This window comes from Ictalurus punctatus, chromosome 6, assembly GCF_001660625.3.
Source record: "Ictalurus punctatus breed USDA103 chromosome 6, Coco_2.0, whole genome shotgun sequence".
NCBI classification, from domain to species: Eukaryota; Metazoa; Chordata; class Actinopteri; order Siluriformes; family Ictaluridae; genus Ictalurus; species Ictalurus punctatus.
In genome coordinates this window covers 61103-195000 of record NC_030421.2, presented here as the reverse complement: position 1 = coordinate 195000, position 133898 = coordinate 61103, and the positions used below count along the sequence as shown (strand labels likewise).

General features: G+C 40.2%; 4 protein-coding genes and 3 pseudogenes across 6 annotated transcripts in view; 5 read left to right on the top strand and 2 right to left on the bottom strand.

Annotated features, from left to right (window-relative positions):
• LOC108266868 (NACHT, LRR and PYD domains-containing protein 3) overlaps nucleotides 1–4551 on the bottom strand; it is a 20236-nt gene extending 15685 nt beyond the window's left edge. For both annotated transcript variants that reach the window (XM_017470677.2, XM_047155809.2), the window contains exons 1-5: nucleotides 4427–4551; nucleotides 3464–3524; nucleotides 2638–2748; nucleotides 2317–2439; nucleotides 303–360 (exon numbers count right to left, since the gene is read on the bottom strand). In XM_017470677.2, the coding sequence (XP_017326166.2) occupies nucleotides 303–360; nucleotides 2317–2439; nucleotides 2638–2748; nucleotides 3464–3504 (333 nt within the window). In that variant the 5' untranslated portion in view covers nucleotides 3505–3524; nucleotides 4427–4551. The remainder of the gene's footprint in view (nucleotides 1–302; nucleotides 361–2316; nucleotides 2440–2637; nucleotides 2749–3463; nucleotides 3525–4426) is intronic.
• An 8606-nt stretch (nucleotides 4552–13157) lies between these two features.
• LOC108266218 (uncharacterized) lies at nucleotides 13158–53269 on the top strand. The gene is given in 22 exon segments (XM_053680679.1): nucleotides 13158–13372; nucleotides 13875–13953; nucleotides 14086–14263; nucleotides 14488–14759; nucleotides 17206–17273; nucleotides 17455–17645; nucleotides 20842–22430; nucleotides 26289–26340; nucleotides 29004–29037; nucleotides 29487–29565; nucleotides 29699–29876; nucleotides 30101–30372; nucleotides 32263–32330; nucleotides 32452–32639; nucleotides 34645–36082; nucleotides 42691–42765; nucleotides 43399–43477; nucleotides 43610–43787; nucleotides 44031–44302; nucleotides 46327–46394; nucleotides 46516–46703; nucleotides 48168–53269. Coding segments are annotated over 21 exon segments (6687 nt in total). The 5' UTR covers nucleotides 13158–13372; nucleotides 13875–13884; the 3' UTR covers nucleotides 49319–53269.
• Nucleotides 53270–58219: 4950 nt separating this feature from the next.
• On the top strand, nucleotides 58220–68531 carry LOC124628226 (histone-lysine N-methyltransferase PRDM9). Of its 2 annotated transcripts, none has more exons than XM_047155823.2 (7): nucleotides 58220–58960; nucleotides 59349–59427; nucleotides 59560–59737; nucleotides 59962–60233; nucleotides 62054–62121; nucleotides 62241–62428; nucleotides 66297–68531. In XM_047155823.2, exons 2-7 carry the CDS (start codon nucleotides 59359–59361, stop codon nucleotides 67226–67228), a joined length of 1707 nt encoding a protein of 568 aa, XP_047011779.1. In that variant the 5' UTR covers nucleotides 58220–58960; nucleotides 59349–59358; the 3' UTR covers nucleotides 67229–68531. The 2 variants fall into 2 exon arrangements, with proteins under 2 accessions (XP_047011779.1, XP_053536629.1); XM_053680654.1 differs by lacking the exon at nucleotides 66297–68531 and adding an exon at nucleotides 62506–63829 and having other exon boundaries at nucleotides 58224–58960.
• Nucleotides 68532–70171: 1640 nt separating this feature from the next.
• On the top strand, nucleotides 70172–102515 carry LOC108266219 (zinc finger protein 585A-like; annotated as a pseudogene).
• On the top strand, nucleotides 87918–109301 carry LOC128632891 (histone-lysine N-methyltransferase PRDM9). Its single transcript, XM_053680646.1, has 7 exons — nucleotides 87918–88133; nucleotides 88917–88995; nucleotides 89128–89305; nucleotides 89530–89801; nucleotides 92313–92380; nucleotides 92829–93019; nucleotides 105496–109301. Exons 2-7 carry the CDS (start codon nucleotides 88927–88929, stop codon nucleotides 106647–106649), a joined length of 1932 nt encoding a protein of 643 aa, XP_053536621.1. The 5' UTR covers nucleotides 87918–88133; nucleotides 88917–88926; the 3' UTR covers nucleotides 106650–109301.
• Nucleotides 89808–91720, bottom strand: LOC108266905 (dynein axonemal assembly factor 10-like; annotated as a pseudogene).
• LOC128632894 (zinc finger protein 239-like) lies at nucleotides 102566–103974 on the top strand (annotated as a pseudogene).
• Nucleotides 109302–133898: the final 24597 nt, after the last annotated feature.

Here is a 133898-nt window from a genome sequence, read left to right as displayed (position 1 = left end):
ATATTTTTTAAATTGTGTCTAAACCAGCACCTTTAAACACAAGCGTTCACCTTTAAGGGCAAGGTGCTTTCAGGCTGGATACACCGGAAATCTTTTATTCTCTGATTAAACACACTGTGATACACACTGAAAATAACTAATATTTTAAATAAAGAAAGCTACACCAAAAAAAAAAAAAACAAGAGCACATTGTTTTACATAGTGTAGAATTTTGTAAATGTGCATAGTCAAATACTGTTTCACACACACACACACACACACACGCACACACACACGCATGGACAAAATATTTACACATTCACCTTGAGTAACGATTTCAGTTGATTTATGCTGATTACTCTTGATTCCTCCTTTTGCGTTCTGCAAACAGGAAAAAATATTATTGAAAGCTGCACAACATTCAGATGAAAATTCCATTCAGATTTAAGCCAAAATCCTTCCTTGTTAGTTTCTGGGAGTTGCAGCGTCATGCAGTTGTTTCCCTGTTCCAGCACACTGTGGCAGCAGGGACTTGGTTTAGCAGAGTTTGTGAATGGCGGATGGAAGTGTTTGAGAAAGGAATGGATTATTCTGTGAAGATGCATCCACCTGTGTGTTATTAATGATGCTCTGTTTTTACCCTGTGTGGTGTGTGGTGTGTGGTGTGTGCTGAGTGGAGAGAAACAATAGTGTAGAGCAAAATTATTTCCCAATCTTTTCTCTCCCTCTCTCCTTCTGCCGAGCCACACACGATTTTATGGAGATACTAGAGATCCTGATCCTCTCCGGACCGGCCTGATCCGTTTCAGATGCCCTGCCTCTGGATGGCGCTCTCATCTACTCCAACTCCAGACTGCTGGGACTACGGCTGCTTCTAAGGCCAAACAGACTTCATATAAATCCATAATGAACTTTTTCACACTGTCTGTTGTGACCCAGATGAGGACGGGTTCCTTCTGAGTCGGTTCCTCTCAAGGTTTCTTCCTCTAACATCTTAGGGAGTTTTTCCTCACCACCAGCTTGCTCGATTGGGACAAATTCACACATTTAATATCCGTATCCTGTGTTTATATGCTTCTGTAAAGCTGCTTTGAGACAATGTCCATTGTAAAAAGCGCTGTACAAATAAAATTGAATAGAATTTAATTGAACTGACAGCATTCTGCTGAGCCTGTGTGTGTATTATAAAGTCTGAAGTCACTCATTATGGACATACGGCTATTTCAGGTGTGTCTGATGGCATACCCTCTGCTAGGACATGTATTGTAAGAGCAAAAAATTAAGGAACCGATCAGTGGAGTTTGAATTGTGAAACCTGCAAGGTAATTTCTGTATGAAAAATGTATTAGGCGATAATAAATGAACATAAAATAATAATGAACATTAAAACCACCTGCCTAATATTGTGCTGGTCCCCCTCTCCTTGTGCTGCCAAAACAGCTCTGACCCTTCCACGCATGGACTCCAAAAGACCTCTGAAGGTGTGCTGTGGCATCTGGCACTAAAACATTAACAGCAGGTCCTTTACGTCCTGTAAGTTGTGAAGTGGGGCCTCCATGGATCGGACATGTTTGTCCAGAATGTCCTACAGTTGCTCGATGGGATTTAGATTTGGAGAATTTGGGGGCCGAGTCAACACCTTGAACTTTTTGTCATGTTCCTCAATACATTCCTGAACAATTTTTACAGTGTGTCAGAGCGCATTATCCTGCTGAAAGAGGCCACTGATATTAGGGAACACTGTTACCATGAAGGTGTGTACTTGGTCTGCAGCAGTGTTTAGGCAGGTGGTACGTGTCAAAGTAAAATCCACATGAATGCCAGGACCCAAGGTTTCCCAGCAGAACATTATCCAGAGCTTCACACTGCCTCCGCTGGATCCTGGTGCCATCTCTTCCCCAGGTAAGCGATACACACTCCCGGCCTCCACATGATGTAAAAGAAAACCTGATTTATCAGACTACTGCTTCCATTGCTCCATGGTCCAGTTCTGATGTTCACGTGCCCATTGTAGGAAATTTCGGTGGTCCATCACAATTTGGCCCTTCTCAAAGTCACTCAGATCCTTACACTTGCCCATTTTTCCTGCTTCCAACACGTCAACTTTGAGAACTGACTGTTCACTTGCTGCTTAATAAACACCCCCCCCCAACACGTGCCATTGTAATGAGATAATCAATGTTATTTACTTCACCTGTCAGTGGTTTTAATGTAATGGCTGTTTGGTGTGTGTGTTTTATATATATATAGAGAGAGAGAGATGATGAAAATGATGAAATAACAATGAAAAACAAAACATCAACCAAAAAAAAAAAAGCACCATCACATCACCCTTACCTCAGATCAGTAGAATCGTCTCTATCTCTCAGGTTATATGGAGGGTTCATTGACCGGCTCATAGACACATGGCTCGGTTCAGGTGAGTCTGATCTCTCAACCTCCATCAGACCAGGAAACACACTGTTGGGAATTTAGGAAACAGTCCTGGAGGTTTAGACTGAGCATGCTAATTAAAGGCGGACTCTATATTAAATATTCAGTAGATGAATGTATAATGTATAAAATGTATATTTTACTATGAACAGAACTAGAGTAAAGATTAAAAGGATGGGATAAATGTTTTATCTTCTTTTGAGAGCACCTTCACATCATCCTTACCCTAGATCAGTAGAATCGTCTTTATCTCTCAGGTTATATGGAGGGTTCATTGACCGGCTCATAGACACATGACTCGGTTCAGGTGAGTCTGATCTCTCAACCTCCATCAGACTAAAGCAAACATGACAATTTCAGATGTTAATAATATATCATATATATAATTCATATCAGTCTTTTCCATTACATAATATTTTGACCTCTCCTTAAGTCAATAATAATGAATAAATTAATTAATACATTAATAAATATGTCGTTTTTCATTTAAATTTAGCTCATGCTTTTTTTTTCATTCCAAAGCCATGTTCATGATCAGACTAAAGCAGGAATGTCACACACGAATTCTACCTGTGAGCCTATGAAGAGCCATAATCTATTTATTTACACTGTTGGAAAAGGAAGGGTTAACATAAACCATTCAAAGGTATTAATTATTAGGAAATAATATTTATTATAATTATTAAACAGTTTTAAATATAACTTTTTTCAAATATCAGCAATATAAAATGTTTTATCTCTGTGAGAACATGTCATTAGTTTACATATCCCTCATCTTTGTGCCCCATTAACTTTTCCTTTTTCCATCATGTATATTTCTCTACAGTGAGCGTTATATTTATTTAACTCATTATTTTCAATACTCAAGTCTTTTATTCCTTGTCAGTTGATATTAAACTTCTTGAGCCAAGCCTGGTTCTCAGGACACTGAGCTACTCCGTTAAGTAGTTAATCATTATACATACATGCTCACATGAGTCTAATCTAATTAGTGTAGATTAATGTGAGAGTATATACTGTACGCCTTCACAAAGCCGGATTAATCCTTCACCTTTGATCTTTCTCTTTGTCCTGCACCCCAGAAAGACTCATTTTGGATTTAATGACTTTTCCTGTACACACACACACACACACACACACACACACACACACACACACACACACACACACACACACACACGTCATTAATTCATCAAATAATCTCACATTTATTAACAGGGATATTTAAAACCACTGGCCACTTTATTAGGAACGTCTGTAACTCTGCACATTCATGCAATTTTCCCTCTTCTTCTTCTTCTTCTTATTATTATTATGGCCTTTCCAGTCACTAGCTCTAACTTGAATAACATATCTTTAGGATGTGGCAGAACAGGAAATTCAGGGTATGAAGGAACAGCTGACAGACCTACAGAAAACCGATGCCCTCGGGGAATGTCTGAAAAAAATTATTTACTGTAAGTTCACAGTGTTAGCTTAGCAGTAATGGAATCATACATGCATTTTCACACTAATGCTGATAGCACACCTGCTAATAAAAAATCAGGCGCCAGTTGTGCCAGCATGAGAGAGAGAGAAAACTATGGAGACACAGAGGATCATCTTTCCGTGTCAATCTATAAACGCCCGAGTGCAGAAAGGCATCTGAAATCTTCCTGTCTTAAAATTCCTGTCTTAAAAATTCCTGTCTTGTATGATTATTGCACACACAAAATGTTTTGTGACTTTTGTTCCAAAGTGGTCAGAGAAGTGTCGAGGGAAACAGATTTCATTACCGGAACGAACCATTTCAGGAAAGAGACTGTGAGAAAGCAGGGCGATAGTCAAAGCATTAAAAAGCTTGTGACTATGTGTGACTACAGAAAATGATTTTCTTTTAAACATAGTGAGTAAAAGTCAAATTAATCTAAAACACAGACTTACAGTACAGTAACCATGTAATTGTATTATACAATCATCACACATGACAGTTACAATACTTACAATATTATAGCTTTAGATTAAAGATACTCACTGTGGGTTACGTTGATCTCTTCACTAACAAGCTGTTGTGACTCTGGCACCGAAAACCAAACCAGTGGAACTTGTTTTAATGGAATGTGGGCCAGCCCTTTACAGTGCCTTACACTGTACAGTAGGGTAAAATACATCCTCCTGCACACACACACACACACACACACACACACACGTACGCACACTCACACAAACACACACGCATAGACACACACACACACACACACACACACACACGTACGCACACTCACACAAACACACACGCATAGACACACACACACACACACACACACACACACACACGTACGCACACTCACACAAACACACATGCATAGACACACACACACACACGCACACACGTACGCACACTCACACAAACACACACACACATAGACACACATCCTGTATTCTTATTTGGGGTAAATAATAACAGGAACAGGAGATATTTATAAACGCTTTATTTATGATTCATTTGCTAAATACATTGTGACTGAATACACACTTCAAATGATTTATATTGAACTCCCGTTACAATAAACTAGTTCTGTAGAATAAAACACACTCGTTTGTGATTTCGGTTCAAAACATTTTGTGAGATGAGTAACTGACATTTGAATAATTAATTTCCCCTGATGAAGTCCTGTGTTGGATTAGCAGTGTGTTTTGCTGCATGACGAAGTTCTTTTTTGTTTTTGTAAATGTAAGCATCAATATGTCCTGACAATGTTGGGACACCAGGAGAAACAAAGAGAGGTACTTATGAGAAAGATAAAGACTTTGTGATGCTTTCTATTATTATTATTATATAAAAAAAATTTTAGAACTAAAAGGGTAAATCATGTAGTTAAGATCACTGAGGTTACAGTTAAGAGCAAAAAAACTCTTATTATATATGGGAAGTATAGTACAGTATATATAATTGACACATTATTTACAGATGTGTGTGTCGGGAGGACAGACACTATCCACTCAGCTCATTGGTCTGTAGTTCAACATTAGAACCACCAACATGAGGATGTTATGTCTGTTTTTTGTTATAACCTGTAAGAATACATTATTAAAAGATTATATATATATATATATATATATATATATATATATATATATATATATATATATATATATATATATATATATATATATATATGTGTGTGTGTGTGTGTGTGTGTGTGTGTGTGTGTGTGTGTGTGTGTTTGTGTGTGTGTGTGTGTGTGTCACGAATCAAAGATGGGCTCGGAAGCAATCGCAGTATACAACATTTATGAAACAAACAACAAAACAAAGACAATAAGACAACTAGACAAAACACTATGGCATGAAAGACGGAAGTCTAAGAAAACAAAACACAGAGAAACAGTGCAGACAGTGGCTATATAAACACAAGAGTGCTCATTAACAGAAACGTGAATCAGGTGCAGGTGGTCATGTGACATTTAGTGCAGTGCAGTGGCTGATGGGAACTGGAGTCCAGAGTTTCCTGATACATGACATACATATACATTATATATATATATATATATATATATATATATATATATATATATATATATATATATATATATATATAACATATATAAAGTATGTGTGTGTGTGTGTGTGTGTGTGTGTTTGTGTTTATGTGTGTGTGTGTGTGTGTGTGTGTGTGTGTGTGTGTGTGTGTGTGTGACTTCCATTATATGATGAATATTAAATTTAAAAAGAAAACAGACACTATTTGCACACTAGCTAGTAGATGTCAGAAGTATACAATTTGAGTCATAGCTAAAGTATTATCTTAGTCTGATCTATACAATATATGCTATTTATCATTTTGTAGAATTATGTTTATGATGTTATTTGGCCTTTTGAAACGATTGTTTTCGCCATTTTATTGAGATGATCTCTGCCATCCCATGAGCCTTTAGTTTCTGACTGATCCGTAGAACATAAAGAACTTTCATTACTATATATCATGTGATAAGGATCCTAATCAGTTGTGAGGTTCATGTCAATCATACAGAAACTGAATAAAAAATGAATTATCTTCAATTCAAAATTCTGTCATATTATGATTATAATATAGAGTTTGCTGTGTCACAGCTTCAAGAAGACTCAGGTTCTGGGTTACGTAAACAGAAACCAACTGTACATTAAAAGTGTGGAGGACGAGACCTACCATCTCCAAGGTGGCTGACTTAATTTCAGGATCATTCACATCCTGAGTAGACTGGACCTTCACGCTAATGATTTGCTTTTTGCCCGTTATCACTGGAGACAGAAGAACATATTAATATAGAAACATTAAAAGAGAGAAAACACAGACACAAAAGTTCCATTACCTTTTAAAGAGTTATTTAAAGTAGTCCAACACTGCGCTCAGCTTAACATGGACGTGAGAATTGCATCATCTTTAACCTATGTGTGTTCAAGCCACAAAGTGGAAAAAAACATGGACAACTCCATCTTTGGCTTTTGTTAGCAGCAGTTTAGCCATTAAACTGATGATGAGTGATATAGAGTCAGGTCCATGAACAGTGACACAATTTTGGTAAATTGTGAGTCTCTCAACTTTCACAGGTTCAAAAGTAATTGGAAAATGGACAGATAAGCAGTTTCATGGCCAGGTGTGGCCATCTTGCTTCATTTCCAATCCGTTGGGGTAGTGTTCTGAGGCAAAGTTACAAAAATTGTGTCACTGTCCAAATACTTATGGGTCTGACTGTATATATGTATATATATTTACCTCCGTAGTAAACTGTATAATAAGTGTTATAGATTTAACACCCTAATACGACTATTTTGATTGATTTAAAGCAAATACTAGCATATACAGCGTAAATCCTAACTCATTTGAAAGTGCTACTTTGTTAATAATAATAATAGTAACTTTACTTTGTCTAGCACCTCAAAGCACTTTAAAATGGACTTTTAGTCAAATACAGAATATATTCAAGAGTAAATAAAACTTTATCTCACCTGAGTAACAGAAGAAAGGCATAACATCTGCACACTGTGAATCAGCAACCTGACCATTATTTATAGAAGCACAGTTTTCATTCTCCAGGGCATTATCAGGTTGTCCAGACATCCAGGTAATAGTTGAGACGTTGGTATGGTCTGACCACTTCCAGGTGTCTCTGAACAAGCCAAACCATGCAGGCACAGTGATCTTTCCCTGTATAATTGAGTTATCTGTTGCATCCCTTGCAGTGGCCAGGTCTGTGTGATACTGTCTACAGTAGCTCTGAGCTTCATACCAAGTCTTAGAAATAGCCACATAAATGTACCGGGCAGTGCCAGTGTTCCTGGCTGTTAGAATTTTAAAAAATATTAGTAACAGGAAGTGTTACAAATACACCGATTTATAACCGGTACCGGTTATAAATCACCGGTAACACAGCCACTAACTACATATGCTATTTATCCATGTTGAAATTTTTTTAATCTTTTGTCTAAGCAGCTTTTTCCTGCAGGCGACTCTAATTTTTCATAAAATATTGGCAACTGTGTTTGGTTGCATACATCAAAAGAAAGGTCAGGTGCGACATCATTATACTGTATATACCTGTATAGCATAATGGTAATGGTATAATTTTTTCACATTTGATTATTTCAACTTACCATCCTTCCTATATATTATCACTCTGATAGTTATAATTAATCAAAACCTATTAGTATATTGTATTATAATTTATTTTATTGAAATTCCCAGTAGACCAGGTCAAAATGAATACATTATATTGATTATATGAATTTGATTTCTTTCCTGATTTGAAAGATAATCATTTCGTTCATCAACAGAAAGCTACTTTATGAGAACACTCACCACTTAGACACAGGAGACAGAAAAATATTGGCTTCATGACTGATGAGAACCTGTGAAGTATAAAAAAAAAAGTTTAACTAAATTCAAATTTGTATTTATACACTGACAAAAACAGTGAAAGTTAATCTCATTATCTCTCATCTCATCTCATTATCAGAATCTCATTATTACACGAATTGTACTGGGAAGAACTTTGTCAAACCTTTTGCCATGATTATTGTATGATCTTCTCCAGAATAGCAAAACATATCACAACGTATCACACCTTCACCATAGATAGTGCTGTTAAACATCTAATATACAGCTGCTCTATAATTAAGACAATAGATATTCATTCACATTTATTCATTAATTCCAGGACAGTTTTTTTTTCATGCACCAAACCTGCTGTTGTTACATAAATTTACACAACAGTGAGTTTAATAAAGCCTTAAGATGTTGTTGATAGCAACAGCACTTGATAGGTAATAATATGAGCTGAATAAATAGAATTCTTACAACATTGTTATCCATTCAAAATAATTCATATATATGTACACAACTACACAACAATAAGTTTAAAACACAAGTTTAAAAAATCAGTTTTAAGGGTGAGAAAGAGCTGTTAAACCGTAACCAAACAAGCACTGTGTATAATAATAAAAACATGACAGAGTGTACCTGTAGTCTGAAGGGTTGCAATGTCTTTGTCTGGTTAGATTTTGACTGTTTAGAAGCTTTAATGCCTACAGAGTCCTCAGTATGCAAAACATTTTATGCTAAACAGTTTCATTTTTCAAAACATTTTATGCAAAATCCCTTTGTATTTACGTATGTCACGAAGAGTGCTTTCCAACTTCATTTTCTTCAAGACGTGCTTTTGCATCACCAAAATCTTGTTTTGCAAGGAAAAGTAAGAAAACCAGCACAGTCCAGCATACTTATTTTACTATTAGGTAGTGCCAGCCTGTGGGGCATTTTGCAGCTCAATCCATATTATCCACTGTACTAAACATATTATGGCTAAAAGAGAGTGCTCTCTGTATAAGATGCTGTTAGAATCTGATTTTATCCTAGTGTTGTTTTGAAGCAGGATATTGAATAGCCAGGATGTTATCTGTCTGTGTAACCTGTCTCTAATGACTGGTGTAGTATTGCAAATAAACCATATCATATCCATATGTAATTTAATGGAAAGTTCTGGGGACTCACCACAGCAAGAAATCTGTGATCTAACAGATGCTCACCAAGTCAAATATGTCTGCTCATAAGTATGTGAATAGTTTGCACTTATATAACACCTTTTACCCTTAGTGGTTCTACAAAGGGTCTACACTGTTTCTCATACAGCCATTCACACACACTAAGGTACTAGCCTTAGGTTCAGTGTCTCACCCAAGGACAATTCAGCATGTGGAGGCATGTGGGCCTGGGCTCGAACCACCCACCCTACGATTAGTGTACGACCTGCTCTACCACCTGAGCCACAGCTGCCCTGTAAGTATGTGATACAGGTGAAAGGGTATGACAGATTTACTGTGTGCTAATTGTTCAACACATATCACCGTTATCAGGCGTCAGGAATGGATGCGATTGCAGGGTAAAGAAGCTTTATTGATAAAGCTAGAACTCAGATCCAAATCGACAGACAAAATCATAAGCAGGAAACAGGCAATAGTCAGGACATGCCTGTCTGCCTCTCAATTTTATTTATTTACCTTTATTTTACCAGGAAGTCCCATTCTCTTTTACAAGAAATACCTGGCCAAGGTAGTAGCCATGCAAACTCACAATAAAAGACACAACATGCACAACACGAATTTAAACACCGAAACATTTTACCAAAAACAATTACACATCTCCTTCACCACATTCTTTATCCATCCATACATCTTCTATACTGCTTTATCCTTTTCAGGGTCATGGGGAACCTGGAGTCTATCCCAGGGAGCATAGGGCACAAGGCGGGGTACACCCTGGACAGGGTGCCCATCACAGGACACACTCACACACCCATTCATACACTACGGACACTTTGGACATGCCAATCAGCCCACCATGCATGTCTCTGGACTGGGGGAGGAAACCGGAGTACCCGGAGGAAACCCCCACAGCACGGGGAGAACATGCACACACACACACACAGGGCCACGGTGGGAATCGAACCCCCGACCCTGGAGGTGTGAGGCAAACACTTGGAGGAAGGCAACTATCGTGTGCCATTAAAGGGGTCTTTAGATATGCAACAGTTTGTCATTAATTACATTACGTATTGATGTAATGAGCTGATCTTTGTCTCCTTTTCTCTCTTCATAATTCATGCACTTCAAAAAATTGTCTCTGAGGAAGTGGAGAGGGAAATCAGTCCATGTGACTATCAAGACGGACTATTTTGCATAAGACGTCCAGCAGATAAAGTGTTTGACGTGTACAATCTTACCTTGCTGAAACCTTGGTCCAGCCACACATATCACATCTTAACAGAGTTTCCGACAGCTACTGGCAGGAGAAAAAGCAACAGCACACTTTTATTTTGACTCATTTAAGTTATCAGTCATTGTTTTCGTAGGTGGATTTACATGTCCAGCATTTTTTTGTTTTGTTTTCAGAGAGACAATAACTAGTTAATGGTTAATAATTAATGAAATAAGCCTACTTCAAGAGCTACCAGATTCCCCCACTGACATCCACACCCCCCTCTAACTGATGCCACTAGACCCCTTATGGTCAACACGTAGTGAAACAGGGTCTCACGTCATGGTGTATCATGGTGCATGTTGGCAACTTTCTAAAATGTGTAACACCATTTTTCAAAGCAGACAAGAACACTTCCAAACAAGAACACTTAAAAATGCAATCTCAACGGAAGAGTCTGGTTTAACTCTCTCTGACTTAACTTTTTGCATACTAGCAAATTGAGCCCCACAACAAAGTGTATCCATTATAGACTTCAGCAATTACTGCTTTTACAATTGTTAAGATGATAGGTGAAGCCAATAAACAGTGTGTACTCACAGTGTGTACTCAGAGTGTGGTTGTACTACAACCACATCTCAATGTTGTTTTGGGCGGGGGGCGGGACTCAGCATGCTCAGTTGCCCCAGAGTTCAGAAGTTTGCTTGCATAGTGAAGGCACGTGTGACTGCAAAATTACCTGATCTCAACAGACCACCATCCACTCATCAGGGGAGCAGTCACAGTATGTTACTCTTAACAGCACTGCAGGAGCCTGAGAAGTCTGACCCAGAAAATGTAGGAGATTAGGTAGTGTCCTGGTTGACCCAGAGGCTGTATGGTACAAGGCCACTACAAACTGCCATTAAAAAAAACCATAAATCTGGACGTGATCCTTGGCAAGATAACATAATGACATCTTGCTCCACTCACACCATCTTGTCACTGGTTTCCAACAAGTACAAACCCTGAACCATTCATATCCTTCTTTCGCATCACATAACTCACATAAGTAGGAGTTTCTCTAGAGGTTATCAGGTGGTCACAAGTAGTAAAATACTATTCAAATACTTGATTCTAAAACAAAACGAGGCTGATGACTTTTGTCAAACGTGCTAGCCACTAAGCCACCGTGTCCCTGGCACTTGTACTCATGACCTTATTCTTTCTGTAACTACCCACAGCTTGTAACCATAGGATAGGTTAGGGGCATAAATTGACTGCTAAACAGAGAGTGTGTTAGCAGGGCTGAGGTTGAACACAAAAAATACGGCTGCCACCAGAGTCTGCAGGGTTCTACAGAGTGTCACCACTGACCCGATTCATAAATCTCAACCTCTCTTTTTTCATCACTTGTGAATAAGATGCAGTACTTAAGTTTCTCCACCAGGGGCAAGGTCTCCCCTCTCACCTCACATTGGAGGTGAGCACTTCATATGTGCCAAGTAAACAACTTCATCTGTACATAACATAATAAGGACGTTAGATTTAGACCCATAGCATTCTGTCTTTGTGTCACAGTAAAGAATGCAGCTTCAAATGAGAGACATATTGTTTGTTGACAATTTGAGACTATGGGTGGAGCTACAAGTAACCTGTTCTCCAAAGCTGGTGATAGACTCTGATCATCTCTTCACAGCTGCTAACATCATATAATAAAAAATAAAAAAAAATCTGAATGTCCCACTCCTCCATCAGAACTGTCTTTACTTCAGCTAAGTTCTCAGGAGAAAGAGTCTCTGGGAATTTTATCACTCATAACACTGCTGGAAGCTCATCCTTTTCATTTATAAAAGTGTTAGACTCCTTACTCTAGCTTTCTTCACCTCTTCTTTTGCCTTCTCTTTTTCTTCTTTGCATTTAGCTTCCATCATCCCTTTTAATGCCACTTTTCTGGATGAGAGAAAACCCAGTGAACTCTTAAAATGAATATTGAAAAATTGAAAATATTGAAATATACACACATCTGTATTTATTTATTTTGAATTAACCTTATGGAAGTTTTTTTCAGTGTTCAGAGATTCACATTTTCAAAAAAAAATTGACTGATACCTGAGAAACCAGAGTTCCCAGATGCTGCTTTGTGTGCACTAAATGATTATCCCATTTGCAAGCTCCTATCTGTGTGAAGCAGGATTCAGCACTCTTCCCTGCATTAAAACCAAATATAGTTAGAAGCTGTATGAGATTTTGGAAATGAGACATCCTTTCAAACACCTCCTGAATATCTGTGTCAAGAAATACAAGCACATCCTTCTGACTAGTCTGGCAAATTATTGCACAGGACATATATTTATATTTATATTTAGTTTTCACGTATTTTCACATGTTGTTGACATATAATCAAATGTTCGAATGTTACACTAGTCACAAATTATAAATCTGGAATCAGAATGTAGCGAGGTCGAGGCTTAGAGTCATTATGTCTATTTGGGGTTAACGTTTTTAGAGAAATCCTACACTCCTCCAGTCCAGGTGGTGGCGGTAAAGCGCACAATCGCAGCTTCTCCAACCGCTTATAAATGCCGAAGAAGAGAAAAACCCTACAGTTTTCTCGCCTGAACAATTTTATCCGAACTAATCATCACATTAAAATATTTCTGACATAGTTTTGTATTTACCGATAGGTGTGATGTGGTTAAAAATAAACGCACGTTATTGTGTCTATTTCTGAGGATTTAAAACCTCGTTCTGCTTTAAAACCCTGAGGTAAGTTAACCTGAAGCTGTGTGGCCGAATCCCAAATAGATCTCCACTTCACTGTTTAAGTGCACTACATTCAGTATGAAATAATGCCGTGTACACCCTATGTAGAGCACTATTTATCTAATGAGGAGAGATTTGTAGTTCGGCCTTAGCGAGGTGTTTTAGTGGGAGATGTTTATTTGTGTGTTTAAAATATTATAAATAATCTTAACTTGTTCTAAGTCACTCTTTACAGCCAGTTTACACTAATCAGGATAAAAACAATTCCTATACATTTACCACGTTACCAGGCAGCTAAAACACGGACTGATGTTTTCAAATGTTTATTAAAAACATTAACAGAAAATTAATTATTGTTTAAAGGGTTAAAGTCTATAAAATATTCATCTCATGTCCTCTTATTGTTACAGGATAAAATATATTATTATTATTATTATTATTATTATTATTATTATTATGATGATGATGATGATGATGATTATGATGATGAATAATGTTTGTTTAGAGGTGTTATAATGAGATCAGCAGGAAACAGACCACGCTCCTCCAGGAAGTCTCGGGCTCCTGATCCTGCTCCTTCACAGGTAAAGCTTAATGATGAGTTGTGTTACAGAAAAAACAATAACATGTTCAGATTAGGAAACCTTATAAACAGATCTATAAACAGTGTTGATGTTTTGTTTGCTGAAGAAGTGTTATTGCTGTTCGATCTTTAGCTGTGTGAGGACGTGAAAATGGAGACTTCAGATGGAGGAACATCCGAAGTGTCAGAAGTCTGTGTGAAGAAAGAGGAGACGCTGGAGCTGAACATCTACAGCCATGGAGACGATTTCAACACCACACCTGAAGTTATCTCCATTAAAGAGGAAGATCCTGACAATAAAGACTCCCTCTGTAAGACATCAGGCCTCTCAGGAGCTCAGTAACACACTCACTGATTATTCTTATTTTAAATGATTATTATGTAAAAACAAATATTTAAAATCGTATGCTGTACATGGCTGCACACTTAAAAATGTAAAAATGCACTTTAAAAGCTTTAATTGTGTTCATTGCAGTTTATTAAGAATTATTTTGAGCATTATTTCTTCACATTATTATATTTTCTTTCCCTCCAGACTGTGAGGTTTGCAAATCCTTCTTCTTCAACAAGTGTGAGGTTCACGGACCGCCCCTCTTCATCCCTGATACTCCTGTTCCCATGGGAGTCCCTGACCGAGCCAGACAAACTCTTCCTCCTGTACTAGAGATTCGGAAGTCCGGTATTCCTGATGCAGGTCTGGGGGTGTTTAATAAGGGGGAGACTGTTCCAGTAGGTGCACACTTCGGACCCTACCAGGGAGAGCTGGTAGACAGAGAGGAAGCCATGAGCAGTGGATACTCCTGGGTGGTGAGGTTTTACACATTTATTATAAATATTACGTATTTTTTTAGAAGCAAAATGTCACCATTGGATGAAGGTAATTCCAATTTCCTCATGCCAGTGATGTGTGGAGACACTTTAAACACACTTTCAGGTCCATCAAAACTGCTTATAACTTACTGGTACTTGTACAGTTCATGCAAAACAATTTGCATAAATGACCTTCAGGAAACCAAATGCATGGGTTTAATGTGAGGACTGTTGCCTAAATGATTTCAGGTAAATTAATAATTTTTTGTTGTTTGTTTGTCTACAAAACTCTGTAAAAGGCTAAGCTTACAGAGAGCTGAAAATTAAAAAAATTAATAAATAAACAATGAGCTTCTTTTATATGGCACCATTAGTTTTGTCCTAATTGAACAGTTAGCCTCTTATTATCATTAATTTAATGTTATTCCTTTATATATTTGGTGAGACAATTATATCTATATTCTAATTATAAATATATGATTTTTCACCATTTCTGAGATGTTTTCAAAGTACTGTAAATATGGTAAATATCTGCCATAAATACGTAGAAATAATACTATTGCGCTGGATAATACTTAATCTTATAATAATAATATAATTTTTTATTTGGGGTACAAATACTAATATAAAAATAGTAATATATTTCTGACTTAATTCACTTTTATGCATTATATCAATCTGTTACCATGGAAATTGTGGTATAACCAGTACTAGTAATATTACAAAATAAAGTTTTTTTTATATATATTTTCTTTAAAAAATAATAATAATTATGTATATTTATAACACCAGTACCACAACCAGAACCTGCACGCAAACCTGGGGTGTCACGTGCGTCCGTACTGTCCAAAGAGCTGATGAAGAAAGAACAAGGAGCTTTTGATTACCGGTCTGCTGAAGGAGTAATCACAGTAAAATGGTTTGATAACAAATTTGTCAAACTTCTGAGCAATTTCTGTGGGATCATGCGACCTATAACTGTCAAACATTGGAGCAAAGAGGTCCACATAAAGATTGCCATCCCATGCCCATCAATTATTCCTGCCTACAATCAGCATATGGGAGGCATCGATCTTTCTGACATGCTGGTACACATGTACAAGACCCCAGCCAAGTCAAGCTGATGGTAGTTTCCCCTGTCTGCATACGTCCTTGACCTGTGCATCTCAAATTACTGGCTGGTCTACAAGAGGGACTGTGGCCTACTGAACGAGAAACCAGTGTCTCACAGAGGGTTCCACCTGGCAGTCGCCCACCGTTTGAAGCGTGTCAACAAGCCAGCATCCAAAGTTGGCCAGCCATCATCCTCCAGTCCACCAGATGTTGTCTCAGAAGAAACACTACACCCCAAGACCCTCATAACCACAACCAGATGTTCACTACGATAACTGTGGACAGCTGCCACTTCCCTGTGATAAGCGGGAGCCAAAGTTTTCCTGTGTTTGAATGCAAACCAGCAATGCTTCGTAGCCTACTACCAGAAATAAACTGGATTTAATGCCAAAACAACATTTGTGCTGATGCATCACTACACACATGAGCAAGTCTGATTTAAAAGTTAGCATTTTTGTTTTATTTTTCTAAATGTTTTTGGTATTTATACTTTTACCATGAAGTGACTTCTCACTTCGTTTGGTAGATGCCTAAAAAATTTTAAAAACTGAAGTCTGTTTTAAAAAAACAACAACCACTGATTATTATTGCCCCAAGGAAATAAAAAAATGCAAAGAAAACAATTTTACATTCCTTTTTCTCTTACTGAGAATGTTAAAGGGTTCATTTGCTTTCAAGTCATTCATATGAAACCACTGACTTTCCAAATTTTCATTTGTGTGTAATTAAATAAATATTTGATTTAAACTTGATCGCCTACTCCATATTTAAACTACAGTAACTCAGGGCAGTTGTATGTTTTGAAGCCCATCAGTTAATGTTAAATTAACAAACATTTTTACAAATTAAGTGAATTTTCATGAAAACCAAATTTCTTGTGCCCAGAATGATAACTGAGGCCTGCTGACCTCTTTATTTAAGACAAATATTCGATTCTGGATCAGTCGTATATCCAGGACCAGCGCTATACCGAATTAACCAACATTAGCTCACAAACACTTACGGTAAATAAATATTACTTTTGAGAGGCAAGAACCCAAGGGACAGATATTTCTCAGAGAACTTCGCCGTATCAAAGACACAAAACCTTTGATAAAAACTTCCTTCACCAAAATTCTGCCGAAAAGCCTTGCTTGCATTTTCCTAAGGTTACTAAATTCATCTTCGAGCTTGTCGGATGTTCTGTGAAACTAAAGATACAGTCTAAAACCTTTAATTCTTAATATAACAATATTGTCATTAGCCATCATTCTCATTCTGTGTACCTCATTTAATTTGAAGGCATATATTGATTTAATGAAGAAAATGTAAATGTGTAATTTTTCTACAGATATGCAGGAGTGGGCAGTGTGAAGAATACGTAGATGCCAAAAGAGAAATGCATGCGAATTGGATGAGGTGAGGAATATGCCAGTTGTTGTTTTTGTTTTTTTTTTTTTTATAGTAATTGATTTTGCAGCTCCAAATTTGTTGGAGGAACTTTATCTTCCTCCTGTCACTGATATGTCTCATGCTTTCTCTCGTTCTGTAACTCTGGTCTGATTTTAACCTTTTCTGCCACTTTGCCTCATTCTTTTAGGTATGTGAATTGTGCCCGTAATGATGAAGAGCAGAATCTTGTCGCGTTTCAGAATCGAGGAGGGATTCTGTACCGTTGCTGTCGACCCATTAACCCAGGACAGGAGCTCTTGCTGTGGTATGAAGAGGAGTACGCTAAAGAGCTCAGTCCTGCATTTGACTACCTCTGGAACAAAAAGTGCTCTATGAAGGGTAAAATCCATCCACACAGACTACAAATCATTTCCCTTCTATTAAATTATATTTGTATAGAGTAGGAGAACTGACAGACTGTTTGTCCAGATCACGTACTGGCATCCCATTAGACAGGAAGACTAACATGTACAGCTTGACCATAGCTTTCATGAAGTCATGAACACCCAAAGATCTGCACCTTTACTCTAGAGAAATGCTATTTAACAAACTGTGTGAATAAATCAATAGGTTTTAAAGCAAGACTTAAAGATTGAGACTATATCTCAGTCTGAAAACATTAATTGGAAAATCGTTATATAGTTGGTGAGCGATGTATGAAAAGGCTCTGCCCCCCTGCCTTAGTCTTCTTTATTCTAGGTGCTTATAAATAACCTGCACCTTTTAGTCTTTTATGATCCATTACACCAGCTTTAATCTAAAATTTTCTCAGGTACTGTAGGGCGAGAACATTCAGTGCTTTTTACGTTATTACTAGTATAGTAAATGTATCATTTTACTTTAGGGCAATGCAGTGTGCATAAGGTAGGGGGATTTTATAACGATTTCTGGTTCTTGTCAGGACTCTGGAACAACTGGAGCTTGTTTATGCACCTACAGGAACAAAAACATTTTACTGGTCACATACACAGTATGACGTGCAGTGAAATACTTTTTTCTGAGTTTACGTAAACAAGAATTTACTTCTATACAGGTGGGAAAGGAAACATAAAAATAACCAAACAGCAAGGTGTTGCTATAGTCTAAGAGGTTATAGAGGTTTTCTGCAGCATCTAGTGAGTGACATTATATTTCTTAGCTTAACGATGTTTCTGGGATGAAAGCATGTTGTACAATAAAAGAGTTTATTATAACCAGAGGACTAGTTTTAGCCAGTTCCCAGTCTACACTGTCATATGACATTTACCACCAGAGTGGGTGAAAGGGGTATCATGTGCTTCCTCTGAGACTTGTGAAGTCGGCCCATTGCATCTCTTGCTATTGGTAGTCCTCTGTAAAGTCTGGATCTTCTCTGTCAAAGTGCTAACTAATCTACATTTCTCACAAGTAAAACTACTACTGGTGATGGAAGAAACATCTTCCACTCAATATATTAAATAAACTCAAAGCTGAAAATTCCAAAATACTGTGGAGCATACTTGAATTTCTCGTCACTTCCTGATGAGGACTATAAAGAAAATTGTGTTCTTTTTTTTAACAGGAAAAGTTGTTTGAGGTGAAAAAGGAAAGAAAAGTAATGATTTATAACCAATAAATGCATTGTGTCTTTTTGAAATGAGTTTGAGATCAAGAAACACTTGTGGATGAGATGAAGGACAGTTTTTTTTTTTCCTCCTGTACAGTCTGTTGTCATTGGGCCTCATTTGTTTATCATTTTGTAAAATAGTGTGTAAATGTTTGCATGTTTGTCAACATGAACTGAAAAATTCCACTGGACTACTGGACTTAGTTTTTATAAAAATACCTGATTTACTGAAGGCTGATTTGTTTTATATTCACGTGCATTTTGATGAATGCAAATCACTGATTTTGCATTCGGTGAAGTCCGCAAAGCTCATGGAGCTGAAATGACAAAAACACGAATAAGACTGGCGATAAGACGGGTGAGAATCATCTCACATTACCTGCAGGTTTGACCCGCCTCCTCTGTGTCCACAGCTGATGCTCGACCATGCCCCCACTGCCGCATACCCCCATCTCCCACCTCAGGCCAGGTAAGTTGTCTGGCCTACAGCTGGCGAGAGAGGTGATCCGCCACCACCGTCTGCGCTCCCAGTCTGTGGACCACCTTGAATTTCAATGGCTGAAGTGCCAGATACCAATGAGTGATCCACACATTGGCATCCTTCATGCTGTAAAAGGGTGACCCAGTAGGTAGTGTCAGAGGTTGAGGACCGCCCACTTTATGGCCAGACACCACTTCTCGATTGTGCTGTACTTGGTCTCCCTTACTGAGCATTTCCAGCTGATCTATAGCACGGGGTGCTCCTCCCCTTCCACCACCTGGGACAAAATGGCCCAAAATGTCTGATGCGTAAGTCTGAGAATAAAAGAGAAAAAATAGTCAGGAGTATGCGACAGCTTTTACCTGGCAGAAAGCCTGCTCACATGGCTCTGTCCACTGGACTGGATCTGGTGCTCCCTTTTTAGTGAGGTCAGTCAGCGGGCCAGTAATGTCCAAAAATTTAGGTATAAGCCTCTGATCCTTGTTGGGCTTGGGTCAGGTAGACTCCAATCGCTGCTGTCTTATCAATTTTACCAGCCCATGGCCCAAGTGGAAGCCCGGACATTGTACTTCCACCCAACCAATTGCACACTTGTTTGTGTTTGCTGTGTTTCTAGGATCTCAGGATAGCCCTCAGATGTTGTAAATGCCACTGCCAAACATTACAAATAAGCAGTTGCAAGGGTTCTGCCAAGCGGTATCATATTTGCTCTCTCTTGCCGATTGATTGCCAATTGAAACACAAAGAGACACAAATAAGTAGGCTGGTGGTAATAAGGCAGGTGTAAATCATCACTTGTTACCTGCAGGTTTGACCCAACTCCTCTCCCCGCACAGCTGATACAGTGGTCTACACACCCCTGCTGCCACAACCCGGGATTCACAAAATCCCACAAAATTTAATTTCATTAAATTTGTGTATAATTCAAATTATTCAGCGATGTAAACTTGACTGCGTAATCCATATATAAAATCCATATGTAACAATACAACATTTCTTATATAAATGCTACTACAAACCATTTGCAAATAAATCTATTAATATCCAGCTTGATAAATAAGGCCCATTGTTGTATCTTTCGGAACCTTGAATGCTGGGGCTCAGTTCTTCTTATTAGTAAATGCTGTTACTCCTGGCAAGCTGTAATTAGTCTAAGCTTTCCATTGCCTAAGCTTGACATTAGCTCAAACAGAAGCCAACCACACACCCTTGGTTGCTTAGACCCATGGGGCTATGGTTACTGCTGCCCATAGCAGAGCTATTCCCAGATCCAAAAATGTTCCAGATCAAGATTGTTCTCTTTCGTTGGTTTCTTGAGTTACAGATTATTAAGACTTCATTCATGTAGAATCTTGAATTTTTTACTTAACCTCAAACACTCCTTTACCTTGGACTAGTGTTGTTACATTTTATATTCTTGTTGCATTTCATGTTCACTTTCTGATATGTTTGTCCTTTCACTTCTCCAGAAGTAAACAACACTCTGTTGGAAGTCTTTTCCTGCTCAACGTGTCCTCTTACCTATGCATCTCAAATTTACTTAGACAAACACATCCAGAGATGCCACTACGAAGAGTATACAAGACCGCGAGAATCAGGAGAGATAAAACAGGAGATTGAGATTCCATCCAAAGGCTCCAGTAGTCAGTCAACATCATCTGGTTCTCTGAGTTCTGATACTTCTCACAATGACGTACAGAAGGAAATTCACCACTGCTCAGATTGTGGAAAGAGTTTTGGTCATCATAATGCTCTCAAAACACACCAGCGCAGTCACAGAGGAGAGAAGCCATATCACTGCTCACTGTGTGGAAAGAGTTTCTATCAGTGGAGCAATTTCCAACGACACCAGTACATTCACACAGGAGAGAAACTATATCAATGCTTACAGTGTGGAAAGAGTTTTTCTCATCAGAGTGCTTTCCAACGACACCTGTACATTCACACAGGAGAGAAGCCATATCACTGCTCACATTGTGGTAAGAAATTTACTCAACAGAGTCATCTCCAAAGACACCAGCATATTCATACAGGAGAGAAGCCGTATCACTGTTCACAGTGTGGAAAGAGTTTTAATCAGCAGGGTGATCTCCAGCGACACCAGCGCATTCACACAGGAGATAAACCATATCAGTGCTCACGATGTGAGAAGAGTTTTAATCGACAGGATCGTCTTCAACAACACCAGAGCATTCACACAGGAGAGAAGCCATATCACTGCCCACAGTGTGGGAAGAGTTTTAATCGACAGGATCGTCTCCAAAGACATCAGCATGTTCACACAGGAGAGAAACCATATCACCGTTCACAAGGTGGACAGACATTTACTCTACAGCAACACCAGACCATTCACCCAGGAGGGAAGCCTTATCATTGCTCACAGTGTGAGAAGAGTTTTACTAACCAGAGTAATCTCCGAAAACACCAGCATCTTCACACAGGAGAGAAGCCATATCTTTGCTCACAGTGTGGGAAGAGCTTTACTTACCAGTGTAATCTCCAAAAGCATCAGCACATTCACACAGGAGAGAAGCCATATCAGTGCTCACAGTGTAAGAAGAGTTTTAATCGACAGAGTAATCTCCAACAACACCAACGCCTTCACACTGGAGAGAAACCATATCACTGCTCACACTGTGGCAAGAGTTTTGCAGCCAAGGGTAATCTCCAAACACATCAGCGCAATCATACAGGAGAGAAGCCTTATCACTGTTCACTGTGTGGGAAATGTTTTACTTATCAGAGTCATCTCCAAATACACCAGCGCTTTCACACAGGAGAGAAGCCATATCAATGCTCACAGTGAGGAAAGAGTTTCCATCAGCAGAGTACGCTCCAAGTCCACCAGCGCATTCACACGGGAGAGAAGCCGTATCACTGCTCTCAGTGTGGGAAGAGTTTTAATCGACAGAACCATCTTCAAACACACCAGCGCATTCACACAGGAGAGAAGCCATATCTTTGCTCACAGTGCGGAAAGGCGTTTACTTATTCAGTTACATTTAAGACCCACAAGTGCACTAACTCTGAAACATTGCATGATTTAAAGCTGTCAAATTAAACATGTTTACTGTTTTGGCTGAAAATTATATCTATTTTGAACTGTGTTTTTCATTTTATTTATCTTGACTTTCTGTGGAAACTGTAATCTTATAGCAATGTTTAAAATAAGATTATTAGTGTTTTCTTTTAGCCTTATGTAGTTGTGACAAATTATCAACACACAAGTCATGAATTAACTAAAACACTATTGTACTATTACTACTGCAGCATAACACTGAAACAGAGCCAGTGCGATATCAGCAAGTTTCAGTACCAACATTTCAGTCCATCAGAGGTCTTTTTGGCCATGGTTTACTTCCTCTACCCATAAGTCAACTGTAACTGTTTCTCAAATATTGGTAGAAAGGCTGTTGGATATTATTGATTCATACAACAGAACATCTGACTAAAAAGTCATCATCATAACCTAAAGGTTATAATTGCATAAATTCTGTTGAGGGGGCTTCATCCAGCGAGGTAGGTATCCTTGGTGAACATCTCAGTCCGATGGGGAACTGCTCCTTGGTGTACGCATTTTGTAACATACCATCCTGGTCCTGCTTGGTCGAACACCAAGAGAGATGCATAGCATGTAGCTTTAGCTTGGGGGCTGAATGCAGCATGGTCCATTGGAATCATTAGCCACTGGTCCATGAGGGCATGTACACCGGCCCTTTGAGTGCCAAAAGCACCATAGTGCAGCAGGTTCCAGTCTGCTAGTGTTAAACACTGATGTAAATCTTTCCTGGATAATTAAAATGCTTCACCAGAAGTAAGATGCTTGAAGAATCAGGACACCAAGAGCCAAGGTATAGTCAAAGAGATGGTTTATTATGCACGAAAGACACCCTGGCCACTACAGCGTTTCATAGTCTTAATCTTAGTCTAAACAAAAGTTGGACACAGTTGGCTTTTATGTTGCTTGTACCTGCAAGCAAAATACCCAAGGCTAGTTAGGGAAAACATAAGAGAAAAACAATCGAGGACAGAAACCCAAAAACATCATGAGACCATGAGTAAGCAAAAATCCCACTGAACTGATCTTAAATGATTGAATCATTATCATGGAATATAAGGAAAAATATTTCAGAGTTACCACAGCAGCTGCTCTAATGAGACTGGAGGAGATGCAGTTAGAAGCACAAGGCTAATGGAGGCACGCGCACATCCCTGTTCTGTCATTCAGAGCGAGTCCCTGAATAACACACTAAGCTATTTCTGACACAATGAGGTTGAAGCTAACAAGCCAGTCTCTTCCAAATTTGGAGGAAAGAAAAACTGTAGCTTTGACTGTACACAAGGTGAGTTAGATAAAAGTAAATAAGTGACATGCTCTAGAGGATGTCCGGTTGTTAGATACCGTCCTTGGTGGTTAGAAGGGGTGAAATAGAACCTCTATTTTAGCAATCAAAAAAACCTATCCATTGAGTCTTTGGTATCCTTATATACAGTTTGTTAACATCGAGATCTAGGTTAATTCCTCAGGTCTTCCAGATACACCGATCAGCCATAACTTTAAAACCATCTGCCTAATACTGTGTAGGTCCCCCTTGTTCTGCCAAAACAGCTCTGACCCGTGGAGGCATGGACTCCACAAGACCTCTGAAGGTGTGCTGTGGTATCTGGCACAAAGACGTTAGCAGCAGATCCTTTAAGTGCTGTAAGTTGTGAGGTGGGGCCTCGATGCATAGGACTTGTTTGTCCAGCACATCCAACAGACGCTTGATCAGATTGAGATTTGGGGAATTTGGAGGCCGAGTCAACATCTTGAACTCTTTGTCATGTTCCTCAATCCATTCCTGAACCATTTTTGCAGTGTGTCAGAGCGCATTATCCTGCTGAAAGAGGCCACTGATATTAGGGAACACTGTTACCATGAACTAGTGTACTTGGTCTGCAGCAGTGTTTAGGCAGGTGGTACGTGTCAAAGTAAAATTCACATGAATGCCAGGACCCAAGGTTTCCCAGCAGAACATTGCCCAGATCATCGCACTGACACTGCCGGGTCACCTTCTTCCAAAAGTGTATCCTGGTGCCATCTCTTCACCAGATAAGTGACGCACATGCACCCGGCCTCCACATGATGTAAAAGAATATCTGATTCATCAGACCAGGCCATCTTCTTCCATTGCTCCATGGTCCAGTTCTGATGCTCAGGTGCCCATTGTAGGTGCTGAGCTGTGATGCTCTGTGTGTTCTGACTCTTTTCTATCAGAGCCAGCATTAACTTTTTCAGTAGTTTGTGCTACAGTAGCTCTTCTGTGGGATCGGATCAGATGGGCTAACCTTCGCTCCCCACATGCATCAGTGAGCCTTGAGCACCCATGACCCTGTCACAGGTCACCGGTTGTCCTTCCTTCTATCACTTTTGTTGGGTACTAGCCACTGTATACAGAGAACACCCCACAAGACCTGCTAGCCATCACAATTTGGCCCTTGTCAAAGTCACTCAGCTCCTTACATTTACCTGTTCTTCCTGCTTCCAACACATCAACTTCCAGAACTGACTGTTCACTTGCTGCCTAATAAATATATCCCACCCCTTACAGGGGTTACACACTAATTAATAAATGGTGTAGAACTTAAAAACATAAGGCTAAATACATAATTAAATAGACAGATGTGCTTTATTGGTCCTGAAGGGGAAATATGAGAAAAATATTGCCAGTTCTACACAGTCACCCAAGCTTAGACTCTAACCCATGACCTCAGAGCATTAAGGCCATTACTCTACCACTGTACCAACTAGTTTCTGTTAAGGCATTCCCTGACTAAATTAAAAACAGATGAGCTCATCCAAGCTATATAGCATGTATGCCTAAATAATAAATTTCAACATATAAAAAAAGAAGTTGTGATCTTGAGAAACAACTTTTGAGATCACAAGAAAAAGCAAGTATTCTTTACTTAATGCCAGTAATATAACATGGCTGGTTTGTACTTTTAGTTCCTGACCGAGTGAACTATCACGAGGCTATGTTTTTGATCGAGCCTCCAAAGCGCTTCTATAAGTCACTCTAAACTCTGTAAATGTAATAAAAATAAATAGTTTAAACTCCACAGTATATTCCAGATATAAAAGTGCAGTAATCCATGCAGATTATATGATTTGAAGTTGATCAAGTTTACATTAGTTAGGCGTAAATTCACACACACTCAGGAGCATGAGTAGGATATGAAAGATTTTCTGAAATTACAGGATTTTCATGAAAACCAAATGTCTTGTTTAAAACACTCGAACAAACTCGTATGGATAAATCCATTCATATCCAGCTTGATAAATGAGGCCTTTCTAAATTTACATGAACAGAATTTGATGAACGGTAGTTCCTCATCATGTAGGCTACATTCAATTACATTAATGTTAAATTACATTTGAATTCTTTCTGCACTGTTTTTTTTTTTTTTTTGCATGCAGGAGACACTTCACAGGCTAAATGAGTTTAATTTTGAAGACGTCGTGACTGTGTTTCTTCACAGTCACTTTTTTAAAAATAAATTACTTCCTGTAAAGAAATCCATTTTCCTGGATATATTTTCTGGATATATTTTCTATATATCTGCTTTTGAACAGAAGTCACAGTGCATTGTCTTCATCATCTAAATAGTTCAATTATTAAATAGTGTGTTTTTGCTTTTTATTTTAAATCATTTGTTAATGTGTATGTTTGGATATACATGATATTGTTAGTTGTGTAACAGATATAAGAAAAATAGGAAATAAAATTAATTTATTTTTGTGTTTTTTCATGGCATGTGTTTCTCTGTAAAATGTATTAATTTCACCAAAATCCTTCACGGTTATTTAATATTTTACTGTTCTTGGTGTTGGGAGTCCTTTATTTGTGTTACAGTGCTCATTGCTGATTGTTAGCAGACATATCACGTCATATCACATTTCTCGGCGTTGGGTTTGACTGAGAGAGGTATGTACTTAAGCCAGCACAATTATAAAGTCCGAATTCTAAGCTTTAAAAGTCGTTATAAGTGCACAAACAAGTTTAATCATTTATAGTATTATTAGGATAGACGGACTGTGTCGTTTCTGCTGTGTATTTTACTTGTACAACGAGTTTTTGAAAAATTAGCAAATTAGAACGTTTTTCTCGTGTGTGTGTGTTCTCGTTGTCGCCATTTTATCTTCTTCTCGAGGTACACACTTATGTTATTTTCTCATATTAGGTGTGTTGTGAAGATAAATCCTATATGACGACGTTTTTCTCTCTTTGAACTCTGAATAGGTATGTGTATGTGTTTTGTACTCCCATTACCATGTTTAGTAAGTGTATTATTTTAGTCAAGTTCACTGTATTAGGCGATTGTGCTACAGCACATTCTTCATGATTGCTGTGGGCGCTTGGGTATTCCTTTTTTTATGGGATCTACAGTATCTCACGAAAGTGAGTACACCCCTCACATTTTTGTAAATATTTGATGATATCTTTTTATGTGACACACTGAAGAAATGACACTGTGCTACAATGTAAAGTAGTGAGTGTACAGCTTGTGTAACAGTGTAAATTTGCCGTCCCCTCAAAATAACTCAACACACAGCCATTAATGTCCAAACCGCTGGCAACAAAAGTGAGTACACCCCTAAGTGAAAATGTCCACATTGGGCCCAATTAGAAGCATTGAAGAATGATCCCTATGGACTAGGCAATGCATTGTGCAAAAATTGTAGGCACCCTATTTTTTTTTTAGTACAAACTTTGTTATAGATTTTTATTTCATGACTTCTACATTATGGAGTCAGTACAAAAAAAAAAAAAACATTTTAGATTCCGAAACATTAGTTTTCCAGCACAAAATTAAATGTTACAGAAAACATTGACAAAAATATCTCAGTAAAGGAAGCAGCGTATTACATAAGAGACTTTTCAAACAAACAAAAAAAACACACAACGAACGCTACTGGGATTTGCTGCAAAAATAAGAAGCGAGAGCGACAGTCAACGTCTCCAGAAGAACCGTGACTGGTTCTGCAAGATGCTCAATAACACTTACAGCTAGTTTCCTTATAAAACTGCACAAATTGTTCCAGAGACTAATTTTATTTTTTGTCACACCAAATATTGACTTTGTTTCATTTACTACTGTTTACTCCTCTTTACAGTGTTTTTCTTAATGTAGAAACATTTAATATCATTATTTTGAAGGCATCTTTGCTCTACAGCATTTCTTTGCATGTGCTTAAAACTTTTGCACAGAGCTGTACTTCAAATAGGAAGAAGCTACTGAAGAAAAACTCACTGTGACCTCGATGCTGTTTGGATCAATTCCAAAATCTATTCGGTTCATCTGGTTACTGTGATACGAGATATTCAAATGTTCTCCAGACACTAACGAGAATCTTGGACGTACTGTTAGGTAATGTTATGTTGCAATGATCAAATGTTTGTTTGTCTAAATACGTCAAAAAAGCCAACAATTTCCTTCGGGTGCATACATTTTTTCACATGACTGTATAAATAAATCCATTTTATTATTATAAATAAATCACAATAAGGATGTTATTTTTCTTAACAAAAATGCAGGTGAATCAGATCCTAACAAATATAAATATAGAACTGATTACAAAGATGTCATATATTTAATATTCCCTAAATGCATATGCAAACAAAACTTAACAGATGCTTGTAATTATTTCATTAATAACTGAACAATACACAGTGGGTTTGTAAATTATTCACTTAGAATATATTTTTATTATGATTATTTTTATAACAACCAAAATGTGTATAAAATACTGTACAGTTAAAATAGTTTAGGAGAAAACCATATCTGGGGCCAGAACACAGATTTATGGATCCTTTACACATCTCTCTTCCTCCGACTCAGTAGGATCCAGATCCAGAGCAGATAAAATAGCTGTTTATCAGGAAAATAGACAGATACAATATAAAATAGAACACGGAGAGATACAATAGATAATAGAAAATAGACAGATACAATAGAAGGCACATTTGGCATCAACATGAAGTGAAAACTGTCTAATATTTCACAGTATTACGGCAGTATTTTAAGATTAGCACACAGACTCTCTTTAACTGATAAACGTGGAGAACCAGTAGAAAGCAGGCCCACGCACAGCCCTATCCATTACCATCAGCACAGTTTATATGGTGAGGACACATTTTAATGGGATTGGACTTATGATAATTATGAGCCATTATGACACAATTGTAAAGCAGGAGTATTCAAACTCATTACTGAAATGGACCGAGAGGTATTTTAGAAATAAAATTAAAGTTGGTCCACTATTAAAAAAGTTTAAAAGCGAGGTTCCTAGTTTGAGCACTGGGTTTCGTTATCACATAAAAACTCAACTCTTCCCCCAGCATTAGATTGGCAGCCTGTTATCTCAACAAAACCATTTTTTACCATGAAACTCCATTCCAGTCCAGGTGGTGGCGGTAACGCGCCCAGTAGCTGCTTCTCCAACCGCCAGAAAACAGCCACTGTTCGCTTGTACATGTTTATCCGAGCTAATCATCACAATAACATCTTTCGGACAGTCGCTGTTTGTATTTACCGATAGATGTGATGTAGTTAAAAATAAAAGCACGTTATTGTGTCTAGTTCTGAGGATATAAAACCTCGTTCTGCTTTAAAACCCTGAGGTAAGTTAAACTGAAGCTGTGTGGCCGAATCCCAAATAGATCTCCACTTCACTGTTTAAGTGCACTACATTCAGTATGAAATAATGGCGTGTACACTCTATGTAGTACACTATTTATCTAATAAGGAGAGATTTGTAGTTCGGCCTTAGCGAGGTGTTTTAGTGGGAGATGTTTATTTGTGTTTAAAGTATTATAAATAATCTTAACTTGTTCTAAGTCACTCTTTACAGCCAGTTTACACTAATCAGGATAAAAACAATTCCTATACATTTACCACGTTACCAGGCAGCTAAAACACGGACTGATGTTTTCAAATGTTTATTAAAAACATTAGCAGAAAATTCATTACTGTTTAAAGGGTTAAAGTCTATAAAATATTCATCTCATTTCCTCTTATTGTTACAGGATAAAATATATTATGATGATGATGATGAATAATGTTTGTTTAGAGGTGTTATAATGAGATCAGCAGGAAACAGACCGCGCTCCTCCAGGAAGTCTCGGGCTCCTGATCCTGCTCCTTCACAGGTAAAGCTTAATGATGAGTTGTGTTACAGAAAAAAACAATAACATGTTCAGATTAGGAAACCTTATAAACAGATCTATAAACAGTGTTGATGTTTTGTTTGCTGAAGAAGTGTTATTGCTGTTTGATCTTTAGCTGTGTGAGGACGTGAAAACGGAGACTTCAGATGGAGGAACATCCGAAGTGTCAGAAGTCTGTGTGAAGAAAGAGGAGACGCTGGAGCTGAACATCTACAGCCACGGAGACGATTTCAACACCACACCTGAAGTTATTTCCATTAAAGAGGAAGATCTTGACAATAAAGACTCCCTCTGTAAGACATCAGGCCTCTCAGGAGCTCAGTAACACACTCACTGATTATTCTTATTTTAAATGATTATTATGTAAAAACAAATATTTAAAATCGTATGCTGTACATGGCTGCACACTTAAAAATGTAAAAATGCACTTTAAAAGCTTTAATTGTGTTCATTGCAGTTTATTAAGAATTATTTTGAGCATTATTTCTTCACATTATTATATTTTCTTTCCCTCCAGACTGTGAGGATTGCAAATCCTTCTTCTTCAACAAGTGTGAGGTTCACGGACCGCCCCTCTTCATCCCTGATACTCCTGTTCCCATGGGAGTCCCTGACCGAGCCAGACAAACTCTTCCTCCTGGACTAGAGATTCGGAAGTCGGGTATTCCTGATGCAGGTCTGGGGGTGTTTAATAAGGGGGAGACTGTTCCAGTAGGTGCACACTTCGGACCCTACCAGGGAGAGCTGGTAGACAGAGAGGAAGCCATGAGCAGTGGATACTCCTGGGTGGTGAGCTTTTACACATTTATTATAAATATTAAGGAGCATGTCTTCTGTTTCTGGGTTAGAACACAGAAACTCTCTCTCAATCTAATAACTGTCTGCTCTCTCAAACTACTTTAAATGAAATGATTGCTACTGGAATAAATACAACACAAACATTTAAACTCTTTGTGTAACTCGTACCAAGTCCTTATAACTTGATGGTATTCTTAGACTCTGATGTAATTTGATGAGAGTCTCCCAAATGCTGCAAATGTAAATTTATCCAGCGGAAGGAGGTAAAAACTTTAATGTAGACATAAAGGAATGTTGGAAACAAAGTGGGTGAGCTTGATGTAAGAACTATTTCCTAAAAGATGAGGTATTATACAATCCATCCAGGATTTTGTGATTGCAGAAGTTGATGCAAAAAATATTATTACACAATATTCACATTCAGTCAGATCCCACTTCTATTCCCTTGTGTCTAACATGAGTACAGCTAAAAGGTCTCATTTAACAACAAACATCACTATGAAAGACTTTGATGCAATTGTGCAAATTCAAGCCATTTTCTGCAAAAAAGCACAAAAACCCTAAGTTGTATTGTACATTTTGAAAAAAGCCACCGCAAAATCAAGCATCACAACAAAATAATCCTCTGTGGACTGTTGTAGATTAATACATGTCGTTTTTACACTGGTGCTTGAAAGTTTGTGTATTTTCTATATTTCTGTATAAATATGATCTAAAACATCATCAGATTTTCACAATAAAAGATGGCGGTTTGTGAGATCAGGAAGTTGAAGCAGATGTTCAGTGTTACTCTTCATCATAATGGATTCTCTGCAGTATTTACACACTTGTTCGGTTGACTGAGAAGATGAAAAGCAGTGTGAAAGTAACTGTTGCGCGGTGTAGATGTATTTTGGACTTCCTTTAGTTTTTATTCCTCTTTTATTATGCAATTCGAACAGGTCACTCGCACCGGTGCGAATAAATATTTATTCACAGTCGCACAAAGTACTTTTCAGTCACAAATGCAAGTGAAATGGTTGCAATGTAGAGCCCTGAGTTTATCTGCAAAGTTTTTTTCCCATTCGATGTGATTAGGTTTAATGTCCCCGACAACATCTGAAATGCTATTTAGCATCGTGCTAATTTCATGATTTCCCCTCGCACAAGCGCTGGAGCTCGAAGCAAAGCTAGCAGCTCGAGAGATAAAATGCTAATTCCGTTGTGGGGTTTTGGCACTACAAAGTGACGTCATCCCTGCGCCGATCTGTGTGATTGGCTTTAGTGTAGGAAGCGCTTGATTTGATCTGCAGCGGAGTTTTCTATTAGCGGGGGACGAACTTTAAACGTCAATATCGCAGTCGATCATGTTCATTTAATCGTGGGCAGTCAAAATCGTAATTGTGATCTATATTTGATTAATTGTGCAGCCCTAGTGTCACCTTTCACTTTTGTGCCCATGATATTTTTTTGATGATTCTTTGTCAGACGCCCAAGTCAGCAGTACAGCTATGCAAAATGGTAAACTGTGTAAAAGACATACAAGCTTGGATGAGTAAAAACTTCCTTGAATTCTGATAAAACAGTAAACTGATTTTACCATAGAGCTGTTCTGTAAAATCTAAAGATACAGTCTAAAGAACCGTGTTGTAACAGGTGATGTTAGTTTATTTCCATGTAACTTCTCTAAAGCATTTCTATGATTGTAAAACCTCTAAATTAGACTATTCCACATTGAAAATGAGATCCTGCCCATTTTTAATGCCCACCTGAAAATGACTGATTTCTGCTGCAGCATCAAGTGCTTTGACTGAACATAGAAAAATTTCCTGCCTAAATTACAACTGCCTATATTGTAGTATAATTTAATGAATAAAATGTAAATGTGTCATTTATTTGCAGATGTACAGAAGCAGGCAGTGTAAAGAACACATTGATGCCAAGAGAGAGATGGATGATAACTGGATGGGGTAAGGTTTTCATAGTTCCTCATTTGTTGGAAGAACTTTCTTTCTCTCGTCACTGATATCTCCCCCGATATTTTTTTATTTTCATTTTTACCTTATCTGCTGCTTTGCCTTATTCTTTTAGGTTTGTGAATTGTGCTCATAATGCAGAAGAGCAAAATCTTGTGGCATTTCCATATCAAGGGGGGATTCTGTACCGTTGCGGTCGACCCATTAACCCAGGACAGGAGCTCTTGGTGTGGTACAAAGAAGAGAACACCAAAGATCTCAATCCTACTTTTGACTACCTCTGGAACCAAAAATCCTCAAATGGTAAATTTACAACCATAAAATAGTGATTTTTATGATTTATTGGATTTTAAAACTAATTTTATGAATTATAGTCTCAGTATCTGGTTGCTGCCCTTGTGAACTGAGCTGTGGATGAGATAAAGGAATCTGTGTACTTCAAGATTTTCCTTAACAGGAACACAGAACCACTGAGCTAGAGCACTGGACCTTTTTCATTCCTATTGACTACAAGAGCGAAGTAAAGCACACTGCATGCTTCTCTCTAGTCAAATTACTCATTTACATTGATCAGCCATAACATTAAAACCACCTGCCTAAGTTTGTGTAAACCCTCCTGCTCTGCCATAACAGCTCTGACCCGTCGAGGCATGGACTCCACAAGACCTGAAGGTGTGCTGTGGTATCTGGCATCAACTCTTTAGTAGCAGATCCTTTAAGTCCTGTAAGTTGTGAGGTGGGGCTTCCATGGATCAGACTTGTTTGTCCAGCACATCTCACAGATGCTTGATCGGATTGAGATCTGGAACTATGGCTATTTCTGTCCATAGCTGCTCCTGCTTCAGTATCTGAAGTTGCTATGTATTATTTCTCAGTTCAGAAGCTGTTCTTTGTATTTTGGAAAATTTTAATTAAATCAGATAGCTTGACTAACATTAGACCCATCAACCATGCCTAGCAACGGTGTTGCAAACAAGTTTTAACCAACCTTAAAATGACGTTGTTTTTTTGTTTTTTTTAAACGTTAGTTTTCAGTCACTTAAAATCTAGAAGTAGATTACCAGAGAGTGATATGAATGTCTTGATCTGTGTTTGTGCAATGCTATATATATATATATATATATATATATATATATATATATATATATATATATATATATATATATATATATATATATATATATATATATATATATGTATGTTTTATTGTCCTAAAATTTGAGCACTGCATAGCAATTACAGTAGTTAGAAGAAAAAAGAAAAAATCTGCACAAAAATCAAGTCTTTTTGTATTTGCATCAGCAAATTATTTTTTTATTAGCTTTATTAGCACAGCAACAACAATCTATATAGACCTGTGCTTAGATGGTTTCACTCGAGGGACAGTCGATAGTAGAATCTTCACCGGACGTGACGGATTGAAGAGTTTACGTTACTATATACACTCAGCAGCTGAAAATGGACTGCAGCAATTCTGATCTTTTTAGAGTTTTTAAAAAGAATTCCACCTGACAAACACTGGTCTGCAGTTTCAGTCCATCACTGCACTGGCTTTTGGTTCACATTACGCCATGCTGTGAAGCACAGGCGGTCTGCAATCACAAGACCTGCATTTGAAAATGGTCTTGTTCTTTTTTTTTTTTTTTTTTCCTTCTGTGCCAAGCAGTGTACACAGTATCTTCTCCTCTGGTGCACAGCAAAGTCACGTGTGACCTAGTTCATTGGCTTATCCTTCATGTATTGCTTCACCCCTGGCAGTTTACTTGGGGGATCAATAAACGTACATCTTACTGTCTTCAACACAAGTCTTTGGACTGGGGAGGAAACCCCCGAAGCACGGGGAGAACATGCAGGCTCTGTGCACACAGGGTGAAGGCAGGAATTGAACCACCAGCCCTGGAGGTGTGAGGCAAGCGTCTACAATACGACTTTACCAACAGATATTTAAATAATTTGACTTAATCGCCATCACAAGAGTTGGTATCTATCAACAATTTCCATTACCATTGTTCATCGCCAATCATCCTAGGCTTAAGGGCGCTATGCCTGTCGATCACACTAGCTGTGAGTCATTGAAAAAGTCCTGGAAAATGTCTTTAAAAGAGTGGGAACCCTGTTAATGCTACAGCATACAAAGCCATTCTAGGCAATTTTGTGCTTCCAACTTTGTGGCAACATTTTGGGGAAGAACCACATATAAGTGTGTTTGTCAGGTGTCCACATTCTTTTGGCCATAGTGTTATTCCTAGCAATAGTTTTATCATTTTGTTTCATTTCATACTGACTTTCTAATATTCTATTTCTCCAGAAGTAACACTCCAGAACACTCCGGAAGTGTTGGAAGTCTTTTCCTGCTCCGCATGTCCTCTTACCTATACATCACAAATTGACCTCCACAAACACATCCAGAGATGCCATGACCAAGAGTATATGAAACCACGAGAATCAGGAGAGATTAAACATGAGATTGAGATTCCCTCCAAAGGCTCCAGTAGTCAATCAACATCATATGATTCTCTGAGTTCTGCTACTTCTCACAATGATGTACAGAAGGAAATTCAGCACTGCTCAGATTGTGGAAAGAGTTTTGGTCATCAGAACGCCCTCAAAACCCACCAGTGCAGTCACAGAGGAGAGAAGCCATATCACTGCTCACTGTGTGGAAAAGGTTTTACTCAACAGAATACTCTACAGCGACACCAGCGCACTCACACAGGAGAGAGGCCGTATCACTGCTTACAGTGTGAGAAGAGTTTTACTCAACAGAGTACTCTCCGAAAACATCAGCGCATTCATACAGGAGAGAAGCCGTATCACTGCTCACAGTGTGGCATGAGTTTTACTCAACAGAGCCATCTCCAAAGACACCAGCATATTCATACCGGAGAGAAGCCATATCACTGCTCACTGTGTGGAAAGAGTTTTATACAGAAGGGTGATCTTCAACTGCACCAGCGCGTTCACACAGGAGAGAAGCCGTATCACTGCTCACAGTGTGGAAAGAATTTTACTCATCAGAATACTCTCCTAAAACATCAGCGTATTCACACAGGAGAGAAGCTGTATCACTGCTCCCAGTGTGGAAAGAGTTTTACTCATCAGAGTCATCTTCAAAGACATCAGCATATTCACACAGGAGAGAAGCCTTATTACTGCTCACATTGTGGTAATAGATTTACTCAACAGAGTCATCTTCAAAGACATCAGCATATTCACACAGGAGAGAAGCCGTATCACTGCTCACAGTGTGGAAAGAGTTTTAATCGACAGGGTACTCTCCTAGTCCACCAGCGCATTCACACAGGAGAGAAGCCGTATCACTGCTCACAGTGTGGAAAGCGTTTTCCTGACCAGAGTAATCTCCGAAAACACCAGCGTGTTCACACAGGAGAGAAACCGTGTCACTGCTCACTGTGTGGAAAGAGGTTTACTCAACAGAGTGATCTCCATCGACATGAACGCGTTCATACTGGAGAAAAGCCGTATTTCTGCTCCCAGTGTGGCAAGAGTTTCACTCAGCAGAGTAATCTCCATTTACACCAGCGCATTCACATAGGAGAGAAGCCCTATAACTGTTCACAGTGTGGGAAGAGTTTTACTCAACAGAGTACTCTAAGAAAACATCAGCGCGTTCACACAGGACAGAAGACGTATCACTGCTCCCAGTGTGGAAAGAGTTTTACTTATTCTGTTTCATTTAAGGCCCACAAGTGCACTAACTTTGAGCCACTGAATTTATCAAATTAATCATTATTTTAGTTTACTTTATGTGAAATTTTTTTTCCATTTAATTTATTCAGAATTTCTGTGCAAGGCAAAGCACTTAAAGCAATTGTGCTGAGCAGTCTATTCCCGTGTGTGTGTCTAAATCTTTTTATTTGTCTCATTCAATCTTCTCATGATGATAATGATTATTTTTATCAAATCATTGGTAGTGATTCACAAATATGTGAGTACTGCAGCATTATGACTTTACAAAATAAGGTATAGTATTTGCCTCAACTCAAAAAATTGCATTACATAACAATGCAGAATAATGGCACCATTAAGTCTTGTATGCATCTATAATCAAAGCACGGAAACAGTATTGGATATAAAAATAAAGAGTATTTGTGCAAAATGCTATGAACCGAGTCTAACTTTGGAAATATAACGGGGTATTAAGGATGTGTATTGTCTGTTCGATGTTCATTCATTTTACTTCCACTTTTGATGGTATGGGTTGTGGATGCAACCATCTCCCCTGGGGGTCTCTATCCAGTAGGACATGCCTGCTACAACTCTAGCAGGAGCTGACCAGTCGGCATTCATCGAATAAAACCACCTCAACAGGCTTGTTGATTTTCTTACCCTATCAAAGAGTAACCCCACCAACTCTGCTGTTGAACCTTCTTCTTTCAGTCACTACCCACAGCTCATGACCATAGGTGAGGATAGTGACATAGATTGGCCAGTAAACAGAGAGTGTCATCCATATACTGAGCTCCTACTTCACCACCACAAATCAGTACCATGACTGACACTGCTGCTATCACAATCTGTGAATCTCCTTCTTTCTTTTTCCACTGAGCATCCATTGCGGTCTCCCCATACAAGTTCAAATCTTGCCACCCATGTCTGAAATTTGGTTTGCCCAAGAGGAGCTGAAACTTGGTTTGGGGTGTCTGCTACCCAAGCTTGTATGGCAAACGATGGTGCCGTTCCAAATCCAGGTGTGTTTCCAGGTGGAGATATTTAGGTCAAAACACTGCAGCGGCTTCTTTTAAATCACTGCCCATAGCTATTTGAACTGTGAACGAAGTGCATAGGCTTCTCATGCGGGCAACAAAAGCCTTGTGCGTGGTCCACAACAGGCGTTGCACCCTGTGTATCAGGTTGGCCAAGCAGTCTAAGGCACTGTGTTCAGGTTGTAGTCTCCTCTGGAGGTGTGGGTTCAAATCCTACTTCTGACATTCCATCCCTTTGCTGCACTTTGGTGATGTGGTATTAAGTCATTCATAATGAAGTCCATTGTTACATGATAAGATTTTGAAAGAAATCCATTGCAATCTCCTTACATAGTCCAGAATGCTTACAAACAGGTTTGAGCTTGTTTTCCAGACAGTGGGGGAAAACTGGTCATTGCAGTCCATTCTAGGGTTTATTTTACATTACTGGCTTGATTTTACAGTACTGCCTGTAGATGGTTGCACAGTGAACCAGCTACACTTCTTTGTTGTGTTGTAAATGAAAAACCTGAGCATGGTCCCTAATTTAAGCCTATAAATTCTGAAACAAAGCGCAGTGTAGACTGTTCCAACATTGGTCCATGCCGAAACAAGCATTTTCTATAGTCATAGCTAGTGGTTAAGGCGATTGACTCCAAATCCATTGGGGTTTCCCCACAAAGGTCCAGATCCCGCCGACTATGTCTGGAATTTGATTTGCTCAAGGTCAGTTGAAACCTGGTTTGTTGTGGCTGTTACCCAAGTTTGTATGAGAAACAATAGAGTAGTTCCAAATCCAGGTGTGTTTCCTTAAAAACTGCTCCTCTCTCCTGGCGATATTTGAGTCAAAACATTGTAGGGGTTTCTTTTAAATCACTGCCCATAGCTATTTGACAGAGAACCAAGTGCATAGGCTACTCATGTGGTCAACATAAGACCTGTGCATGGTCCATGATGCAACAGGCATTACAGTCTGAGTGTCAAGATGGCTGAGCGATGTCCCCTGGAGATGTGAGTTCAAACCTCACTTCTAACATTCCATCCCTTTGCTGCACTTTGGTGATGGTGTATTAAACCACAGCCCATAGATATTCAACCAGGGAACCAAGTGAATCTCCTACACATATACTCCAAATAAGACCTGGGCATGGTCCATGATGCAACAGAGGTGATGGTCTGCATGTCAGGATTGCAGAGTGATCTAATGCACTGTGTTAAGGCTGCAGTCTCCCCTTGGAGGTGTGGGTTTGAATCCAACTTCTGACATTTGACATTCCATCCCTTTGGTGATGGTGTATTAAAATTGTTCATAATTAAGTCCATTGTTGCATGATAAGATATTGAAAGTAATCCAATAAAATCTCCCTGCGTAGTTTAGAATGGTTATGAAAATATTTGAGCTTCTGTTTGACAGACGATGGGTGAAATCATTGCAATCCTTTATAAGGTTCATTTAAACACTGGCTTGATTTTACAGTACTCACCATAGATGGTTGCACAGTTAACCAACTGGTGCTGGAGATGCTGTTACCGATCTGGACTGACTGAGGTCTCCTAGTCAGGAAGTCTGGGATCCAGTTGCAGAGGGAGGTCTTCAAACCCAGCAGGTTCAGCTTTTCAATCAGGTGCTAAGAAATGTTGAATGCGATGAACAGCATTCGAACAAAGGTGTCCTTGTTGTCTCGGTGGGTGAGGGCCAGATGTCAGGTGGTGGTGATGGCATAACCTGTTGAGTGGTTGGGATGATAAGTGAATTGCAAGGGGTCCTGTAAGGGGGCGGGGGGCAGCAGGGTCTTCATGTGCCTCGAGACGAGCCTCTCAAAGTACTTCATGATGATGGGTGTGAGTGCAATGGGACCGTAGTCATTGAGGCAGGTGTTGTATCAAAATTTGCCTATTACCCAAAGACAATTAATATTTAACATAGAAACAGATACTCACATACATTAACCAGTTGAAGGACGAAAGTAAGACACCGGGCCCGTGAGTGAGGAGAGGCAAGGGGCCAAGTTTATTGTTGCATGAGATCACACAGTTGAGACGTCCCAAGGGTGATCTAAAAAACCAGAGCTGAAGCTCTTCTATTTATACAGTTTTCTTAGGGTCAGGATGACCCAGACATCAATATGTTTAGAGTTAGCTGTCCCAGAACACCATCACGTACATCAATTGGCACTGTTGAGCAACCCTTATCACGCAGGTGCAGTTCCGGCTCCAAAATATATTTTGTCTTCGCATGGCGCCTGCATGAAGTTACCCCCCACCCAACATAAAACGTCGACAAAATAGTCTTAATCGTTTGTGTTGGTTTGTGTCGTAAAAATTTGAGTAGTGGAGACCTGAGAAATGGAGGGACAGGAGTGTCAGGAAAAAAACTAAATATTCCCACATGCTGTGTTATACACAAAAGTGTGATTGCATTGTTTAAATTTAATTTCACAAGTTCAAGTATTTTTGTTGTAGGCCACACACCCTTGTTTTCCAACTCCTGCTGGGAGAAGAAGTCTCTGCTTTTCTGGAAGTCGGGCTTGATGGTGTTTGCACTTAAGTCTTGGTTTGAAGACAGATAGTGGCTTGTCAGTATTAAGTGCTTTTAAGTTTTTAAAGGTCCATTATTTGTGTTAATGGACGTTTGATAGTACACAGTAATTCAGTTTCGCACATAAAAACTTTTTGTCTTAATTCATTGAGTCATGAATTTCCACATACATATAAATGCATACATACAAACACACGCACACGTATATATATATATATATATATATATATATATATATATACACACACACACACACACACACACACACACGGCCTATGTATGTATAAACACAGAGCTACAGCAAACAGATTATGGTGTGTGTATTTATTTATGACAATGTTAATATTACTACTGTTATTCAAATAACAACATATACAGTAACAAGTAAAAACACCTTGTAGTTTGTGTTAGATTTCACACATCCTGTGTCGGTTAACAGTTGAAAACGTGCAGTGGATAGGTAACAATTAAGTGAATGCGGCTATTTAATGTGATTTGTTTTCCTGTTTGGATTTTACCTTATTACTTCTACTTGATTGTTAAGAAAAAAAAGACTAAACTTAAGAGAAAAACTAAGCTTTTAGCGGCACAAACAAACGAGACTATTTGGGGTGAATTTGGAGCATGTGGCAGGGGGCGGGGGGCTGAGTGACCTCAGAAAGACCTATAAATATTCTTTTGATATTTCAACAACCGAAGCAGCACAAATGAAAAATTTTACGGCACAAACGATTGAGACTATTTTGCCAATGTTTCGCGCTGGGTGCGGGGGCCAACTTCATGGCCCTATCCATTACCATCAGCACAGTTTATATGGAGAGGACACATTTTAATGGGATTGGACTTATGATAATTATGAGCCATTATGACACAATTGTAAAGCAGGAGTATTCAAACTCATTACTGAAATGGACCGAGAGGTATTTTAGAAATAAAATTAAAGTTGGTCCACTATTAAAAAAGTTTAAAAGCGAGGTTCCTAGTTTGAGCACTGGGTTTCGTTATCACATAAAAACTCAACTCTTCCCCCAGCATTAGATTGGCAGCCTGTTATCTCAACAAAACCATTAAAAAATATCATTATTAATTTCTTTCTTTCATACAACAATGTGAGGTTGTGAGTTTTTTCAATGAAGACCAGAAGGAAAGTGAAGTTGTAGATGAAGTAGCAGAAGAAGAAGATGATGTCGGTGTGAAAGTTATGAGATATAAAAGTGTACTCAATGTGTGTAACTACAAAACTGACTAAAAAGCTGACTCCACAAGAGAGTGGTTTCAGGATTTGGTCGTTGGTAGGCTGACGTGATCATTCATTGATCACTAGTTAGGTTTAAAGAAGGTGACTGGATTGTGAGATTACTCCCTTGAGTTATGTGGGACTTATTAAATTCCAGAGGCGGGAATATATGGGATATAAAAGTGTACTCAATGTGTGTAACTACAAAGTTTACTAATGTTTGGATATGTAAATCAGGTATAATCTGGTATGTATAACCAACAGTTAAGAATTACTTGTGGGAAGCATTATCTAGATTCATAGTACACTTGTTGATCAAGTTATAAGTATGTATTGAGAGAGAAGAACTCTGTGTCTTACTAAACCGTAGGTCTAATTGTTTTCTGTGTCAGTCCATACCTCTGCACAGCAAGCATAATCTAAAACCATAAAACACTTCTAACAGGTAGGATTAGAAATGTGTACATTAAGTGCTTTGTGTTTGTCTAAAGCAGCTTCACTCTACTGCAGTAAATTAAGAACTTTGTGTTTGTCTAAAGCAGCTCACTTTGTGGCAATAAAAAAGCAATTAGACAAATTCCAGAACTGGGTTTCTAAATAAAGCCCTCTAAGCTTGCAAATCAGTGTCAAAAGAAGAGATAAGAATTCCAGGAGGAAAATACCAAGATGAGGTGATAGGGTGAATTATGTGACACAGTAAAAAACCCAGGTCTGGTAAAACTTTTAAAGAACATACAATTGACTATGCTTGTATCACAAATAAAAGGTATCATATGGATGTGAATAATTAGTCAAGGCAATGGAGACTGGTCTGTTCTAGAAAGAAAAGGTGAATGCCCCACCTAGGCATAATTTTACTGCTTCGGAGAGGTATATAAAAAGTACATACATGTATGTGTATGTATAATTCGGACCCTCTGCAGACTGTCTCACTTTATTGTTTCAATAAAGTTAAGAATTGTATTGTATTGAATTGAATTGAATTAATTTACTTTTTGACATCTACAAACCCTCTGTCTCTGAAGGTTTTTTGACTTAGGCTGGAAAGATTGATTTTCCTCGACAAGGTCCATGTCAGATCTGCTCAGAGATGCAGCTGATCACCTTGATGAAATGGCACAATTTATGTATTTTGAGATATGATGTAAAATATGTGTAAAATTTATTTATTCCTGTTAATTGTAGATACTTTCATGTCTTTTGTTGTTTTACCACAAGAACTTCAGACCAGACCAAGTTCATTTATAGGATTTATGTTTGTCTTTATTTTCAAAATCCTAGTGTACATTATCTGCTTCAAATCATTCCCTGCTGTAACTGTTACTTCAGGTAGTTTGGTGTGCAATGTGACACTACAGTGCACAGTGCCCTCCATTAATATTGGCACCCTTGCTGAATATGAGCAAAGAAGGCTGTGAAAAATTGTCTTTATTGTTTAACCTTTTTATATTTTGCTCATGAAATTCACAAAAATACTATTCTCTCATGGATATCAAAAAATTACAAACACAACACAGGTTTATCAAAAAATATAGGTGTGCAACAATTATTGGCACCCCTAAGAATTTATATGAGTAAAATATATTTTATGTATATTCCAGTGATATTTTTAGAGAGTCTAAGAATGAATGAGAATGTCTTGCTTTCAGTTCAATATCTTGTTAAGATACAGATGTAGACTGAAAACTGCCATCATAATTGTTTTAGGTGAAAATTGTTTGCATTTTATGACCTCTAGCATCAAAATCCAGCATAGACATTGGTTCAGAACTAAATGCGTTCAAGCATGTAACATTTCACATTTTTTCTCATTTAACTGTAATCAGTAGAAGTTTTTTTAAGATAGGCCTCCACCATGAAACTCCACTCCAGTCCAGGTGGTGGCGGTAACGCTCCCAGTAGCTGCTTCTCCAACCGCCAGAAATCGTTGGAGAAGAAAAAGCCACTGTTCGCTGGTACATCTTTATCCGAGCTAATTATCACAATAACATCTTTCGGACAGTCGCTGTTTGTATTTATCGATAGATGTGATGTAGTTAAAAATAAAAGCACGTTATTGTGTCTAGTTCTGAGGATATAAAACCTCGTTCTGCTTTAAAACCCTGAGGTAAGTTAACCTGAAGCTGTGTGGCCGAATCCCAAATAGATCTCCACTTCACTGTTTAAGTGCCCTACATTCAGTATGAAATAATGTCGTGTACACTCTATGTAGAGCACTATTTATCTAATAAGGAGAGATTTGTAGTTCGGCCTTAGCGAGGTGTTTTAGTTGGAGATGCTTATTTGTGTTTAAAGTATTATAAATAATCTTAACTTGTTCTAAGTCACTCTTTACAGACAGTTTACACTAATCAGGATAAAAACAATTCCTATACATTTACCACGTTACCAGGCAGCTAAAACACGGACTGATGTTTTCAAATGTTTATTAAAAACATTAACAGAAAATTCATTACTGTTTAAAGGGTTAAAGTCTATAAAATATTCATCTCATTTCCTCTTATTGTTACAGGATAAAATATATTATTATTATTATTATGATGATGATGATGATGATGATGATGAATAATGTTTGTTTAGAGGTGTTATAATGAGATCAGCAGGAAACAGACCACGCTCCTCCAGGAAGTCTCGGGCTCCTGATCCTGCTCCTTCACAGGTAAAGCTTAATGATGAGTTGTGTTACAGAAAAAACAATAACATGTTCAGATTAGGAAACCTTATAAACAGATCTATAAACAGTGTTGATGTTTTGTTTGCTGAAGAAGTGTTATTGCTGTTTGATCTTTAGCTGTGTGAGGACGTGAAAACGGAGACTTCAGATGGAGGAACATCCGAAGTGTCAGAAGTCTGTGTGAAGAAAGAGGAGACGCTGGAGCTGAACATCTACAGCCACGGAGACGATTTCAACACCACACCTGAAGTTATCTCCATTAAAGAGGAAGATCTTGACAATAAAGACTCCCTCTGTAAGACATCAGGCCTCTCAGGAGCTCAGTAACACACTCACTGATTATTCTTATTTTAAATTATTATTATGTAAAAACAAATATTTAAAAATCATATGCTATACATGGCTGCACACTTAAAAATGTAAAAAAAAAAAAAAAAAAAAAAAAAAAAGCACTTTAAAAGCTTTGTGTTCATTGCAGTTTATTAAGAATTATTTTGAGCATTATTTCTTCACATTATTATATTTTCTTTCCCTCCAGACTGTGAGGTTTGCAAATCCTTCTTCTTCAACAAGTGTGAGGTTCACGGACCGCCCCTCTTCATCCCTGATACTCCTGTTCCCATGGGAGTCCCTGACCGAGCCAGACAAACTCTTCCTCCTGGACTAGAGATTCGGAAGTCCGGTATTCCTGATGCAGGTCTGGGGGTGTTTAATAAGGGGGAGACTGTTCCAGTAGGTGCACACTTCGGACCCTACCAGGGAGAGCTGGTAGACAGAGAGGAAGCCATGAGCAGTGGATATTCCTGGGTGGTGAGGTTTTATACATTTATTATAAATATTAAGGAGCTGTTTCTGTTTCTGGGTTAGAACACACAAACTCTCTCTCAATCTAATAACTGTCTGCTCTCTCAAACTACTTTAAATGAAATGATTGCTACTGGAATAAATACAACACAAACATTTAAGCTCTTTGTGTAACTCGTACCAAGTCCTTATAACTTGATGGTATTCTTAGACTCTGATGTAATTTGATGAGAGTCTCCCAAATGCTGCAAATGTAAATTTATCCAGCGGAAGGAGGTAAAAACTTTAATGTAGACATAAAGGAATGTTGGAAACAAAGTGGGTGAGCTTGATGTAAGAACCATTTCCTAAAAGATTAGATGTTGTAGATTATCAGCAGTATTTTATTCCTGCAATAGAGCCAATAGATTTCTCCAAGTAACATGTTTATATTTTCACCCCTTCACCTTTTCCACATACAGTCAGGATTATAAGATTTGGACAGCGACAGAATTTTGGTTACCTCTGTACACCCCCACAATGGATTTGAAACGAAGCAGTCAAGACGGCTGATTGAATTGTAGTGATTGAACAAATGAATGAAAGTTGAAAGTCTTCAAAGATTGTGTATGGGCCCTGCCTGTAGGCCAGAAACTTGGTTTGTGCTGGGCAGTAGGAGGAGCACACTGTCACCTGGCTGGAACTTGCAGGGTTGGGCTGGCTGGTTGTAGGTCTGTTTCTGTTCTGCTTGTGCTTCCTCCATGTGTTGTTCATGATGGGAACTACCCAGTCTGTTCCTGCATACTCTGGATGTATTCGATTGAGAATGGAACGGGGGTGGCTGCTTCTCCCATGCTTCCTTGGCCATGTCTAGTAGTCCTCTGGGTCTCCTGCCAAAGAAGAGCTTGAATGGGATGAAGCTTGTGAACACCTGTGGGGTTTGACGGACCACAAGCAGGACATAGGGCAGGAGGAGATTCCAGTTTCTCCCTTGCTCATCTACCTACAACAACCAAAGAGAGATCGTATATTAATTTGTAGACAAAGGCGGTACCTTGGTCAGTTAAGAGGTCCTTGGCGATCCCTATTCATATGAAGAGGAGGATGAGTTCCATAGTGATGATTCCATGGTGATATATCAGTTCCTGCGTTGGCTTTCCAGAGTGGGACTCCCTCAATGTACTGGGTGACATAGTCTACAATGACTGGTATGTACTCATGTACATGTACATGCTCTCATGTCATGAGAGGGGCTCTACGAGATCCATGCCCACTAGGGATGCACCGAATGTTCGGCAGCCGAAATTATTCGGCTGAAAATAGCAAGAAAAAGCACTTTTGGTGTTTGGCTTAATAAGAAAAAAGACTGAATAACATTTACTGAACAATGACGTTTTTGATGACGCGATCAAATATCACCATGTGTAGAGTGAGAGGCGCGCATGCTTTATAAATTCAGTAAACATGTCGGCAGTGTGGAAGAATTATAAAGTGTCAGAGAAAGACTGAGAAATGTCAGTTTGTAGACACTGTTCTGAAAGTGATTCAGGTGCAGGTGGCCATGTGACCGTGATGCAGTGAGGTGCAGTGGCTGCTGGGAACTGTAATCCAGAGATCCTTCTCTGACATAGCGTGACTAATACAATCTTGCCTTTCACTTTTGTTCCGAGGATACAATTATATTTGTCGGAGACACCCAATTCAGCAGTACAGCCATGCAAATTGGAAAACTGTGTGAAAGACAAAAGCTTGTATGAGTAAAAACTAGTAAAGATGTAGTCAAGGACTTTGTTGTAATAGGATATGCTGGTTTATCTTTTGATTTCAATTAAAAAGAAAAACATCTCTAGGGCAACTCTATGATTGTAAAACCTCTAAATTAGACTATTCCACATTGAAAATGAGATCCTGCCTATTTTTAATGCACTTATGAAAACGACTGACTGATTTCAGCTGCAACATCAACTGCTTTGACTGAACATAGAAACATTCCCTGCCTATATTATAGTATTATTTAATGGATAAAATGTAAATGTGTCATTTATTTGCAGATGTACAGAAGCAGGCAGTGTAAAGAACACACTGATGCCAAGAGAGAGATGGATGATAACTGGATGGGGTGAGGTTTTCATAGTTCCTCATTTGTTGGAAGAACTTTCTTTCTCTTGTCACTGATATCTCCCCTGATATTTTTTTATTTTCATTTTTACCTTATCTGCTGCTTTGCCTTATTCTTTTAGGTTTGTGAATTGTGCTCATAATGCAGAAGAGCAAAATCTTGTGGCATTTCCATATCAAGGGGGGATTCTGTACCGTTGCTGTCAACCCATTAACCCAGGACAGGAGCTCTTGGTGTGGTACAAAGAAGAGAACACCAAAGATCTCAATCCTACTTTTGACTACCTCTGGAACCAAAAATCCTCAAATGGTAAATTTACAACCATAAAATAGTGATTTTTATGATTTATAGTCTCAGTATCTGGTTGCTGCCCTTGTGAACTGAGCTGTGGATGAGATAAAAGAATCTGTGTACTTCAAGATTTTCCTTAACAGGAACACAGAACCACTGAGCTAGAGCACTGGACCTTTTTCATTCCTATTGACTACAAGAGCGAAGTAAAGCACACTGCATGCTTCTCTCTAGTCAAATTACTCATTTACATTGATCAGCCATAACATTAAAACCACCTGCCTAAGTTTGTGTAAACCCTCCTGCTCTGCCAAAACAGCTCTGACCCGTCGAGGCATGGACTCCACAAGACCTGAAGGTGTGCTGTGGTGTCTGGCATCAACTCTTTAGTAGCAGATCCTTTAAGTCCTGTAAGTTGTGAGGTGGGGCTTCCATGGATCAGACTTGTTTGTCCAGCACATCTCACAGATGCTTGATCGGATTGAGATCTGGAACTATGGCTATTTCTGTCCATAGCTGCTCCTGCTCCAGTATCTGAAGTTGCTATGTATTATTTCTCAGTTCAGAAGCTGTTCTTTCTATTTTGGAAATTATTTATTAAATCAGATAGTTTAACTACCTATTCTGTCCTGGCAATGGTGTTCTGGTCCAAGCGTTGACAGATAGCTAACAGAAATAAAGCTCCATCATACGTTTTTCTTTGTGCTTATGTGATGCACATTTTACTGTAAAACTGAAAGAAACACAAAAGATACCGGTTACACTGTGATTCACTAAATATCATGGACCTGCATTTGAAAATGGTCCTGTTTTTTTCTCCCCCCCCCCTTCTGTGCCAAGCAGTGTACACAGTATCTTCTCCTCTGGTACACAGCAAAGTCACGTGTGACCTAGTTCATTGGCTTATCCTTCATGTATTGCTTCACCCCTGGCAGTTTACTTGGGGGATCAATAAACGTACATCTTACTGTCTTCAACACAAGTCTTTGGACTGGGGAGGAAACCCCCGAAGCACGGGGAGAACATGCAGGCTCTGTGCACACAGGGTGAAGGCAGGAATTGAACCACCAGCCCTGGAGGTGTGAGGCAAGCGTCTACAATACGACTTTACCAACAGATATTTAAATAATTTGACTTAATCGCCATCACAAGAGTTGGTATCTATCAACAATTTCCATTACCATTGTTCATCGCCAATCATCCTAGGCTTAAGGGCGCTATGCCTGTCGATCACACTAGCTGTGAGTCATTGAAAAAGTCCTGGAAAATGTCTTTAAAAGAGTGGGAACCCTGTTAATGCTACAGCATACAAAGCCATTCTAGACAATTTTGTGCTTCCAACTTTGTGGCAACATTTTGTGAAGAACCACATATAAGTGTGTTTGTCAGGTGTCCACATTCTTTTAGTGTAATTCCTATAAAACAATAGTTTTATAATTTTGTTTGATTTCGTACTGACTTTCTGATATTCTGTTTCTCCAGAGGTAAACAACACTCTGTTGGAAGTCTTTTCCTGCTCCACATTTGTTATGGAGGCATCACAAATTGACCTCCACAAACACTACGAAGAGTATACGAGACTGCAAGAATCAGGAAAGATTAAACAGGAGATTGAGATTCCCTCCAAAGGCTCCAGTAGTCAGTCAACATCATCTGATTCTCTGAGTTCTGATACATCTCACAATGACGTACAGAAGGAAATTCACCACTCCTCAGACTGTGGAAAGCATTTTGGGCATCATAATGCTCTCAAAACACACCAGCGCAGTCACAGAGGAGAGAAGCCATATCACTGCTCACAGTGTGGGAAGAGTTTTACTCAAAAAGGTAGTCTTCAGCTACACCAGCGCATTCACACAGGAGAGAAGATGTATCACTGCTCACTGTGTGGAAAGAGTTTTACTCATCAGAGCACTCTACAACAACACCAGCGCATTCACACAGGAGAGAAGCCGTATCACTGCTCACAGTGTGGAAAGAGTTTTAATCAAAAAGGTAATCTTCAACTACACCAGCGCATTCACACAGGAGAGAAGATGTATCACTGCTCACAGTGTGGAAAGAGTTTTACTCATCTGAATACTCTACAACGACACCAGCGCATTCACACTGGAGAAAAGCCGTATCACTGTTCACTGTGTGGTAAAGGTTTTGCTCAACAGAGTACTCTACAACGACACCAGCGCATTCACACAGGAGAGAAGCCGTATCACTGCTCACAGTGCGGGAAGAGTTTTACTCAAAAGGGTAGTCTTCAAATACACCAGCTTATTCACACAGGGGAGAAGCCATATCATTGCTCACAGTGTGGAAAGAGTTTTACTCATAAGAGCACTCTACAACAACACCAGCACTTTCACACAGGGGAGAAGCCGTATCATTGCTCACAGTGTGGAAAGAGTTTTACTCATCAGAGTACTCTACAGCGACATCAGCGCATTCACACAGTAGAGAAGCCATATCACTGGTCACAGTGTGGAAAGAGTTTTGTTTGAAAAGGTAATCTTCAACTACACCAGTGCATTCACACAGGAGAGAAGTATCCAAACATCCCAGTTCACTCAATGCCTGTGAGCCCTCTAGATCTGCTCCTTTACCTAAGAAAAAAAAAAAATTGTTCACAAAAAGCTTGACTGTACAAATATGTCTTCACCCTGGACTTAAACACTGAGACTGTGGACTGTGCCCGAGTCCCGAACATTAATTGGAAGGCTGTTCCATAACTGTGTCTCCATTTACATCTATGAACTGATAGCGATCAGTCAAATAAGGCCTAAGCCAGCAGAAGGCCTTTCCCGTAATGACAGCATTTTATAGTCTACCAAGGAGAATATATAATCACTTATCAATTTTAAGCATTTTAAAAGGAAATTGAGACTGAAGTCTTCGAGCTCATCATCCTCTAATGACGAGTCAGGTGACTTTGGTTTAGATCCAGGAGCCATCAGTGTAGCTCCATTGTTGATTAAAGAATTATGGCAAAAAGAGGGGAAGGAAGCAAAAGTGACAATAAAATATCAGCCGCTGAACCATGAGCGAGTAGATAAAAATCGCAATGGGCATAAGTCCAATTCTGACTTCTCATGTAAAATGCACTTGCATAACTTGCATCCTTTGGATGTCATTGCAATTTTCCCTCAAATATATCTGTTTACCTAGGTGGAAATGTTAATCGACTTTTACAGTCACTGTGAAGAAAAGCATTTGTTCGATTCGGTCAGCGGTTTACAGAAATGTATTGAGCATCCTTGAGCTAATGTGTGGTTTTGTGGAAAGTGCTGAGTGTTGGCGCAAAGTTGCTGAATTTCAACAAGGCAGAAACGAATCTGTAATGCAACACACCCAGCATTGTGCTCAAGTGTTTATGCTATGTGGATATTATACAAAATTTCTGATGTTCTCTGCAGCCACGCTGCTGGTAGCAATGGGCTGATGTCTTAAAACCTGACTTGCACAAGGCTCTGATGATCTTAAACCCCAAGTGGCATAGCATATGCTTCAGTATTCTTTCTGATAGCCTTGCGGCTTGTGAAAAAGATTCAAATATGAAAACTCATGCCTGCTGAATGCTGTGAATGCTCAATCTGTTCAGCAAGATGTGTGCCAGTACCATCATAAGCAGGAGCACTGGGAGCGAGCATGTTGTAAAAAGAAAGCTTACCTGAAGAAGCGGAGTGAGAAATGCGCTCCGACTTCCAGAGTCTCTCAGCCTGACTCACAAGGCAGGACTCTCTTGCCAGTGGCAGCAGGGCAATTAATTCAGCTGATACAACATCCCTCCCACTCAGAATCTTTTCCCCCACCTCCACCTGCTGGACAGTCTCATCCTTTTTAGAGATGTCCTCTGTGAGAGCATTTTTGCAGCCAATTACACATGAGCAAGATGACATTGTATTGTATGTGATAATCACTCTGAATGATAAAGAATACAGTATTTTGACTGACACAAATATCAGTCATTCCTATTGAGATGGCTTGAGACTTTGGTATGCGTTTAACTAGAACGAATATCATCATTTTTGGTGTGATAGGAGAAAACTCACACTTATATAAATGAACCTGTTTGTTTATGTTTTGGCCCTAAGTCACTTGACATCTCTCTTATGGCAGCACAGATTAGCACCTCTCCTATTTTGGGCATTCATGTTATCTCACAATTACACATGCATTTGGATTTTGAGCCAGCTAAAATTGAACTCTGTTCTTGCAGTTCAGGTGTCAGATCCCTTGATTGCTACTGTTCCTATTTGGGCTAAGGATGAGAAGGACTGCTGGCTACTAGTCATAGAAACAGTACATCTTACAAGTGCGCCGCCTCCCATGACAAAACAGTACCCCATTTCAAGGGAAGCTATTCAGAGAATTCGATAATTATAACTGTCAATGATTTTGTCAACCGAGGCATCCGTGTTAAAACAGCTCCTCCTCTTCTCTGTCCTGTGAGGAAAGCAGGAAATGCTGAAAACTCCTGCTGCTGATTGACAGTTGATTATCTGGTCACTAAAACCTGTATTGATCGCATTCCACCACGTGTAGCTGACCCAAACACCGTTTTTGATAGAATTCCAATTATATACACACTGTTTTCTTGATATGGATAATGTTTTTTTTTTTTTTTTTTTTTGTCTGTTTTTTTACATCTAGATAGTCAGCCATGGTTAGCTTTCTTCTTTGATGGTGATCAGTACCAATGGACATGACTCCCACAAAGCCCTACTTTGGCATTGTGGTGACCCTAAAGATTCAGTGGTTCTACCTTTAGCCTTTTAGCCCCACCTGGTATGGAATTGTATAACAAAGAATTATTAGCATTGTTCACACATCTTTGTGTCCATTTTCATGAAGCTAACTTTGCCAAAGCTCAATTAGATGGGGCAATTGGCTCAGCATTCTTACAACACCTAAAATTCCCCTGCAGAGGGCCAAGGTCACCAATCCCTCATTGCTAATGATGCAACTGCAATGTCTGATACCCAAGATGAGTGGGTATAGATTGATCACGTTCATGATTGGGTGATGCATTCACACTCACTGCCTTTGAGCATTTCTCAGATTCCTCTGGAAAATCCAAACAAGATTTTATTTATTTATTTATTTATTTATTTATTTATTTATTTATTTTAACAGATGGTTCAGCTCAAGTTCTGAATGGGTGCAGACATGCTGGATGGGCTGTTTGCTCATCACACAGAGTGATTGCTCAGGGTCACCTCCTTGATCATCTCTCAGCCCAGCTTGCCAAACTTGTCTTTAACTAATGCCTGTATCTTAGCTACTGGCAGTACTACTAAAGTTTACACAGATTCACAATATGCCTTTGGTGTTTTGCACGATTTTGACAGTATCTGGTGTGGAAGTGCCTTTTTGACAGCTGCAGGCACGCCCACCAAACATGCCTCATTTGTGTCTGACCTTTTGTTGGCATATGAAAATCCAACATGTTTAGCTGTGGTTAAGGTTAAGGCGCATTGTTATCTCAAAACTGTTTGAGGGTTGAGGTAATGCTATGGCCGATACTGCAGCCAAAGCAGCGTGCAGTCTTCCTTCTGTCTCAGTCTATCTTCCACAATCTCAAAACCTTAAAAAAAGGTGTGGTTATTTGTGGACAAGGGTTTAAGTCTAGATTTTGCTGGCACATGGATGAAAGGAGGTTGATATGTGGCTCCTGAGTCTTTGCTACCATATTAGCTCAACAAATCCACAGTCTAGGACATGTGAGTGTCCAGAGTATGGTTCACCAATTCCCTTCTACATGGGGAAACACGACGTTGTGCAGGAAGTTATGAGAATGCTAAGCGTTCAATGTAAGCTTCACTGTCCATACAGGCCTCAGGCTTCTGGACAGGTTCAGTGTCAAACCAGACTTTGAAAAATGTATTGTCCAAGTTACACCAAAGTGGGGTCTTGTGGGTGTATGCATTGCCTGCTGTTTTGTGGAGTAATCAATCCACACCCACAAGAGGGGTCAACCGATGGCCCTACCGGGGACAATCAGTTTGCATCTTACATCAGAGATGCTAATGAAGTATTTTCAAGAGCTCAATGTAAGCTGATAGCTCTGTGGAAAACTTGTGTCCAAGAGGTGTGGACCTAATTGCAAAAGGGTGGACATGCTATTGTGCCAGGACAGTAGGTGATGATCAAAAATGTAAGATGTGGATACATGTATCATACTGTAAAGTGGTATTACCACCTAAATAGTGACAGTTTGGGTGGCTCTAAGAGGAGAGCTTTGAGAGGATTTGATTGCATTTAGGCATTGGGGTTTGTTTCTTTGCTTTTGCAGGAAAAACAAAGTGAGTTATCTCTGAAGTTGGTGTGGGTGCTACAAGAGAACCAAGAGACTATACATTGGGTTCCTTCTGACTCCCAGTTGGCCCCATTCTGCGCCTCAGCATTGTTCACGATCTGTACACGCTGTGCTGAAGCAAGACCCATCCATCCTTGCCAACATCACAACACAAGAGACTGACTTTGATTCTATACTTTGAGCAGAACCTTCAGGCAACATCATTGATTACAAATTAGTCACAGTCACTGGTATAACATTATACAGCAATAAACGGCCACTCGGCCTAAAGGTCGTTTGATCAGGTATTTTAAGAAGCCCAAGTCCCCTACGGTGTGGGGAACACCTGTAAAAGTTGTAATTTTCATGCTCAGTTCATGCTATAACGACTTATCTATCTCACACAGTTAAAATCCAAGAGTTAGAAATACATCAGTTAAAGTCTCACATGAAGGTTAAGGTTTTCTTAAAGATACATCAGCAAAACCTACACTTTTTGGGTCATCATTCAGGTTCTGTGCTTATAGGTACTGATAATCTTAGTAAGGGGTCGGAAATTTTCTATATATAAAATGGTAAATTTGAGGTTTCGGACACTTCCACTCAGATTTATTCTTTTGATGCTATTAAGGTGTCAGCATCTGACCAGTTCTGTGTTAGGCTCTGATGATGATTAGGGAAACTTTGCAAACTTAGTTTACATTAATTCAGAACACTCTGTTCTCATGCTGCGAGGTTTGCACTCCTCAGTAAGTGTTTAGTCTGGCATTGTGTGGGCAGGACACACTATTTCAGCCTGTGACACACGTGCTTTGCTACACAAAGATGTTTCCTCATTCCTCACAAGCAGTCATCACTTAATGTTGTATTCTAGGCTTCTCGGTTTGTAATCAAACCTACCACCCTCCTCATAGTGTCACTGACTTCATCAATCGATCTGTGTCCTTGGTGTGTAGAAAACTGTAGAAAAAGGCTGGGTCACACTCAGTAGGTGAAATTTCTAAGGCATTATGTAGCATAACCATATAATTAAACAAATATCATGTAAGAGGTGTCTCTCATCCATCTCGAGCCCAACTAAAGTTCACAACTCACTCAATTGAGGTTTGTATCTCTTAATTGGGTCCTTTAGATAAATTGGCTATCGATCAATAAATGTTGTATTTTAGGCGCTTCAGGTACGTAATGATTGTGTGGTAGCACTCCCTATAGTGAATTGCCTGCCAGGTTCAGCAGTTGATGTTCATTGATCTTGTCACGGGACCACTCTTATCTTAACCTCACGTAACCATATGCCTAATGCCTACATTTTTTCTATGCCTGGCACGTGGTAAATGAGTAAAACCTTATTTTAGGATATGTAGATAGATCACCCGGCCAGCGCACAGTAAAGTACAATACAGTGTATAGTATGTAGACTAGTACTGGAAGTTTAAGCATGCTTTAATGGATGATAATAGAGGGGAGAAATATGAAATATTCTAATTTTTCCCTTTATTTTCCATATTTATGTTGCATGATTCAATCATTTAAGATCACTTCAAGGGGATTTTTGCTTACTCATGGTCTAATGGTGCTTTTGGGTTTCTGTCCTTAATTATGTTTTTGTCAAGATGTTTCTGTTCTTGATTATGCTTTTGTCTTGTGGTTTTTCTCTCATGTTTTTCTCTTATTAGCCTTAGGTATGTCGTTTGCACATACACCTCAGTATAAAAGCTAACTGTATCCAACTTATATTTATACTAAGAGACTAGAGACTGTTGCTCGGGCTGTCTTCGTGTGCATAATAAACCAACTCTTTGACTCAAAACATTTACATTTTAACATTTGGCCCTTAGCCAGAGTGACTTACATTTATCTCATTTGTAAAACTGAGCAGTTGAGGGCCTTATTCAAGGGCCCAGCAGTGGCTGGTTAGCAGTACTGGGATTTGAACTCATGCCCTTCTGATCAGGAGGCCAACAGCTTAACCACTTAACCACTTTTATAACAGATAACACTTTCATATGAAGAGGTAACACTGCCCATATTGCTGAAACACAAAATAGAGTTTAATCTCATGTGTGTTTGTTGATTTTGCAAAGTGTGACAATAATAAAAGAAAATATGTGCCACATGAAAACACCACTTCTGTGTGTTCAACATAATTATGGTGCTGATTGGAAGCTGATTAGAAAACACAGTCAAACAGGACAAAATACACTGTCAAGACTATGCTTCAAACGAAAGAAATGGAACAACTTCAGGAGTATCTAAGTTCTAAACTCCTGACATTAGACAAATCAAAACTTGTCAAGGTGTGTCTGTATCTAAATTGCAGCAAACCAGCTGCCGATGGATTTCAAGGCAAGCATATATAAGGCTGGTAGAGAAAACATTCGAGGGAATTAAGGACAGTGAAGATACAGAACAGTTTTCAGGACATGCCTTGGTGAACTTCTGTGTTTTATGAAGTCAGAGGACCCACCAACAGCGCCTGATGAAATGGAAAAGTGAAAAGAGAGTATGCAGAGCTCTAACAGGCACAAGTTGATGCCTGCCACATATTGGTAGAACAGATTGAAGTGCTGGAGGAAAGATTTAAGAGTAACCAACAAAGAACAAGCAGGAAGGAGTTAGTTACATGACAGTCTGGTCACCCTTGGGAAAAGAATTTTAAAGCTGAAGTCATTAAAGGAGTCATTAGGGCTGTGACTCCAGGGTTCCATCTAAGAGAGTTGCTTGAGCTAAAGAGAGACCTCACATTCCCCACCATGAAGACCCCTATATTAAGGGGGCACTACAAAATTGATTCCTAATCAGACTTACTGCACAGGCTCATGAGCATTTTACATTAACCCAAAGAGTCTGAGTTAGGTTTCCTGTTTAGGGCCATAGACCTGGAGGAGAAACTGTTGTGGAAGTCTGGGGATGAAAATGAAGGGGAGCAGTTTAGCCATGAATTTATTCAGAGAAAGTTCCTGTGCTCACTTCAGATCAGACTTTTAAGTGATGAAGTTCCAGATTAAACCTTACCGCAGTGGCCCTAAAGTAACAAATGTAGTTCTAATTGAGAAATTAAAACATTTGACAACTCGTTGTTCCCAAGTCATATTAAAGATTCATTCAAAATGAACGAATTGTCCATGAATAACACATCACTAGTCAGTGCAGACCAGTGTTGCCAAGTTAGTGACTTTTCAGACCCTTTTAGCAACTTTTTTTTTTGCTAAAAAGAAGCACCTAGCGACAAATCTAGTGACTTTTTGGACATACCGTAGCAACTTTCCAGATATCACCAGTACTGTCCTGCAAGCACGAGGTCTTGCTTTCCTGCTGTACTCACGCCTCTCTCTGTGTCTGCTTTGTTCAGTGAGGGACAGAGAGCCGGAGATTTAACAATAACATGGATAATGAAACGCTCCCTTCATCCCAATTTACGTCATTCATCATTCAATCTTTTTAGAATGCAAGATGAATATAATGCAACATCTTTTACATGTAAAATAGTCCACGTTATTACAGCCTAGTTATCTTGTTCAAAGTAGTTATAGTGTTCAGAAACATTTTTGATCATTCATGTTCCATACCTGTCCATTATATAGTTTTATAAAAGTCCTAAAACTTATGAAACGTAATTTAAAAAAGTACAAAAACACAGTAAAAGTCAATCTATCTGTCCATCTGTCTGTCTAAAACAGAATATAGATTAGGTTATATATATAGATAGATTTTACACAGAATATAGATAGTTATTATGGTAAATGGTGTGGTGGAAATTCAGACTCGTCCTCTCAGGTGTAGATGTTTTATTACAGAGAGAGATGAATACAGGATAGAAGATGAGAGCGCTCCTCTGTCCTCTCGTCTCTCACATGCACGAATATAAGATTAAGATAAGGAGTCTCTGACATCTGCGAGTCAGGAGCAAAGGAGTTCTTGGTGGTTTCAAGGTCCGATGTGCAGACACTCAAAGACAAAAACATGTTTTTCTCCCAGAGAGGAGAGACAAGAAACATCATGTGCTAATCTACATGGCATGACCGTGCATATTATCTATCTTCTATTGCAAGTACACATAAAACAAATAAAGAGTAACAAATTCTCTCTCAGTGGTCTGCACTTTTATAGCACTTTCATCCAAATTAGCAGTTATTAAATCCCTGATTAAAAACCTGACCTTGACCCCTCTCAACTGTCCAGCTATAGACCTATCAGTTCGTAGATGTAAATGGAGACTTCTCCACGCATACAGAGGTTAAATTTGGTGTTCCACAAGGTTCTGTTTTAGGCCCACTGCTTTTTACTTTATATATGCTCCCTCTAGGTCAAATTATTCATAAACATGGACTGATCTTCCACTGTTATGCTGATGATACACAGCTGTATGTTTCAGCGAAGCCAGAGGACAGACAGCAGCTTACTAAAGTTGAGGAATGTGTAAAGGACATGGATGCTAACTAACTTCCTTTTACTTAATTCTGATAAGACAGAAGTAGTTGTACTAGGACCACGTAGCTAGAAGTAATGTTTCTGATCTCACAGTAACTCTGGATGTTCTTTCTGTTTCATCATGTGCAGCAGTAAAAGACCTTGGTGTGATTGTTGACTCCAGTCTATCATTTCATGCTCATGTACATAATATTACTAGGATAGTCTTCTTTGATCTCAGAAATATTTCTAAGATAAGAACTATATGGTCGCTACATGATGTAGAAATATTAATTCATGCTTACTTCACCTCTAGGCTAGATTACTGTACTGCCTTACTGTCTGGATGTTCCAGTAGGAGCATAAACAAACTCCAGTGCAGAATGCAGCTGCTAGAGTCCTAACTAGAACCAGAAGATAGGACCACATCACCCTGATCTTATCCACACTGCATTAGCTCCCAGTGAAATCATGCATTGATTATAAATACTATTATTAACCTATAAAGCACTAAACGGTCTTGCGCCACAGTATCTAAGTGACCTCTTGGTTTTCTATGACCCACCACGCCTACTTATATCACAAGATGCAGGATATTTGACGGTACCTCGAATAGCGAAGGCTACAGCAGGGGGAAGAGCTTTCTCTTGTAGAGCCCCACAGTTATGGAACTCAGACACAGTCTCGCTGTGCTTAAAAATCACTAAGCTTAAAACATATTTCTTTACTCAAGCCTACCCTGACTAGACTTTCTGTTACGCTAAGCACAGTCCTAACAATCTTTTCTCTCCCTCTCTCCTTCTGTCTAGAGATCCTGATCCTTACTGCTCTCCGGACCTGCCTGATCCGTTTCGGATGTCCTACCTCTGGATGGAGCTCTCATATACTCCAATTCCAGATTGCTGGGACTACGACTGCTTCTAAGGCAAAACAGACTCCATATAAAACCATAATGAACTTTCCACACTATCCGTTGTTACCCAGATGAGGATGGGTTCCCTTCTGAGTCTGGTTCCTCTCAAGGTTTCTTCCTCTTAACATCTTAGGGAGTTTTTCCTTGCCACCGTCGCCACCGGCTTGCTTCAGAGAGAATGAATATGAATGAATGAGAATGTCTTGGTTTCAGTTCAAGATCCTGTTACAATACAGATGTAGATTGAAAACTACCATCATAATTGTTTTAGGTAAAATTGTTTGCATTGTTTCCAGCACAGACATTGGTTCAGAACTAAATGTGTTCAAGCATGTACCATTTCACATTTTTTTCACAGTCAATTATAATCAGTAGAAGTTATAAATCAGTAGAAGGATAGGCCACTTCCAACATGAAACTCCACTCCAGTCCAGGTGGTGGCGGTAACGCGCCCAGTAGCTGCTTCTACAACCGCCATTAAACGTTGGAGAAGAAAAAGGCACTTTTCGCCTGAGCATCTTTATCCGAGCTAATCATCACAATAGCATCTTTCGGATAGTCGCTGTTTGTATTTACCGATAGATGTGATGTATTTAAAATAAAAGCACGTTATTGTGTCTATTTCTGTGGATATGAAACCTCGTTCTGCTTTAAAACCCTGAGGTAAGTTAAACTGAAGCTGTGTGGCCGAATCCCAAATAGATCTCCACTTCACTGTTTAAGTGCACCGTATTCAGTATGAAATAATGGCGTGTACACTCTATGTAGAGCACTATTTATCTAATAAGGAGAGATTTGTAGTTCGGCCTTAGCGAGGTGTTCTAGTGGGAGATGTTTATTTGTGTGTTTAAAGTATTATAAATAATCTTAACTTGTTCTAAGTCACTCTTTACAGCCAGTTTACACTAATCAGGATAAAAACAATTCCTATACATTTACCACGTTATGATGACTGATGTTTTCAAATGTTTATTAAAAACATTAACAGAAAATTAATTACTGTTTAAAGGGTTAAAGTCTATAGAATGTTCCTCTCATGATGTTTGTTTAGAGGTGTTATAATGAGATCAGCAGGAAACAGACCGCGCTCCTCCAGGAAGTCTCGGGCTCCTGATCCTGCTCCTTCACAGGTAAAGCTTAATGATGAGTTGTGTTACAGAAAAAACAATAACATGTTCAGATTAGGAAACCTTATAAACAGATCTATAAACAGTGTTGATGTTTTGTTTGCTGAAGAAGTGTTATTGCTGTTTGATCTTTAGCTGTGTGAGGACGTGAAAATGGAGACTTCAGATGGAGGAACATCCGAAGTGTCAGAAGTCTGTGTGAAGAAAGAGGAGACGCTGGAGCTGAACATCTACAGCCATGGAGACGATTTCAACACCACACCTGAAGTTATCTCCATTAAAGAGGAAGATCCTGACAATAAAGACTCCCTCTGTAAGACATCAGGCCTCTCAGGAGCTCAGTAACACACTCACTGATTATTCTTATTTTAAATTATTATTATGTAAAAACAAATATTTAAAATCGTATGCTGTACATGGCTGCCCACTTAAAAATGTAAAAATGCACTTTAAAAGCTTTAATTGTGTTCATTGCAGTTTATTAAGAATTATTTTGAGCATTATTTCTTCACATTATTATATTTTCTTTCCCTCCAGACTGTGAGGATTGCAAATCCTTCTTCTTCAACAAGTGTGAGGTTCACGGACCGCCCCTCTTCATCCCTGATACTCCTGTTCCCATGGGAGTCCCTGACCGAGCCAGACAAACTCTTCCTCCTGTACTAGAGATTCGGAAGTCCGGTATTCCTGATGCAGGTCTGGGGGTGTTTAATAAGGGGGAGACTGTTCCAGTAGGTGCACACTTCGGACCCTACCAGGGAGAGCTGGTAGACAGAGAGGAAGCCATGAGCAGTGGATACTCCTGGGTGGTGAGGTTTTATACATTTATTATAAATATTAAGGAGCATGTCTTCTGTTTCTGGGTTAGAACACACAAACTCTCTCTCAATCTAATAACTGTCTGCTCTCTCAAACTACTTTAAATGAAATGACTGCTACTGGAATAAATACAACACAAACATTTAAACTCTTTGTGTAACTCGTACCAAGTCCTTATAACTTGATGGTATTCTTAGACTCTGATGTAATTTGATGAGAGTCTCCCAAATGCTGCAAATGTAAATTTATCCAGCGGAAGGAGGTAAAAACTTTAATGTAGACATAAAGGAATGTTGGAAACAAAGTGGGTGAGCTTGATGTAAGAACTATTTCCTAAAAGATTAGTGTAACGAAACAGGACAGTTGGCAGCAAGTAAGCGCAGGAGCACTGTCTTTATTAACAATCCACACAAACAAACAACAAAACACAGAGAGCGTGGTCTATACAGGACTAGTGAGTAAACATGAAACTAGAATTGAGGCAGGAAACGGGACATGACAACAAAGACCGCTTAGCATGCTAAACCTAGATGCTACTCCCTCAATACTGGTGACTCTCACTCTCAGGTATGCAGCTATCAATAATAATATCGCGTGATGTGCGCATCCACCAGAGGGGTTTAAATACCCAACATAATTAATACTAAACATGGACACCTGGGGCAAATTAACGACAAACTCGAACATGAAGTGAACAAACCAAAACAAACGTCACGTGTCCACCCAGTTCAGTCTCTAGTAAGCAGCGCCACAGTGCCATCTGCTTGCCATGGCATAACAATTAGCTGTTGTAGATTATCAGCAGTATTTTATTCCTGCAGTAGAGCCAATAGATTTCTCCAAGTAACATGTTTATATCCTTATAGTTTCACCCCTTGACCTTTTCCACATACGGTCAGGAAAAATAAGTGTTTGGACAGCGACAGAATTTTGGTAATGTTACCTCTGTACATCCCCACAATGGATTTGAAACGAAGCAGTCAGGATGTAATTGAAGTGTAGACTTTCAACTTTAATTCAAGGGATTTAACAAAGATAACCATTTAGGAATTATATCCATTTTTTTTTTCAAAGTACCAACCTGACTAATAACTCATGTCTTCAGTTCACAGCCTCGACCTTGGTGGTGGGGACCTCTCTGTTATCTCCATGCATGCATATTATCCCAGCAGGGGCATGCTTAATTTGGCGAGGGTTAACAGTTCCTCCACGGCTGCTCTGAGCCCTTTCACCAATTCCTGGGTAACCTCTTGCTGGTCTTGAGTAGATGCTTTTAGTAGGGGTTTCAACGGCCATGCAGTAGGTACTGCATCGAATTCAGTATGTACTGGTACAGTACGCAATTTCAGACGTAGCTTCTATCTTCATGGAGGAACTTTCTCAGCGTTGCTTTCATGTTCATATCCTGATTTGAGGAACTTGATATTTTTACACTCAAATGTAAGTACTATTATTGGTACTCATCTTTATATATGGATGGTTGGTAAATATGGTTTGTTAGCAGGTTAGCACCAAGAGCTTGATATTTATGGTTGTTTGCAGAGGGTTTTTCAGGTGTGTGGGTGAGGAAACAGCACACCTATAAACAGGAACAAGAGGATTAATTATCTTCATTCATTGGCCATTCACCATTGAATAATAGATTCACCATTCATCTATTATCCGTCTCCTAATCTATGATCATCATCATTAACAACAGCCAACTAATTACAGCAGCAGCATCAAGTACTTTGACTGAACATAGAAATATTTCCTGCCTATATTATAGTTCATTTAATGAATAAAATGTAAATGTGTCATTTATTTGCAGATGTACAGAAGCAGGCAGTGTAAAGAACACATTGATGCCAAGAGAGAGATGGATGATAACTGGATGGGGTGAGGTTTTCATAGTTCCTCATTTGTTGGAAGAACTTTCTTTCTCTCGTCACTGATATCTCCCCGATATATTTTATTTTTATTTGTACCTTATCTGCTGCTTTGCCTTATTCTTTTAGGTTTGTGAATTGTGCTCATAATGCAGAAGAGCAAAATCTTGTGGCATTTCCATATCAAGGGGGGATTCTGTACCGTTGTTGTCGACCCATTAACCCAGGACAGGAGCTCTTGGTGTGGTACAAAGAAGAGAACACCAAAGATCTCAATCCTACTTTTGACTACCTCTGGAACCAAAAATCCTCAAATGGTAAATTTACAACCATAAAATAGTGATTTTTATGATTTATTGGATTTTAAAACTAATTTTATGAATTAAAACCTCAGTATCTGGTTGCTGCCCTTGTGAACTGAGATGAAGGAAGCTGTGTACTTCAAGGTTTTTCTTAACTGGAACACAGAACCATTTTTCATTCCTACTGACTACAAGAGGTGAAGTAAAGCACACTGGATGCTTCTCCTGCTTCTGTCTAGTCAAATTACTCATTTACATCGATCAGCCATAACATAAAACCCACCTGCCCAAGACTGTGTAAGCCCTCCTGTTCTGCCAAAACAGCTCTGACCCGTCGAGGCATGGACTCCACAAGACCTCCTGAAGGTGTGCTGTGGTATCTGGCATCAACACTTTAGTAGCAGATCCTTTAAGTCCTGTAAGTTGTGAGGTGGGGTCTCTATGGATCAGACTTGTTTGTCCAGACATCTCACAGATGCTTGATCGGATTGAGATCTGGAACTATGGCTATTTCTGTCCATAGCTGCTCCTGCTCCAGTATCTGAAGTTGCTATGTATTATTTCTCAGTTCAGAAGCTGTTCTTTGTATTTTGGAAAAACTAATTAAATCAGATAGCTTGACTAACATTAGACCCGTCAACCATGCCTAGCAACGGTGTTGCAAACAAATTTGCATTTTGCTGCCAACCTTAAAATGACACTTTGTTGTTGTTGTTTTAATTATATGTTACTGAGTTTTCAGTCACTTAAAATCTAGAAGTAGATTACCAGAGAGTGATAAGAGGGTGCTTTGTTACATCACTTGACATGACTTGTTGGCATAAGGTCTTGATCTATGTGTAATGCAAAATCGTGTAGCTTCTGCCTGTTTTTTACTAATTATGTTTGTCTTATTGTCCCAAAATATGAGCACAGCACAGCAATGACAGCAAAATAATCTATCTAAACCTATGCTTAGATGGTTTCACTCAGGGACATCAGTAGAATCTTGACCCGACATGACAAATTGAAGGTCCGGAGAGCAGAAGGGGTCAGGATCATTGGTATTTCAGGAGTATCATGCGTTTGTTCGACAGAAAGAGAGAGGGAGAGATTATTAGGCATGTTATGTTGGGATTTCTGGTGGGCTGTAAACAAGATGGCACGTGTGTTCATTTATTGAGTGGTCCATAATGGAGAGAGAGAGCTCAAATTTCGTATACAGATTAGTGTAGGGTGATCTTCTCCATAGTCCGATCGTCCTATCGTCAGCCTGTGAGATCCCCGATACACGATATTATCGCGCACGGGGGCAGGGCAATAATTTTCATTTGCTCATTTATTTTCTTATTTATTTAAGCATTTATTATATATTATTTTAATTATATATACAGTTTTTATAATATTTTATTGTAATAAAATTCTTTCTTGTTGAGAGTAATGTCTCTTCCCTCCAGAAACGTTGCCTCTGCTTCGGAATCAATATGATTCCTCACTATTTACTACTGAAACGTCATCCTCAGACTCATCACTTTCTTCCAGCACATATTGGAGCAAGTGTTTTTGTTTTTTACATAATTCACCTTCCAAAAGTTAGTCACAAAACTACACTTTTCACCTTTTAAGTACTGAAGCACAAAGCACTTAGCATTGCTTAGCCAGCTTTTTGCACAGACGTTTAAGTTGAAATGTTGAAACTTCCCAGTAAAACACTACTGAAATTCTTTAAGAATTTCATTGGTTATATGATGTGCCAATCATCCACATAATTGGTCGCTATAGTCTCAAGTTTTTCACGAAGGAAAGGCACTTCATTTTATCACGGATTCTCATTGGCTATTGAAGGCTATGGACAGGACATGGAAGCTCCTGTATGCTCAAATGAGGCGACAAGCAAAATCTCCCCAGCAGCCATTTTGAAATAAAGATGTTGGTAATGCTTTCATGTGAACTAAAGTTATTACGGAGAACATGTGAAAGATTTGGCACATCTGTCGGTAATTTGAAATGACGCAGCAACAGTCCGTGGGTATTTATTTATGTTACAATGTGTTTTGAATGAAATATTTTTTGATTGAATCATTTGGACCTTTGCCAATGTAAAAAGACTGGTTTTTGTCAGGATGTTATCGCTCAGTGGACTACTGTGAGGCTTCATAGGTGAGATGCCTCAATTTTGTAATTGTTTGTTTGTATGTTGGTGGTCTGACCGAGACATTGATTGTACCTGCTGTTGTGATTGTATCTTGAAATGTTTTGTTTCATTTGAATCACAAGAATATATCGCATGAGTACCTACATACACACAGATGTTGTGTACATAGCATAGTTTTAAACTTAATAGAGAGAGGGCACACCTGTGGACCGTTGTATTGTTACCATTGGGGAAAATTAGCCAAATATCATCTCAACATACCATTAAAGGCATCAGTTATCGGAGATATCTCTGACTATCGCCGATCCCCAATATCACTGTCTATTGGCACAACCTTAATACAGATAGACAATTTATTATTTTAAAAGATGACATGCAGATTTTTGTTAATACAGTAATTTTTTTCTTTATACAAAATCTGTATTTGGACAATAGTCAGACTGTAGTCACTAGTGTCTAAACTACTTGGGGCACTGAACAATCTGGGTAATCACACTATGTGCGTCATTAAAAATGTCTGGGAAAAGTCCTGGAAAATGTCTTTAAAAGAGTTGGAACCATGTTAATGCTTCAGTATTCCAAGCCATTCTAGACAAATGTGTGCTTCAAACTTCGTGGCTACATTTTAGGGAAGAACCACATATACAGTGCATACAGAAAGTATTCACAGCGCTTCACTTTTTCCACATTTTGTTATGTTACAGCCTTATTCCAAAATGGATTCAATTAATTATTTTTCTCAAAATTCTACAAACAATACCCCATAATGACAACGTGAAAGAAGTTTGTTTGAAATCTTTGCAAATTTTTGAAAAATAAAAAAACAAAAAAAAGCACATGAACATAGCCTTTGCTCAGTACTTTGTTGAAGCAGCTTTGGCATCAATTACAGCCTCAAGTCTTTTTGAGTATGATGCTACAAGCTTGGCACACCTATTTTTGGGCAGGTATTCTCATTCTTCTTTGCAGAACCTCTCAAGCTCCATCAGGTTGGATGGGGAGCGTCGGTGCACAGCCATTTTTAGATCTCTCCAGAGATGTTCAATCGGGTTCAAGTCTGGGCTCTGGCTGGGACACTCAAAGACATTCACAGAGTCGTCCTGTAGCCACTCCTTCGTTATCTTGGCTGTGTGCTTAGGGTCGTTGTCCTGTTGGAAGATGAAACTTCAGCCCAGTCTGAGGTCCAGAGTGCGCTGGAGCAGGTTTTCATCAAGGACGTCTCTGTACATTGCTGCATTCATTGTTCCCTCGATCCTGACTAGTCTCCCAGTTCCTGCCGCTGAAAAACATCCCCACAGCATGATGCTGTCACCACCGTGCTTCACTGTAGGGATGGTACTGGCCAGGTGATGACTGGTGCCTGGTTTCCTCCAGACATGATGCTTGCCATTCAGGACAAAGAGTTCAATCTTTTTTTATCAGACCAGAGAATTTTGTTTCTCATGGTCTGAGAGTCCTCCAGGTGCCTTTTGGCAAACTCTAGGCAGGCTGTCATGCGCCTTTTACTGGGGAGTGGCTTCCGTCTGTCCACTGTACCATACAGGCCTGATTGGTGGAGTGCTGCAGAGATGGGTGGTGTTCTGGGAGGTGAAAAAGTGAAGTGCTGTGAATACTTTCTGGATGCACTGTATATGTGATTGTCAGGTGACGACATTCTTTTGGCCATATAGTGTTATTCCTAGCAATAGTTTCATCATTTTTTTCATTTCACACTGACTTTCTGATATTTTTTCTGATATATTTCTCCAGAAGTAAACAACACTCTGTTGGAAGTCTTTTCCTGCTCCGCATGTCCTCTTACCTATGCATCACAAATTGACCTCCACAAACACATCCAGAGATGCCACTACGAAGTTTATACGAGACCGCGAGAATCAGGAGAGATTAAAAATGACATTGAGATTCCCTCCAAAGGCTCCAGTAGGCAGTCAGCATCATCTAATTCTCTCAGTTCTGATACTTCTCACAATGACGTACAGCAGGAAATTCACCACTGCTCAGATTGTGGAAAGAGTTTTGGTCATCAGAACGCCCTCAAAACCCACCAGCGGATTCATACAGGAGAGAAGCTGCATCTCTGCTCACAGTGTGGAAAAGGTTTTACTCAACAGAGTACTCTACGAAAACATCAGCGTATTCACACAGGAGAGAGGCCTTTTCACTGCTCACAGTGTGGAAAAAGTTTTAGTCGAAAGGGTACTCTTCAACTCCACCAGCGCATTCACACAGGTGAGAAGCCATATCACTGCTCACTATGCGGAAAGAGTTTTACTCATCAGAGCACTCTACAACAACATCAGCGCATTCACACAGGAGAGAAGCCGTATCACTGCTCACAGTGTGGAAAGAGTTTTTCTCAGCAGTGTACTCTCCGAAAACACCAGCGCGCTCACACAGGAGAGAAGCCATATCAGTGCTCACAATGTGGAAAAAGTTTTACTCGAAAGGATGATCTTCAGCTCCACCAGCGCGTTCATACAGGAGAGAAGCCGTATTACTGCTCACAGTGTGGAAAGAATTTTACTCAACTGGGTAATTTTCAAACACACCAGCGCATTCACACTGGAGAGAAGCCGTATCTTTGCTCACTGTGCGGAAAGACGTTTGCTTATTCAGTTACTTTTAAGACCCACAAGTGCACTTACTCTGAGACATTTCATGATTTAAACTTGTCAAATTAAATCGAATCTTTTTATTCGCCAAATATAGTTACATGTATTTGGAAGTGTTCCTGGTGTTTGGTCACAGCACGTACATTCAACACACATCTCAGACAACACAACATAATTACCATCCTAATATACAAATATTACACCATAAGCAGCAACTGCAGGCTCAGTTGTAATTTACATTACAGTGGAGGTAGAAATAGCAGCTAGATGCAGTTCATGGTGCATTAAAAGTTGTTGGAACAAGTGTGAGATATATATATAAATAATAGCAACCATAAATAATCATGACAAAGAATTTATTAATTTAATAAGTAATCAGGTAGCGGAATCGCTTTCCTGATGGTTGTTTTTTAAAATCGGTAATTAGCAGGGTCTGAGGTGTCACTGATTAGTTTTCCTGCTCGCCTCTTTATCCTGCTGATGTACTGAAGTCTTCAAGTAGTGACAGACTGCAGCCCATGATTTTCTCAGCAGGCTTGAAGTGCGTTGCAGGTTCCCTTTTTCTTTGGAGGAGGCTGCACCAAACCAGACTGTGAAGGCAGACATAATGCTTTCTATAGTACTAGTATAGAATTGTATCAGTATAACCTGGGGTAGATGGATTTTTGTCAACTGCCATAAGAAATGCATCCTTTGCTGAGGTTACTTGTTGATGGATGAGGTTGTTCTGACTACACCAGGAGGCTAGTTGTTGAACCTCCTGGTGCTACTTTGATTAATCATCGTTGGTGAAGAAACCAATCACAGTAATGTCATCTGCAAATTTGATCAACTTCAGATGCATCTCTGTAATGCATCTGTGTATGACCAGGGTTCAGAAATTTTCTGACTGATTCTCATAAACTGCTTCCTGTTGGAATGGAAGTTTATAATCCATGTACAGATGAAACCAGGTACTTGCAAAGTGATTATTTTCTCGTGTAGGAGCACAGGGATGCTGATATTGAAGGCCAAGCAGAAATCTACAAAGAGGATCATAGCATATGTGTTTGGAGAGTCTTGGTGCTTTAATACGAAATGTTAAAAAAAAAAAAAAAAATTCTTATTTTCCAAGATTATGTGTAAGCAAATGTGGTTTAATCATGATTGATCCATCCTATATGATTTCTGATCACATAAAAGCATATGTGTCTCTTTTATGTATCTGTCCTTGCTCTTCGTTTATGATTGCTCAAGTTATATCTGTTCGATATCTTGTTCTGGTCTCTTCTCACACACACTCCAGTACCTAAGCTAGTTGAGAATGTCTGATATTTAGGCTGTGGAGGGCCCAGGATGTCTGCACACATAATAAACCATCTCTTTGACTTTATCTTGTCTCTTAGTCTTCTGATTCTTCAAACATTTTATTTCTGATGAAACTGCAGCATTTTGAACATCCGGAAAAGATTTACTTCAGTTCCTGTTTTTGTCTGCAGTATAGGATGTGCTCCTTCTGCATGCTGTAAGCTTCTGCACCCAGATGACAGACATCATCATCATCAGTCGTACCTGACCTCATTCAGTGATCCTGATCCTGTGAACAATATATGAGGAGTTAGAAAAAGTTAACTTTCAATCATGAACAAGAAAAAAAAAAACATTTATTTAAAAAAAAAATTACAAATAGCTACTTCTTAAAAGTTTGTCCAGTATATGGTGCTGTCAGGTAGCATCTGGGTATGATGGTTATCATAATGAGTCTTTATTGATAAACATATGTACAATGAAATTCTTTTCTTCACATACCCCAGCATGTCAGGAAGCTGGGGTTAGAGCACAGGGTCAGCCATGATACAGTATTCCTGGAGCAGAGAAGGTTAAGGGCCTTGCACAAGGGCCCAACAGCAGCAACTTTGCAGTGCTGGGGCTTGAACCCCTGACCTTCCAATCAGTAACCCAGAGCCTTAACCGCCAATCCACCACTGCAGGAAAGTGTTTGAGTTATAAGCCAAAAAAGCCCTAATAAACGGAGTGGTTGATTTCCAGTTGCCCAGTAAAATAAATGATAAGGAAAGGATTTTGTCTAAAGATGAAATAGTGACAATATCTGAAGCAAAACTACTACAATAACATCCAAATATATATAGATGGTTAAACAAATCCAGATACTGTGTGTACAGTAGCAGCTGTACATATCTTCCTTATTTCAAATACAATATTGTTCAAAGGCTGTCTAATGACATCAGTATTCACTACAGCGGTGATGGCAATTCTAGTGTCTTTACAGTGGGTGGAAGAAACTCATCCTATAAATGTAGTGGTATGTTCAGACTTGTACTCAGCATTATGCAATTTAAATAGTGGGAAATCAATATCAAGACAGGATCTATTATGTGAAATATTGCAGAACCTATATAGAATAAATTAAATCGGAGTAAACATGACATTTTTATGGATACCAGCCCATCTAGGGGTAAAGGGGAATGAGGTGGTAGATAGGCTGGCTAAGACTGCATTGAGACATGAAGAGATTGATATAATAATAAAAAATCCCACTAAGTAACACTGAAGCCAAAAGTATTATTAATGAATCCATTAAAGATAAATGGCAAGAAAAGTGGAACAAGGAGTCAAAAGGGAGACACATGTTCAATATACAATCAGAAGTGGGGATTGAAAGAACCAAACAGTAGGGAAGGCACTGGGAAGAGACTATCCTGGCCCTGTATAGGACATACTATCTTAAATTATTCCATATACATGATAAGAAAAAGTGAGTCAGATCGATGTATATATTGTGAAATGGCAGAAACAATTGAGCATGTGTTGTTGCATTGTGAAGCATACAATATAGAAATAATTCAGTTTGTGGTAAAGCTAAGTAATCCTGGAATAGATATAATAAAATTAAAAATATATTTCAAAGTGCACTTTTTTAATATCGCCAACTGAACTTCACAATCCATCCCAGTAGGTGGCGGTAATGCACCATAAGCTGGTTTCCAACCGCCACAAAACAATAGAAGAAGAAGAAGAAGCGAAGAAGAAGAAGAAGTCAGTCAGTCGCTGTTCGTATTTACTGTTAGATGTGATGTAGTTAAAAAATAAAAGCACGTTATTGTGTCTATTTCTGTGGATATAAAACCTCGTTCTGCTTTAAAACCCTGAGGTAAGTTAACCTGAAGCTGTGTGGCCGAATCCCAAATAGATCTCCACTTCACTGTTTAAGTGCACTACGTTCAGTATGAAATAATGCCGTGTACACCCTATGTAGTACACTATTTATCTAATAAGGAGAGATTTGTAGTTCGGCCTTAGCGAGGTGTTTTAGTGGGAGATGTTTATTTGTGTTTAAAGTATTATAAATAATCTTAACTTGTTCTAAGTCACTCTTTACAGACAGTTTACACTAATCAGGATAAAAACAATTCCTATACATTTACCACGTTACCAGGCAGCTAAAACAGGATGTTTTCTGATGTTTTCAAATGTTTATTAAAAACATTAACAGAAAATTAATTACTGTTTAAAGGGTTAAAGCCTATAAAATATTCATCCCATGTCCTCTTATTGTTACAGAATAAATATATTATTATTATTGTTGTTGTTTTGTTGTTGTTTTTATTCTTGTTCTCCTTATTATTATTTTTTATGATGATGATGGTGATGATGAATAATGTTTGTTTAGAGGTGTTATAATGAGATCAGCAGGAAACAGACCACGCTCCTCCAGGAAGTCTCGGGCTCCTGATCCTGCTCCTTCACAGGTAAAGCTTAATGATGAGTTGTGTTACAGAAAAAACAATAACATGTTCAGATTAGGAAACCTTATAAACAGATCTATAAACAGTGTTGATGTTTTGTTTGCTGAATAAGTGTTATTGCTGTTTGATCTTTAGCTGTGTGAGGACGTGAAAATGGAGACTTCAGATGGAGGAACATCCGAAGTGTCAGAAGTCTGTGTGAAGAAAGAGGAGACGCTGGAGCTGAACATCTACAGCCACGGAGACGATTTCAACACCACACCTGAAGTTATCTCCATTAAAGAGGAAGATCCTGACAATAAAGACTCCCTCTGTAAGACATCAGGCCTCTCAGGAGCTCAGTAACACACTCACTGATTATTCTTATTTTAAATGATTATTATGTAAAAACAAATATTTAAAATCGTATGCTGTACATGGCTGCCCACTTAAAAATGTAAAAATGCACTTTAAAAGCTTTAATTGTGTTCATTGCAGTTTATTAAGAATTATTTTGAGCATTATTTCTTCACATTATTATATTTTCTTTCCCTCCAGACTGTGAGGATTGCAAATCCTTCTTCTTCAACAAGTGTGAGGTTCACGGACCGCCCCTCTTCATCCCTGATACTCCTGTTCCCATGGGAGTCCCTGACCGAGCCAGACAAACTCTTCCTCCTGGACTAGAGATTCGGAAGTCCGGTATTCCTGATGCAGGTCTGGGGGTGTTTAATAAGGGGGAGACTGTTCCAGTAGGTGCACACTTCGGACCCTACCAGGGAGAGCTGGTAGACAGAGAGGAAGCCATGAGCAGTGGATACTCCTGGGTGGTGAGGTTTTATACATTTATTATAAATATTAAGGAGCATGTCTTCTGTTTCTCGGTTAGAACACACAAACTCTCTCTCAATCTAATAACTGGCTGCTCTCTCAAACTACTTTAACCAGTACATTCCGCCGGCGGAATGGAAAATGACTTAACAAAACAGGCGTAAATTAAATTTTTTGGCTACTGGTAAATAGAGTTAAATGAAATGACTGCTGCTGGAATAAATACAACACAAACATTTAAACTCAAATATTCTTTTCATTTACATTTACATTTATTCATTTAGCAGATGCTTCTATCCAAATCGACTTACAAATGAGGAGCTTTACAGCTGTTGTACTTTTCTGTTGGTTGCTAGGTAACCGTATACCCTCAGAAGCACATGATCACAAGCGTGTGATTGCAGAGCAGTGAAGATATATCTTTTTATAAATCATTAGGCCTGTGGATCAGAAATAAAAGTGATCTTTGAGATTGTTTTATTATAATTACATACGTGTTTCTATTTTATTTTTGTGTAATCCTGGTACGTCAGGAAATGGGTCCGTCCCAGACTTGCAGCTTCTGTTCCATCAGATTCAAGTTCTCTCTCTCTCTCTCTCTCTCTCTCTCTCTCTCTCTCTCTCTTCTTTCAGGTTAGGAGTGTCACTGAAAGCATGAAGGAACAGGCGTAATGACCCTGATTTACAGTAATCTGATGTCCCCTGTACTTGATTATTTGTGGGTCTTTTTAAAAAAAAAAAGTCATCTTTATATTTGAAGCCAGATATCACTTAAACAGTCTATAAGACTCAATACACCTCTAGACAGAGGTCGGTTTGCTCTACACAGAGCGCATTTTCTAGTAGATTCAAGATTTTATTTGTCATATATACAATTATATACTGTATATAACTTGCAGTGAAATGAAAATCAGGCCTACTCCTCTTTAGACTGTGCATTAAATACCAAGTATAAAAATGAGAAATTAATGAGAACAATAGAAATAAGATAAAAGATATGAAATATGTACAGAAATGTGCAAAAATTGATGTGCAAAATATGCAATATGTACATGTAGCAACAATACAATACACAGTGCAGTGTGTGGAGTCCTTATAGAGTCCTAAGGGATCTTTATGGAGGACATGTCCATGTTGAGGAGTCTGATGGCCTGAGGGAAGAAGCTCCTTCTGAGCCTCTCGGTTTTAGCCATCAGACTACGGAAGCACTTGCCTGATTACAGCAGGCTGAGCAGATATTTATAGGCGTGGGTGGAGTCTCTCATGCAGAGAGGGGAGAGCAGACCCGGAGATGTGCTCAGCTAAGCGCACCATTCTCTGCAGGGCTTTGTGGTCCTGGTTTGAGCAGTTTCCATACCACAGTGAGATGCAATGATTCTGTAAACTTTTTATGCCCCAGTATACAAAGTTTTCAGGATAGCTGGGGAGACCCTGAATTTCCTCAGCGGTCTCAGATGGTTCAACTATTGTCTGGCTTTGTTCACCTCAGCTTGAATGTGATGAGTCCAGGTCAGGTCCTCAGTGATGTGTACTCCCAGATACCTGAAGCTGCTCACTCCCTCCACATGGGTCCTGTTGATCTCGAGTGGGGTGTAGCTTCGCTGCTGCCTCATTTGGGCGGTAGGCAAACTGGAGTGGGGTGATGGTGTCACATATGGAATTTCTGATGAGCCTGTAATACACCTTCATGACAAGCGATCTTAAGGCTACAGGATGATAGTCATTCAGGCAAGAGGGCCTATTGTTATTTGACACAGGAATGAAAACAGATTTTTAAAGCAGGTGGGGACCACACACTTAGTTAGGGACTCATTGAAGATGGCAGTGAACAAATCAGGTCACTGATCAGTACACGATCTCACTACTTGGCCAGAAATGCTATAAGGGCCGGCCGCTTTCCTGACGTTCACATACTTTAGGGCCCTCCAAACCGGTGATCGTTCTTTCATCGTTAACAGAGCTGCTTTTTTGTTTCTGCCTATAAAGTATTCAGCTTGTCGGCTTGAGATGAGTCAAGGGAGTCAACAAGGGAGGCCTGTTCCATTTTATCATAAGGGGGTTCCATCCCATCTTCTCTGCTTTACTCTGTGAGGGTTAACACAGGGTCATGATGAGCTAGCCATTGTCAACCATTTGGTTCCGGTGCTTTGTTTAAATTAGCTTTAAAAGTCATGTAGTTAATCTAGGTTGTGGTGGAACATACAAAGTCCAGTAATCCTACACTGTGGTCCGAGGTATCTACTTGTTTCTCACCCCGCTTGTGGCATTCGAGGGGGTGAATTATGGCTTTGGTGTGACTTCTTCGGCCAAATGACCCCCTTCCAAGGCCATTTGTGTTACACGATTGTGTCATTTCCTTATCTGCAACCAAGTCTAGCTGCGACTATCTTGACAGAATCTCTGATTTATAGCTTGAATTACCTGACTGTGTAGATTCGGACCCCTATGTGGAATGTGGCTCATTGTTTTTATCCATTCTCCCGGTTACATCTTCACTGCCTTCACGTACAGGTGGTTTTGTGTTGTTAGGTCCACCAGTGAAACTCTTCCACCATCTTCTGGGTGACAGGCACAACTGGGCTAGGATATCACCTTTCACTGCCCTGTAGGCTGCATCCTCTATCAAGAGAACATAGTAGGCTGACTCTACCTCCCCAGAGAGCAGCGGGTCCAATCTTCCTTGTGCCATGCCCATGGAGGGCAATGTGTTCGAAAGCCTCTACATGGGCTAGGACGTTGACTTCCCAGGATATTCTGGGTATGAGTCTCTGGGTGTCTCAGTAGGGGTCAGGGAGGGGGGTGGCAATGGCAAGGCTCTTGTGAGCCAGGAGATACTCAGCCGTGATGTGACAGCCAGCTGCTGGTTACTGCCTAGCACATGCTGCAGCATGGGATCCACTGTGGGTTGGGAGGTCTGTTGCAAAATAGTACTCTTTTTTTTATAAAGGAAAGTTTTGTGAGGTGGTGAAAGGGAGAGGGGAGTGAGGTGTACAGAGGTGCTCTGGCAAGTCTGGACCTAGGAGGGAACCCTGATACTAGGGCTGAGCAGTGTAGTGGTGGGACCCAGGAAGTATTGCAGTCAGCTGAGGAGCAGTGTGAGGCAGCCAGGGAGAATAGGCTTCTTTGGATCTGTTGTCTTCTGAGGGAGAAAAAAATGCATCAGTACAGGTAGGAAATCGATTTCTCATCTGGCTGTGTGGAGAGCCCTTTTATACTGTCCTGGTGGCTGCAGGATGTTGGACAGCTGCCACTGTGGTCATTAACCACCAGTCGTATCTGTTTAAGCAACCCCGCCTTGCAGCCACGAGCTGTTGAGCTGTCCCAAACAGAAGGGGTGCTGAAGTAGAGCTGTTCTTTCAGCACTATGGTGGCAGTTGCATGAGGAGTGCTTTTCTTTACATTACAGCATTCATTCATTGTGCACAGGCTGCTGACCTGCTGTCACACCAATTATTATTATTATTATTATTATTATTATTATATATTAGGTCTGCACAATTAATCGGATATCGATTTTGACTTCCCATGATTAAATGAACATAAATCGACTGCGATATGGATGTTTAAAGTTCGTCCTCCACTCATAGAAAACTCCGCTGCTTTCTCCACTCAAATAAAGTGCTTCCTACACTTACAGTCAATCACATAGAGCGGCACACGGATGACATAATTTTGTAACGCCAAAACCCGGAAACGGATGTTAGCATTTTAGCCCTCAAGCTGCCAGTTTCTCTGCGAGCTCCAGCGCTTGTGCGAGGGGAAATCATGACACTAGCTAGAACGATGCTAAATGGCACTAGAGAGGTTGTCGGGGACATTAAACATCATCACGCCAAACGGGAAAAAACTTTGCAGATAAACTCAGGGCCCTACAGTTGGACCATTTCACTCGGGTTTGCGAGTGAAGTACTTTGTGCGACTGTGACTAAATATTTATTCGCACTGGTGCAAGTGACCTGTTCGGAGTTGTATAATACAATTGGAATAAAAACTACAGGAAGTCCAAAATGCATCTACACCGAGCAACAGATACTTTCATACTGCTTTTCATCTCCTCAGTCAACCGAACAAGTGTGTAAATTCTGCAGAGAAGCCATTATGATGACGAGTAACACTGAACATCATCTGCTTCTGTCAACTCTCCGATCTCACAAACTGCCATCTTTTATTGATCCCGCAAAATGACTGGAACTTGCACCTGCTCATGTAGACTAGCGGCTTCGTGCAGAGTAATTTAATAATAATGCTAAGGCTACAAGGTGGGTTTAATTCAAACTTCTTTTATTTAAAAAATCCTCACCAATCATAATCAAGAGTAGCAACTGTTCAGAAGGAGTACGCTGCTGCTCTCCACGCTCTTCACTACCTCAAATACATAGTGTATTCACTTCATTTAAACTTAAGGTTGCCAGGTATCACTAGAAGACATCACTAGTTTCCATGTTTTGATTTAATACCCCCCCAAAGCACAATATTATCAGCAGACATGACAACACTGAACTGGGGAACCGATCTAAAAGGAAAAACTGATAAACAAACAAACAGAAAACTAATAAAATGTAAAGACAGAAAATGTGCTTATTTATAAATAAATAATTGAATATAAAAAATAGATATTATAATAAATTCATAAAATATAAATAAAATGAGAAATGAAATAATGTGTAATTACTATGGATTGCATTTAATATCAATTTGACATTACGCTTAGTTCACTATCTCCTTGTGAAGGCTATTAGCCTTTTTCCTAATATGGATCATGCTGGGGTTAATCTACTTTTAATTAGGACTCTTTATTGTTTAAGATCTTTAAAAATAAATATTTTATGCTGGTATCAATTTACCAACAGTATTTCTCATTGCTTTTATTTTAACTCAATTAACAGTGACCATGAGCAGAGAGCTTACATTTAACTGTTTATGACAGACCTCCTGATTAAAGTTTAAACAATAAAAGATTGGTATCTGGATCGGTTTCTGTCGAAAAAATCCTGATCGGAGCATCAGTAATGAACACCGTTAAACTAAAGCACTTTGCATCTGCCAGGTAAATGAACTCCCCCAATCACATCCTATATGAGATTATTCAGATAAATACACAATATACACAGAGCGGTTCGAGAACTGACTCCAGCCCAGAACCATGACAGTGGAAAATGTCTAATAGTGTAGCTTTAAATATATTTAAGAGGAGCAGACTTCATACACTGAACATTGATGTTTATTGTATTTGTTTACAAGGTGAACAGGTTAACAGTTGTTTTTTGCATACAGTCTGTAAAATTAACTGAAAATATAACATTTAGTTTATCAGAAGGTAAATGAATATGTCATGGCTCACACTATGTTCCTAAATTCTGTCATAATCGACCAGCTCAAATTCTCTCGTGATACTTGTGTGTTATATTGTGGGACATTAACGCTACCATCTCTAAAAAACCCACTAAACTTCAGCTGTGCTCCTAAATTTTCGTAGTCTCCTAAAAGAAATTGTCTTGCGTCTCTCCTCCTGTAAACACTGTTGTAGTCTTTTCTGTATACGCCTGAATTGTTTTCATTTAGTTGCATATTGTTATATTTGATTTCATATTTTCATTTGGTCGATGGCATTTTTACTTATCCTATATTTTGGGTACAATTTTATTTGTATTTTGCTTCTACGAGTTGATGCACTTTAAGGACCAGTCTAATTTGATGTAAAGATTTGTACATTAGCAGGAAGGTAACACAACATGGAGGTGAAAGCAGCAGTCTGTTTATTTAAATGTGAAAGTGCAATAAAAATATGTTGTCCCTAAAATCAATGAATAATCGTGATAAATAATCGAGATCTCAATATTGATCAAAATAATCGGGATTAGCATCTTGGCCATAATTGTGCAGCATTATTATATATAGCCATTTTGGTAATTCATAAATACAATCTCGCCTATCTTTTTTTTTTTTTTGTGGCCATGATACAGTTATATTTGTCAGAGAGGCGTGATTCAGCAGTACAGCTATTCAAAGTGGAAAACTGTGTTAAAGAGATAAAATCTTGAATGAGTAAAAACTTCCTTCCTGAATTGTGATAAAATAGAAATACAACCATTGGACAAACTCTAGATTGGAATATTCTGCATTGAATGAGATCCTGCCCATTGTTAATGCACACATGAAACCGACTGACTGATGACAGGTGCATCCTCAAGGGTGTATATTTCAGACTATCACGAGACAGGAGTGCTTTGACTGAACACAGAAAAATTGCCTGCCTAAATGACACATTTAAATTATATCCATTAAATTAAACTATAAATAATAAAGTTGTCATGTTTTGCAGATGTACAGAAGCAGGCAGTGTAAAGAATACATGGATGCCAAAAGAGAGATGCATGCTAACTGGATGGGGTGAAGTATACTTTGATTGTTGGGTGTTTTTATAGTTCATCATTTGTTGAACTTTGTCTTTGTATTTCTCCTTTCACTATCACTATCTCCAACCATAATTTTTTCTCTTTTTCTGCTGCTTTGCCTTTTTCTTTTAGGTTTGTGAATTGTGCTCATAATGAAGAAGAGCAAAATCTTGTGGCATTTCCATATCAAGGAGGGATTCTGTACCGTTGCTGTCGACCCATTAACCCAGGACAGGAGCTCTTGGTGTGGTTTAAAGAGTACACCAAATATTTCAGTCCCATGTTTGATTACCTCTGGAATCAAAATTGCTCCTCAAATGGTAAATTTCCAACCATAAAATAGTGGTTTTATTCAGTTCAATTCAGTTCAGTTACAGCTGATGCTAACAGCGGTCATTGTCCCAGAGCAGCTTTACAAAAATATATAAATTCAGGATATAGATTTTAAATGTATGAATTTATACCTAATGAGCAGCCAGAGGTGATGGTGGTGAGGAAAAGCTCCCTGAGACGATATGAGGAAGAAACCTTGAGAGGAACCAGACTCAGAAGGAAACCCGTCCTCATCTGGGTGACACGATTATAAATAAATACACCCTTTCTATAAATGTGCTAATACTACATGCTCAAATAGTGCAGTTGTGTAACCAGGAAATTCATTACAGTTTCTACATGAAGTCTGTTTTGTTGAACTTCTCCATTGTTCACTGATGGAGACTTGAGTGCAGAACTGTTTGTGGTAATTGCAGTGCTAAGGCTATAATAACAATTGTAGTCCTAGCCATCATCGCATAACTGATCATATGAATTGAAGTTAAAAGCCATCTTTATGGTTTTTAAGTGGTACCATCCTCTGTAGTCTCAATGATCTTTAGGCTGCACCATGTGACTTCCAACTGATGAGAACTCCAACCAGAAGTAGGCATTAGGATGGATCAGGCAGGTCCGGAGAGCAGAAGGGGTCAGGATCACTAGTATACCAGGAGTACGGGGGAGGCTGGATTTTTTGTCTAACATTTTCTATTTTGCAAGTGAAAGATTTCATGAAATTGCCACTGCTATATAATGATTGTGACTGTGTGCATGTTTCTGTGGTGGTTTTATTCCTAGTTAATTTCACAAGTTTCACTGTTCCTCAGTGGTGGAATGAACTTCCAACCTCAATCCAGACCACAGAATCTCTCCCCATCTTCAAAAAACAGCTAAAGACTCACCTCTTCCATGAACACCTAACCAACCCATAAAAATAATCATTTAAAAAAAATTTACTCTCGCATTTACACATCTACTCTGCGCACTTCAGTGCAACTCAATTAATTCTTCTGCAACGCAATTAATGGATCTTGTATGGTAACACTACTTGTATTGTTCTCTGCTTGATATCGCTTTGCTTGTATTTTCTCATTTGTAAGTCGCTTTGGGTAAAAGCGTCTGCTAAATGAATAAATGTAATTTTGCTACAGTACTGAATTAGAATCTAGGATTATTTTTGTTTTCTTCTATTAAGGTGGAGAGAGAGACTGATCTAACATCACTAAGAGATTTTCTATAGTTGAGGAGGTTCTCCTTCCATGCAGTTTGAAATATAACCCATTTGGTTTGACGTCATTTACGTTCTAATTGTCGAGTGGTCTGTTTTAAAGTGTGTGTGTGATGGTTATTCCAGGGTGCTAGCTTTTTCTCTCAAATTATTTTTCTTTTGAGTAGAGCTTCTTTATGTAGCGTGTGGCAGAGCATTGACTGTGAGCATTCAGTCGTCTGATCAAGTTCTTTGGGATCAGACGGTGATCCAATCATAGTTGATATCTCTGTGAGGTTATTGATGAAACTCTGTGCAGTAGCTGAGGTGAATGTTTGATGTGCTAGCGTTGCGAGGTGCAAATATGTAGATCAATGCACAATTTAAAGGAGATAAGAATGATCTGAGATAAATTCAGATTGCGGAAATGTTACTATATTTTCTATGTTTAATCCATATGTTAGTATCAGGTCAAGAGTGTGACCACCATTGTAATCGGAGTGGGTCCGATTACATTCTGATTGACCCCTTCCGAATCTATAATAGACACAACAGCTGTTCTCAGAAGGCCTTCTGGGTTCTCAAAATGAATATTAAAATCACCAACTATTAAACTTTCTCTAGAGAAACAACCAGGTTTGAGATAAAATCTGCAAACTCACCAAGGAATTCCGTATCTGGCCCTGTGGGGCTGTAAATAATAATTGGAGCTATCAACTTGGTAGACTTATGTTACACTATGTATGTTATACTGGTATAAAGAACTTCAAAAGAGTTGAGTTTATGACTAGGTTTGTGTGTGAGGTCTAGATTATCTTTATAAATAAGTGCAACTCCTCCTCCTCTGCCAGTTAGACGAGGCTGATGTATATAACTGTATCCAGGAGGACTGGCTTCATTTAGTGCTGTGTACTCATCAGGTTGAATCCATATCCATATATATGTTTTTGTATATTATTTCTCAGTTCAGGTTGGTTTTGTATTCTGGAATGTATTAATTAAATCAGACCGCTTAACTAACATTAGACCCATCAACCATGCCTATCAACAACCTTAAAACGATACTTTCTGTTGTTGGCTTATGATCACACTACTTGCGTCATTGAAAATGTCCTGGAAAAATGCTGTAAAATGATGCCTTTAAAAGAGTGGGAACCCTGTTAATGCTACAGCATACAAAGCCATTCTAGACAATTGTGTGCTTCCAACTTAGTGGCTACATTTTGTGGAAGAACCACATATAAGTGTGATTGTCAGTTGTCCACATTCTTTTGGCCATATAGTGTTATTCCTAGAAATGGTTTTATTTTATTTCATTTCATACTGACTTTCTGATATTCTGTCTCTCCAGAAGTAAACACTCTGTTGGAAGTCTTTTCCTGCTCCGCATGTCCTCTTACCTATGCATCACAAATTGATCTCCACAAACACATCCAGAGATGCCACTACGAAGAGTATGTGATACTGCAGGAACCGGGAGAGATTAAACATGAGATTCAGATTCCCTCCAGCGGCTCCAGTAGTCAGTCAACATCATCTGATTCTCTCAATTCTGCTACTTCTCACAATGATGTACAGAAGGAAATTCACCGCTGCTCAGAATGTGGAAAGAGTTTTGGTCATCAGAACGCCCTCAAAACCCACCAGTGCAGTCACACGGGAGAGAAGCCGTATCACTGCTTACAGTGTGGAAAGAGTTTTTCTCAACAGAATACTCTCCGAAAACACCAGCGCACTCATACAGGAGAGAGGCCGTATCACTGCTCACAGTGTGGAAAGAGTTTTAATCAACAGGGTACTCTCCTAGTCCACCAGCGCATTCACACTGGAGAGAAGCCGTATCACTGCTCACAGTGTGGAAAGCGTTTTCCTGACCAGAGTAATCTCCGAAAACACCAGCGTGTTCACACAGGAGAAAAACCGTGTCACTGCTCACTGTGTGGAAAGAGGTTTACTCAACAGAGTGATCTCCATCGACATGAACGCGTTCACACAGGTGAAAAGCCGTATTTCTGCTCCCAGTGTGGCAAGAGTTTCACTCAGCAGAGTAATCTCCATTTACACCAGCGCATTCACATAGGAGAGAAGCCCTATAACTGTTCACAGTGTGGGAAGAGTTTTACTCAACAGAACCATCTCCAGCTACACCAGCGCATTCACACAGGAGAGAAGCCATATCACTGCTCACAGTGTGGAAAGAGTTTTACTCAAAACAATAATCTCCAACGGCACCAGCGCATTCACACAAGAGAGAAACCGTATTACTGTTCACAGTGTGAGAAGAGTTTTACTTATTCTATTTCATTTAAGGCCCACAGGTGCACTAAATTGGAGCCACTGAATTTATCAAATTAAACATTATTTTAATTTTATATATATATATATATATATATATATATATATATATATATATATATATATATATATATATATATATATATATATATATATATATATATTTATTATTTTATGTGAAATTATTATTTTTGCATTTAATTTATTTAGAGTTTCTGTGGAAGGCAAAGCACTTAATGTTAGTGTAACGATTATTTCGACTAGTCTTTGAAATGTATAGCCATTACCGATATACCCATTTGAAATATGATCCATTTAAGATTAAAAGCAAACATTAAAATGAGAATATTAATCACTAATGCCAATTATGAAAAATTATTAACATTGATTTTTTTATTCAATGCACTGTTTATTTATACAACATCAGGAATGTAATAGCACAAAGGCTTCTGTAACTGAGTGAAATGTTATACCATTTTGAAGTTTCAGCAACACAGTGAAGGGGACATCAACCCTGTTGCTACTACTCTCATGGAGTTATATGATTTTTGTGCCCCCATTTTGTGCCCCTGACCTTGTTCTAATGGTTAAACAGGTATATTGACAATTGATAATCAAGTTAAAGTCCTGCAATTGTACTTGGCCAATCAAGCAGTCTATTCCCATGTGCATGTCTAAATCTTTTTAATTTTCTCCTAATATTCTCATGATCATGATGATGATATTATTATTATTATCAAATCAGTGGTGAGTCACAGAAACTTGATTATAGCAGTGGCATGATTACAAAATAGGTATAGTATTTGCTTCCAGTCCAAATATTGCATTACACTGCAATACAGAATAATGGCATATCAAAGATTTATCTGACAAAGCATATAAACAATATTATAAATAAAAACAAAAGTGTGTTTGTGCATAAATGGTATGAACAGAGTGTAACATATATATGCTTGAAGATAATGTGAGGACGTCTGTTTGAAAGTTGAAGTTCAAACGAAAGTGGACCTTTCAACACGATAATGATCCTAAGCACACTAGCAAATCCACTAAGGAAAGGCTCAAAAGAAATGGGTCAAGAAAAGAAATTGAAGGGCTGAGTCAAAGCCTGGTCAAAAATTCCAGCAAACCTGGTGGACAATTCCTTGTGGTTTTGTTCAAGTATATCAACTTTATTAATGGGCACTGTTTCAATGAGGATCAAATGTTTTTCATTGTACTGGTTTGTGGTGGTGAAGTAGGAGATTAGTATATGGAGGACACATTGGATTTTTTGACATATTTTGAAAAGCAAACAGTGCTGCTGCTGCTGACACAATCCATGAATCTCCTCTCTTTTTCCATCACTTGTGAATAAATTCCCAGGATACTTCTTTGTGAGGAGCAAGGTCAACTGAAGTGAACAGGCCACACTTTTCAGAGAGAAAACCATGACCTTGGAATTGGATGAGCTGATCTTCATCCCAGCGCCTTCACACTCCACTGCAAAACATTCGATTTTGTGTCTAATGTCCATTTTAGATGGTTCCAAGTGAACATCATCTACTAATAATGGAGAATGTAATTTTTAGACCCCCCAACCTGGCTATTACATGAAAATCCTGTTGTGTGAGTGTGGAGGAAGACTCGGGAGGCAGGTGGAACTTTAGCCAAACTCCGGGCTTGCATTTATAAAGTCCTATAAAGTACACTTTCAAAAAACTTAACAAAACATCACAAGAATAGGAAACAGGTCTGTCCCTGACTTGCAGCTTTCATTCCGTCAAGTTCAAGGTCCCACGCCATAGTGTGTGTGTGTGCTCATGTCTCACAATCTCTGCCAGGCTGTATCACACACTCTCTCTTACACCAGTTATGGGAATCACTTAAAAAAAAAAAACACTAGTTTGACCCACCTCCTTGATCACTAGAATAAAAGGGAGAGAAAAGTCAGGAGGATGCAGCAGTGGGCCCTTGCACAAAACTGATTTTACCTGGCAGAAAGCCTGCTTGCATAGCTCAGTCCTCTGGAGGCTCCAAACAACACAAATGGAAGGGTGACAAATCACTGTAACCCAAACGGATTGTAAAATGCCATTTTTTTTCTCCAGAAATTGGAAAGCTTTGCCAATCTGCCAATACCTCTTGGTGAAGCCTAGTGTCGACTAAGAGTGAGTTGCGCCTAACCAATTGAGCAGTTCATCAATGCAAGTCGAATTCGACACACAAATAGACCGACTTGGGCACCAAGACCACTGAGCTGGCTGCTTCAATCACTGCAGGACCCCCTGATTACTCTGATGTTGAGCATAGCCTCGAGTTCATCCTGAACACATTTTTTTTGTATTCAGATAACTGGTAGGGGCGGCTGCATACAATAATACACAGAAAGTCTCAATGTGGTACTCCTATGAGTTCTGTGCGACCAGGTTGTAGCAGAAACACATAGGAAAATTGTTGAAACTCTTGCAACCGGGCAACCTGTGCTCTCTGGGACCGTGAAAGGTGGTCTCCACAGGGGATCGTGTGAATTGGGCCACACTTTTTACACGCAGCTTCTCGTTTTCGGGAACCACCATCGGCAGAGCCTCAGAAACTGCCTCTCTCCATGGTTTCAGGAGATGCAACACCTCTATCCGTTCACATGACCTCATAGTTGATTTTCTCCTCAAAGGGTCCTTGCTACTTTATGAATAATTTAGAGCTCAACGTAGGTAGCAAAATGAGTACTTTATCTCCTTGTGCAAGTTCCCATGTTCGAGTACCCCTGTCATACAGCCAGGATTGATGTTCTTGTGCCTGTAGCAAATTCTCCTGTGGTGGTGACCTAAGGTGTGAGTTTTGCTCTCAGGTCCAGAACATACAAAATTTGGATTTTACTGTTAGAAGGTCCCTCCTTCCAGTTTTCCCTAATGACCTCTAAGACAACAATGTTTTGTACTGTATTGGTATACAATAATTAGTGTGAGAAAAACCCCTTGGGGGACCACTCATACTGCAAATAACAGGGGCTTAAGCTACTTGTCCTAATTTTGTTTTTAGCATCTCATTAAACCGCTCAACCAGGCCATCTTTGTGTGGATGGTAAACGCTGGTGTGCAACTCAATCACTAATAATTTGTAAAGCTTGCTAAGCTTCCTGGACAAAACTAGTGCCCTGGTCATCCAGGATATCTTTTGGGAGATAATGGAAGAATGCCACTGCAACACTGCATGCTGAGATGTAGCACAGAGGGACTGCTTCTGGCTATCGTGTTGCACAATCCACCAGGACTAACACAAAGCGATATCCTAGCATGCACATTTCTAATGGCCAGATGAGGTCCATACCAATTCTTTCGAAGGGGAATTCGGTTAAGGATAATGGGTGCAATTGCACTTTTGGGGTGGAATTCCCAGCTGACAATCGCGATATACTGCACACCATCTGCACACATCGCTGCCAATGCCTGGACAAAAAAAATGAGCCATTATGCTGTTGAGAGGTTTATCTTGCCCCAAACACCTAGCCATGGGATTATGGTGAGCCGTGTGGAACAGGATCTCCCTATGACTTTTTGGTACCCACAATGGGGTCATCTTTTCTTTAGTTTGAGTGTTCTGCATAACTTAATATAACCTGTCCTTAATAATCTAAAAGTATGGGTGGGTTAGCGCAACATTAGGCTGAATTTGTTGATCAGTTATTCGATAAATCAGTTCGTCGAAGACATGCCTGAGGGCCTTGTTGTGTGACTACTCCAAGGGGAAATCCCCAAAAGGGAATCCCCACCACAGGTGGATGGGCAGAGCTCTCCCCACCCTCCATGTCCCCCTGACTTGGAGTGTACTTTTTTGGCCCCAGCACGACCTTGACTTTGTGCTTTTGACCCCAGAATTTAATAGTGACTGGTACTAGCAGATTGTAGCGAGCCTAGGCTGCAGCAGGCTGAGCACAGACACACAGGAGGCGTCTTAGGTGCAAACTTGGTGCTTTTTATTTAAAAATTGGAAAGGGGAGTGGAGTGAGGTGTCATGGCGCTTGTGTTTTCTTCTCCAGGATAGGTGGCAAGGTGGTGTGACCCAGGAGGGTTGAAGCCTTTTATGGAGGTCAGGCAGCTCTGGTGAGGCAGCAAGGAAGTGTGGTCTTCCTTGGAGGCAGTTTCTTCTGTGTGAAACAGAGAGAAATGCATTGAAAGTGTCATGGAGATGCTCATTCAACTTGCTGTAGGCTGCTGGATGGTGGAGAGCTGCCACGCTGATCATTAGCCACCAGCCATGTGTGTTTCTGTGGCCCTGCCTTGCAGCCACATGCTTTCAGGCTGTCCAAAACATTAGTGGTGCTGAAGCAGAGCTGTTCTTTTAGTAACATGGTGGCAGTTGCAGGAGGAGCACTTTTTCCCTTTTGTGCATGGGCCACCGGCCCGCTAACACACACATACACTTGTAAATATTACTATGCACACACTTCACCTTTACCAAACTAGCAGTTCCCAAAGCCTCACATTGAATCAGGCTTTAGTGGACAGAGGTCTGATTACATCCCGAGTTCACCAAGGCCTTATTCTTGAGCGATCACTGTAGGCCTGAGGTGCATCAGAGATCCTGCCTCCATGCAGCACCAACACATGTACTACCCCAGTTCTGGTGGGTATATGGGGTATATGATGTTCCCCCTCTGGAGAGGAAGACAGCGCATGGGGAGACATTAGAGAGGCAGGGGAGGTAAAGTGAGGTGGGAATTGGGTCTGGTTTTGGGGCTGGAACTGGGGGATAAGAGGAGAGGAGAAATAGAGAGCATGAAAGACCAGTGATCCTCCACAACTGCATTGGCTTCATCCCAGGATGCAGGCCGGTGGCCCTGGACCCACTCCTTGGTTCCTGTCGGCAGTTAAGTGAGGAATTGCTCAAGTACCACAGGCTCAATGATCTGTTCTGCATCTTGCTCCTCCACTTTAAACCAGTCTCTCAGCTGCTGTGCGTAGATGAAGGGGCAGCTGACAATGGAGGCTGCAGCAATCCGATAAACTCACAAAATCCTCACAAAAAGGTTTTGTTATTGAAAATCTGTGGCTTGCATGGAACATTTCACCACTGGGTTTAAGATCAGGAAAAAAAGGTTTTCAAACATTGCAAGGGTTTATTCCATCCAAGGCTGTCCACCATATGCCTGGAATTTCACCTGATCCCCAACCTTCATTTTGCAAGTGATGAGCCCACCTGATGGCTCCATGCAACCAGGCACTTGCCTGTGGACACCACCTTCAGGCCTGGGGTTTGGGAAACTGTGTAAAATGTAAATAAAAACAGAATGCAATCATTTGTAAATCCCATAAACCCATATGTTCTTCACAATAGAACATAGAAAACATATCAAATGTTTAAACTGAATAAATGTACCATTTTAAGAAAAAAAAAAGGTAAGGTAAATATGAATTTGATGGCAGCAACATGTCTCAACAAAGTTGTGACAGAGGCAAGAAAAGTCTGGAAAAGTAATTGCTACTTATCAAATCTATTGGACCAATAGCTCCACATTTACTGCCAATTTCAGGTTTTGTTCTGCTATAGTGCCACCAACTGGTCACACTCAGTAAATGTTTTTTTTTCATACATACATACCCCAAGTTTGGTGAAAAATTTAATTCTGTTCAAGAGTTATAGCCATTTAAGTAAAAGTGGCCATGCCCAATTTTTCTTAACCCTATTAAGCCTGAGGTGTAAATCAAAACTTAACATAAAGGGTAAATCAAAAAAAAAATTAATTTTAAAAAAATTATTATTGATCTAAGGCATCCAAAACTCGTCCTTTAATAGTTTTATTTCAGTTGAGCAAAAGACCTACTTTGCACAATGAGTTTTTTTTAATAATCTCAAATATTTAATGGACAATTTGATTGACAGCATTGATATTCTAGGCAAATTTGTTAAGTATCAGGAGATAGTTTTATATTCTTTCATATAATAAATGAAAGAATATTGACTGAATAGTTCGTCTCCCATTCGGATCATGGTAATGACTTTATACATCAGTTGGTGGCGGTAAAGCGACCAGTCGCAACTTCTCCAGCCGCCAGGAAACACCGAAGTAGAAAAAGACTCGACAGCATTCTCAGCTTTAGCTTACAGAGCTACTATTCAGATTAAATAATTTCTGACAGAGTTTTGCAGTTCGATAGAATTAAAATAAAAGCACGTTATTGTGTCTATTTCTGAGGATTTAAAACCTCGTTCTGCTTTAAAAACCTGAGGTAAGTTAACCTGAAGCTGTGTGGCCGAATCCCAAATAGATCTCCACTTCACTGTTTAAGTGCACTACATTCAGTATGAAATAATGCCGTGTACACCCTATGTAGTACACTGTTTATCTAATAAGGAGAGATTTGTAGTTCGGCCTTAGCGAGGCGTTTTAGTGGCTTAGCTGTTGTCCATTTGTGTGTTTAAAGTATTATAAATAGCGATGCACCGATGTTTCGGCCGATAATCGATTATATCCTGTCAATAAAAAGTGAGCGGGAAAACACATCGATTTCGTGCTTTGTGTAAAGATGTCTCTTGTGTGGAATGACGACAAAACTGCAGTTTGTTAGCTCTGTAACACTGCACTGCTAAAATTTTATACCGGAAGTGAGGAGCAGTGAAGCGGAAGTTTCAGCGTCGAGTCTAATTTAATTTTCATTTTATTTTTTACCGCGCTGCTCGTGCTGAATTAAATCATCAGTACACTTTTGAAATATAAATACATATAAAAGGTGTGTGTTATAGACACCTATATGAACACTTTACAGTTGGATTTGTGACTGTAAGTCATTCCCTTCAAATGCTATTGAAGTTAGAAACGTACATCAATGCCGTCTTTAGAGACGGTCCCTTAATTTGCGGAAATCTGCGAATATCGAACCTGAAGCCAACTTTATACCAGGTCTGTTTAAAGGGTTAAAGTCCATAAAATATTCCTCTCCTGTCCTCCAATTGTTACAGGATAAAATATATTATTATTGTGATGATGATGATGATGAATAATGTTTGTTTAGAGGTGTTATAATGAGATCAGCAGGAAACAGACCACGCTCCTCCAGGAAGTCTTGGGTTCCTGATCCTGCTCCTTCACAGGTAAAGCTTAATGATGAGTTGTGTTACAGAAAAAACAATAACATGTTCAAATTAGGAAACCTTATAAACAGATCTATAAACAGTGTTGATGTTTTGTTTGCTGAAGAAGTGTTATTGCTGTTTGATCTTTAGCTGTGTGAGGACGTGAAAACAGAGACTTCAGATGGAGGAACATCCGAAGTGTCAGAAGTCTGTGTGAAGAAAGAGGAGCCGCTGGAGCTGAACATCTACAGCCATGGAGATGATTTCAACACCACACCTGAAGTTATTTCCATTAAAGAGGAAGATCCTGACAATAAAGACTCCCTCTGTAAGACATCAGGCCTCTCAGGAGCTCAGTAACACACTCACTGATGATTCTTATTTTAAATTATTATTATGTAAAAACAAATATTTAAAATCATATGCTATACATGGCGGCACACTTAAAAATGTAAAAATGCATTTTAAAAGCTTTAATTATGTTCATTGCAGTTTATTAAGAATTATTTTGAGCATTATTTCTTCACATTATTATATTTTCTTTCCCTCCAGACTGTGAGGTTTGCAAATCCTTCTTCTTCAACAAGTGTGAGGTTCACGGACCGCCCCTCTTCATCCCTGATACTCCTGTTCCCATGGGAGTCCCTGACCGAGCCAGACAAACTCTTCCTCCTGGAATAGAGATTCGGAAGTCCGGTATTCCTCATGCAGGTCTGGGGGTGTTTAATAAGGGGGAGACTGTTCCAGTAGGTGCACACTTCGGACCCTACCAGGGAGAGCTGGTAGACAGAGAGGAAGCCATGAGCAGTGGATATTCCTGGGTGGTGAGCTTTTACACATTTATTATAAATATTATAATCTAAATTACATTACTGAAGACTTAGCGGTTAGTGTCACTTCCTATTATTTTCCAGATCAGTTTTATTGCATCCTGCTCCCTATTTTATTGTTCAGTGGTATAATCTGTTTAAATGTTTCAAAAACATAATTAACACTGACAAACAAGAAACTGATGTCAGTTTTAATTAAAAGATTTTATTTAAAGCTTTTAAAGATGGTTTACTGTGAAAAACATTTCATATTCAAAAGTAATGGCACAGGTCCAATTAGAAGTAGAAGTAGAAGACTTCAGTTCATATCATTTCACTCTAACTGAAGTTAGTCATGTTTGCATACAAACAGACTCACATTTGGTTTGTAGAGGAAACACATAATAAGAAGAAGAAGAAGAGAAGGTGGCCCAGAGTCACAGGATATGAGCTCACACTCTGTTCAGCTTGGTGACTATGAGGACCCGCACAGACTGATCAAAGGAAGCACACGCACACAGGCCCTGCTTGTCGGGACTCCAATCCAGGCTGGTGATGGGTTGTGTGGACAGAGTGATATTCTGCAGGACATTGAGCGTCCCAGCCACTCCTCTGTCTACTCGATCTCCATCCTTCTCACTCCTCTTTTCTGGATACTCATATTTCCATAAGTGCAGGTTCCCATCTCCGCCTGCTGTCATGAAGATGTCCCGGTTTTGGGGCAAATGCCTCACTTGCCATAAAGTAGATTTGTGGGCTTTTTCAAAAACAGATGCAAAGCCTTTGGTCAGATGCTGAGTCCTCATGTCAAAGACATGAAATTTGCCCTCTAAAGATGTCCCCACTAGTTTATTCATGTTGATAGCTTTTCTGTCAAATTCAACACTGCACACACCATTTTTAATATTTTTCTCCCATCGCAGAGACTTATTTCGGAGATCAAACAGCTTAATATCGCCATTATCATAACCAGCATATACACAGCATATCCTGGTCGTTAAAGGCGTGACCAAATGCAACAGTCCAACAGTCTCTCTTGGTCTCGCCTTCTGTCGGCTCCATGTTTGCCACAGGTTTGTCTTTTTGCCTCGGATCCCACACTTTAACTGTACCATCTCGGCTCCCTGTAACGATCTCTGGTGCGTCGTCTCCGATGCCTAAGCATCGATGCTGTTGATTATTTCCTTGTGGCCTTTCACAGAGTACACTGGAACCTCTGATGGCCCAAGATTCCACACGTGAAGGTTGCCGTCAAAATCGCCTGTGGCCAAATGTCTCTGCTGGAGAGATGTCGCCCCAAATGTTCCACATTTGAATGCCTTGGGCTTTTCGATCTCTTTGACAAGCTGCACGTCTCCATGCTGAACCACGTACACCTGCAGGACCCCAGTTCCTCTGGCGAAGTTTCCCATACAAACAAACTTCGCGCTGCAGGGAATCCACTTACAGTCGAAAAACGTGTAGTTCAGGCTCTTCTGGATGTGCGCAATGATCTGTGTCTTTTCCAGAGGCGTTGACATTTCGTACATAAATAACACCAGGCAGGAAACACAGAACACCGAACCAGCTCGAGGTTTTTAGACGAATTCCAAAGCGTATTCTATTGCAACCCTGAGACTATCAGTTTTAATCAGCTTGTGCAGTTTGCTGTGTGTAGGATGTCACCAGTCCAGTTGCTAAAATAATATCAGAATGACATACCACTTCATGATGTTTACTTCACCACGAAATAAGTGAATTTACCTAGTATCTAAATACTAGGTATAATATTAGTCAGATTAGGTTAACCCATTGACAGATAACTCTAACCCTAAATAAGAGAGAAATACAAAGTTTAATAATAAAAAGAAGAAAGGTATGTGTTATAATACGGTACAATACTAATTATATAACAATGGAAAATATTTACACCTGATGGATAAGAAAGTTGGATAATGAGCATAAATGGGGAAAAGATAAATAATTATACACTATCTGGCCAAATGTTTCTGGAAACCTGAACATCAAACCCATATGTGGTTCTTCCCAAAATTGTTGCCACAAAGTTGGAGGAATACAGTTGTCAAGAATGTCGTTGGTGTATATCCTCGCCTGACTTAACTGATGCTCTTATGGCTGAGCCTCAGTCATCAAGCTACAGTGTTGTTTCATGTCTGATTTTACCAGGCATATAACACCAAACGTGACCTGGTTGTTGAGGTCTATATGCCGTTAAGAAAAAACACAGGGATCACACATTCATGGAGCATGGAATTATCTCTCTCTCTCTCTCTCACACACACACACACAGTATATAAACAAAGCAGGTTTAGAAAATAATAGGCAACTTTCTGATGTGATTGGCTTGAAGGGAATGTGTGTGGAGATCTTTCTTTCCAAAGTATTAAACCTTAATGATGTTTATTACAACAATATTTGCATGAAGCATCATTCTTATTTTTGTATAGCTTAATTTACTGGACGGCACAGGCTGATTTAATGGATAAAATTAGTAATTTGTAAAATTGATAAATGTGTGATTTGCAGGTCTACAGGAGCGGGCAGCGTGAAGAATACATAGATGCCAAGAGAGAGATGCATGCGAATTGGATGAGGTGAAATATACACCTAGTCATTTACTTTTAATGTGTTCTTTTTTGGACCCATTTTATTGAAATAACTTCATTTTTTGCCAGTCACTGATTACTCTCAGACTGATTATAGTACATGCTTACTCTCACGCTGCATATCTGATTTGGGCAGATATGGGGCAGTGGTGGCTTGAAGGTTAAGGCTCTGGGTTACTGATCGGAAATTTGGGGGTTCAAGCCCCAGCACTGCCAAGCTGCCACTGTTGGGCCCTTAAGCAAGGCCCTTAACCCAGGGGTGCTGTATCATGGCTGACCCTGCACTCTGACCCCAGCTTCCTGACATGCTGGGGTATTCGAAGAAAAGAATTTCACATTGCTGTAATGTAGATGTGATCAATAAAGACTCCTTATCATAATTTCTGATTTTCTTTCCCCTTTGTAATCCTTTTGCCCCTTTGCCTTAAACTCTTAGGTATGTGAATTGTGCTCGTAATGATGAAGAGCAGAATCTTGTGGCTTTTCAGTATCGAGGAGGGATTCTGTACCGTTGCTGTCGACCCATTAACCCAGGACAGGAGCTCTTGGTGTGGTATGAAGAGGAGTATGCTAAAGATCTCTGCCCTGCATTTGATTGCCTCTGGAATAAAAAGTGCTCTTCAGATGGTAAGGTTTGGGTCCAAACGTAATAATTTTATGATAAATATTTGGTCTTGAATGTAATATTATTGATTTAAAACCCAAAAGTATTACATCCGGTCAATTTCTTCTTGGACTGAGTTGTGAATGAGATCAAGGAACACAAGCACTGGACTAGAATTCAAGTCCTTTTTCATTCCTCCAGTCTACAAGAGGCGATGTGTAGCACACTGCATGCTCTGTCTGTGCACCTGTTAACAGGTCAAAAGTTTACATTGATGTAGTGAAAGGCTAGAATATAAGTGCAATGTTAACACAGAGGACAACTTCTGTACTCTTTTAGTGTCCAGTTGGCAGATTTTATACTCTTGATGGTGACAGAGCTTTTGGGCACCTGTACCATCCCACAGAGTTCAGCAATGAGTTTCTGGAAGTAAACATTCATGCCTTTCATTTTCATCACAGAGAATTAAAATTTTAGCAATACTTTTTAAACATAAGACTGCCTTTAACACAAGTGACTATATTGTGACCATATTATGAAAAGCCATGTTTAATGTTTACTTTTCTTTTAATTACTATGTCGCTTGCAATACCAAAGCAAACTCCACAAACCAGGTACATTTCTAAAACCATGGAAGTAATGGCAAATAAATTGGCATCCAGCTGTGTGAACATTGTGCATAGTAACTCTGACATCAGCTAGGAATACTGTGAGATACTAGTAGTATTCTAAGCCAGGTGAAAATACATGACCGCAATTCAATGTCATTGTTCTCAATGAATTATTGGAACAGTAGTTCTTGTTTCCTAAAAAAGACAATAAGTATACAGTCTTTTACACTGATCATTCTGGCATGCAGCAATAACCCTCAGGTTAATGACCCTGCCTCGGGGCCCAAATAAACTAATGACCCTGCCTCTGGTCTCCAGCTCCTAAGTGTTTACTGCTTGTGAGTGAAGCTCCATCCATCCCTCCATCCATCTTCTATACCACTTATCCTTTTCAGGGTTGCGGGGAAACCTGGAGCCTATCCCAGGGAGCATGGCACCCTGGTGCGAATCCATTGCAGGAAACAATCATACATATTCACACTACGGACGCTTTGGAATTGCCAGTCAGCCTACCATGCATGTCTTTGGACTGGGGGAGGAAACCCCCGCAGCACGGGGAGAACATGCAAAGTCCGCCCACACAGGGCCCCCGTGGGAATCGAACCCCCGAAAGCATTTATATGGTTAAAATAGTATAGTTTTTAGATAGTATTTATAAATTCTCTAATGGCTATTGTTAATCTGGTTTTGTCTCAAGTTTTAGTATTCCTCCCTTTGAGTCTAACTTGGTTTCAGCATCTTAATTTTTGCTCACAGTTTTATTACAGTTATGTTAATTAGCATTAGAACCTGAGCTTAGAGCTTTACTGCTAGCTCAGGGATTTATTACTAATTTCAGACTAGTAATGGGCAGGTTGCATTTTCAAATTCCAGAATTCCCATGATTCAATTCACTGTCCTTGAGCAAGACCTTTAACCCTAAATTTGCCAAAGATTAGTCTGGAGACAGGGTACTGGATTGACCTTCAGAGTTCCAATGTTTATTTGCACATTTGGAGTATACTGTATGGCTTGGGCTTGCATGGCTGCTTCTGGAACAGGCTCACTAATCTTTATTGGTAATGTAACTCATGATGGTAGCCGCAGATTGAATTCAGAAGTCTACAGAAACATTCTGTCTGCCAATTTACAGAGAAATGCATTCAATTTAATTGGGCAGAACTTTATCACGCAGCAAGACAATGACCCAAAACACACTTCCATCTCAACAAAGGACCTCATCAGGGTAAAAAAGTGGAACGTTTTAGATTGGCCAAGTCAATCACCAGACCTTAACCCAGTTAAGCAACATTTCACCAGTACAGTTCAGATCTGTCATCTCATATTAATCTCAAATCCAAATGTACACAGTATATAGCAAAAAACAAAAAATGGTCTTGCCATTAAAAAAACAAAACAGCTCTGACTCATTAAGGCAAGGACTCCACAAGACCACTGAAGGTGTGCTGTGGTATCTGGCACAAAGGTGGTAGCAGCAGATCCTTTAATCCAGTAAGTTGCGAGGTGGGGTCTCTTTGGATCAGACTTGTTTGTCTAGCACATCCCACAGATGCTTGATCAGACTGAGATCTGGCCGAGTCAACATCTTGAACTCCTTGTCTTGTTCCTGAAACCTTTTCCAAACAATTTTTGCAGTGTGGCAGGGCGCATTATCATGCTGAAATAAGCCACTGCCGTTAGGTAACACTGTTGCCATGAAGGGGTGTCCTTGGTCCGCAACAATGTTTAGGTAGGCGGTACATGTCAGAGTAAAATCCACATGAACTCCAGGACAGAAGATTTCCCAGCAGAACCTTGCCCAGAGCATCACACTGCCTCTGCTGGCTTACCTTCTTCCCATACTTCATCCTGGTGCCATCTCTTCCTCATGGTCCAGTTCTGATGCTCACATGCCCATTGTAGGTGCTTTCGGTGGTGTACAGGGGGTCAGTATGGGCACTCTGACAGATCTGCAGCTACGCAGCAAGCTGTGATGCACTGTGTGTTCTGACTCATTTCTATCAGAGCAAGCATGAACATTTTCAGTAAGTTGTGCAACAATAGCTTTTCTGTGGGATTGGACTAGATGGGCTAGCCTTCGCTAACCACACGCATCAGTGAGCCTTGGGTGCCCATGACCCTGTCGCTGGTTCACCACTTGTCCTTCCTTGGATTAAAGTGATTGTAATACAAATACTATACTACCACAGAGGACAGCTTTGTTACTGTTCTTTTAGTGTCACAGGTTGGAAGATTTTATGCTCATGTTTGGTGACATCAGAGCGTGGGGGTCTCTTAACATTCAGGGAAGTTGCAAGCATAGAGATGAATACAAGACGAGCCATTCTCTTGAGACCCTCAATTACAGTATCTGGTGGTGTGGTAGGAATCTGGCAGGTGTCACCATACAAACATGCCATGGTCCAGACTGGGGTGGGCATTTTCTCTTGGTGACAGCAGTGCCTGAATCCACCAGTAAAAGTAAAAGGCATTCCCCTATCCACCTCCATCTTACTGTTGCACAAGTTTCTTCTAGTCTGAGTGAACTCTCCTGCAACCAAGTATGCATGTAGGAGATTAACTGAGTTAACATACTCTGTATTTGAGGTGTCCTCTTGGTGACATTGTTCCCAGCCTGGTTTTCTCTCAGGGTGTCTGGTTAACTCTGGGGCAAGTGAGCAAACACCTGACCATGGCTAGTCTTGGAATTAGTGGGCCAGTATGGTGGTGGTTTGCTTTTTACCTGGAGAGACACTCGTATCGGGGTGACATGTTGGGAATCCACATCTTCTCCATGCAGACTTTCCACTGGTGTCCCAAAAGACTAAGTACTGGGTCCTCTTCTGTTTTCACTCTATACCCGCTCCTATAACCGCTCCCAGTGAGGGTTTAAAAAAAATAAAAATTTAACACTTCTGCTGTGCTGATGATGTTTGAGGAGTTCTTCACAGTCTACTCCTGGTAGGTCTACCCTCTTGTACCATCTGACCCTTGCAACTGATCCAGAATGCAGCTGCAAGGCTTGTTTTCAATCTACCAAGTCCTCCCACGTCACCAGATTGCTGTGTTCCCTGTTCTTGCATCCTGTTGTTGCCCGTATCAGATTAAAAATATTTATATTTGTATATGAAGTCAGTCAATGCTTTGCTGAAACTAGATGCTAGGCAGCTGACCATGTGTCAAAGTCGTGTTACTTTTGTTATAGAATATGAAGACTGCATACTGGTGTTTGCTTACGAACCTGCACATTATCACAAGTAAATATGGGCTTCAGTCAGAAGATTACTATATTGTGTCATGCATGTGAGAAGAGTATTACTGACTATGCTGTACTACATGACTATGTTGGTGTGTGGACTTGATCTGAGCACTGGTTACTGGAGAGTATGCATTATGCTCAACACCGCCTCTAGACATCAAGAATTTAGTTATATTCATTAATTGTGTGTTGTTGTCTTGAAATTTTGCCAATAATAATAATTGTTTTTACTTGACCTCAAATAAATTTAGTGTTCCTTTACATGAGGATATTTACATATAATAAATAACTGCGTTTCATATCCAGTTACTGATTATTTTGTTCATTTACTGCTCCAGAAGTAGATAATGCCCTGATGCAAGTCTTCACCTGCTCCTTGTGTCCACTGTCCTATACATCTCAAATTTACCTCCACAAGCATATCTGGAGAGGCCACTATGAAGACTATGTGAGACTACAGGAATCAGGGGAGATTAAATATGAGATTCTAATTCCCACAAAAGGCTCCAGATGTCAGCCAACATCATCTGATTCTCTCAGATCTGACACTTCTCACAATGATATACAGAAGGAAATTCACCACTTCTCAGACTGTGGAAAGAGTTTTAGTCATCAGGGTGCTCTCCAAGAATATCAGCACGTTCAGACGCAAGAGAAGCCGTATCACTGCCCACAGTGTGAGAAATGTTTTTCTGACCAAAGTAATTTAAGAAAACATCAGCACATTCACACAGGAGAGAAGCTGTATCACTGCTCAGAGTGTGGAAAGAGGTTTAATACGAAGCGTAGTCTTCAGATACACAAGCGCATTCACACAGGAGAAAAGCCGTATCACTGCTCAGAGTGTGGAAAGAGTTTTACTCAACTGGGTAATTTTCAGATACACGAGCGCATTCACACAGGAGAGAAGCCGTATCACTGCTCCCAGTGCGGGAAGAGATTTAATCAACAGAGTGATCTCCAACGACACAAGCGTATTCACACAGGAGAGAGATCATATCATTGCTCACAGTGTGGGAAGAGGTTTAATCAGCAGAGTCATCTCCAAGTCCATGAGCTCATTCACACTGGAGAGAAGCCGTATAACTGTACACATTGCGGCAGGAGTTTCAATCAACACGGTGATCTTCAACGGCACAAGCGCATTCACACTGGAGAGAAACCGTATCACTGCTCCCAGTGTGGAAAGAGTTTCATTCAACAGAGTAATCTCCAGCGACATGAGCGCGTTCACACAGGAGAAAGATCATATCGCTGCTCACAGTGTGGGAAGAGGTTTACTAAGAACGGCAGTCTTCAGATACACCAACGCATTCACACAAGAGAGAAGCAGTATCACTGCTCCCAGTGCTGGAAGAGATTTAATGAACAGAGTGATCTCCAACGACATGAGCGCATTCACACAAGAGAGAGATCATATCATTGCTCACAGTGTGGGAAGAGGTTTAATCAGCAGACTCATCTCAAAGTCCATGAGCGCATTCACACTGGAGAGAAGCCGTATAACTGCACACATTGCGGCAAGAGTTTCAATCAACAGAGTACTCTACGAAGGCACGTGCGCATTCACACAGGAGAGAAGCCGTATCACTGCTCCCAGTGTGGAAAGAGTTTCACTCAACAGAGTAATCTCCAAAAACATCAGAGTGTTCATGCAGGAGAGAAGCCATATCACTGCACACAATGTGGAAAGAGTTTCACTCAACAGAATCAACTCCAACGACACAAGCGCATTCACACAGGAGAGAAGCCATATTACTGCTCACAGTGTGGAAAGAGTTTCAGTCAACTGAGTACTCTACGAAGACACCAACGCATTCACACGGGAGAGAAGCCATATCACTGTTCACGGTGCGGGAAGAGTTTTACTCAGAAGGGTAGTCTTAAGATACACCAGCGCATTCACACTTGAGAGAAGCCGTATCACTGCTCCCAGTGTGGGAAGAGTTTTAATTATTCTATTTTGTTTAACCCACTGACCCCGTAAGGCCGAAAAACCGGCTTGCCCGTCTTTGACCTATTCCCGTAAGGACGATATACCAGCTTGGTCGTCTGTGCCAAATACCCGTAAGGCCGATATAGCGGCTTTACAGTCTAAACGTTATCCCCGTAAGGCTGGTATACCGGCATTACTCTGCTATGATTCCTTACTTATTTCATTATTATTTTTTGACCCGGAAGGTTGATGACGTCATTACGATGAAGCTGATCCAAGCGTGAATGTTGTTGCAACTAAAAATGCCAAAGCGAAAAGCTAATCGTGTTCCAGCTAAAGTTACACCTACAGTGAACACAGGTACATCTAAATCGGTGAAAAAAAAAGAAAACATACACAGTTACACAGGCAAGAGCAAGGATTCTAGATAGTGACAGCGGTGAAAGTTCAGGCAATGTTGAAACCGAAACTGATAGTGAGAAGGCTAGACACTTCGCCAAGAAAAATCCTTCTGTTGAAAAGAACAACTCCCACAAGGAATCAAAAACTGTTTTTCACTGTCGGGAATGCGACCAATTTCTGTTATTCGTGAAAACAGTACCTGCTGGTCTGATTATAACCAGAAAGTTGACTTTTGGCACTAAAATGCATTTATTCAAAGGCATTGACCACGCTGATGCTCGTATGGTACTTCTAAATGAGTATAAGGATTTTAGTGAGCATTTTTCGTAATTTCTCTAGTTAAGAATTGTGCTCTAAGTGGAGTAAAAACACTGAACTGCTTAATTTTCAAAGTACTATTACACAAATCCATTATTATAAGTTGTTTCAAGGCATAAAAATGCTATAATTAGAATATTGATTTTGGGGCCAATTTTGGCCCGGGAACTCAGGGTTGGCATGCTGTTTCTATGGGGAATATAGGGTTGTGGGACATAATACTGTGGGAACTAAGGGGTAAGAGGGTTAAGACCCACAAGTGCACTAACACAGTGCCGTAACATGATTTGAATTTGTCAAATTTAATATGATTTTATCATTATGGTTTGGGCTTAAATTATGTTTAAGCAGTATTTATGTATTTGATTTATCCTGACTTTCTGTGTAAGGCAAATCTCTTAATGTTAATGTAATGATCGACATGCTTAGTTTAATGTTTCTTTTTGACTTGAAATATTTATAGCAAAAAATTCATAATGTCTGCATAGATGAATTAAGTACAAGTGTAGTAACTACTGCAGCATAAGACTAAAGCAGGGCTGGTGGGAACCACATCCTGAGAGGGAGAGTAGAAAACATACATCTCACCATCTTCAACAAAACTCTTTATGCAAATGATCCCATTCTTCTACCCATTTGCCTTAGAGGAAATCACCTCTATGCTGCCTGGTAAAGAATGGTTTATACTACTGCGTTATCGTGTATTTACATCACAAGGCAGTGAAGGTGGTTTAAAGAGTGAGACTGGCAGAATTTTTCCTGGAACTCTGACCGGTCTGCGGCTACGTAGCCCCATACGCAGCAAGCTGCGATACACTCTATGTCCACCCCACAAGACCTGCCATTTTGGAGATGCTCTGACCCAGTCCTTTACCCATCACAGTTTGACCCTTGCCAGAGTCGCTCAGATCCATACACATGCCCGTTTTTCCTGCTTCCAACACATCAACTTTGAGATCTGACTCTTCACTTGCTGCCTAATAAATCCCACACTGTGACAGGTGCCATTGTATTGAGATGATCAGTGTTATTCACTTCACCTGCCAGTGGTTTTTAATGTTATGGCAGTGTATATAGAGCTATAGTAGAAGTATATAGTAAAGTATTAGTCAGGTGGCAGAGTCTGGACTTGTACCAGATGTGTTAGGTTGGATGCAGGATGGTGGGTGTGGGTCTCTTAACATTCAGGGAAATTGCAGTCAGACAGAGAAACACAAGACGAGCCATTCTCTTAAGACCCTTACATACAGTATCTGGTGGTGTGGTAGGCTTATGGCAGGTGTCACCTTTCACACATGCCATGGTCCAGACTGGGGTGGGCATTTTACCTTGGTGACAGCAATGCCTGAATCCACCAGTGAAAGTAACAGAAATGCCCTGATCCACCTCCATCTTACTTTTGTGTACATTGCTTGTAGCCTGAGTGAACTCTTCTGTACCAAAGTATGCATGTAGGAGATTAACTGGGTTACCATACTCTGCATTTGAGTTGTCCTCTTGGTGACATTGTTCCCAGCCTGACTATCTCTCTGGGGTAAGGGAGCTAGCAACCAACCATGGCTTGTCTTGGAATTAGTGGGCCAGTATGGTGGTGGTTTGGTTTTTACCTGGAGAGACCCTCATATCAGGTGTGACATGGGGGGGAATCCACATCTTCTCCATGCAGACTCTTCACTGGTGTCACACAAGACTCAGTACTAGGTCCTACTCTGTTTTCACTCTGTAACTACTCTGTGACTTTAAATTTTTTTGCTGTGCTGATGATGTTTGAGTAGTTCATGACAGTTAACTCCTGGTAGTTCTATCTCATTGTACGGTCTAACCCTTACAACTGATCCAGAATGCAGCTGCATGGCATGTTTTCAATCTCCCCAAGTCCTCCCATGTCACCAGATTGTTGTGTTCCCTCTTCTTGCTTCCTGTTGTTGCCTGTATCAGATTAATATATTGATATTTGCATATGAAGTAACAAAAAAAAAAAAAAAAAAAAAAGGTTGTTCTCTGTCCTAGTACCCGGGTAGTGGGTTAAACTTCCCCTGGGTGTCTGAAGCTTACTTGACTGTGCTGCTCAGCCTGATGGCAACTTTGTTCTCAAAGTGGCAGTGTTCATCAAAGTAGTTTCTTCAGTAGTTCTGTTCACTAGCACTACTGAAAACTACAGCCCAGCACTACTACAAACTACAGCCCCCACTGCTGTAGTTTTCCTTGTTAAATCCATGCTGGCCTCTCTGACACTTGTGCACAAAAGAAGGTAGTGTACGATTCTTGCCACTCTCTATTTCACATCATCTAAGAAATGCAGCACAACATTCATAACTGTAGCAGAGTCTCCTTTTGGTGGCTCTCCAGAGGCGGTCATTACCATACCTGATGTCCCTTCTGAGGGACTTGTGACAGATCCCACTCATCTAGAGACAGTGTGTCCTTGCTAAGTGTGTTGCCCACATGTAGTTAAGCTAGAACCTTAAAGACATACTATCTGCACTGAAAAAGCTCCTGCTTGCCAATGTGTCTTCAGTGTGTCAATGCTTTGCTTGAAACTAGATTCTAGACAACTGACCACGTGTCAGGGTCTTGTTACTTTTGTTATAGAATATGAAGAATGCTTACTAGTGTTTGCTTACGAACCTGCACATTATCACAAGTAAACATGGCCTCACAGTTAGTTTGGTGCGAATTAATGAACAAGATAAATTGCTGTTGCTGTCTTAAATTACAGCCTTCAGTCAGAAGATTACTATAGGGTGTCTTCCATGTGAGAAGAGTATTACTGACCATGCTGTACTACATAATTATATTGGTGTGTGGACTTGATCTGAGCACTGGTTACTGGAGAGTATGCATTATGCTCAACACCGCCTCTAGACATCAAGAATTTACAGTTATATTCATTAATTGTGTGTTGTGCTCTTGTAATTTTGCCAATAATAATAATTGTTTTTACATGACATCAAATTTAGTGTTCCTTTACACGAGGATATTTACATACAATAAATAACTGCATTTCGTATCCAGTTACTGATTTTTTTGTTCATTTACTGCTCCAGACATAGATAATGCTCTGATGCAAGTCTTCACCTGCTCCTTGTGTCCACTGTCCTATACATCTCAAATTTACCTCCACAAGCATATCTGGAGATGCCACTATGAAGACTATGTGAGGCTACAGGAATCAGGGGAGATTAAATATAAGATTCTAATTCCCAGAAAAGGCTCCAGACGTCAGCCAACATCATCTGATTCTCTCAGTTCTGACACTTCTCACAATGATATACAGAAGGAAATTCACCACTTCTCAGACTGTGGAAAGAGTTTTAGTCATCAGGGTGCTCTCCAGGAACACCCGCACGTTAAGATGCAAGAGAAGCCGTATCACTGCCCACAGTGTGAGAAATGTTTTTCTGACCAAAGTAATATAAGAAAACATCAGCACATTCACACAGGAGAGAAGCTGTATCACTGCTCAGAGTGTGGAAAGAGGTTTACTAAGAAGGGTAGTCTTCAGATACACAAGCGCATTCACACAGGAGAGAAGCCGTATCACTGCTCCCAGTGCGGGAAGAGATTTAATCAACAGAGTGATCTCCAACGACATGAGCGCATTCACACAGGAGAGAGATCTTATCATTGCTCACAGTGTGGGAAGAGTTTTAATCAGCAGAGTCATCTCCAAGTCCATGAGCGCATTCACAGTGGAGAGAAGCCGTATAACTGTACACATTGCGGCAGGAGTTTCAATCAACACAGTGATCTTCAACGACACGTTCGCATTCACACAGGAGAGAAGCCGTATCACTGCTCCCAGTGTGGAAAGAGTTTCACTCAACAGAGTAATCTCCAAAAACATCAGAGTGTTCATGCAGTAGAGAAGCCATATCACTGCTCCCAGTGTGGAAAGAGTTTCACTCAACAGAATCAACTCCAACTACACCAGCGCATTCACACAGGAGAGAAGCCGTATCAGTGCTCACAGTGTGGAAAGAGTTTCAGTCAACTGAGTACTCTACGAAGACACCAACGCATTCATACAGGAGAGAAGCCGTATCACTGTTCACGGTGCGGGAAGAGTTTTACTCAGAAGGGTAGTCTTAAGATACACCAGCGCACTCACAATTGAGAGAAGCCATATCACTGCTCCCAGTGTGGGAAGAGTTTTAATTATTCTATTTCGTTTAAGACCCATAAGTGCACTAACAGAGTGCCATAGCATGATTTGAATTTGTCAAATTAAATATGATTTTATCTTGATCTTGGAATTAGTGGTTCCGTATGGTGGTGGTTTGCTATTTTTTTTTTTTTTTATTGTTTTATTTTTTTACCTGGAGAGACACTCGTATCAGGTGTGACATTGGGGGAATCTGCATCTTCTCCATGCAGACTTTTCACTGGTGTCTCACAAGACTCAGTACTGGGTCCTATTCCGTTTTCACTCTATAGCTACTCTCTGTGACCTTTTTAATTTCTCTTTCTCACTCTCTCACATTATATATATATATATATATATATATATATATATATATATATATATATATATATATATATATATATATATATATATATATACATACATACATACATACATACATACATACATACACACACATACACATATACATATACACATATACATATATATATATATATATATATATACACACATATATATATATGTATATGTATATATATATGTATATGTAAATAAAATACATAAAATAATTATTGCTGGGCTGATGATGTTTGAGTAGTTCTGGACAGTCAACTCCTGCTAGGTCTGTCTCCTTGTACAGTCTTACCCTTACAACTGATCCAGAATGCAGCTGCAAGGCTTGTTTTCAATCTCCCCAAGTCTTTCCATGTCACCAGATTGTTGTGTTCCCTCTTCTTGCTTCCTGTTGTTGCCCGTATCACATTAATATATTGATATTTGCATATGAAGTAAGAAAAAAAAAAAAAAAAGCTTGTTCTTTGTCCTGGTACCCGGGTGGTGGGTTAAACTTCCCCTGGGTGTCTGAAGTTTACTTGACTGTGCTGCTCAGCCTGATGGCAAATTTGTTCTCAAAGTGGCAGCTTTCATCAGAGTAGTTTCTTCAGTAGTTCTGTTCACCAGCACAGACAGCCCCCACTGCTGCAGTTTTCCTTGTTAAATCCATGCTGGCCTCTCTGACACTTGTGCATAAAAGCAGATAGTGTACGATTCTTGCCACTCTCTATTTCACATCATCTACGAAATGCTGCACAACCTTCATAACTGTACCAGAGACTCCTTTTGGTGGCTCTCCAGAGGCGGTCATTACCATACCTGATGTCTCTTCTGAGGGACTTGTGACAGATCCCACTCAGGAAGGACACACTGTCTCTAGTTAAGTGTGTTGCCCACATCTAGTTAAGCTAGAACCTTAATGACATACTGTCTGCACTGAAAAAGCTCCTGCCTGCCAATTTGTCTTCAGTGTGTGAATGCTTTGCTGAAACTAGATTCTAGACAACTGACCACGTGTCAGAGTCTTGTTATTTTTGTTATAGAATATGAAGAATGCTTACCAGTGTTTCTTACGAACCTGCACATTATCACAAGTAAATATGGCCTCACAGTTAGTTTGGTGCGAAGTAATGAACAAGATAAATTGCTGTTGGTGTCTTAAATTACAGCCTTCAGTCAGAAGATTACTATAGGGTGTCTTCCATGTGAGAAGAGTATTACTGACCATGCTGTACTACATAACTATATTGGTGTGTGGACTTGATCTGAGCACTGGTTACTGGAGAGTATGCATTATGCTCAACACCGCCTCTAGACATCAAGAATTTACAGACTTTCACCGAATTTACAGTTATATTCATTAATTATGTGCTGTGTTCTTGTAATTTTGCCAATAATAATAATTGTTTTTATTTGACCATTTTAGTGTTCCTTTACACGAGGATATTTACATACAATAAATAACTGCATTTCGTATCCAGTTACTGTTTTTTTTTGTTCATTTACTGCTCCAGAAGTAGATAATGCCTTGATGCAAGTCTTCACCTGCTCCTTGTGTCCACTGTCCTATACATCTCAAATTTACCTCCACAAGCACATCTGGAGATGCCACTATGAAGACTATGTGAGACTGCAGGAATCAGGGGAGATTAAATATAAGATTCTAATTCCCAGAAAAGGCTCCAGACGTCAGCCAACATCATCTGATTCTCTCAGTTCTGACACTTCTCACAATGATATACAGAAGGAAATTCACCACTTCTCAGACTGTGGAAAGAGTTTTAGTCATCAGGGTGCTCTCCAGGAACACCCGCACGTTAAGATGCAAGAGAAGTCGTATCACTGCCCACAGTGTGAGAAATGTTTTTCTGACCAAAGTAATATAAGAAAACATCAGCACATTCACACAGGAGAGAAGCTGTATCACTGCTCAGAGTGTGGAAAGAGGTTTACTAAGAAGGGTAGTCTTCAGATACATAAGCGCATTCACACAGGAGAGAAGCCGTATCACTGCTCCCAGTGCGGGAAGAGATTTAATCAACAGAGTGATCTTCAACGACATGAGCGCATTCACACAGGAGAGAGATCTTATCATTGCTCACAGTGTGCGAAGAGTTTTAATCAGCAGAGTCATCTCCAAGTCCATGAGCGCATTCACACTGGAGAGAAGCCGTATAACTGCACACATTGCGGCAGGAGTTTCAGTCAACACAGTGATCTTCAACGACACAAGCGCATTCACACAGGAGAGAAGCCGTATCACTGCTCCCAGTGTGAAAAGAGTTTCACTCAACAGAGTAATCTCCAAAAACATCAGAGTGTTCATGCAGTAGAGAAGCCATATCACTGCTCCCAGTGTGGAAAGAATTTTACTCAACAGAATCAACTCCAACGACACAAGCGCATTCACACAGGAGAGAAGCCGTATCAGTGCTCACAGTGTGGAAAGAGTTTCCCTCAACAGAATCAACTCCAACTACACCAGCGCATTCACACAGGAGAGAAGCCGTATCACTGCTCACAGTGTGGAAAGAGTTTCAGTCAACTGAGTACTTTACGAAGACACCAACTCATTCACACTGGAGAGAAGCCGTATCACTGTTCATGGTGCGGGAAGAGTTTTACTCAGAAGGGTAGTCTTAAGATACACCGGCGCATTCACACTTGAGAGAAGCCGTATCACTGCTCCCAGTGTGGGAAGAGTTTTAATTATTTTATTTTGTTTAAGACCCATAAGTGCACTAACACAGTGCCATAACATGATTTGAATTTCTCAAATTAAATATGATTTTATCATTATGGTTTGGGCTTAAATTATATGTTTAAGCAGTATTAATGTATTTGATTTATCCTGACTTTCTGTGTAAGGCAAATCACTTAATGTTAATGTAATAATTAATATGATTAGTCTAATGTTTCTTTCTGATTTTAAATGTTTATAGCAAAAAATTCATAATGTCTGTGTAGATGACAAGTGCAAGACTATTGTTAGTACAGTATCTACTGTAGCATAAGACTAAAGCAGGGCTGGTGGGAAGCACATCCTGAGAGTAAGAGTAGAAACCGTACATCTCACCATCTTCAGTAAAACTCTTTATGCCAATGATCCCATTCTTCTACCCATTTGCGTTAGAGGAAATCACGCTGCTGCCTGGTAAAGAATTGTTTACACACCTGCATTATCGTGTATTTACATCACAAGTGCAGCGAAGGGGGTTTATAGAGTGAGTGTATATAGAGCTATAGTAGAAGTATTAGTTAAGTGGCAGAGTCTGGACTTGTACCAGATGTGTTAGGTTGGATGCAGGATGGTGGGTGTGGGTCTCTTAACATTCAGGGAAATTGCAGTCAGAGAGAGAAACACCAGGCGAGCCATTCTCTTGAGACCCTTACATACAGTATCTGGTGGTGTGGTAGGCTTCTGGCAGATGTCAACATTCACACATGCCATGGTCCAGACTGAGGTGGGCATTTTACCTTGGTGACAGCAGTGCCTGAATCCACCAGTGAAAGTAACAGAAATGCCCCGATTTCTGCCACCTCCATCTTAATGTTGCGTACATTGCTTGTAGCCTGAGTGAACTCTCCTGCATCAAAGTATGCATGTAGGAGATTAACTGGGTTACCATAGTCTGTACTCGAGGTGTCCTCTTGGTGACATTGTTCCCAGCCTGGCATTCCCTCTGGTGTAAGGGAGCTAGCATCTGACTATGGCTAGTCTTGGAATTAGTGGGCCAGTATGGTAGTGGTTTGCTTTTTACCTGGAGAGACACTCATATCAGGTGTGACATGGGGGGAATCCACATCTTCTCCATGCAGACCTTCCACTGGTGTCGCACAAGACTCAGTACTGGGTCCTACTCTGTATTCACTCTATAACTACTGTGACTTAAATTTTTTTATTATTATTCATATAATGAGTCTTTATTGGTCACATATACATATGCACAGTGAAATTATTTTTCTTCGCATATCCCAGCATGTCAGGAAGCTGGGGTCAGCCATGATGCAGCGCCCCTGGAGCAGAAAGTGCTGGGCTTGAACCCCAGACCTTCCGGTCAGTAGCCCAGGGCCTTAACCACTAAGTCACCACTGCCCATATTATATATATATATATAAACTTCTTTGCCGTTGATGTTTGAGTAGTTCTGGACAGTCAACTCCTGCTAGGTCTGTCTCCTTGTACAGTCTTACCCTTAAAACTGATCCAGAATGCAGCTGCAAGGCTTGTTTTCAATCTCCCCAAGTCTTTCCATGTCACCAGATTGTTGTGTTCCCTCTTCTTGCTTCCTGTTGTTGCCCGTATCACATTAATATATTGATATTTGCATATGAAGTAAAAAAAAAATGTTTAAAAATTGATCTTTGTCCTGGCACCCAAGTGGTGGATTAAACTTCCCCTGGGTGTCTGAAGCTTACTTGACTGCGCTGCTCAGCCTGATGGTAAATTTGTTCTCAAAGTGACGGCTTCCATCAGAGTAGTTTCTTCAGTAGTTCTGTTCACCAGCACAGACAGTCTCCACTGCTGCAGTTTTCCTCATCAAATCAATGATCTGTGCGCAAAAGCAGATAGAGTACGATTCATGCCACTCTTTTTTTTATTTCACATCATCTACGAAATGCTGCACAACATTCATAACTGTTCCAGAGTCTCCTTTTTTGGTGCCTCTCCAGAGGCGGTCATTACCATACCTGATGTCTCTTCTGAGGGACTTGTTGTGACAGATCCCACTCAGCAAGGACACACTGTCTCTAGTTAAGTGTGTTGCCCACATCTAGTTAAGCTAGAAGCTTAATGACACTGTCTGCACTGAAAAAGCTCCTGCCTGCCAATGTGTCTTCAGTGTGTCAATGCTTTGCTGGAACTAGATTCTAGGCAACTGACCATGTGTCAGAGTCTTGTTACTTTTATTATAGAATATGAAGAATGCTTACTAGTGTTTCTTACGAACCTGCACATTATCACAAGTAAACATGGCCTCACAGTTAGTTTGGTGCGAATGAATGAACAAGATAAATTGCTGATTACAGCCTTCAGTCAGATGATTTCTATACAGTGTCTTCCATGTGAGAAGAGTATTACTGACTATGCTGTACTACATGACTATGTTGGTGTGTGGACTTGATCTGAGCACTGGTTACTTTAGAGTATGCATTATGCTCAACACCGCCTCTAGACATCAAGAATTTACAGCTATATTCAATAATTGTGTGTAATTTTGCCAGTAATAATAATTGTTTTTACTTGACCTCAAAGAAATTTAGTGTTCCTTTACCCAGGGATATTTGCATACAATAAATAACTGCATTTCGTATCCAGTCACTGATTCTTTTGTTCATTTACTGCTCCAGACATATAATGCCCTGATGCAAGTCTTCACTTGCTCCTTGTGTCCACTGTCCTATTCATCTCAAATTTACCTCCACAATCACATCTGGAGATGCCACTATGAAGACTATGTGAGACTGCAAGAATCAGGGGAGATTAAATATGAGATTCTAATTCCCACAAAAGGCTCCAGACATCAGCAAACATCATCTGATTCTCTCAGTTCTGACACTTCTCACAATGATATACGGAAGGAAATTCACCACTGCTCAGACTGTGGAAAGAGTTTTAGCCATCAGGGTGCTCTCCAAGAACATCAGCACATTCAGACGCAAGAGAAGCCGTATCACTGCCCACAGTGTGAGAAATGTTTTTCTGACCAAAGTAATATAAGGAAGCATCAGCACATTCACACAGGAGGGAAGCTGCATCACCGCTCAGAATGTGGAAACAGTTTTACTCAACGGGGTAATCTCCAGATACACCAGTGCATTCACACAGGAGAGAAGCCGTATCACTGCACACATTGTGGCAAGAGTTTCAGTTGACACAGTGATCTTCAACAACACGAGCGCATTCACACAGGAGAGAGGTCGAATCACTGCTCACACTGAGGGAAGAGGTTTAGATTGGGGCAGTAGTGGCTTGACGGTTAAGGCTCTGGGTTACTGATCGGAAAGTCGGGGGTTCAAGCCCCAGCCCTGCCAAGTTGCCACTGTTGAGCAAGGCCCTTAACCCTCTCTACTCCAGGGGCGCTGTATCATGGCTGACCCACTGCTCTGACCCCAGCTTCCTGACATGCAGGGGTATGCAAAGAAAAGAATTTCACTGTGCATATGTATGTGACCAGTAAAAAATGATCATTATCATTAATTGTTCTATTTCATTTAAGACCCATAACTGCATTAACACAGTGCTATAACATGATTTGAATTTATCCAGTTAAATGTGTTTTTATCATTATAGTTTGGGTTTAAATTATATGTTGAATGAAAATGAGCTTTATTGCCAAGCATGTTTACACACAAGGAATTTGTCTTGGGTGACAGGGGCTTCCTGTGAAGAGGGGAAAATAATGGAATATCACACAATATATGTAACAGTAGGGCTGGGTGATAAAATGGTATGGTATTTATCAACGTTAAATCTTTATCATTAACAGTAGAAAAAATGTTTGGTATAATGCTCGATAAAATGTAAACAGACATGAAGTTTTGTTGCATTAACAACCCTCAAGCATGCACGATCCCTGGATCATAAACTGCTTATCATATGCCTTGATAAAGGATTGTGCTATGAGTGACAAACAAAGAGCCAATAACAAGTTGCTTATCTCTGGGGTTCGGTTACGCCATCGCCATGTGACATCAGAACACAAACACGTGAAATGGAGTTCAGAGCCTGCCGAGGAGATTGTGAATAAAAAAGGACATGTCAGCTCATGCAGGATATTTTGCTTCTCCAACCTACATTGTCCCTGCTAGCTCACAAATTCAAACTATAAAACTGATTAAAAGATCTATCTTACACTTAAGATAAATAAAATAGCCAAACTCACGAAGACTGGATTCAGATGAAGGTTTATTAGCAGTCAGCAAGACAGAAAGTAACCCGTTCTGGTACCAGAAATACACGTTACATGGAGATGTAGCTTGCACCAAAGCAACAGTGGTTCACAGGCTCTTTATATACTCTTCAGACATGGCACCATCTACATCCAATCACAATCTTCCACACATATCTGTTACATAATTTCTCATTATCTTCTCTAGGCCCCAAGTTTTCCCTTTCAGTGCAGTCATAAATCTCCCATTATCTTTATCCTGGTTTACACTTTCTCATGCAGAGGGTGAATATTTGTATCATTACACTAAGGGGCCTATGTATGTTTTCCCCACCACTTGCTTCTTCATTATTTACGGGTGAGGCCTTTTTCCCATCATGGACGAGTGAATTGAACTGCCTTTACATTTTCCCACTGGGAGCCTGTAAAATGGGTAAGTGAACCTTTGTCATCTGTTTTCTGTCTTACATACTGGGCTCTCATGTTCATATTATGAACCTTGTTTATGCTCAGGCTTGCACTCTTAACAGTCCCCACATTGTGACGATTCCCCCTTGAAGCAGCGTGCTCTAAGCGCGAATGCGCGAGCACCTGCTTTTCCGTTGTTGACCGTAGTGACATCTGGACACGTGTGTTTTGTTTATGTTTCTGTCATGTCTCCTCCCTGTTCTGTCATTGGCTGGGATTTCACATGGGTCTGTATTGCTCTCAGCTGCTATCAGTTTAGACGCTGATCATGTCCGCATATATACCGCGCGCCTCCCAGCACACAACGCGGAAGAATAATGTCATAGAGTTAGTTTAGTTTAGTTCAGTTCGTATCATAGTCATAGCTCTGTTGTGGATAAAAAATGTCATAAAATAAACATAAGGGAGACCTAGCATCCAGCAAAAGGGAGAAGAAGAAAAAACGGGCACCTAGACACATAGAAGCGGGATTAGGCGGACATTGACAAATTGGAATTACACTTTAAAGATCTTTAAGAGCAGTAGTAGTCAAAAAAGCCAAAAAGAGGTATACGAGCTGAGCTGAGGAGTGCTAATACACACACACACACGCTCGTACAGTCAAGGGCAGGCAAGTAGACACAACATACACACACACTCTCTCTTTCTCATACACACACATGAGTAACTTTTATAATATCTTATAGTAATAGAGAAACTCTATAAAAAACAGAATAGTAGGATATGCAGGACAGTAGAACTGTAATGATATTAAGAAGTTGGAAGTACAGTAAACCGCTTTTCAAGTAGTATAAATATATATAAAATAAGAAATATAGTGCAAATATGAAAATAAATTATAAACGAGAAATACAGGAAAAATAGAAAAATATAACTTACTCATGATTCAGATGGTGAAGATTCTCGTCTCGCAAGGAAAGCCTTAATTTTTAGAGAACCATGAAGAGAGCCAGTTATAAGGGTAGCTGGGTCAAACTGCCCCCCCCCTCGAGATAACGATAAGACCAAGGTCCCTCCCGGTTGTTTAGCCGTCTTGTCTACGTCATTTTATTTCCCTAGGTAATTGAGAATCCTGGTTTCTGACCACCTAGGTAATTGAGAATCCTGGTTTCTGACCACCTAGGTAATTGAGAATCCTGGTTTCTGACCACCTAGGTAAATGAGAATCCTGGTTTCTGATTCTCTATGTAATTCAAAACACTGGGTTTTTATTTTCTGGGTTATTAGAAATGCCTGGGTTCTGATTCTATGTGTAAGTGAAATAGGCCTTTTCTGGAAACATATGGGTTATCTACTGTGTAAATACAGTATAAATACTGGAGCTTAAGCTCAGGGTATTGGGATCACTTTTGAGAATTCTCATCGGTGTGGATCTCGTGTGGTGGAATGGAACAATAAAGCTGGACCCTTGCTTCTTCTCACTCACGGCTGGTGTATTTTTTCTATCTCCAACTGGTCTCAGGTAGATGTGAGTATTGGCTTCTAAGTAGAATTTTAAATGTTTTTGGGTAATAGGCTAAATTTGAGCCAACAGCTCTGGGCCTCAATTTAGCTCATTTTTATTTGTGTAGCACTTTTAACAATGGACATTGTCTCAAAGCAGCTTTACAGAAATATATAAACACAGGACACAGATTTTAAGTGTGTGAATTTATCCCTATTGAGCAAGCCGGTGGCAACGGTGGCAAGGAGAAACTCCCTAAGATGAAATGAGGAAGAACCTTTGAGAGGAACCAGACTCAGAAGGGAACCCATCCTCATCTAGGTAACAACAGATAGTGTGAAAAAGTTCATTATGGCATTATATGAAGTCTGTTTAGCCTTAGAAGCAGCCGTAGTCCAAGCAATCTGGAATTGGAGTAGATGAGAGCTCCATCCAGAGGTAGGACATCTGAACTGGTCAGCCAGGTCCGGAGAGCATCAGGATCTCTAGTATCTCCATAAAATCGTGTGTGGCTTGACAGAAGGAGAGAGGGAGAGAAAAGATTATTAGGACTGTGCTAAGCATAACAGAAAGTCTAATCATGGTAGGCTTGAGTAAACAAATACATTGTAAGCCTAGACTTAAACACTGAGACTGTGTCTGAGTCCCAAACACTAATTGGAAGACTGTTCCATAACTGTGGGGCTCTATAAGAGAAAGCTCTTCCCCCTGCTGTAGCCTTCGCTATTCGAGGTACCATCAAATAGCCTGCATCTTTTGATCCAAGTAGGTGTGGCGGATCATAGAAAACCAAAAGGTCACTTAGATACTGTGGCACGAGACCGTTTAGTGCTTTATAGGTTAATAATAGTATTTTATAATCAGTGCAAGATTTCACTGGGAGCCAGTGCAGTGTTGATAAGATCAGGGTGATGTGGTCGTATCTTCTGATTCTAGTTAGGAATCTAGCAGCAGCATTCTGGACTAACTGGAGTTTGTTTATGCACCTACTGGAACATCCAGACAGTAAGGCAGTAAGGCATTACAGTAATAGTTCAGTAAAAGTTCTCTGACTTCTTCTGGGTTTGGCATTGTCAAGGCGTAAGCAGATATGACCGGAAGGAACTGCTTCTGTTGAAGGGGGATCCTCACTGGTGTGAGTCATTCAGATATTGGCAGTGGGTTGAGATTCAGCTTTGTATCTAGATGTGATTGAATGGCAAAGCCTACGCCAACGTGTCTTCTGAATACTGATGGTCGGCCGGACCAGAAGAAGCTGTATCCTGTTCCCAATTCCTCCAGAGTCTGATAGTTGGGTTTCACTCATTGCAACAAGGTCCATGTCATACCTTTGAAGTCATTTCGCTACCAGTGCAGTGTGGAGCTGTGGCCTGTCACATCCATCATGGTCAAGAAGCGTACAGATGTTCCAGACACACGAAACTCGGGGTTCCTCCTAGCCTACTTTTTGACCTCACCGGAGGATTGTGGTGAGGGACATGGTAATTGGTAATCTTGGTGGCAACCGATCCGGCATGGGTAGGGTCTTGGTTGTGAATCATATGGAAGAGCTTGCAAATGTATGGTGAGACCAGGCCTTTGCAAGTTACCTGATCCACTCTCTTGGCATACTCAATTTGAGTCCACCGGCATGGTAACGGCAAGACAGGTGGAAACTGGGAGTGCTGCAGAGAATGGCCATATGGGGAGTGCAGTTCACTTTTTCATACGCCCTTAAGTGGGTTCACATCACACTGGTTTCTGTTGGGGTGTTCTCTCCTAGCCTTTGTCAAGGACTACCCACAAGGCAGCGGAATCATCACCCTGATCTGGGAGGCTAACGAGTGCTACATCTTGCCCAAGAATGACCCGGAAATATTCAGATGGCAGGGGCATTCAGCTCCCTGAGGCTCGATAGCCCGCATACCGCAGGTTGGGTGCTACTTGTACGTTATCGGGTGGCTTGAGGACTACTGGTCATGTTAATATCTTAAGCACACTTTGGCAGCTAGCGCTGTAGATATGCTCTTCCTGTGAATCATCGGGAGTCCCAGGCTGCTGGCTGTGGATCTCTCCCAGGGTTGGGTCAAAATAGGGGTTCAGGCATAGTGGGTCACATGCTTGGTATATGCATGGTGTGAGTAGCTCACACATGTCTATCTCACAGGTGGTTATGCAATCTGTTTTTTCCTGTTTCTTTGGCTGTGAACATCAACCATTTCTGAACAAATTATCTGTACCCTGGTGGATCTCTTCAATCTGTAATGTTATTGTTTTCCACACTGCGCGCGGTGTTCTGTTCTTTCCCTTTCCCAGTTTAGTAACATTTGCAAATCCTTCCTTATGCCTTCTTACTGTTTTTCTTATCACTTGGGTACAGTTTGTTTGCGCTTTGGTTTTACTAACAATTTTACTGCCTCACTGTCTATTAATCCAATTGTTACTACAGTTGTAGCTACTGTTGCTACGGTTATAAATACTGTTTTCATTGCTGAGCTTTATCTTTTGGTTCTGTGGTCACTTGCTTTTTATATTCTCTCTCTGAACTGCTTCTATTCCTAGCCTCTCTTAACCTTATTCTTGCTCTGGTTCACCTCTTATATCTTCCTGTTCAGCAGTTTCCACTTCTCAATCTATGATGTCCCAACCTGCGAGTAGTCGTTGAAATTCCTCCGTGTTAATAGTAGAGTGTTCAGCTTACATTTGTGGCATAGTTTCAACTGTTATATGTTGAACTTCTGGTACCAGGGGAAGCTGCGCAATCTCGTGTCTTATTTCAGTCAATGTTGGCTCTATTCCTGGTCCCCACTGTTCCTCCAGGTTTTGGGGGCTCAGGGCTTGTTGTGTTTCTTCTTGACTCTGCCTCAGTCTGTCTTGCTCTGCGTCCTCATTTGAGGGCGCCTTGGGTATTTCACTTGGTGGTTCTGGCTCTGGTTCAGGAGTTTGTTCTGCTATCGCAATTGGTCCTTCTGCTGGTTCTCCTTCTACTGTTGGCTCCTCTGGTACTGCTGGCTCTTCTACAACTGCTTGCTCTTCTACTACTGCTGGCTCCTCTGGTGGTTCTTCAAATAATTTACTGATCAAAATGAAGCCACGAACAAGATAGATGAGAGGAGCAAAAATCTAGTATATTGTTCCAGAAACAGCATGAGATCTACTCAGTGAGATGTCCCAAATGTGATCTGAATCTAAGCACAGACTCAATGCCCTATTTATACCGTCACGTATCGAGGTTGAGGCAGAAGCAATCGCAGATATATTAACATTTATTAAACAATTTAACAACAAAACAAAGACATGAAGACAACTTGGCATAACTTGGCATTATTTCTGTAAAGCTGCTTTGAGACAATGTCTATTGTAAAAAGCGCTATACAAATAAAATTGAATTGAATTGAAATAACACCGTAGCATGAAACAAAACACCGTGACATAGGAGACAGTAGTCTAAGACAAAAGATAGAGAAACAGTGCAGACAATGACTATATATACACACACAAGAGTGCTCATTAACAGAACGTGAATCAGGTGCAGGTGGTCATGTGACACGTAGTGCAGTGCCGTGGCTGATGGGAACTGGAGTCCAGGGTTTCCTGATACATGACAGAACCCCCCACCCCAAGGGCGCTACTCCCGGAGTGCCCAAAATTACATGCCCTCCATCTGGTGGACCTGGCCCCCTGGGCAAAATGTCCCCAGCAAAACCAGGAGGGTGAGTGGCTTCGACAACGGAGCAGGGAGGCAGAGGGATGTCCTTGGTGCAGCATGAAAGTGGAGCGACGTCTGCGTGGCAGAACAGCGGGACAACTTCCTCCACAGGACAGGGGAGGGAAGCAATGTTCTCCGCAAGGCCATAGAGGGGAGCGAGGTCCTCCGCGAGGCCCAAGGGATTCCTCGGCCGAGCAGGAAGGGGGAGACATACTGCGTGCAGCAAGGAAGAGGAGCGACGTCCTCGGCCGAGCAGGGAGGCGGAGCGACGTCCTCGGCCGAGCAGGGAGGCGGAGCGACGTTGAGCACGAGGTTGTTGAACAGAGGGGAATTCTTGAGTCCGGCAGGAGATGGAGCAACGTCCTCAGACGAGCGGGCAGGCTGATAATAGGGGAGGGAGAGAGATGGTATTAGCCCCGACCACAGACTCTCCCTCCTGTTGGTGTGGCATCCTGATGCCCCAGTTGTCCATCCGGGCGATCTGCTGATTCTGATTGTAGGTCTTTTGTTCTGTCACGTACTGAGATTGAGGCAGAAGCAATCGCAGATATTAACGTTTATTAAACAATTAAACAAAACAAAGACACGAAGACAACTTGGCATAACACCGTAGCATGAAACAAAACACTGACATAGAAGTCAGTAGTCTAAGACAACGAAAGACAGAGAAACAATGCATACAATGACTATACACACACACACAAGAGTGCTCATTAACAGAACGTGAATCAGGTGCAGGTGGTCATGTGACATGTAGTGCAGTTTGGCTTTTAATACAATCATTCCGGACATTCTCATCACCAAATTGGTCACTCTTGCGCCCCCCCCCCTCACATGTGCCTGGATAAAGGACTCTCTCACCAACCGGTCCCAGACAGTGAGACTCGGACCCCACCTCTCCTCCACTCGCACGTTGAGCACAGGTTCTCCACAGGGCTGTGTGCTGAGCCCCCTCCGGTACTGTCTCTACACATACAACGGTAGTCCAATCCACAATAATTATCTTATCGTCAAGTTTGCTGACGACACCACAGTGGTCAGACTCATCTCAAAAGGAGATGAGGTAGCCTACAGAGAGGAAGTCCTGAACTTGGCAGCCTGGTGTTCAAAGAACAATCTGGCTCTAAACACCAAGAAAACCAAGGAGCTCATTGTAGACTTCAGGAAGCACAACACTGAGCTAGCCCCCCTTTTCATCAATGGTGAGTGTGTGGAGAGGGTCCACACCTTCCGGTTTCTTGGCGTCCTTATCTCTGCAGACATCTCCTGGACGGACATCACAGCGGTTATTAAGAAGGCTCAAACGCGGCTACACTTCCTGAGGGTTCTCAGGAAGTACAATCTGGACCCAATCTGCTGCTGACCTTCTACCGCTCGTCCGTCGAGAGCCTGCTGACATACTGTATCACGGTATGGTACAGTAGCTGCACCGCGGCAGACAAGGAGAGGCTTCAGAGAGTAATAAGAGCAGCACAGAAGATCATTGGCTGCCCTTTGCCCTCCCTGATGGATATTTACACTTCCCGTTGCCTCAGCAGAGGAAAATCCATCATTAAGGACAGCCCTCACCCTGGCTCTGATCTGTTCAATATGTTGCCCTCAGGGAGACGTTAAAGGTGCATCAAAACAAGGACTAATAGATTTAAGAATAGAATGGTAATAGCTTTTGGGAAAAAAACTAAACACATACATGTACTGATTTCACAGTATATGTATATAGTGTCTCAAAACTGTGCATCTCATAGTACCTCCCCCCTCCGCCCCAATATCTTGTTTATCTATATATTTGTTTATCTTGTTTATTTATTTGTTATTTATCTGATTTATCTTGTTTATTCTTCTTGTTTATTTTATGTACATGTTGGCACGAAACAAAAAGGAGTGGCTCTTAATTTCATTGTACATGTGTATAGTGACCATAAAAAAGGGCATTCAAAGGCATTCATGGGAACTGAAGTCCAGGGTTTCCTTATACATGACATACAGTCTTATCTTTAGGTTATGCCCCATTATCTCATTGTTTTGAAATCCCAATATGCTTTATTAATGTCTTTTTCTGATTTCCCTTAAAACCTACTTCTCTGATTTTAAAATACCATTAGAACGAACTTTTCTTGCTCTGAAATCCCCTTAATACCCATTTTCAGCCATTGGATATCCCCTTATCTTCATGTTTTTCTTTTGGGTATTTTAAACATTTTCCAAGGTCCTTACTGCCATTCCCACTTCCGGTAATCAAGCTGTTTGCATCTCATCATCCATTGTCCTGAACAATTTGGATATTTTCATGATTTCGTCATTATGGTTGAGATATTTTTTTTATTGCTTAATGTTAGAATTACAGAAGAAATATGTGTAAGTTTGTTATGTTTTGGTGCTTCTTAGAGATTTTGTGAGTATATATAAATAAATAAAAAAAGTGTGTGTTTCTCAAAACATTGTATGAGTGTGTGTTTTTCAACTTTATGCTTTTTCCTGGTCATGTATTGATACCTGTTTCCTACATTCTTTGCATGTGCTTGTACATGTATTTATGTGGATATATTTTAAGTGCTACCACTACTGTTTTATCTAATTTTTGTCCTTTCTCTCTGATCTCTGTCCAGCTGAACAATGCCCACATTTACATTTAGCAGACACTTTTTTCCAAAGCGACTTACAAATGAGAAAATACAAGCAAAGCGATATATCAAGCAGAGAACAATACAAGTACTGCGAGTTCTGAGAAGTAGAACTGAGTTCCAGAAGAAGCAAAGGGCACAGAGTAGAGGTGTAAGTGCAATTTTTTTTTTATTATTATTTATTTAAATGAGTTGGTTAGGTGTTCATGGAAAAGGTAGGTCTTTAACTTTTTTTGAAGATAGTGAGAGATTCTGCAGTCCAGATTGAGGTTGGAAGTTCATTCCACCACTGAGGAACAGTTAGCGTGAAGGTTCTGGAAAGGGACCTTGAGCCACACTGAGTAGGAACTACTAAGCATCAGTCACTAATCGATCGAAGATTGCGTGAGGGAACGTAAGCCTTCAGGAGAGAGAGTTGAGGTAGGATGGTGCTGTTCCAGACAGGGTCTTGTAGGTGAGCATCAAGGCCTTGAATTTGATGCAGGTGCTACAGGAAGACAGTGGAGGGAGATGAAGAGGGGTGTGACATGGGTTCTCTTGGGCTGATTGAAGACGAGGTGTGCTGCAGCATTCTGAATCATCGGTCAAGCTGTGATCAAGAATCACCCCCAAGGTTCTTGGCTGTCCTGGTTGGCTTGAGTGTGGTTGAGCTGAGCTGTACAGTGAAGTTGTGGTTGATTGAGGAACAGGCTGGGATGACGAGAAGCTCAGATTTTGCCAGGTTGAGCTTAAGATGGGTGTTCCCTCATCCAGACCGAGATGTCTGACAGGCAATCAGATGTGCGCAGAGATGGATGGATCGTCAGGCTGGAAGGACAAATAGAGCTGGGTGTTGTCAACCTAGCAATGATATGAGAAGCCAAATGGTTGCAATTGGTGCAATTACATGTGAGGATGAGGTTGAGCTGTTTGCTGGCTTTGTTGGTTGCTGGTGTGGTGAACTGCTTGAGGTCAAATGTGGGAAGGAGAGCAAGAAAGTCAGCTGCATGTGGCTTGTCTAGATGAATGTTGAAATTACCAAGGACCAGAAGAGGAGTTCCATCATCTGGGATGGTGGACAGTAGCGTGTCAAATTCATCGATGAACTTCCCCAGATGACCTGGAGACGGTAAACAACAAGAAAGTGCATTTTGGCAGGGTCAGTGACTAACAGCATTAAATTCAAAGGAAGTGTATGAGCAAGAGGGAGAAAGACATGTAAATTTCCATGTTTTGGAGAGAAGCAAACCTGTACCACCCCCTCGTCTGTTGGGATGCGAGGTATGGGAGAAGTTGAAGGAGGCTAGGGCAGCAGGTAGTGGCAGTGTTGTCAGCATGATTCCAGGTCTCAGTCAGTGCCAGCACACTGAGGTTGCAGTGGGTTGCAAAGGCAGGAATGAAATCTGCCTTGTTGACGGCAGATTGGCAGTTCCAAAGTCTGATAGAGAATGAGAGGGAATCTGCAGAGGCCACATTCAGAGACCGTAGGTTGTCCAAGTTGTGTACTCTTGTGGGAGTATGCTGCGGTCTGCGCCTGTGGCAAATAACAGTGATAAACTGATGAGATTGCACACCACCAGTGTGACAAACGAGGCTGACCTGCCATTCCACACCTATTATGAGTGGATTGACAGGGCAGCCTCCACAGCTCAGCTTCAGGCCCGGCCAACAGGGCAGTGGTGGAGGTGATGCCGACCTGCAAGACTGAGGGCTGCGGTAACGAGGCCCAGCTACAGTGTCCCACATGCAGGAAACTTGGGATCCATGGATCATATTTCTGCTCTCGGGGATGTTTCAAGAACAGCTAGTGTACTCACAAATGGCTCCACAAGAGAGCACCTGCTGAGCTCCGGCCAGAGGTCAATATGGTGACCACAGCTCCAGCACTCCAACCTGAGTCCCACAAGGTGGTCTCACCTGCAGAGCTCCAACCAGAGGTTAACATGTCGACGTCACTTCCAGAGCTGCGACCTGAGACCCACGAAGTAGTCTCATCCCCAGAGCTCCAGCATGAGTTCCACAAGGTATTCTCATCTCCAAAACTCCAGCAGAAAGTCAAGTTCCTGTCTGAGGTCAACAAGGTGAACTCCCAAGCCATGTTCCTGGCTGAGGTCGAAGAGACAACAACTCAAGAATAGTTCATGTCTGAGGTCGAAGAGATGACTTCCCAAGCCAAGGTCATGGACAAGGTTGAAGAGATGACCTCTTGAGCCAAGTGCTTTTCCGAGGTCGAAGAGGCGACCTCTCAAGCCCTGTTCCTCTCCGAGGTAGAACAACCAGGTTCTGATTACACCGGAGTTCGACTCAATCAGGTGGCCCCCGAGCAGATGGGCATGGGCCAGGTGCATCAGTGTTTGGGTTCTTGTCTTGGGGATTACCAAGAGGTCCACGATCTCCCCTCTGCGGCTGGTCCAGTGATACAGCAGGCCCCCCCGACTAGAAAGTGGGGAGGCTCTCGTCAGGACTCTGGTTGACAACTTCAATCAGACACACGTGGGCCCAACAATCGTTCAGACGGTCCTCCTCCTTCTGCTCTCGGCCAAAGTTCCCCTGCCGGTTCACCTGTTGAAACAAAGATGAGATTGGGTTAGGGTGTGTGTTTGGCTCACCTTCTGCCATGGCGTCCTCCTTGCCTTGGAAGAAGTGCAGAGTTTATTTAAGTTCTGTGAGGGTATGGGGTGAAAAGGAGGTGCAGTGGGGTGAAGTGCTCCTACGTCCATGGGGCTGCCTCGGCTGTGTGGTGGGCTTTGAGTGGTTGAGATCCCGTTCTGCAGTCAGACAGTGCTGTGGGTACAGCCAGGGAGCGAAATCCTCTGTTCCCTCTGAATCCAGAGCGGATGAATGTGACCTTAGGAGAGCAAAAGGTTAGTAGCAAGAGCAGAATTTAACTGCAGAACTTTCTCCTCCAGCAATGAGGGATGCAGATCACTTAAGGTGGAACCAACCAAATTGGAGAAAATTCTCTGATCAATAGATTTCCACTTCTAGAAGGTTACTGTTTGGATGGTAGACTCACTTGGATGATACAGTTCCAGATTGAAAAAGACTGCTGAATGATCTGACAGTCAAATGTCAACAAATGAAAACTGCGATACAAACGAGCTGTTTGCAATCACAATATCCAGGGTGTGGCCCTTATGAGTCGGGTCAGTTACAAACTGTATGAAGCTAAAACAATCAAGTAATGACAGAAATTCCTTAGCCACCACAGAGTCACTCCGGTCCAAATGAATGTTAAAGTCTCCCACAATTAGAATTCTGTCAAACTTTATTACATATTACACTTATGACAAAAGCTGCATGTATCTTAGCCTTAGGTGGTTTATAGACTGTAGCAACGATGGTAGATATAGGAGCAAAAATACTCAAGACCAGGCATTCAAATGATGGGGGAATGGACACAGAACTGTAAACAATAATGCCTCCATCTCGAGATCTAATACTTCAAAGCCTGCTGGAGTGATCTGGTTAAACAGGAGCCTAACATTTTCTTTATGCCAGCTTTCAGTTAAAAACAACAAGTCCAGCTTTTAATCTGATAAAAGTTGCCCCTTGTTATTTACGGACGGTGCATTGAATAATGCGGCATAGGCCAGGCTCTGAAATGGAGACGACAATGGTTTAATCTGTGCGGGGAACAGATATTAAATATCAGTATGGAGCAGTTTGTTGGTCTTACGTTGATAGGTAGGGACAACGATTTTAGGAGAGGATGAGACAGCGAGACTGCGCCTCAAACCCTGATGGATGTATGTTTTAGGATGTAGGAATCCAGTGTCTCGACAGAGTTTGTAAGAGTTTTTGGCTAGACAATAAGAACTCTGTTTTAAGAGAGGTGTTTCAGTTTAACTTCATTAATGCTTAACACAGAGAATGGAAGACATCTCTGGAAAAACTTCTAGTTTAAACATTATGGCAATTCTTTTAACCAGCACTAACATTTTTACCTCGTAAGGATCTTTGTTTAGAAGTCATGTAATATGCACTATTTTTTTTAAATGGCTCTTTTAACCATTTTTACATCCTAAAGGTTTCTGTTTAGAATGTATGTAACAAACTATTCTTTTAAACAGATTCTTTTTTTTTTTTTTTTAAAGAAATGCTTTACCTCCTAAACTTTTCATTCAAAATGTAAACCAGGATTCCTAAAAACATGATCAACATTTGTTTTCATTTATTCCACAAAACAAAATATTCTACCTCATATATACACATTCAAACATCATGCTTTTCTACATGTTGTGTAAACATGTTTGTGTTTACACAAACAAAATAATGCCACACAGTAACACAAACACATGCCCATAAAAACGTTATTTCTTTTCAGACGTATTTCACCCCACCAAAAACCAAACTCATTAACAGACACCTTTTGTTGGGAGGGAGGCTATTCCCCCACACACACCTCTCCACAACACCCCCAGACACAAAGGAGCCAGATTGACCAGCTGATACACTCAATAGAGTTACCCCCCTCACCACCCCTATAGACCTGCCAGTCAGGGAAGCACAGAGGATCATAAGTTATCAAAGACACTACATTGATTGACAGTTTGACAGAAAGTGTATGATATAACTACTAATGATATGAGGAAACATAAGAACAAAAGGATTAATATGTACCTGATGGAATTAGTCTATGAAAGCTTAGATGCTATGGAAATATATTTGGATAGAGAAAATCCATCTACTGATCTAAAGTTGTGTGTTATGGTTATGTGCATGGTGATGGGAGTTGAAGCTGAATGTGTAGAAGAATAACTTTGTTAGCATCCACCTGAAATCTCATTGTATCGGACTCTCTTAAACTTACTATAACCCCAGGCTTATCAGAAATTAAAAGGTACTGTACACTCAAAATGCATTAGTTATTATATATTCACTCTGTGTACAGCTAAATGTTTAGATTAACATGGAGTTTAAATTCAGCAAACTACTGAAAACACCATTAAATATTCTGTTTGGAACTTGACATAACATTACTTAAAAAAAAATTGGACACCATTAGTTACATAACTTCATATTTATACTTTGTATTAAAAAAAAAATCATACTTATATACTAATAGTTTTTATTTTGTTTACAGCTCCAGTTCAGACTTTGTTGTACAAGAGTAACAGCTTCTCTATCTAAGCTCTAAGCTGCAGCAACAGCAATGCTTTTAAACACTCACAATGACAGTCATCAGCTGTGCTCATTAACACTAATGAGTTCCTCTATCAAGATTCATTATCACTAATCAGTTCCACTAATGATTGGCTAGTATTATTCCTTTATATATATATATATATATATAAATTGTATACATTTTGTAGAGATAATATTTTTTGTTGTTTCTAATTATCCGAGATTTTATGCCTAAATTTGCCTGTAGTAAGGTTGTATATTTTTCCCTGGACACCTGAAACCTACTGTGCTGTTTGTAAAAAACTTATGTGCTATAAATTCTCTCTCCCCCTCCCTCATGCCAAGTCTATAATATTTGTAGAATTTTTTGTACAATTTACATCACTAATGGTTTAATTAGTTTAATAGTTGAAGAAAACACAAGTAAAATATTTTTACTTAAGTAGTTAGGGAGGGCTGTGGCACTAAATTCTGGTTCTTCAATAACTGAAGCTGGTTAATGAGCTCAGCTGATGGTGGTTAGTGTGAATGTTTATAGGCACTGATGTGAGTGCAGCTCAGTTTGCTCAGTGTTCAGATGAATCTGTTTCACTTAGAAACTCGGTTTCAAATGGAAAGTAAAATGTGGGTTATTGTGAAAGCACAGAGATTTTGCATTCACAAGTGTTTTTAGTTGAATGGAAAAACAGATTTGAGTTTTTTTTTAATTTAGCTTTTTGCAGAGGTATTTGTTAGTGTTCATGTTTGTTTAAAAATGAACAATTGCAGATTTATTTATGTGAGCATTATAGTCCCTGATTATGTACAAAAATATGTAATAAGATAATACTTCTTTAAACCCCAGGTGGAGAAATTAGGGTGTCACAGCAGCAAAAAAAAAAAAAAAAGATAGTAAGGAGAACAATACTGGAATATATAGAGTATATACAAGATCTATAAATATGTATAGATAAATGCAAACTCTACATGCATTTTTTTATCACATATATGTATGTATATATGAGCAGTATATACAGCAAGCAACTATGTATAGTCCCACTATACAAATAGCACATGTACATATTGTATATTTACAGTGTATACAATACTATATACATATTGCAGCTGTACGGTATAATCAGTGTAGACATATTACAAAAGCTTTGAAACAGTGATGTGTGAGCAGTGCAAAAAGTATAGTATGGTACCCATATTACAGCAGTGTATTTGTACTGTAGTCAAAAGTAAGGTCAAGGGAAAGTGTGGCTAGGTGTTGTACAGTCTGATGGTTGTCAGCACAAAGGAACATCTGAAGCGCTCTGTCTTGCACCTGGGGGGGATGAGCCTGTGGCTGAAGGTGCTCTCCATCTGCTGCGGCTCAGCATTCAATTCAATTAAATTTTATTTGTATAGTGCTTTTTAAAATAGACATTGTCTCAAAGCAGCTTTACAGAAATATCAACATGGTATACAGATATTAAAGGTGTGAATTTATCCCAACTGAGCAAGCCACTGAGTGGTGATGGTGGCAAGGAAAAACTCCCTCAGATGTTTAAGAGGAAGAAACCTTGAGAGGAACCTGACTCAGAAGGGAACCCATCCTCATCTGGGTAACAACAGATGGTGTGAAAAAGTTCATTATGGATTTATATGAAGTCTGTATGGTGTTAGGAGCAGCTGTAGTCTCAGCAGTCTGGAATTAGAGAAGATTTGAGCACCATCCAGAGGCAGAAAGGATCTGGATCTCTAGTATCTCCATAAATTTGTGTGGGGCTCGGCGAAAGGAGAGAGGGAGAAAAAAGATTATGACTGCAAAGTAGTAGAACAGAATCTAATCAGGGTAGGCTTGAGTAAACAAATACGTTTTAAGCCTAGACTTAAACACTGAGACTGTGTCTGAGTCTCAGTGTTTATAAAGTATTAACTTTATAGGTTAATAAAAGTATTTTATAGTTAATGCGAGATTTTACTGGGAGCCAATGCAGTACTGATAATATTGGTGTGATATGGTCGTATCTTCTAGTTCCAGTTAGGACTCTAGCAGCTGCATTCTGGACTAACTGGAGCTTATTTATATTCCTACTGTCACATCCAGACAGTAAGGCATTACAGTAATATAATCTAGAGGTGCCGAATGCATGAAGTAGTATTTCCGCATCATGTAGTGACGATATAGTTCTTATCTTAGAAATATTTCTGAGATGAAGGAAAGCTATCCTAGTAATCTACATGATCTACATATCTACATATCTACATGAGCATGAAATGATAGGCTGGAGTCAATAATCACTCCAAGGTCTTTAACTGCTGTACATGATGAAACAAAGACCATCCAGAGTAACCATGTGATCAGAAAGATTACTTCTAGCTACACGTGGACCTAATAAAAGTATTTGTTTTATCAGAAATAAGTAAAAGGAAGCTAGTTAACATCCAGCATCTAATGTCCTTTACACAATCCTCAACTTTACTAAGCTTCTGTCTGTCCTCTGGCTTCGCTGAAACATACAACTATGTATCATCCGCATAACAGTGGAAGCTAATTCCATGTTTACGAATAATTTGTCCTAGGGGTAGCATATATAAAGTAAAGAGCAGTGGGCCTAAAACAGAACCCTGTGACCTCCAAAAGTAGCCTCAGTACGCATGGAGAAATCACCATTTACATCTACGAACTGATAACGATTGGTCAGATAAGACCTGAGCCAGGAGAGGACTGTTCCCTTAATACCAACATTTTCTAATCTATCAAGGATTATAGTGTGATCTATAGTATCAAAAGCTGCACTAAGGTCGAGTAACACAAGCAGCGAGACACAACCCTGATCAGAGGTCAGTAGAAGGTGATTTACTACTTTAACTAACGCTGTCTCTGTGCTATGATGAGGTCTAAATCCTAACTGATACATTTCATGAATGTTATTCCTATCTAAGTACGAGCATAACTGCTTTGCTCCAACCTTTTCTAAAATCTTAGATGAAGGGAAGATTTGATATTGGTCTATAGCTGGACAATTGAGACGGGTCAAGTTCAGGTTTTTTAATCAAGGGTTTAATAACTGCTAATTTATGTGATTTAGGTACATAGCCAGTGCTTAGGGAAGAATTGATTATATTTAAAAGTGGTTCAATTACTCCTGGACAAATCTGTTTAAACAAACATGTAGGTACGGGATCTAGTATGCAAGCTGATGAATTGGCTGAAGAGATTAATGTAGCTAGTTTGGTCTCTCTAAATGGAGCAAAACACTTTAAATGTTGATCTGATATTGCTACATTGTCATGTAATGGGTTTGTTACAGTACTGTCCGGTTTTAATTTAATGGCCTGTATTTCACGTCTAATATTTTCAACCTTATCAATGAAAAATGTCATGAAATCTTCACTGCTATGTAATGATTGTGTTTATCTCTGTAGTGGTTTTATTCCTAGTTAATTTTGCTACTGTGTTGAAAAGGAATCTAGAATTGTTTATCTCCTATTAAGGTGGAGAAATAGATTTTTCTAGCATCGCCAAGAGATTTCCTATATTTCACTAGGCTCTCCTTCCATGCTGTTTGAAATATCACCAGTTTGGTTTGACGCCATTTACGTTCTAATTGTCGAGATGTCTGTTTTAAGGTTCACGTGTGATCGTTATACCAGGGTGCTAATTTTTTCTCTCTAATTATTTTTCTTTTGAGTGGAGCCACTCTATCTAGCGTGTAGCGGAGTGTTGACTCCAAGTGTTCAGTCGACTGGTCGAGGTCTATGGGATCTGACGGTGATCTAAATCTAATTGATGTTTCTGCGATGTTATTTATGAAGCTCGGTGCAGTAGCTGATGTGTAGGTTATTAGAGGAATTAGAGGAATGTACTTGTTTTTTGTGGCTACATAACTTATACTGGTATAAAGAATTTCAAAATAATTAAATTTATGCTTAGGTTTTTGTGTGATGACTAGATTTTTACTATGGATGAGACCAACACCTCCTCCTCTACCAGTTGAACGAGGCTGATGTACATAACTGTATCCAGGAGGACTGGCTTCATTTATGTACTCATTTGGTTTAATCCAAGTTTCTGTTAAACACATTAAATTACATTCCTGATCAGTAATGATGTCGTTAACAATAAGAACCTTAGATGCAAGAGATCTAATGTTTAATAGTCCTAGCTTCAGATCAAAAGTGTTGGCTGTGTATTCAGTATGATTTAATTTTATGTTAATTAGGTTACGAAGACAGACTTTCCGAGATTTTCTATATTTGTATAGCTCGGGGAACACACACAGTCTCTATAGTATGTATTACGGGTGCCGGATTTTTAATTGAACATTGATTATACTGAATGTTATTATTATTGGAAGATGTACTTACGGTAGGCAGTCACTTGGAGTGTAGCACCTTGGAGATGTCAGACAGCAGTTCCGCTCCAAGGCTGCTGGGGTGCAGGCCATCAGGATGAAACAACCTAGGACGCTCCCAGAACAGATTCCAGTTATTGACAAACACCAGATTCTGCTCATTACACCAAAAGACTAACCAATCATTTAAAGCTAGAAGTCTACTGAACTTTTCTGCTCCACATCTGTTTGTGGGAAGAGGTCCAGAGACGATGATCTTCACGGTGTGTGATCTGCCTCGTACCGTCTCGATCAGGCTGGAGAAGTCCCTCTTCAGAACCTCCGTCTGCCGCAGCCTGGTGTCGTTCATCTCCGCGTGCAGCACAACCGCTCCAATGCGCTCGTCCTTCTTCAGGATCCCGGATACCTGCGCAGCGACATCAAGGACACAATCACCAGAAAAACAGTGTGTGCACCTTACCTTTTAGATGAGGCTACACGGATGTTCTGCACAATGGAGTCCCCGACGATCACAGCATTAGGTCTGGTCTGATGGAGAGGGGCGAAGCGGTTCCTGGTTGGAATCTCGAACACTGGAGGTGGAGAGCTCCTCACCTGGGGTCCAGCCCACGCCTTCCGCCACTGGTTCACCCAAGGCCCGAGGTGTGTTGGCGCCGGCGTGACTGAGACCACGTCTGGGAAAGTCCTGAGTGCACAGTCCCTGCACAGAGAAACACATGGCGTAGAGGGCCTGGGAGTGGAAATACCACGCTGTGTGCTTACCTTGGATATGTGGGCAGAGGCACAAGATGTTTCCAGCGCATTTTGTCGCTCCAGCAGCTGGGCCTGCTTGTCGATTGTTTTATCTAAAGTAGTGTCAGTTATATTTGTATAACGTAAGGTAAATCATTTTAAAGTATAGAAATTAATGTAAGAGCATTAGCTCGAAGGGTGCTGCTTCCTGCTTCCACTGCATACAGTGGATGAGAGGGGTTTTTATAAATAAAATGGGCCTAATTTAATTTCTTATTCTCTTCTCCATCACTGTCTCCAGATTGTCCAGTTTGTGACCAACAACAGAGCTGGACTTCAACATGTTGAGTTTGTCAGCCTCCCTGGATTTAATTCCACCTCCCCTGCACATCATGGCAAAGAACATGGCACTGGCTACTACAGACTGATAAAACATCTGCAGTAGCTTGCTGCTCACATCAAATGACCTGAGCCTCCATAGAAAGAACAGTCTGCTCTGTCCCTTCCGGTAGAGAGCTTCTGTGCTTTCCGACCAGTCCAGCTTGCTGTTAATGGGCACTCCCAGGAACTGGTAAGAGTCCACCATCTCTATTTTCTCCCCCTGGATGGTAATAGGGGTTGGGGGCTTTCTGTTTTGGCAGAAGTCCACTATCAGTTCTTTGGTCTTGCTGATGTTGAGCTGAAGGTGTTATCCTCAGACCATCTGACAAAGCTCTCCACTATGCCTCTGTACTCCTCCTTTTCACTGATGCAGCCCACGATGGAGTCATCAGAGAATCTCTGGAGGTGGCATGTTCCAGAGTTGTAGCTAAAGTCAGAGGTGTATATGGTGAATAAAAAAGAAGAAAGCACAGTTTTTTGAGGTGCACTGGTGTTGCACATCACTACATGACAGCCTGCCCTGCAGTTGGATGTACTGTGATCTGCTGGTGAGCTAGTCCATGGTCCAGGCTACCATGTTGTGGTCTACCTGCATGTCCCAGGGCTTTTCTGCAAGCAGGGGGGCCGGATGGTTTTAAATGCCCTAGAAAAATCGAAAAACATGGTTCTCAACATGTTTCCTGGCCTCTCTAGGTGTGAGTAAGCCCTATGCAGTAGGTAGATGATTGCATTGTCCATGCTGATTTGGGTCTGGTTTGCAAACTGCAGCGGATCAGCGGTCTTTCACAGTTGGGGCACCTTTTTCAGCCTTAGGGAAAGATTGAAGGTGTTGAAACACACCTGCAAGCTGTGTGGCACATGCCTTGAGCAGCCTGGGGTTGATGTCTGGACCCAGTAAAGCCTAGTAATCCTGTTCATGTCCTCCCATACCTCTTTGGCATGGTTTTTTCCAGCTTGCACGCTGGCCTCTCCTGGTAGCTGTTTTTTGCTTTCCTTAGCTCCTTTTGAACTGACCTGACCTCCTCATTGTCTCCTGCCATGAATGCTCTCTTTTTCCTGTTTTGGAGGGCTTTAATGTCTTTGATCAATGGCTTGTTTGAAAAACAGTGGATCTTCTTTGTGGATACAATACTGTCCTCACAGAAGTGTATCTAATCTGTAATACACTGGGAGAGTCCCTCAATGTCCTCTGCATAATCCTCAAGGAACAGGTCCCAGTCTGTGGTCTCGAAGCAGTCCTGCGGAGCCTTTTTGGCCTCACTGGACCACACCTTTATGAACTTGGTGGTGACAGGCTGCTGTTTGACTACAGGCTTGTACACAGGTACAAGGTAGAGCAAGTTGTAGTCTGATCTGCCCAGAGGGGGGAGGGCAGTGGAGCTGTATGCCCCCTTCACATTGGCATACAGCTGGTTCAAGATTTTATTCTTCCTTGTTTTGCATTTTACATAGTGTGGAGTCTGTAAGGGTTTTAGAGAGGGGGACATGGTTGAAGTCCCCGTTAATTATCACGAGGGCGCTCGGGTGTTGTGTCTGAAGTTTTGCAGTGGTGGAGTGGATGATGTCACAAACGTGTGCCGCTACTGCAGAAGGTGGCGTGTACAATCACAATGGCGTGAGAGAACTCCCTGGGCAAATGGTATGGTCTCAGTCCCACAGCCGGTAGTTCTATATCTGGCGTACACATGCTCTTTCACATTCTTTGACATTAGCACTTGGTGGAACACAAACACAGCTAAGCACAACAGTCGAGAACTCCCTGGGGAGGTAAAAGACATGGGCGGACAGGGTGAGCAGTTCCAGGTTCTGATTACAAGATTTCCCGTGTACTTTGATGTTAGTACACCACCGCGAGTTGATGTACATACACACCCCACCTCTGTGCTCTTTCCCCGAATTACTGGTTCTGTCTGCCCGAAAGGTCTCAAAACCGTCCATGCTAACCTCGGTACCTGGGACAAACTTATCCAGCCAGGACTCTGTCGAAGCAAGAACACATGCCTCCCTGAACGATACATCTGTGAGACATTTCGCATGCAATAAGTCCATTTTGTTTTTCAATGAACGAACGTTTGAAAGGACGACTGGGGGTAGTGGAGGTTTAAAAGGATGCCTTCCAAGTCTGAAATGCACTCTTCCTCTTTTCCTCTTTAAGCCAGGTGTTGGTGTTATATCCAGCAGAATGGCGATGGATGGGTTCAATTGGCAGTGGATAGAGTTACGGAGGAGTAGAAGTTCCTACCGTGAATCGCTCTGACATTTAATTGAATACTCCCAACAGCGCAGTCACTAACAATACATGTAGTTATAGAAATGATCCAAATCCGACTTGTCCAATTCCCCATGATGTTTCAGCCGTAGACAAACAGACAAGCAACAAACAAACGCACATGCAACGCACAGACCGTGCCATCGCAGCTAACGCATGCGCTGAGTCAAATGGTGGAGTATGGTAATAGTAGCTGTGTGTAATGTCTGAGCAGTCCACTAAAAACTTTGAAGAGTACAATAAGCAGATGAAACAGCAGTGTAAAATAGCACTAACAGAATTTACACTAAATTGGATATAGTAGTATATGTAGTGTGTAATAAATATGATCCACCTCAGCCTCATTGAGTCCACAGTCGTCTCCTTAGTTTTGTTGATGCAGAGACTGTGGTCATTGCACTGCTCTGAAAATTTGTGAAGATACTGATGAATGAAAACATGGTGCACCCCAAAAAAACTTCCAGCTTTGATTTTATTCTTTCAGCAGTATGTACAAAGTAAAAGCAAATCCAAATCACTATTTTTAAAAACCTTTCCATGAATTTTGTGCCATCTGGCTGTCTATGGTCCCGTATGGATGGATCATGGAGATACCTGTACAATCGTACCTGTCAGCAAGAGTCGCCTCAAAGTCATTCATTTTCCGATGTGGTGCCGGGCGACAAGTTACAAAAAAATACCGTGCAGAATGCCATGCGGAACGAGCTCGTATAAGTGTGTATAAGACAAAAATGCGCTCGACCGCCCACTCCGCAATGATGCTATTGCATGTTGGACATGTCACAGCTCACGCAGGCAGGTTTCGAAGACGATGTATTTGGAATCAACGTGTATGGAACCTGGCGTTAACCTAAAACAACTTAAAAATATCATTTTATTTTTGCATCTTGGCTGAAACCTGTTAGTGCTATACTTGAAATCTAAACGTGTAGTACATGATCATATTTCTTTGCCCTGGTCAACAGTCTTGCAGCTGCATTCTGAACCATCTGGAGACAAGCAAGAAATGACTGAGGAAGACCCAAGTACGATGAATTACAATAATCTGAGTGTGATGTGATGAAAGCATGAATAACCTTCTCCAAATCTTGGAAAGACAAAAATGTTTGAGTTTAGAAATACGTAGTTGATAAACTGTTCTTAATGACCGAATTTATTTTGCTTGGTTAAGCATAATTCTGAGTTCAGGATGATAAAGGTTCGTAACCTGGGAAGAAATTGTGAGGAAATGGTTACGAAGCTCATTAATGAGACCATCTCTCAATCTTGGGGGACCAAAAACAATTATTGATGAATTTACCAACACCTGGATACTGAGGCCAATTTTGGAAAAAGTTGCTTTTATAATCTGAGTGAACATCAAGTGCCGTGGAAATTATTTTCATCTGGTTAACCAGATCACACAGTTCCTTTAGAGAAGCATGTTCAAATTGATGAAAGGAAACTGGTATAACAAATTCAGGAATAGGTCTGAGAACTGTGACGTGAAGGAAGAATTAATGGCTGTTACTTTATCAGCAAAAAAAAACAAATTTCTTACAAAATTCAGCCGAGGATTGCCCATGGAATTGGCAAATTTGATTAATTATTGAATTAATCGTGGTGGATAAAATCCTAGGTCTAGGACAATATGTAGTGATTAAAACAGAAATACCTAGACCTAGCTGACTTTGCTGCATTCTGAAACTTAAACAGAATCTTTAAAAATCTGAAAGGACATACTTGTACGATCATGCTTCCATCTCCGCTCTGCTTTACGACAAGCCTGTCTGAGAGAACCAGTATTATCGTCCTCCCAGTAATAAGACTTTCGCTTTGGTTATTTCAGCTTGAAAGGAGCAATGGAATCTAAAATATTAGAGCAAAATGTGTCACATAAGGCAATCAAATGATCAGGCCCAGAAGATGCTCCAGCACCCAAGATGGATGTTTCAACGGCACTAGCTCCATAATTTTCACTAAAATGAGAGGCAGTGAGTGAATTTAGCAA

Excerpts from the sequence above, each read along its gene's own strand:
- LOC124628226 (XM_047155823.2), top strand. The coding sequence starts at position 59,359 with ATGAGATCAGCAGGAAACAGACCGCGCTCCTCCAGGAAGTCTCGGGCT. Across the intron at positions 59,738-59,961 it reads TGACAATAAAGACTCCCTCT|ACTGTGAGGATTGCAAATCC; the intron begins GTAAGACATCAG and ends CTTTCCCTCCAG. Across the intron at positions 62,122-62,240 it reads ATGGATGATAACTGGATGGG|GTTTGTGAATTGTGCTCATA; the intron begins GTGAGGTTTTCA and ends TTATTCTTTTAG.
- LOC128632891 (XM_053680646.1), top strand. The coding sequence starts at position 88,927 with ATGAGATCAGCAGGAAACAGACCACGCTCCTCCAGGAAGTCTTGGGTT. Across the intron at positions 89,306-89,529 it reads TGACAATAAAGACTCCCTCT|ACTGTGAGGTTTGCAAATCC; the intron begins GTAAGACATCAG and ends CTTTCCCTCCAG. Across the intron at positions 93,020-105,495 it reads TAAAAAGTGCTCTTCAGATG|AAGTAGATAATGCCTTGATG; the intron begins GTAAGGTTTGGG and ends TTACTGCTCCAG.